This window comes from Pleurodeles waltl, chromosome 4_2, assembly GCF_031143425.1.
Source record: "Pleurodeles waltl isolate 20211129_DDA chromosome 4_2, aPleWal1.hap1.20221129, whole genome shotgun sequence".
Classification (NCBI taxonomy): domain Eukaryota; kingdom Metazoa; phylum Chordata; class Amphibia; order Caudata; family Salamandridae; genus Pleurodeles; species Pleurodeles waltl.
The window spans coordinates 536,147,577-536,291,755 of record NC_090443.1 but is presented as its reverse complement, the minus strand read 5'-3'; positions in this window follow the sequence as shown (position 1 = coordinate 536,291,755).

Sequence of the window (144,179 nt, the reverse complement as noted above, 5' to 3'; positions counted from 1 at the left end):
GTGATGCCCTCACGCGCCCATCCAACTCGGGGTAGGCCACCGCCAGGATCCGGAACATCAGGGGGGTCAAGGTCCGACGGGCACCCCTCCCACGTTGTGAGGCCATCCCCAGCTGAGCCTCCGCTGTCTTCCTGCTCCAGCGGCGAATGTCCTCCCATCTCTTCCGGCAGTGGGTGCCCCGTCTGTGGTGAACCCCCAGGGTCCGGACGTCCTTGGCGATGGCATGCCATATATCCGTCTTCTGGTGGGCGCTGACCTATATGAAATGTACAGGGGGAGAAGAAAAGTAATTACCTTCTGCACCATAAATGTGAGTGGCCCCCCATCCCTACCTTTGCCATGTGGCACATGCACTCACCGTCGTTTCAAGCATGCCTCAATCTCTCCCCCCCAATCTTTCATCCACCCCACTCAACACAGGCATAGCCCATACAGCATGCTCCCAGTGTATTTACTTGTTTGTCTGGAGGACCGTAGAGTAGCGCGTACTGGGGGAGGACCCCCTCCACAAGCTTCTCCAACTCCTCCGATGTGAAGGCAGGGGCCCTTTCCCCAGTCGCATGAGCCATTGTCCCTTCCAGACCGAGGTCACAGCAGCACTTGCAGTGTAGGTCCTCTCCTGTCGAAGATCAGGTATCAAGTGAATTAACAGAGAGAAAATGGCGGTCACGTCCGCGGCGGTGCGTACCGCCAGCGCACATCGTCATTGGCTCCTGAGACCCATAGGGTCCAATGTTAACCAATGCAGCATTGCGCCGCGGTCTTCGACCGCCTACCGCCACGGTGTACAACGCCAGCGTAGTTACCTCACATCCCATTGTCACAGTTTACAGGTCAGGCAGCAGCCATTTCAGGGGCCCACATGTCTTACTTTTTGTACTGCATCACACATACCTAGGCCTTGCATCCATACTCATACAAGCCATTCGATGGGTTAAGATCTGTGTTTTTTTAAAGCTGAGGTTACGTACCTCTGGGATATTTGACTCTGTGCTCGCTGTTGTCCTTCATAGGCACCGTCCGCTGGGACATGTGAGGAGATGGCGGCATCCTCCGGTGTACAGACCGCTGGTGGACCTGTTGACAATGGAGGAGAGACATCTCATCCTGACATACAGGCTTGACCGTGCCACTATTCTGGAACTGTGTGCCCAGCTGGAGCCAGACCTGATGTCACCTATCCGCCATCCCACAGGAATCCAGCCTCAAGTGCAGGTGCTGTCAATACTCCATTTCCTAGAAAGTGGGTCATTTCAAACAACAGTGGCCATAGCATCAGGGATGTCCCAGCCTATGTTTTCCAACGTGTTGTCCAGAGTGTTGTCTGCCCTGCTGAAACACATGCAGAGCTACATCGTTTTCCCTGAGGTGGAGGATTTGGCTACAGTGAAAGGTGACTTCTATGCCCTTGGACATATCCCCAACATCATAGGTGCCATTGATGGGACCCATGTGGCTCTGTTCCCCTCCCCACAGGAGTGAACAGGTGTACAGAAACCGGAAGAATTATCATTCCATGAATGTCCCGGATGATTCCTCCACCATGACCCTGAGTTCCTCCTCCGAAAACCTGGGGTGTCTTTGCGGTGCCATGGGGTGGTGTTGGTGATGTGTGGGGTGGAATGTGTAGTGATAAGTGTGGTGATGTGTACTGGTGTGTTGTGTGAAGTGCGTGGTATCTGTGTGGGTGATGGTAATATGTGCGTCTGGGTGCTCAATTCTTCTATATGGTCTCTCTCTCTGTGCGTCGTCCCGATTTTTTTGTGGTGGGGGTTTGTGGGTGATGTGGCTGTGTGTTTTATATTGTATTGGGTGTGCGGGAGTGGTGTGTGTATGTGTATCAGGTGTGTGTATTTGGAATTGTCCAATGTGGCTGTGTTTTGTAGGAGTGTGTGTATTTTGAGTGCGGCGGTGTGTACCGCCAATGGGATACCGCAGTTGAAAGACCGCCACGTGGATTCATGTGTCGTGATAGTGTGGGCGTATTTCTGTTGGCGTGATGGTGTTGGTTTGGTTATAGCGAGTTTATCGCTGGCCTTTGGTGTGGCGGACTTCTGTGGGTGTCTGTATGTTGGCGGTTTCCGAGTTGTGGGTCATAATGACCGTGGCGGTTTACCGCGGCCGCGGCGGTGTGTTGGCGGTCTTCTGCACGGCGGTAAGCGTATTTTACCGGCAATGTTGTAATGACCTCCTTAATGGTCTTTTCCTTTTCAAATTCTGACTATTTTGTAGGTTTCCTGCATTCTCTGTTTCTGCACTATTCCTAGCAGCTTCCTCAATCCATGGAGGAACAAGTTCATCTCTCCTTGTCTGGTTTGTGTTGTAAAGACAATTCCCCTCCTTTCCCTTAAGGACTGAATAGTCTGTGGTGGTGTCCCTGCAACAGTCTGCAAGTTCTGCGAATTTGGGATGAACCCTGTCACAGGTGCTCCTCCAACAGCTCCTTTAACTACTGCATTTGCAACATAATTAGTCAGAGTGTTTTGTGTGCAAACCTCAACTGGCTGTGCTATAATTATTCTCTCAACGGGTGCTAGTACAGTTACAATTTAAGCAGGAACACCTAGAAGCATCACTTCAGGGGCGGTCTCCACTCAGGCAGGCACATGATTTGGCTCCATATTTTGTCTGTCTAATTTATCATAGCTCTCTTTGTTCATCTTTGGTATTTCTCTCCCTCTCTAGTACAAGCCATCTTCTCCCAAGCACTTAGTGCTACAAATTGAGTAGGTCCAGGAGGTGGCTTCATGTTGTAAAGTTTTTCTCTTAGTCTGTCACTAATTCACCAATTAAATGTACCCCATCTAGGAAGGCTCAATGGACCTTCCTTCTCAGTGACTTAGCACCATTGGCAGAGCCATACACATGTATGTAACCCTTCCTCTGTCATCATATGAGAAGCAGGCATACCCTTTTCACTCTCCTGTATTGCGATTGCTACATCCCCTATTATTAAATCTGTAAAAAGGTTTGAAAAATTTAATATTTTCAAATTAAATCATCAATTAACAACAACGTAATTCAACTCTGCAAGGTTTTGATTCTGTTCCATAAATGTAAATTTCTCAATAAGTCCACCACCCACATGGCTCTGTACACCAACCAACCAATCACTGTGCGGCTGCTCAGACAGCTCAACCAATCTAAGCGTAGCATTTCACACCAGCCAACCAATCCCTGTGCAGCACAATATGACGCAACAACCTGCTCCTTGCAGTGGCTCACCCTCTTTTAAAATTTCGTCATATACACACAAAGCTAAAAATCTACTGTTCTGTGCAACATAAAATAACAGTCTTTGTTTGCTCCCCTAAAGAAAACAAAAAGATCAGTTCAACAACTGGAATATTCTGGTGTTGACACTCTCCAGCTTTTTCATTCAAATAGAGTTTTCATACACATGCATGAAATCTCAACCAGTGGGAAATCACATAAACAATGCATCCTTCCCTTTCAGGATCAGGTTCATCCAACATCAATCAATATTAGTACAATCACAACAAATAGTTGCAATCCCTGTCTCAATTGTGCAGTCAACAGTACCTCATGACTTGAACCACAAATCTTTAGCAGACAAGAAAACCATAAATCAGCTCTATTTATCTCTGTCCTGGGATCTTGGTCTACTTCTTAGTCTGATATTTCATCAACTTCTTCGAGAATAAGAGCATAATCATCAGCAACTCATAAGCTTCAACAATTCATTCAACATGCATACACCAATACCAATATTTGAATAAAACCACAATAATCAAAATATTTTTGATGCATAACCCTATTAATACTCACACCTCCTATTCAGCAACCACCACAGAAACTGATATGCGCCAGTCTTCAAGTTTGGGCTTTGGGCAGTGAGGCATGGGTATCTATCTATACAAGGGCAATTAATTATATCTATTAATTACAGCTCCTTTTTTTCATTATGTAAACCATCCTCTGCTACCAACTTTGCTGATTGCATCAACCAACAAAGGCAGCCATATCCAATAAGATCCTGGGCCATATCAGTTTTCTCAAAACAACAGTGGTTCTTATTAGTGATACAAGTATACTCAAGGAAATAAGAGCACAATCGCAACTCCATAGTAGGATGTTAGATGAAAGAGAGACACCCCAAAATATAACATAATGAATAAAGCTGATCACAAATGGTTGATATCACAATCAATAGATTGTTGCAAAAATCATAAAAAAATGCATACAGTGTCCAAAGTGAAAGTAAAAAGGCAACACAAATAATATGCAAAAGAAAAATAAAAAAGAACAAAAAAAGGGTTTCCAAATTCGGGCGAAACGACCTAAAGCAGTAATACTTCTGAATACTGGACCCAATTAAGAATCAAATGGTCCGACCACTAGGTTTGTTATAGCAGAGTCAACAGCGTTTCGACCCTCTAATGAATAGGGGAAGGGGGTCTCATCAAGACCCAAAGACACAAGGGGTACCTAAGACAAGAACAGAAATGATAATGGCAATTAATTGCACAGTTGAACATGTAGCTGGATGATTAGAATGATAGTAGGCCCAAAGGGTGCAGTGAAAGTGGTAATGAACCCACCTGAAGATTCAAAAGAAACCAACAGAAATAAGTGCATCCTCACCACCAGTGCGAGTTATTACACAGGTACTTACAAGGGGAACCCTTGTATTGTATGAGAAAAAGACGAAATAGCAGTCAATGTAAATACATATTACATTGTAGTTTCAATGTGCAAGCTCTCCACCTTAGGGAATAAGAACTTACCCCCTACGCATGGACGCTCAGAAAAAAGCAGTTGGGCAGTCAGTAAATAGGGAACCAAACTGATGTGTGTCGCCGTGTGAGGATAGAGATGGTCTGTTCCGTGTGCAAAGATTGGCACAATTGGCAGAGTCTAAGGCGGGCTGCAATACCAGGCCTCACTACAAGTCATTGAACCAAGCCACGAGAAGGATGGCATCTCTCGGCTAAAGACAGAGAAGGTCCTCGAAAATGAAGCTTAGAGCGCAGGGCTCCAGGGAACAGTGGCCGGGAGGGAGCATGATCAATTAACCAAGGAAAGCGGCATATCAAAGTGAATACAATACTTACTAGCATCCAACAAGCCAATTGGCATGAAATTAGACTAATAATGGATACACAATGAAAAAGGAAAAAGAAAAGAAGGAAAAGGCTAGAAAGGGATGAATAAAAAATAGATTAATAGAGCATAAAGCACAGCCCATCTGGGACAAAAAGCACTCTCTTTTTTCTATGATTAATAGTAACATCTATACACAAAGAATTACAATTACTACTGCAAAATAATAAAATGAAGATCTATATATAGAGGCCTGAAAAGAGAACACCAACAGGGTATAGGACACATTGCATAATCTGAAGGCCGGGGTGCCACATGAATATATAGACAAAAGGACAATACCATGCTCAAGGGTCTTTGTATCAAAAGTAAGGGCACAGGCTACCCACTTTCCACAGCAATAGTGGCACAATATAGATGGAAACTGTGTACTATATGGTACTATTTGTTCTGTTTTTTTAGCATTTTTATATATTGTGAACTCAAGCCTACTCAAGGGTATTGAAAAAACTTTACATGGACACCAGTTACATTACACAAGTTCACATTAATGTTTTTAGGCACTGGGAGATTAAGCGATTTGCCCAGCCCACAGGATGTTGAGATAATTACACTAATGCTGGAATGGTTGGAGACGTTCTGCCCTGCATGCAAGCATGCTTCTACTGGGTGATTAAATGGCAGGGTTCCCATGCAATATGTAACAAGGTATGAATTTACATTGAGACTACAAAGTTGATAGCCTGTGGAAGCACAACACACCATCCTCAACGCTTACACAAAGAACAGTGTGACGCCCACAATAAAGATCTACATCAGCCAAATCAGCGCACCAGATTCAGAGCTTTTTTGAGCAGTTTGTATGTGTATTTAATCCACTGATCCCTCTCATTTTCAAAAAGTTCTCGAATTCACATGCACATGCACGGTCAAATTTTCTGACTAGCGTGCTTCTGTGCACTGCCAAGAACAGTAGGTTGCAAGTACAGTAGAGCACAAGAGCAGCAGCACAGAATAATCCACTGAAGGCAGCAGACACTGACAGCAGCACCTCGGAATGAAAAGGCAGATGCACAGCTGATTGATGAAAGCCACACATACTCACAGTAGCACAGAGAAGTATATACTTGAAGCATGCTCATTGATAGCTATACACAACACAGGTAGGACCCACTGTGCACTGGTGTGCTTCTGTCAGTGCGTGCTGCCTACCTACTACAATACATTCTTCTGTGTAGTGCTGTCTGGGGTACATGCACAATTGTCATTTTCAACTGCTTTTTTGAGGGCAGTTTTCAATGCATTCAGGGCACAAGTCTTAAAAACAAGAAGTTGGGGGACTAATCAAGTTAGGTAGTATGCAAGTGACATCACGTAGTGTGACATTATGGCATGTGACATTGCACATGGCATCACAGGAAGTGACATCACAGGAAGCGGCATCACAACCCATGAATTTACAGGAGGTGACATCACAAGAAGTGACATCAGATCTTATGACCTCACACATGATTAGCATGTTTATCATGAGTGCATTTGAGTGCATTACGGGTATACATGCAAACACTTATGATTTAGGCAGTAAACTCACACTTTTGTAAACTACGCATATAAAATTTGCCTTTTGTCTGCAAAAAGCTTCCTTTACTCAAGGATTGAACAAACTAATTACATCGCCATCCTACTCCAACAGGCATTATGATGCATGTAGATGTGATTGCTTTAGCTATCTGTGCGCTCTAGAGGCAAGATTCTCTCCCATTCAAAGTGTGCTTGCTAAGCCCACCCACCACAATGTGTCTGTATTGGACAAAAACACTAATTTTTGGAGATTGGGGTTCATTTATCACCAACAGCCATGACACAAATCAAGATAGAAAGACAGAAAGGGAAGAAAGGGGAAAGATAGATAGGAAAACATTGATGAAGAGCCAAAAAGTGGACAGAAAAAGAACCTGCAGGAATAAGCAAGTGTAGAGTAGTGAAAGAAAAAGGTTATGGCAAGAAAAAGTTTGGGGCTCTGCATTTATGTTTTAACAAATTACACACTGTCCTCCAAATTGTCACCTACACACTTAGAAGCAGACATCTCTCCTGTTGTTATTGTTGGCATAACTATATCTAAACCACCCTTACATTTACCAGCATGTCATGACAGTCCACTCTGGAATCAATACCATCAGAATATCCACACAAACAATGAACCATACATTCAAAGTAAGAGGTATCAGCACCACATCAAAATGAGTGTTTTCCACCCAGTATCCAAGGATGAGAAGGAAATTGTGATAAAGGCAACTCTCAAGAAAAAAACAGGTGCAATTCCAGTCACAACTAGCACTGTCAAGAAAATATTGCCTTCATAAGGCCATATGGCTGAGTTGCATAGAATTACTATCCAAGTGGGAAGATGTAGGAACAGCAAGAGACACCACAAACTATGGCCAGTAACCAGGATCTACACTAGAGTATGCTTGCTAATAAGAACTCTGCATATCCTAGACATGTTACACTTCTCCCATGGTGCACTGGAGATGTCCTACATGACCTACTTGTTTACAGTAACATTAACCTGCAGCTCACCTATTCACTGTAACCTCACCCTGAACTAGCCAGTCCTAAGTAAGCACACATGAGCTTTCATTTCATACACAGCTTAACTCTGAATTACGTTTGTCTACCAGACAGAAGAGCATTCAAACACCAAAGCTACCCTGTGTTATTTTGTAACAATACAGTACATTTTAAAATTTGCAGCATCGCTGCAGTCATTAGATGTGAGAAGGGCAAAAATAAGGCCACTCATATCCCGGCAGAGTAAGAACTTGGCAAATTTAGGACAGTGCTCCCGAATTTCCAGAGATACAAAAAAACAACGTGTCTTCCTTTCAAGGGAAACAGTTCTACAACAGTTAGTGATTGGAACTAGTAAATGAAGCTCATAATTTCAAATGTTTGGAAATCGTTTTGGCTGTGGTGTGACGGAATCAGATACTTCTGCACAAAGATGAAAGATTTGGGTCATGGAAGACAAAGAAGGATTATGTAGGGCAGTCCTTACTTGAAGGGAAATATGCACAGTTGCAGCATCTGTCTGCCACCCACTCTCCAACCTCATGTACCAAGAATTAAAGGCAAACATTAACCTTTGATGTAAAACAAGACAAATAAAGAAATGTCCATCTAACGGCTGAATTGAACAATGGGAAATCAGAAAACTTGGGATCAATCCCAGCTTCTCAGCTTGACCAAACTGTGTTATCCTAGGCAAATCTCTTTTTTGTGTTTTATTTAATAACCTGTAATGTTGCAGAATGTGTATTAAGCATCAAGGCCACATATAGGATTCACTTGACACTTGACATTCATGTGGCTTCTGCCTGCCAGCCACACTCTAACTTCATGCACCAAGAATTAAATAACAAACATGTGAAATAGGAGAAATAATGATATGTCCATTTAGTGGCTGCATTGCACAAAGTGAATGCAGCAAGCATGTTTGCTGCCCATGACCTCTGTATACCAGGTGGGTGCTGCAGTGATGATTGAGGGCTGTCACCCTGTGCATTGCTCTATGGAGAAGAGGACCATCTCCCTGTACAATGCTGTGATCTGAAGGGGACATTTCCTTGTGTGTGCTATTACAAACCCTGAAAGCTAGGAGGAGGCCTGTTGCTCTGAAGAAGTGTGCAGCTGCGAAGAAGAAGTAAGCAATTACCCACAGAGGAAGAGCAATGATTCAACTACCCAACAATATAGGAGGACCCTAGATCTGCCACTGGATTCAGGGAGGCTACCGCATAGGGGAGGAGCGTGTGGATGCCTACAATCTCTATAGTAGAATCCAGACATATGCTCACCACCGGGTCACAGACGTGTACCAAGGCACTCCGAACCTCCACTCTAGCAAGAGAGGGTAAGGCTGTATACTGGGCCACCAGGCCTAGGGGGCAACTTTCACTGACTGACACGGTATGGTGTGGAGGCACTTTAATTTTGTCAAAGCCATCATGAAACTTCTAAGACTTGAACTCACTAGTGACGCCTAGCTAGAATTAGTGACGCCTAGCTAGAATGTCTCCTACCATAAATAGGGAATAGCCATGATCCTTTGACGTGGAAGTGGGACTTGAAAACTGAACCAGGAAATCTAATGTGCCTACCTTAAGAAGACTGTGCATATTATTTGTACACAAAATACATGGGTGGATGAATGGGATTGCCCATGCACCACCCATGTATGCTTACTTGACGCATGGTAGTGCAAGGCAGGCATACACACTGCCTCACTTTCGTTTCGTTTTTTTTAACAAAGCCACACAAAAACTATCCTTTGATGCTATTTCTTTTTTGTGTGTGTGCTGCAGAATGCAGCATACATGCAAAGAGGAAATAATGAGTAGAAATAAATACATTTCTCTTTGTTACACCCGCCTTGGATAGATTCACCAGTTTGGAGCAAATCTGTGTTCGCAAGTCTTTGTAAATATGGATTTGCATCAAAATACATGGGTGAATGCACAGGAATGACCAAGCACCACCCATGCAAACGCCTACCTGATGAAATGTAACGCAAGGCAGGGCAATGTGCTGCCTAGCGTTAGGGTTTTTTAGGAAAGCCATGAAAACAGGATTTGTGTGGCACTGTAAATAGCAAAAAAAAATAAAAATCACATGAAGGTTGTGGCAGAAAAGTGACACTATCCCAGTGCAAAGAACTTATACATGTATTTATAAATATTCTGCCACAAAGACATTGACAAAAGAAGAAATGTGACAGCAAGTCTATTCTGCTCAATTAGTTGCAAAGTCTGAATGTTAAAATATCTTGTGGGTTAAGGCACCTGCTGCAGAGATTTTTGTGTTCTCAGTACAACTGAGGGAACAGTAATGGTAAGATAAATCTGATGGGTAGCACATTTGCTGGCAAGATCTATGTTTGGTCTAGTCCCAGTTTTCACTCAAAGTAGCAAGGAGGGTTAATGTCTCTTCAGGAAAACACATCCTGTAAAACACAGATGACAGATTTTTATTTAATGTAGATAGGTAACTGGGTTACTGCTTTTAACACAGAAATATTTTTGTTACTCACAGCTGCATTGTAATCCTTCTAATTTAAAGAAGTAAACTATGAAGGATGATACATGATTCCTTCACCTTCAATCAATCAATCAATCAATCAATTTTTGTAAAGTGTGGCTTCTCACCTATGAGGGTCTCAAGGTGCTGGGTGGGTGGGTCGGATTTGGGTGGAGCCTCATCCGAAGAGCCACGTCTTGAGGTTCTTCCTGAAGATGGTGAGCGATGGGCTTTGTCTGAGGTGTAGAGGCAGGTTGTTCCAGCTCTTTGCTGTGATGTAGGTGAAGGATCGTCCTCCGGTGGTGGTTTTTCGAATGCAAGGGTTAGTGGCCAGAGCCAGTTGGGAAGAGCGGGGGGATCTGGCTGGGGTATGGAAGGAGACGCGGTGGTTCAGGTAGGCCGGTCCGACGTTGTGTATAGCATTGTACATTTGGGTGAGTAGCTTGAAGGTGATAAGTTTTTCTATTGGGAGCCAGTGGAGGGTCCTCAGGTGCTGGGAGGTATGTTCTTGGTGTGGAAGGTTAAGGACAAGTCTGGTGGCGGCGTTCTGGATGAGTTGCAGCTTTTTTTATGTTTCTCGTCGTGGTGCTGGCATAGAGAGCGTTGCCGTAGAAGCTTGCTTGTGACTAAGGCGTGGATGACTGTTCTGCGGCAGTCTGGTGGGATCCATTTGTAATATTTCCAGAGTTGGCTGAGGGTGTGCCAGCAGGAGGAGGTGACTGAGTTTACCTGTCGGGTCATTGATAGGGAGAAGTCGAAGATAATGCCTAAGTTGCAGGTGTGCTCAGTCGGTGAAGGCTGGGTGCTGAGAGATGTGGGCCACCAGGAGTAGTAGGTAGCGTTTCTAAAAATGATGAGTTTGTCTTGTCAGAGTTGAGCTTGGGGCTGCTTTCTCTCATCCAGGTGGTGACGGCTTCCATTCCGAGTGGAAATGTCTTTTGGCCGTGCCTGGGTCTTCCGTGAGGGAAATTATGAGTTGTTTGTCATCAGAGTATGACACAATGATCATTCTGTGACTTCTGACGATGGCTGTGAGTGGGGTCATGTATATGTTGAAAAGAGTTGGACTCAGAGAGGATCCATGGGGAACTCCACAGGTGACTCCTGTGGATTTAGATGTGTAGGGAGGGAAGGAGTGGATCAATTTCAGGGCTGTTCTGTGGATTCCTACATCGTGGAGTCTGGTGCATAGTGTGCTGTGGGAGACCGCGTAGAAGGCCGCTGAGAGATCGAGGAGTATGAGTGCTGCGGTGTGGCTCTGGTCTAGAAGTGATCGGATGTCGTCGGTGGCTGCAAGAAGAGCTGTCTCCTTGCTGTGGTTTCTGCAGAACCCAGACTGGGAGCTGTCGAAAGAGATGGTGACCTTGATGAAATTTCGTAGTTGTGTGTTGATGGCTTTCTCCAGTACTTTGGTTGGGTAGGGTAGCAGAGAGATGGGCTGGAAGTTCTTTGGTTCTGATGGGCCAGACAAGGGTTTCTTCAGGAGGGGGCGTACTTTGGTGTGTTACCAGTCCTCAAGGAAGGTGCTGGTGTTGATGGAGCGGTTTATCGTGTTCCGGAGCTCGGGGCGATGGGTGTGCTGTCTCTGACATAGATGTGGTGCGGGTAGGGTCCGTGGGGGCTCCAGAGTGGGTGCTGTTCATGATGCTTTGTGTTTCTTCCGTGGTGAGCGTGGACCAGCTGTGGATGGTCTGGGTAGTTGCAGTGGGGGTGGGTCGGTCGTAGGCTCTAGCGCTATGATGGTTTTCCGGGAAGATGCTGTCATAGATGTCTTGGATCTTGCAGTGGAAGAAGGTGGTGAGTTTGTCACAGAGGTCTTGCGACGGAGGAATGCTGATGTCTTCGGGGGGGGGGGAGTTGTGAACTCGTTGATGACTGAGAAAAGTTCCTTTGTGTTGTGTGTTTAGGAGTTGATGTGTTCCCGGAGTGCGTTCCTTCTTGCGTTCTTGATGTGTCGGTGGTGGATGGTGGTTGCAGCTCTGAAGGAACACGGTCTTTGCTGGTTTGGCTATTCCTCCATTTTTTTCTCTCAGAGCCTTCGGGTGCGTTTGGATTCTTGGGCCCATATTTATACTTTTTGACGCAAAACTGCGCGGCGCAGTTTTGTGTCAAACATTTTACCGCCGGCTAACGCAATTTTGGTGCGCCGTGCGGGCGTCATATTTAAACTTTGGCGCACGGCAGCGCAAACCACAGGTGGGAGTCATTATTTTTGATGCACACCGCAGCGTCAAGTCGTAAAGCAAAATGACGTTAACGCGTCGGAAATGACTGTGGGTCGATTTAAGACCCCGCAAACCGGATATGCACTGTTTTTTGACGCAATAGCATCAAAAAAACACGCAAACACCGCCATTACACCAGAGGAGAGCCAAAATGGATCCCAGATGCCACTACAGACCCCAGGAAGATGACAGCAGACCAGGAACCAGCCAGTAGGACCCACACAAGAACCAGGACACTTTTAAGAAGAAAAGAAAGTGTAGCTTTAGTGCAGAGGAGCAGGAAATTCTTTTTAAAGAGGTGACGGAACACCAGCACCAACTGTTTGTCACATCAAAGTTGCCAATCAGTAGGAGAGAGGCAATATGGCAACAAATTGTCGACAAGATTAACAGTGTGGCTGAAGTACGCAGAACTGTCATCAAGTGCAAGAAACGCTGGCATGACTGCAAGCGCAGGACCAAGGAAAAGATGTCCAGGAACAGGATGGCAGCACTGCAGACTGGAGGGGGGAGTCCAGCACACCAGGAGGCCCTGGACCACATGGAGGAGATGGTCGCAGCCGTCATCCCTGAGGAGATCGTCACAGGGATTCACGGAAAGGACAGCGCAGACTACCAGGAGACAACGCACATGCAGGGTAAGTCGCATGGGGAATTATAATGCAATAATGTCAACTGTGAGCAGGGGGGGATACCGAACACTAAATGCATGGAAGTCATCTAATACATGGAGTGGCATGGGTAAAGGGGCACGGCATGGGGGCATGGCCCGTTCTAAGAAGACCTGGGGCACACCATTACACTACACCAACAACAGTCCCATGGGGGCATGCTGTCATGCCAACGATGGAGCAAAGGGAAAGCCACGCCAGGAGGGAAGGCCACAACGTCAAACTGACATCCCGGCACACCTCAGCCACCATACCCCCTACATTACCTAGGGCCCTCTTAACAACCTCTAGCCATACCGACAACTGGAATGTAACTGCAACAACAGTTGCCACTACCACCTCTGCTCTGTGTGCAGCTCAAGTAGCCAATGGCAGTAACCTACCCATGGATCATATGCACCTAAATTAGAGGGTGAGGATGACAACTTCAACAAACCCCAGAAACAAGACAAAGGCCCCAGTACTCTCAAATGTCAATGCCCATAGTTGTTGCAAACATCAGCCAATGTAAACAACAATAGGAGCTACACAGCACTAAGGACACACCCATGCTGCATATGTCTGGGTCCATCCTGTGCCTGGGTAACAATGCAACATCCCAAATGTGATACTGCTCAGACAACAGCATTGAGGGGGGGACACATGTAACTGGTCACTGAAATACACCTGCACAGTCAGAGGAGGAAATAGGACACTGATACGATTATCAGGGCAATCCAATGTAACACACATTGGATGTGAAAGATCAGAGATTGGGGCAGGTCTAGATTGTTAAGTGTGCTGCCAGGGCCATCAGTACACCAACAGCCAGTGAAAGGTCTCACCATGAGAATGGATGTACACAGGCTTGAGTAGGAAAAGAAGGTGGCAAATCTCTATTTGGCATAAACCAACACCTAGAGGCGATGAGGCTGACAAGTCTGATAACTCAATAACATACATGTGACATACAGGTGGGCCATAGGCCTGGAAGAATGCCCATCTGAAGGACTGGAGAAATTAACACAAAACAAGATCACAAAGTGAATTCATCAAAAGGCAGGCACGTCACATCAAAATTGCCACAACACAGACACACTAATTGTACCCTGTTTCATTACAGAGGAAGATGGATCTCCTGCGGATATGCCTGTCCCAGATTTCCCAGATGACATGGATGATGAGCCGATAAACATTCCCCAGGAGACTATCCAAAAGGTCCATGACACCCTCCAGTCCCCACCTTCAGTCACAAGGAGGAGCAAAGAACAAGCCGCCATCGCAGAGGATCCACCCACGACCCCAATTGTAAGACCTGCCAGCTCCAATACAGCTGAGGACTCAGACGACACTGGCACCAGCTTTGAGAGAACTGTAATTGGAGTACAGCGGGAGCTGGCCATGGAGGTGCGGGATGCAAAATATGGCAGCCAGCCTTGAGGGGATGCGTTTGTGCATGATGTCATCTGCAGATCAGGCAGCAGCTATGTAAGCCTTAACATCCATACTGCAAGGACTACAATAAACTGTCAAGGAATTCACCACTGCAGTAAGGGAGTTGTCACAACACCTCGCACCCCAAACCTTCCACTGCATGCACTAATGCAATCATGACCACCTCAGGGCCGAACTGGCTGCCTACCATCCTGATGTGGCTGCTATTCTCAAGAACTAGCAGACCCTCCTTGCTGCAGTACTGCCCTTAAGACCTTCACAGGGAGCAGCGACCGGGATGTCTGACTCCACGTCTTCTAACACTGAGGTGTGTGTTTCCCCTTCACAACCAACAACAAGGACAGAGGAGGCAACACACATATCAGAAGAAGAAGACATGGAACAGATCATATTCACAAGGAAAATGACCCGGAAGCACTAGTCCCTGCCACATGGCCCACATTTACCAAGGTCCTGCGGTTTGTAACTTGCCACAACTTTACTCAAGCAATGTTCTGCAAACCACTGTATATCTTGTCACCCAGCCCAGTGATTGTCTCTCTCCTACTCATTGGCAAATCCTGTCCCTCTGAAACATCAACCCCAGCATGTCAAAAGCATTTCCGTAACCCCTTGTGTAGGATCACAATGTAAGATGTCACTATAATGGACTCACAATCATGGACAATGTACAGATAGCACTACAGCACTTTTCAATAAATAGCATTTACACAACAAATCTGTCTCTGGGTAATGTGATATATCAACTGTGCAGTAGATAACTGAAATGTGCCTACTGTCAAATTACGTAGCTTGTCAATACAACCGTCCTGATAATATGTAGTCAGAGAATTCTGCACAGTGCCCATGATTGCATCATACTCTGCCATCCTGAGGGAGAAATCTGATGAAGGGAGAAACCATACACCGTCATGCTGTGTTGGACAGAAGAGTGCTTCCTCAGGGGATAACTAAGTCATCAAATAGTGGCCGCAAAATGTTGTCAACATGCAAAAATAACACAAATAACATGCCACACTAATCTAAGTAAACACTACAAAAACTGCATAAATTAAGGTGTCTGAGTTAACATACAAATAGGTAATCATGCCGAACTGTGTCACAAATGATGTATGAGGGTCATGAAGACAAGAATACAAGATTGCCAATGAGAGCTCATCTTATAAGGGTGTGCATGATCATCACACTGCAGTCAGACCTAAAACTGTTTCCCCAATACCAACTGGACTTGCCAGTATAGTACCAAGTGCCAAACCTGAGTGTGTATACTAGTTTGCAACCAAACCCTCACTTATTCACATGTATGTGTAACATACTGGTAGCATCAGTACTAGGTACCCCATTCACAAACCCATGCCCGTGTTTGAGGGGGGGGGTTGGATAAACAACTATAATTTGCCAACAACATGTACACCGAGGAGTGTATAGAAAACTCCACACATGTTTGTCTCTACAGACACACCACAGGTAAGGTCTATCAACAATTAGGAGTCAGCAAACCCTAGAGCACTCATAGGGCCACACATGTCAGGAAATGCAGAACTTGGTACACAACATATACTTCCAGTGAGGCCTGACTTACATCAGACACAGAGTTGCTAGAACACCCATGATCATGAACTGCATGCACACCTAGACCATTGCACTCAAGTTCCACATACTTGTAGCACTACATGCGGAAGTACATGCTGCTAGGAGGTTCTACCTACTGTTTCATAATTACGTAGGTAAATAGGGAAGCAGATGTCTATTGGAAAGCAATTTGCTGTACCAATCTTGGCGAATGTGGGTCTGACAGGCTGAATAAATCGGAGCTGACTTCCAGTGCGACTCTTGGTGATACAAGTGTCATCCACATGACTAACCCCTGTACTCACACTGGGGCCTATAGGATTGGCCTACAATCCCTACATGATACCATTGGATACGCATTGGTCAACTCAAAACATGTGAGAAACTGAATTCCCACTCATGGAACAAGAGAAAAGCTTGCCCAACGCCTCACACCTTGCTATGCGTCCAACTCACATGAGTCCAGAACCAGCAAACACAACACATAACAAACATATCAACACTTACTGGAGTGGTCGGGATCCTCAAATGTCGTCACCTCTCCCACAGTGTAGGGTGCCGGTCCACCTGTAAGGTATGGAAGGAAGAAATATGCTCAAAATCTGTGCACAGCGCAACAATTTCATAAACATATACAATCTGTAGGCTGAATAAGGAACTGGCAGCCATTCAGACATGACCGTACTGCATCTGATATATCACGGCCAACTTGTACATAGCATGGGTCTCCTGTGACAGTTACACACATATCTGCACACATACATTGGCCCTAACTATCATGTGGTTGCAAACGTACCCCGTAATTGGTGAGCAGAAAAAAATATGGAGTGTAATCGTCTCATCATGTGCATCCAAGAGAGACATCCAAAGCCTCGTTACTTGAGGACTGCATTACCAGTCAAACATGCCTTGTGGCCATGACACATTAATGACACATAGGTCCAATGTACAGAGGGAGGGGCAAGGACTTTTGTAAGCCATCCTGTTGTTATAGTTTATTCAATTGATGTGACACAGTTATGGTGATTTGCACCAACCATGGAGATGTGAAGCCATGTGCATACACTTGGACTGCCATCCATATTTGGAATGTGGCACAACTAACTCCAACAAACATTCTAAAATGTTAGTTGAGGGCACCTTACACCTTTTCACAATATTTTCAAATCCAGATCTGACATGTATCCAAAAAGATCAAGGAACACAATAATCCCACACATTCATAATACTTCCGTGAACGCTTTCCTTCCACACTCACCAGACTCACATGAGACATATGTCTGAGCCACTTTGCTATAATCAATTGACGTGAAGTCAGCACTCATTTTCTGCATCATGTAGTGATTCTAAAGTCAGTCTAGTTATTGCGTCAACAAAGTTAGCCAATATGTTGGTACATCTTTACTTCTCTGGCAAAAGTGCCCTATATAGACATGACTGACTCCTACTTTGTTTGGTTGTCTGACACAAAGGCCGCACCAATTTACTTCATGGAAAAGTATCCTGTAAGTTTGCTGAGCACGTGCTACCTGACAGCTAACAATTGTGATCCTTGCCATAGTGCTTCAATTTTCCCTTTATATTTCCCCAGCATTACACACAGTCAGCAAGTTAGCTGGCAGACATTGTACTAATCCCCTTATGTCACTACATAGCATTTAATCGTGCACATTAACATGATTCGTACTCACCAACAGTGCCACCAATCATGAGTCCCAGGTGGTCCAAGAGATCCTGCTCCCTGGTGATGAAGTCAGCCCACCGGTGCTTCAGCTGTGGTCACTCTTGTGGCTGGCATACACACGCTGCAGGTGATGCAGCACCTTTCCCCACCGGATTCTGCGCACCTCTGTTGGTTACCCCTGTATCACCCTGCCCCTTGCCTGGATCATGAGCGGCAAGAAATGCAACACAAGCCATATGAACCCCCCCAACTCCTCTTCCTCCATCCTGCCAAGACGTGGCCTACCTGACATACTTGGAAGTGAAAGGGAATAGGGGTAAAAGATACAGAAAGGGAAAAACGGGGAAAGTAGGGGTACAAAGACAGATGAAAAGTAAACTTAACCACTAAAAGAGCCCAACTATCCCAAAACTAACTACCCACAACAGACTCCCACAAACAACAAAAACACAAGATAAATGGACAAATGTAGACAAAACACAGTAGTACAGTATACAGCAACAATATTTATTTCACAAATTGACAATACAGATAGCACACAGGACAAAAAAAGCACAAAATCTCAGGACAACACTCTCTACACAGCCACACAGTCTAGAAGGATCATAGACTGCAAAGTGAAAGTGAAAGTACACCCACTGTACACAATCTGTAAACAGTATATCCTATTGCATCACTTCCTGTATGAAAAGTCCCGCCTTTTACGCGTTATGCGTCATTTTTTGTTTACCGAAACTGTATTTGCGTCATTTGTTTTGACGCACAGAAGTGAAAATTAGCCCGCATCCACATAATAGTACATGGTCTGTACAAATATCTGGATGCAGGCTAAATTTCACTCCTGTGCGTCCCAAAAAATGACGCAAATACAGTTTTGGTAGACAAAAAATGTCGCATAACGCAAGGGATGTCAAAATTACAGTGCATTAACGGGTTTTGGGCAATTTTTCTTGTTTTTTGGTTATGTTACATTTGGGACACATCAGAGATAGGCTGATTGAAGACAGTATGGTGTTGATGGTGTACGTTCACATGTGTGACATCATACTGCAGCGGACAATGATCCACTACTCCCTTCACAGTATTTTTACGGTTGGCTGACGCAATAGTTGGTCATAAGTTTGGCCTACATATATGTGTTGCAGAAATTGTGCATGTTTGGCATAAGGAGAAGATAGCAATGTGACCCACATATGTACAATACCTAAATGCCTTTGGTTCAAAGTGTGTGCTTTGGCAACTAATGTATTTGTTGACCAAGTGTGTGTGTATCACATGAAGCATATTTGTACATATGCTTGTATGAATGTGACGTCCATGTGTCCAATCCTTAGATGCAAGTAATTGTGGAAATGAGCGAGGGCATGTGTTAGTCATACATGTAACAACACCCGTAAAGTGGACTTCCAAGATTTAGGGTCACGTAGACACCACATGTGACATAGCATGCACCAGATGGATGGCAGACGCTTGTTCATGTCAATGGTCCACATTTTCTACATCCTATGTCCTAGAGTATTGGTAAGAGCTTCCTAGGCACTAGTTGGTGAATCCCACAGTGAGTTATACACATGCATTGAGGAAGTGGGTACCATGTTGTTTGCACAGACAGACAAGGGTGAATCTCAAATATATGATGACACCGTAGTTGAGGCCATAGAAGTAAGCCCCAACTATCAAGTGGCTGTGGTGGACCAGCATACAAGACAGCACCTGTCCACATATTTCCAGGGATCAATTGAACATAGGTGTCTTGTTCATGTGTGTGGTCCAATGATGATCCTGTATATTGTTTGGGGTGTAATTTGTCACAGTTCGGTCTAGGACTCATCATGAGTCAGTGGCAGCTATTCCTGTATCTACTGAGTATCCTTGGTTGATCAATGTGAGTAAAGTGGATGTGGACATGTGAACCAACATTTGAATGGTCCCACCCTGTCACTAAAGACGTGTAATGAGACAGTCAACATGGCAGCCTTGGTGTGCTGAGTGAGATAATGTCTCAGGTGTCATGTTCCGGCAGGTGTCATTACAACATTTGTACACAGGTTGGCCTCTGCACTTCCCACTGCATCCAGGAACATCATAGCCTCTGTGCTGATTATTCTCGCAGCTATTAACCACACACGGCCCATCACTATGTTGTGAGCACTGTGATTCTGTGTGTGAACTGTCATGGTCCTGACATTTGTGTATTTTTCATGGACATTATCAGAGGTTGCTGGTTGTGCTGAAAGCCCCGTACCCAATCCCTGCCTACGGCCCTGGGACACTGTCACACTTTGTCATTCATGCATAAATGCAACCCAGACAAGGGATGGGCCATGAATTTTGCTTTTCTAAGAGGATGTAACTCAAATGCAGATGATGCTATACAATGTATTTGTGTATGCATTGAAGAAGCCCATGCCCAATGTTGTAGTTTAGCAGCGATTAGATTATGCATTAGCAGAAGACATCTTGTATTTAGTAACTATTGTGAACATTTCGCGGAATCCATTTTGTATTCATGGCAGCCATTTTCTCTGCCACATGCTGCCATGTGCTCACCATGTGCTCTGTCCTACCTTTCTGTTAACTACTCTTGAAAATCTGCCTAGTGACAAGTTATTTTTAGTATCTCCCACTTTCGCACATGCCCAGTAAGGTCTGCAGCTGTTAGTCCTTGAAAACTGTTAGCCCCTCCTACCTGTCGACTGTGCATTTCCACATGACCTTACATGTATGCAAGTCTTGCTTCTATAATTGTACCACCTCTTTTTAGCCCCTGTGTGGGTATAAAAGGACCATGCTCTCTCAGTTCAGTGTGCTGCTTCAAACATTACCGAAGGGTGCTGTTTGAACTGTAGTACCACCTCATGAGGTTTAATAAACTTTGTCTTTTATTTCAGTTTCTGTGCCAACTTCTTCCTATATGGTCTGAGGACTTTGTGCAGAGAAGGGTGAACCCCTTGCACTAGTAGGCCTTGCTGAGGCTTACTTTAGCACCCAATACCCCCTGATGAATGAGAGGTTTTCTAACGCAAGTGTGGTACATATGTAGACACAGGGATACTTTAGTGTGACGCACAGACAGATGCCAGTCAGGCTGACAGAATGCAAGGTGATTCAGGATCCAGCTACTTGACAAGTTACATAATCAGTGGTCTGACTAGGACTGTTTGGAGGACAAACTAGAGTGCTGACATGTCAAACTGTGTATGTCCTGTGTTTTTGAAGGTGACAAATGAACCCAGTGGCTGTGTTACACGGCTTAATTAGTATCAATGCTTAACGGTGTATTTGACATAATGGCAACTCCTATGCTGTTCCAGGCATCAGCAGGGGCAGTGCTTTTTTAAATGGGTGGTGTGCATGGAGGTGATCACAGGTGTGGGCTGCATCTGTTTCTCACCAGTCCTGTAGGTGAGACTTGCATTCTAAGGGCCAACAGACATTTTCACAGGGGAAGCAATCTACATGTGCTAACAGGGCTTTGAAACTAGAAGACAGTGTATAAATTAACCTGACGTCCATGCAGTCAGATGTTCCATGACAATGGCATACCATAGGAAAGGGTGTAGCACACTGGTTTGCTAATGTTGGTCTGTGTGTGTAGAGGAGGGAATATCAGGGTACACAACTTAGTATTCCAGGGACCTCTTCCGGCAGGTGGGTTGTGACCAGGTGCATGGGTGTGTCAGGAGCTAGGGAATGGGCTGACATGTACATGGAATATCATGTGTGCAATGCTGCTCATATGTGTGGCACTTGTGCTGTCTATGTTCTGCTTCTATGGGACTCTGGTCACAGATATTCCTTGCAAATATTGGATGCAGTTGGACTTACTGCTGTCAAGGGTCTGGTCAGGCATTCCTGTTCCTGATGCCAAAGCACTTTGACTGCCTCATGTATGAGGCTTGTTTTCCCCTTATTGAGTGATGGTGTCTTAGTTGTGTGCCATATGCTGCGTTGGACCTTGATTTCAACATGTATGTGTGAAATAGGTGTGGTCCTCTGCTATTGGCCTTCAAAGGAGAAATGTACATGATAGATGTCATTAAGAGTGTGTGTGTATGTGACCATTGTATGTTAGGCATCACGTTAGCTCTGGGATGTTCTGTGTCTTACTCAGTATATCAGCAATGCTCCATGAGGCAACACTCTTATTCTTATAAGTAGGGATGAAGGTGTGCAAAAAGGAATAGCCAGACCATTATATGGTGATTATAATAGGTGTTTATTTAAATTCGTTAACTAAAGTGGTGAAGGTGATCATATTCAAAAGAAATTGTTGACAATCTGTTGCCGCCTACGTATACCAGCGGCTGTGTTCTGTAGTTCCCCCTCATGTTGCAGGCCAGCATCCTCCTCTTCCTCCTCTTCAGGCATGTGTGGCTATGGTTCCAGGAGGGGAATGTTCCTTTTGATGCAAATGTTGTGCAATATTGCACATGTTAGAATGATCCTACAGACCATCTCTGGGGAATATAGGAGGCTACCACCAGTGATGTCGAGGCACCGGAACCTTGACTTGAGGATGCCAAAGGTCCTCTCGACAATGCTGCGTGTCCTCCTATGTGCGTCATTGTATGCACGCTCTGCAGCAGTACTTGGGTTGCCAAATGGTGTCATAATCCATGGCTGGATGCCATACCCCTGATCAGCTGCAAGAGAAAATGATTGGAATCATGTTGATGTAGCTGGCACTATTGAAATGACCTTTCATGGCAGTAGTTGTCTTGTGTTGTCTGTGACTCTTTTGTGTAATAATGTAGCATCCTAGGCTTGTAGGATGTACCATCTGCATTGTGTTGTTTCCTTAGCTGAACAAGTGTTTGTCTGCTAACCGTTTGTCAGCAGTATGTTTTGGGATTTGCAGTACAGTGTGCCCTCCCTAGCATTGTGACTTGTGATACAGGTGTTGGTGTGTCTTCACTGGGGGTGAGATGATAATTCCATACACAGTTAAAATTGACAGTGTTGTTAACACGTTCATATCAATGTACCCTGGACATCCCATACCTTTAGACTTATGCAATGGATTCATGTAAACGTCATTGGGACACTTACATTTTGCAAGGTGACATTTAGGCAACCCACTCCACACGTTGTGATCTTTGACGTCTTAACATTGGGCTGTACAGTAATTTCCGATGTGTGACAGGTTCAATGGTGACCTAAGAAACATGGCTAGCGATGTCACAACCTCAGTATGTTCCTGTTCACATGTTGCTGTAGTGGTGTATGTATTGTGTGTCCTAGAGGGTTGCTGTGCAGTGTGTATATAAGTAGGTTTTTGTACTTACCAACAAGTAGTCCATTGCCATACCGTCCATCCTGGAAGTGTTCACTGATGGTGCAGTGACGGAAGATGTATGAGTCATGGACACTCCCAGGATATTTAGCCACGATGTTGGTGATCAATCCCTGGTGATCGACTATGGCCTGCACGTTGATGGAATGTGTGTGCTTCCTGTTGCGGTAGAGGTGTTCAGTTGCAGCAGGTGGCACAAGGCGTACATGTGTGCAGTCGATTGCACCAAGGACATGTGGGAAGCCACTGATGAGGTAGAACCCCTTGTTTTGTTTCCTGCTGCTTCTGCAGTGTGTTAGAGAAGCAGATGTGGCGGGGTGTCAGTCAAATGATGGCATTCAGTACTTTGGGCAAAAAGGCGGAGAATGATGGTTGTGATATTCCGCCAACCAGAGCACCAGTTGTTTGGAAAGAGCCACTTGCCAGCATATGAAGTACGGCAAGCAGCTTGGTTTCTGTTGGGATGGTGCGGGGTGTCACCAAAGTGGGGGCCAACTGCGGTTCAATGTTGCGCAGCAGCTGCTGAATGGCCTGCCAGTTCAACCGGTACCTCTGGATGATGTTGTGTTCCCTGAGGCCCTGAAGGGTGGTTCTGGGTGGAATATCCTCTCCTGCCTTATGCGCTGTCTTTGGGGTCCCTGCTGGTGTTGTTGTAGCTGCTGTTGTTGCTGCTGGGCTCTGCGTCTGCGTGCACGCTGGATTAGAATCACCTCCATGGCTCCCTGTTGCTGCTCTGCTGCCCTGCTGTTTGTTCTGTGTGTTCTGATTAAACACAGGTGTGTTTGCCCCATTTTAACGCCTGCCCTGACCCAGGCGTTAAATTTTGACGCAAATCGGGCTGTGCGTCATTTTCTGTCTCCGCCTCCCGGCCATGTGTCATTTTTGCCCAAAAGCATAAATACGACGCACGGCCGTTTAAGCAATTTTTTGGACGGGAACGCCTACCTTGCATATAATTAACACAAGGCGGGTTGCCGCATCCAAAAAATGATGAACACGGCGGAAGTTTGTCATCCGCGAGCTCAGGCATCAAAGTTTAAATACGGGGCAACGTTTGCGCTGATTGTGCGTCAAAATTGTTGACGCACAATCGGCGCAGATGGAGTATAAATATGCCCCTTGGAGTTCGGTGGTGAACCAGCTGGCTTTCTCTCGTATGCGATTGGCCGATGTCAGACTGAGGGTGGCTAGAGTGTTGGCGCATTCGGTAGATCCATGCATTGAGATTGCACACTGCAGTGTTTGCGTCATCGGAGGGAGGCAGGAGGAATTTGGCGAGAGTTGTGGTGAGTTGCTCATTGTTTATTTTGTTCCATTTCCTGTGCGGTGTCCTGGGGGCAGGGATGCAGCTACTGGGTGCGGTGACAGGTGCCGTGATAGTGAAGTGTAGGCAGCGGTGGTCGGTCCAATCTGGGGTGGAGATGGTCTTGATGGTAATCCGGTTGCTTGAGGTGAAAATGGGGTCCTGCGATGTGCGTGGGCGCGGTGATCAGCTGTCTGAGGCCAAGGGTGGTGAGGTTGTCGAGTAAAGCATTAGTGTTTGGATCATTGCGGTCCTCGAGGTGGAAATTTATGTCACCGAGGAGGAGGTAATTGTCGGACGCCAGGGCCTGGGGGGTGGCATTGTCTGCAATGTCATTGATGAATGCTGGGTGGGGGATGGGTAGTCTGTAGACCAGGGTGCCGCAGATAGAGGAGTTGTGATCGGTGTGCACCAGGAAGTGAAGGTGTTCCATGGTGGTGCACTGTTCTTCTGAGTTGGCCTTTATACGTTGTGAGGACTTGTGTACGACGGTGAGTCCTGTGCCCGGGCCGGGGGGGCGGTCCCTCCTTAGGATGCTGTATTCGCCTGGGATGGCAATGGCGATGTCTGGTCCCGAGGTGGGGTTGGTCCAGGTCTTGGTAAGGAACACGATGTCCGGTCGGGCGGTGTTGATCAAATCCCAGCGTTCGGTGACGTGCTTGTGGAGGGCGTGGATGTTCAAGAGGAGGCAGTTGATGAGGTTGTGGTGCGTGCTGGTGTTTCTGGGTGTGGGGAGTGTCTTTTGCTTGTTGTGGCCGGCACTGAAGTTGCAGCTCCTGCACAAAAAAAGGTCTGTGGGTGGCCTTGGGGGATGTGGTGTAGCAGTCGCCTAGACGTCTGGTGTTAAGGACTGGCGCGGGAGGGAGAGGGTCAAGGAAAGGACAGAAAAGAGATGGATGAAGCCCAAAGTAAAAACGAGTGAAAAAAAGTCAGAAGTAAAGAAGCAGGAGTAAAGGAGAGATAGAGAGAAATACTTACTTGTGCTAGCCACTAGACCACCAGGGATGATGCGCAGGCAGGAGCCTCAAACTGAGGGTCAGGCAGGCTCTCACTTCGTTCCCTGGCAAGGCAGAGGCAGCAGCAGCTAGAGGAGCTGGGGAGGGCAGCAGACGCTGACCAGGAGGTCAGGGTAGTTGCCCTCTCACTACGCTGTGGCCGCCATTTAGGAGGGGAGTGGGGTGGGGGGGTCTGGTCAGCTGGGAGGTGGTAGGGCGAGAAAGGCGCTTCACAGGGGGAGGGGACTGGGGCCGCAGGGGTAGGGGCAGCGCAGGAGGGAGAAGGTCAAGGAAAGGACAGAAAAGAGAAAAGAGATGGAAGAAGGCCAAAGTTAAATTGAGTGAAATAAAAGGCAGAAGTAAAGAAGCAGGAGTAAGGGAGAGCTAGGGAGAGATACTCACTTGTGATGGCCACTAGACCACCAGGGAGGTGCAGGCAGGAGCCTGCGGTGGAGGAGTGCCTCGTACTGAGAGTCAGGCAGCTCGTCAGTTGGTTCCCAGGCAAGGCAGAGGCAGCAGTAGCCAGAGGAGCTAGGGAGGGCAGCAGACACTGACCAGTAGGTCAGTGTAGTTGCTCATTGTTGTATGTAACATATCCTGTACAATGATTTACAAAAATAGGATTTATTGTCAATATAATGTGTATATGTAAAGTAAAGCACTCTTACACCCTGCATTCGGATGAGCAATGCTAAAAAAGAATTAAAAATTAGTGGTATTTAATTTGTTGTTTTGTGTAAATACTGCGACAGGCCACCACATCTGACATTCTTAAAGTGCCTGCATATCTCTTATATACAACGTCCATGCCAATAGACCAGATTCAAGCAGGAGGCTCACGATTTTTAAAGCAAAAATGTCTTAATTTTGAGTGTCTTCTGTCTGAATTTGCCTCTGCTTCAATAGAAGTCAATGGGAGAAATACATTTTCCAGATTATAATTTTTTTTAATCTCCCACTTCCCTCTTCTAAAATGTTGGCATGTATGATACAGTGACTGAACAAAGTCAAAAGCCTGCCTCTTTTAATTATGTGTGAAGGGTTAACAAGCTGTGTGTTTGTTTCCCTTTCACTGTATTTGCATCTAGGTGTGAGGCTACTGACAGATTCCAGCAAGGAGGCCAAATGGCCCTTTAACTTTGGCCTTTGTTATGGGCCGCGCTGGAGTCTGGAATAAGAAAGACCCTACCACCCTGAATGTTGTTGCTTGGATCCAAAGCAAACAATGTGCAGGCACTGTCGGTGAGTCCTGGTAGAAGTTCACAGTATTTTACAGTGAGGCCTAGCCTGTTGGCAGAGTGCACGGCGTACACCCTGTGAAAATGGTGGGTGGATGCCATCCACCACGTGTACCTTTGACTTGTGCCCTGAATGTATTACTCTTGTGTCTTGCTATCCCTATTCCCATAAGTACTACTGAGGCGTCTCTCATTGTCGTGATTGGAGCTAAGCTGTATTTTTACAAAATGTGCCACACACATCAACGGGATGACATTGAGATTGCATTGGGTGCCTCTGTTAAGCTGTGTTTTTGCAATAATAACAATTAACTTTAGGGACTCAGGGCGGTGCGACCAATGCAGTTGGCACTGACCAGAGAAGGAAAAGGGGTTTGGGTAGGCGCTATGTTTAGAAATAATTTATGGGTTTAAAAGCATCTACTGAAGAGTTCTTTTGGGGTTCAGAAGTTTTGGAGGCAACAATAAACATGTCAAGATAACTCTGCTGTTCCAAATGGAGAGAGATGGAGTTTTGTCTAGTCGCAGTTAGACTTATTATAAAGTAGAACAGAAGGTTACTAGGCCTGCTGCAGACTTGTATTTTATGTGGATAGGTCAGTGGGTTACTGCTTTTGCCACAGAGATCCTTTTGTTACTTGCAGTCCATGTGTTACAATCCTAATATAGCACAGTGATCTATGAACTATCATCTAAGAGCTGCATAAAAACTGCATGGTGTAGGTTAGAAGGTTGTGTTTTTTCCCCTGCCTTTCATTTTCCTAATGTTGCTAAAAAGAGTTTGTTTGGGTAGGAATACATCCTTATTAGTAAAGCCAATCACTGTGGTATGTTCTAAATCCTGAGTTTTTGCTGCGCCAGACCTCTCTTAAAAAAATACTGCTGACAAATATAGTTCAATCTGTTTATTGCAATTATATCAGTACTCAACACATAAAGCAGACAACCAACGCGCCAGCAGCAAGTGTTACCAGGGTCTTAAGAACATGCTTAAAGTGAAAGATGAACTACTTTCTAGAAAGCAGGTAAAGAGTAAACATAGATAACCAACTAATCCACTCCCACAGCCTTCCCCCATACTCACTTGTGATTAAGTAAGAGCAAAGTTGGGTGTGACCCTAGAGAGAGAAATAAGTTGAGATCTCACGTAGCAACCTTTGGTTGCCTTACATGACAGCATATGTTACACCTGGATTGTGTGAATGTGCCTTGGGAGCAGGCACAGGACCCACAGATATTTGGGGCACGTGAGCTGGTTAAACTCTGTGGAGAGGAAAGTGATAACGTGGTCCCAGAGTCCCTGGTACACTTCCAGCTGGTGCTTCACGGCCAGTGTTAGTTTCTCCATGCCAAGGATCCACCAGTATCTATGAAGCTAAGTGGTGTGTGTTGGGACTGGGACTGTAGTGATGCCCCACTGTGAAAGAATTGATTGACACATGGCCCTAAGAGCTAAGCCAACCTGGCTACCCTGTTTGGATTTCAGTGGGTAGGTAAAGGGATCAAATCAAATCAAATCAAATCATTAACATTTATAAAGCGCGCTACTCACCCGTGCGGGTCTCAAGGCGCTAGGGGGAAGGGGGGGTTACTGCTGCTCGAAAAGCCAGGTTTTGAGGAGTCTCCGGAATGCGGAGTGGTCCTGGGTGGTCCTGAGGCTGGTGGGAAGGGTGTTCCAGGTCTTGGCTGCCAGGAAGGAGAAGGACCTCCCGCCCGCCATGGAGCGGCGGATGCGAGGGACGGCAGCGAGCGCGAGGCCAGAGGAACGGAGGAGACGGGTGGGGGCGTAGAAGCTGAGGCGACGGGTGAGGTATTCCGGTCCCTTGTTGTGGAGGGCTTTGTGTGCGTGGGTGAGAAGTCAGAAGGTGATCCTTTTGCAGACTGGGAGCCAATGCAGGTATCTCAGGTGTGCGGAGATGTGGCTGTTGCGGGTTACGTCGAGGATGAGGCGGGCCGAGGCGTTTTGAATACGTTGCAGGCGTTTTTGGAGTTTAGCGGTGGTCCCAGCATAGAGGGTGTTGCCGTAGTCCAGGCGGCTCGTGACGAGGGCGTGGGTCTCGGTTTTTCTAGTGTCAGCGGGGATCCAGCGGAAGATCTTGTGGAGCATGCGGAGGGTGAGGAAGCAGGCAGAGGACACGGCGTTGACTTGCTTGGTCATGGTGAGAAGAGGGTCCAATATGAAGCCGAGGTTGCGGGCGTGGTCTGAGGGGGTCGGTGTGGTGCCGAGGGCCGTGGGCCACCAGGAGTCGTCCCAAGCGGACGGGGTGTTGCCGAGGATGAGGACTTCCGTCTTGTCAGAGTTCAGCTTTAGGCAGCTGAGCCTCATCCAATCTGCGATGTCCTTCATGCCCTCTTGTAGGTTGGTCTTGGCGCTGGCGGGGTCCTTGGTGAGGGAGAGTATAAGTTGGGTGTCGTTGGCGTAGGAGGTGATGATGATGTTGTGCTTGAGTACGATGTCGGCGAGGGGGCTCATGTAGACATTGAAGAGTGTTGGGCTGAGCGATGAGCCTTGAGGTACGCCGCAGATGATCTCGGTGGGGTCTGAGTGAAACGGTGGGAGGTAAACTCTTTGAGATCGGTTTGAGAGGAAGGAGGCAATCCAGTCCAGGGCCTGGCCTTGGATCCCGGTGGAGCGGAGGCGGGTTATTAGGGTGCGGTGACAGACGGTGTCGAAGGCAGCCGAGAGGTCGAGGGCGACTGTTTCACCGTTGTCCATCAGGGTTCTGATGTCGTCTGTGACTGAGATGAGGGCGGTTTCAGTGCTGTGGTTGGTTCGGAATCCGGTTTGTGAAGGGTCGAGCAGGTTGTTGTCTTCCAGGAAGGTGGTAAGCTGTTTGTTGACGGTCTTCTCTATTACCTTGGCAGGGAAGGGGAGGAGCGAGATGGGGCGGAAGTTTTTTAGGTTGCTAGGGTCAGCCGTAGGTTTCTTTAGTAGGGCGTTGACTTCGGCGTGTTTCCAGCTTTCGGGGAATGTAGCAGAAGAAAAAGAAGAGTTGATGACGGCCTGGAGGTGCGGGGCGATGATGTCGTCGGCTTTATTGAAGATGAAGTGAGGGCAGGGGTCCGATGGGGCGCCGGAGTGGATAGAGTTCATGGTGGTTTTGGTTTCTTCAGTGTTGATGTGGGTCCAGTCGTTGAGGGTGATGGCCGGGGGGGTGGGTTCGGTGATGCTTGGTTGGGTCTGGTGTCCGAAGCTGTTGTGGAGGTCGCTGATCTTGCGATGGAAGAAGGTGGCGAGGGAGTTGCACAAGTCTTGTGAGGGCGTGACAGCGTTGGCGTTGGCGTTGGGGTTGGAGAACTCTTTGACGATGCTGAAAAGTTCTCTGCTGTTGTGGCTGTTTTTTTCCAGTCTGTCGGTGAAAAAATTCCTTTTGGCTGCGCGGATCAGGTGGTGGTGTTCGCGGGTAGCGTTTTTGAGGGTGGTCATGTTGACGGCGGTGTGGTCCTTGCGCCAGGCCTTCTCGAGGGCGCGACATGTTTTCTTCGATTATTTGAGGGTGTCAGAGAACCAGAGAGGTTTTTTGGTGGTGGCCTGTTGATGCATGCGTCTGAGGGGAGCAAGGTTGTCTGCGCAGTTGGAGATCCAGTTCGAGAGGCTGAGGGCTGCGTCATTGGGGTCGGTGGTGAGGGTAGGTTGGTTGACGGCAAGTGCAGAGAAGAGTTGCTCTTCGGGGATTTTGTTCCACTGTCGACAAGGGATGGGTTGAGTGCAGAGGTGGCGGGTCTCGCGTCGGAATGTGAAATGTACACAGCTGTGGTCGGTCCAGTGTAGAGCGGAGGTGTGGCTGAAGAAGACGTGTTTGCTGGCGGAGAAGATAGGGTCAAGCGTGTGTCCGGCGATGTGGGTGGCGGTGTTCACCAGTTGCTTGAGGCCAAGGTTGGCGAGGTTGTCGAGCAGGGCGGTGGTGTTGGGGTCGTTGTTTTGTTCCAGATGGAAGTTGAGGTCGCCTAGGAGGATGTAGTCCGGTGAGGCGAGGGCGTGCGGGGAGACGAAGTCGGCGATGGAGTCGCTGAAAGGGGCGCGAGGTCCGGGGGGACGGTAGACGAGGGATCCTCTGAGGGTGGTCCTGGGGTCGGTGCGAATCTGGAAATGTAGGTGTTCAGCGGCGAGGGGGGTGTCTTCGGTGGAGGTGGTGACGCTGATGGAGTCTTTGAAGACGATGGCGATACCTCCTCCTACTTGGTTGGTGCGGTCTTTTCTGGAAATCTTGTAGCCTTCGGGGATGGCAGTGGCGATGTCTGGGGCCGAAGAGGCGTTCATCCAGGTCTCCGTGATGAAGGCGACGTCCGGTGCTGTGGAGTCCAGGAGGTCCCAGAGTTCAACGGCGTGCTTGTGGACTGATCGAGCGTTGACCAGGATGCACTTGAGGTGGTTGATGGCGCGTGGGCTGGTGGTCGTGGTAGTTCCGTGGTGGAAGATGATTTTGCAGGAGTTGCAGGCGAAGGGTCCATGGGTGCGTTTGGGGTGAGCTTGGAAGCAGGTGTTGGAGCGCCCTGGGTTGAGGGCGTGGAGGGTGGTGGGGTCGTAGCGGAGCAGCGGGGTTTGGGAGAGCTGGGGACCAGGGGTCGTGGCGCTGGGCGTGGGCCAGGCGCGGACGAGCGCAGACGGGCTTGCCTCTGGCGTGCCTCCGGCGCGGTCGCGCAGCGGCTGCCATAAGAGGGAGGGGAGGAGGGGTCAGCTGGGGGCGAATGGGAGCTGGGGGGCGGGGGCGTGCAGGAGGTCACGGCGGGAAAGCGGGAGGGGGGGACAGGTAGAGTGAGAAGAGCTGGAGGATGGGGATTTAAGGGTGGAGGGGGGTGAGTGTTAGGAAGTTTAGGAGATTAGGGAGAGAGATAGGAGTAGGGTTGGGAAGATAGGGGAGGGGGGGTTGTAGAGGTGGGTGAGGGTGAGAGGTAGAGTGAGAGGATAGGAAGATAGGTAACAGAGGGGGTGGTGGGAAGGGGGGAGAGATAGAGAAATAGGTAGATAGGAGGAGGTGGTGAGTGAGGGAGATAGATAGTGAGATAGAGAGATAGGTAGATAGGAGGAGTGAGGGAAGCAGATAGCGAACGGGGTAGATAGGGGTGATAGAGTGGGGGAGGCGAGTGAGGGAGGGAGATGAGACAAGAGCAGGAGGGCAGGGGCGGGAAGAACAGAAGACGGAGGACGAAGAAAGCAGAAGAACAGAAGACAGAAGAACAGAAGAACAGAAGAACAGAAGACAGAAGATGAAGAACAGAAGACAGAAGACAGAGGACGAAGAAGCAGAAGACAGAAGATCACAGAAGAAGATACAGAAGACGAAGAACAGAAGGCAGAAGACCACAGAAGAAGATGAAGAAGAAGAGAGGCGACAGGAGAGGCTGAGAAGCACACAGATGAAGAGAGAAGACGGGGAAAAGAAGAGTACAGAAGAAGATTACAGAAGAGGAGCGAGGAGGAAGAACAGAGAGGAAGAAAAGAAGCAGGAGCAGGAGAGAGGGTGAGTAGCGCGGGGCAGGGCGAGGGGCTGGGAGGTGGGGGGTACTTACTGCGAGGTAGGTCTCAGGAACCTGGAGGAGCTGGAGGAGCTGCAGCGGCAGGGGGAGCGACCTACCCTTGGGTCAAGGGTCGCTACCACTGTCGCGCAGCGGCCGCCATAAGAGGGAGGAGGGGGGGAGGGGTCAGCTGGGGGCGAATGGTAGCTGGGGGCGGGGGCGTGCAGGAGGTCGCGGCGGGAAAGCGGGGGGGGACAGGTAGAGTGAGAAGAGCTGGGGGAGGGGGGTTTAAGGGTGGAGGGGGGTGAGTGTTAGGAAGTTTAGGAGATTAGGGAGAGAGATAGGAGTAGGGTTGGGAAGATAGGGGGGGTTGTAGAGGTGGGTGAGGGTGAGAGGTAGAGTGAGAGGATAGGAAGATAGGTAACAGAGGGGGTGGCGGGAAGGGGGGAGAGATAGAGAAATAGGTAGATAGGAGGAGGTGGTGAGTGAGGGAGATAGATAGTGAGATAGAGAGATAGGTAGATAGGAGGAGTGAGGGAGGCAGATAGCGAACGGGGTAGATAGGGGTGATAGAGAGGGGGAGGCGAGTGAGGGAGGGAGATGAGACAGGAGCAGGAGGGCAGGCGCGGGAAGAACTGAAGACGGAGGACGAAGAAAGCAGAAGAACAGAAGACCGAAGAACATAAGAACAGAAGAACAGAAGACAGAAGATGAAGAACAGAAGACAGAAGATAGAGGACGAAGAAGCAGAAGACAGAAGATCACAGAAGAAGATACAGAAGACGAAGAACAGAAGGCAGAAGACCACAGAAGAAGATGAAGAAGAAGAGAGGCGACAGGAGAGGCTGAGAAGCACACAGATGAAGAGAGAAGAAGGGGAAAAGAAGAGTACAGAAGAAGATTACAGAAGAGGAGCGAGGAGGAAGAACAGAGAGGAAGAAAAGAAGCAGGAGAGAGGGTGAGTAGCGCGGGGCAGGGCGAGGGGCTGGGAGGTGGGGGGTACTTACTGCGAGGTAGGTCTCAGGAACCTGGAAAAGCTGGAGGAGCTGCAGCGGCAGCGGGAGCGACCTACCCTTGGATCAAGAAAGTGATGATCTTGGTGGCTGCTTCAATGCTAGCTACATTATGTGGTGTGTGATGATTTCAGTAACGCATCTCACTCCAGTCTTTTAGAGCCAGAGGGCATTCCAGTTCCTACTCCCAGTGCCGCTGGGCAGGGGTCGTCTCTCCCTGTAGCTGTGTGCGAGAAGGACATAACTTTCACTTATGAGGTGTCTGTCTCCCTCCTTCAGGATAAGCCAGTTCTCGAAGGGGGTAAGAGTCTTCTGCTTACCTTGGTGGACGGAGGGCTGCAAATCCCAGTGACAGACCTGGAGAGAGCAGAGGTGTTCAGATTTTGGGAGGTCATAGTCTTCCTTCAATTGATCTAACAGAATAATCCTGCCTTTGTCAAACAGCTGACCTATCGATCTGCAGCCAATCTGTTGATAGGGCAGCAAAAGCTGAGAAACGGAGGCCTAGAGCAATGTCATGGCTACCTAGGATAGGGGTCATTCACAAGGTAAAAGTGGCCAGACCCCCCTGCAACCCTAATGAGTCCCAGGTCGCAAAAGTAGCCCTCACCATGAGCAAAGGCCCCAGGCCCTATGTTTGCATGTAAGGCAAGGGGGTTTCAGGATGAGCACCCTCGCTATCACATGGTCCACAAAACAACAGTGTTTATCTGACATGCTTTTGTGCCATTCAACCAGGAATAGCAGTTGGGCTGCTTCGAAATAGCTTGTCATGATAGGGACCCCTAGTTCCCCTTCTGCTTTGGGGTGGTACGCTAGTACCTCTGCTTACAAAGTCTTGAGCATGCCAGCTGGGGGAGTAAGCAGGGGCGCTTGAAACAAGCACAGGGCCCTGGAAAGTACCATCATTTGCAAGGCCTCGATGCGATCAAGCGAAGAGAGGTGATAATGCTTCCACTGACCTTAGTGAGCTTTGAGCCTGCGCAGCAGAGTAAGATAGTTAATGGAGGTAGTGGCCTCAATCGTGGGAGCTATCTCCACCACCAGGTATGAAATGCTATACAGTGACCAGGTTAGGGGGTATCGGGTAGCCAATTACTCCTGGAAGAGTGATGAGACTGAAAGGTTGAGTGCATATAATTTTTGCATGTTAATTTTGAAGTCAGATCCACCCCTCCGAAAAGCTGAAGCTCTCCGAGGAAAGCTGTAAGAGAGTGCTCTGGGTCATCTAGGGAACAGAACATCGTCTGCATACAAACTGATGATATGTGTGCCCCCTCTGAACTGGACTCCCATAATGAGTAGATTGTCGCGCACTCTTTATGCCATCAGCTCCATGTAGAACACAAATAATAAGTGTGATAGCAGGCACCCCTGACGTGTCCCTTTGCTAATGCGGAAAGAGTCCGACAGGCTGCCATTAACCATCACTGCTGCCCATTGCGGATGTAGCTTTTGCTTATCCAGTTACAGAACCGACTCCCAAAGCCAAAGTACCCCAGAGTAGTTGCCAGGGAAGACTAGTGCACCCTACTGAATGCCTTCTCGGCATCAACCACCAAAAGCATAATCTCAGGGCAGGAGTATTTAGCCTTATCAACCAAATGCAGCATCATCTTGGTGTTGTCCCTGCATTGTCTACGGTGAATAAATCCCTCTTGGTCTGGGTTCACCAGGAAAGGTATAAGCAGGTTGAAGTGGGCCATTACGATATCCCTGAAGAGTTTGGGGGTCAACATTAATCAGAGAAATGGAATGGTATGAGACACACTGTGGCCCATCCCTCCGTGGTTTTGGTATTACTGTTATGGATGCCTCAAACATAGAACACCGGAGGGTTCCCATGTCCGTGAAGGAGTTGAACAGTCTGGTGAGCAGTGGAGCTTAGACAGGACAGAAGGTTTTACATGACAAGACATAAGGAGCCATAGGGGATTTAGGAAGGGCGATGGCTGATATGACCTCCTCTATGCAAAGTGGCTTTTCCAGAGTTTCTGTTTTATGTGTGGTCAGTCGTGGAATGTTCGCATCCCGAAGGTATGTGAGACTATCATCCTCACTGAAGTTTTGGGTGCTGTAGAGTTTTCAGTAAAAAAACTCCAAAGTGAGCCACTATGTCTGAGTCGCCTGCCCTCTCTGTGCCATCTGACTTACAAAGGGCCTTGACCCACTCCAACTGTTGTTTGGCTCAAACTCTGTGGATGAGGAGTCTGCTGCATCTGTCACCCCCCTGTGTGTACAGGAGCATAAGCAGAACGTACACAGTCTGCATGCTGATCTCTTGTTGAATGCATGTATGGTCTATTTTTTGACATTTCTTGAATGCACATTTGCCAAAAAATCCTGAAGCTGTAAAACCAACTAGCTGTTACATCAAAAAGGGATCCAAGCATACCTTAAAATAGTATGTTTTCTGTAGTTTTTTGAATTGCGCAAGATCAGAACCCAAACGAAGGGAGGATAAAGGCAAAGAGCTGCAATTTAAAATGTACAAACTAGAGGTCACTTTTCAACTTCTGCAGTCTGCTCTTCATGTGATTGGATCATTCCTGCTTCGCTTAGTGTTGACAAATCATGGAGTTATATGCTGTACTATTACACACTTGAAGCCATTATCGAACTAATTTATTACGAGGTGATTTTATAAGGTCTGAGGCCTAATTTGACCACATTTACATATACAGGAACATTTCTGTATGATGCTAATTTTCTTATAATAGGTATCATTAAATGTATGTATGTGGTATGTAAATATGTGATATGATAGTAATTTCTCAAATGTATTTTCTGTATTTAAGATTGCATGTATTCCGAATTACGAATCTTGGTTTATATATTCGTAATTTTGTTAACATACTGTACCCTGACTATTCCCCTTTTTCTGTCTCAATGAACAAAGGAACATCCATAATTTGTTCAATATTGTCCAAGCTGATACTTCTGTCATTAGTATAGTGAATGAAGTAAGGACTCTGGGAGTTCTTTTGGATTCCGTCATATCGATGGATAAGTTGCTAACCAACTCTTGGCCTCATCCAGCTACTACCTGAAATGACCTCACAGAATTGACTCTCATTGGGCCACCATATTTAGGGTAATAATCGGTCCCTAATGTGCATGGTTGTTACTAACAATAGAAATTTTACAAAACTACCGCTGCTGAAGAGTTTGGCCATTAGGGCCGTTTCTACCACAGAGAAGACTACCTCACCAGTCCTTCAGGATTGCACTGGTTGCTGATGCAGACCTACACCAGTTTTCTTGCACAGCACCTTTTCCCATTGAAAGGAAAAACAAAAATGTGCTATATTTTGGCTAATTTTACCTTCTGGGAGGAAAACACAAACCTTGGTATTATAAGAATCCCAAAGATGTGATAAAAAGTACATTTGGCCTGGAAGGGGGGAACGGGGGGGGGTAGCTACAGCAATTAAGAGGTTAAGGGCAGGCTCACAAGTACATGAAAGACATGTTCAAGATTCACCAACTCTCCCTGCGTGTTATCTGTGCGAAAGACATAAGTGCAGAAAGCACTTGTAAAAAACGTAGGGACATAGTAGGAAGAAAGCAAATTGCGACTTGCAATTTGCGAGTCCGTGCGACTCGCAAATTGCAAGTCGCAATTTGCTATGCAGAAAGGAGTCTCAGACACCTTCTGCAACTCGCAATGGGGTCGCAAAGACCCACCTCATAAATATTTATGAGGTGGGTCGCAGTTTGCGACTCCATTGCGAGTATGGGCACTCACGGGGATGGTGGCCTGCTGGAGACAGCAGACCACCATGTCCGTGACTGCTTTTTAATAAAGCAGTTTTTTTTTTTTCTATCTGCAGCCCGTTTTCCTTAAAGGAAAACGAGCTGCACTTAGAAAAAAAACCGAAACCTTTTGTTTCGGTATTTTTCAGAGCAGGCAGTGGTCCATAGGACCACTACCTGCTCTGAAAAATTGTTTTTGTGATCATTCACAAAGGGGAAGGGGTCCCATGGGGACCCCTTCCCCTTTGCGAATGGGTTACCATCCACTTCAAGTGGATGGTAACAGCGATTTCATTTGCAACCGCTTTCGCGGGCGCAAATGAAATTGCATAGCATTGCGAGTCGCAAATAGGAAGGGAACACCCCTTCCTATTTGCAAGTCGGAAATGCATTTTGCGAGTCGGATCCGACTCGCAAAATGCATTTCTGCATAGCAGAGAGGCTTTTGCGCCTCGCAAACGGCGTTTTCGCCGTTTGCGAGGCGCAAACCCTTTGCTACATCTGGCCCCACATCTCTGACTTGTCTGAATTGTCCTCTTTTACTGTTATAATGGTTTGGGAATTTTTCTCCCAAGTGGACCACTATTTATGCTTTACTTCATTACCAATATTTATGTTTTTTAGGTCTTACATTAGCCACAAGCGTTTTGGTTTTACTAAGATTATAGATGTTATAACTGCTTTATGGGCTGTCTGCAGTGGCTTAACATTAGCCCCCGCAGTGCGGGGGAGCTCCTGAGCTCCTGGCACCCCCTAAGCCAAGTACCCTGGCCTGAGGGCCCCTGACAGGGTCCGTGAGGGGGCCCCTCCATGCACTTTGCAGGGGGGTGCCCTCAAGTTTCGTTACACCACTGGTTTTCTGCCATCCTTCCTCGTCCATTGGTTTGCTGCTGTGTCATTCACATTTTTCTTCTGCCCACTTCAGCATATTGCATGAGGCAGTCAGCTCACAACAGCCATCGGTTGATTTCACTGTGAGTGATGGCATTCTGTCCTTTCAGTATGGGCACATCCGTACACAAAGCAGTTTCCCTTCTATAGCAGTGTGTACTTTCTGAGACCAAAGAAATACTATTGGTTTTAGCCAACGCTTCCGTTTTTATATTGTTGAAGGCTCAGCAGCTCACCCAACAATAAAGTTTTACAAAATCAATGGCACAAGGAGCACATGTGCACACACTCACACAAAGTAGTTTCCTTACTATGGCAGTGTGTACTGTCTGAGAAACAAAAAAAACTGCTTTTGGTTTCAAACAAAATGTCCATTTTAGGGTCGAGCCTGCATTGCATGCGCTCGCGCATGCGTATCGCAGCGAGACGCTTTAGTGTTTAGAAAAGGGCTCGGAGCCCTTTCGACGTCACGTCAGTCTTTTTCATTGGTTTGTGGGCTTGCCTTATAAAATCTGCTTGCTTTCATTAGTCGAAGGCATGCATACGTCATGCCTTTTCCGGTGGCTAGCCTTCCTCGAGTGCAATGACCAAGTACAGAAAACATGCGAGGCTCGCTGTTTTCTGTTCGGCTCGTGGACTACTTTTTCTCTAATTTACTAGCGCGATTTCGATTGGCAGAAGTCGAGCGCTTTAGATAGTTAATTGCACTTTTTCGGTTAGTACATAAATGCACTTTTGCCGATAGGTGAAAAGTCAGGTTAGGAGTTTACAACGCTATCAGCTCTAACATGAGCAGACGCGTGACCCGTTGCATTGTAAATGCTTGTTCATATTGTTGAAGCTCACCCTACAATAAAGTTTTCCAAAACCCATGACAAAACCAAACAGTCACGACAAAGACAAAAAGCTCAGACCTAGTAGCTTTGTAAATGCTTATTCTTGATTGCTTCTATTTTCAGTTTTCTATATCACCCTCAAATCTTCAGCCCAATTTAGTTAAAAAGTGCTACTTTTTGGCTATTTCATGCCAACCTTTGCCTGTTCTTTTCATGATCTCTTCTCTGTTTTGCATTATACATCTTTTGAGTATCATCTCACATGTCTGGCAGGTTTAAGCCTCAAGGTTGACCAAACCTACTGGAAGGAGTGCCAAAGGATACCGTAGAGAGTCTTGTCATGACTAAGAATAGTTGGGGATAGTTAGCGTTGCAGGCATGATTCTTTCATGCTTCTAGTTTCTCTTCAAACACTACACTGCAAGTGACTTCCTCCAGTGCCTAATTTGTAAAAGAATGAGTGGTGGTGCCAAAAGATCTACTCAGAAGCAAGCAGTCGGTTCTACTAAATGCTTATCCAATCTTCAATCCACCTCACAACTCTTTACTCAACTGCTAAACACTCTCTGACCCTTTGTCTCACTCCTGCAGGTTCCTGCTTTCTCCCTTTGTGATTGTTTTCTGTCTTTCCCTTATGTTTGTTTCTCTCTCTCTTGGCTTCGGCAAATGACTGATGAAAAAAATAAGTGCCACCCCGAAAAAATGAGTAGGTGCCCCCCACCTGAAACCACCACCTCCGATTAAGTACTGTCTTCCTCACACATAGGGGGCTCATTTACAATAAACTGGGTCATCGTGATTCAATGCACCAGTTTTTTTGAGCTGCCCTGTGCCGCCCTAACGATGCCATAGGAGCACTGTTTTTATAGTACAGTGCTCCATGGCTCAAAGTGCCCACAACAGTGTCAGAAATTCTCACACTGTTATGGTGCTAAACGTTAACATTGCTGGACTAGCATCAACATTTTGACGCTAGTCCAGCAATGTTAAAGGAGCCCCATAGACAACAGAACAGCGTCACCTTTAGTGCCTCCCCTGAGCAGGCGTTAAAAAAATGATGGTATGTTGGGGCAGCATGGCTCAGTGAAATCTTGTAGATTTTTCTGTGCCATTTCTGCCGCACTTTTAACGGGAATGCCTACCTTGCATACGTACATTATACCAGATGCAGGCATAATGTAGCGCAAGGCTTTACAAACTGGTGCAATGGAGACATTGGGCCTCATTATGACCCTGGCGGGCGGCGGAGGCCACCCGCCAGGATCCCGCCCTCCAAATTACCGCGCCGCGGTCAAAAGACCGCGGCGGGTATTACGAGTTTTCCCCTGGGCTGGCGGGCGGTTCCAGTAAAACCGCCCGCCAGCCCAGGGGAAAACGACCTTCCCACGAGGATGCCGGCTCGTAATCGAGCCGGCGGAGTGGGAAGGTGCGACGGGTGCAGTGGCACCCGTCGCGTATTTCAGTGTCTGCAAGGCAGACACTGAAATACTTTTCGGGGCCCTCTTACGGGGGCCCCTGCCGTGCCCATGCCATTGGCATGGGCACGGCAGGGGCCCCCAGGGGCCCCGCGACCCCCCCTACCGCCATCCTGTTCATGGCGGCTTTCCCGCCATGAACTGGATGGCGGTAGGGGGGGTCAGAATCCTCATGGCTGCGGAGCGCGCTCCGCAGCCATGGAGGATTCCAAAGAGCAGCGGAAAGTCAGCGGGAGACCGCTGACTTTCCGATTCTGACTGCGGCTGAACCGCCGCGGTCAGAATGCTCATTGGAGCACCGCCAGCCTGTTGGCGGTGCTCCCGTGGTCGGTGGCCCTGGCGGCCACCGGCCGCCAGGGTCAGAATGACCCTCATTGTGACACTTTGTAAATATGGTTGAGTACTTTTTGCGCCGCCTTAGCATAAAAAAAATATACTAAGACGGCGCAAAATCCTTGCACATGAAGCCCATAGTGTGGATGTGCTTTTAAATAAATATCTGCAATTTTTATATCTATACTAAGTTCAAGACTGATGCATTTCTGGTTAAATATGCAGGAATTATTAACCTGCTCAGACAGCTGTGATTTGTTTCCCCAAAGCAGCTCATGAGGAAAGAGGCATGCTTTGTGGAATGAAAATGAAATGGCTTCTCTCGGTGAGGGCTCTGGGAAGGGAAAGTGGACCCTGTCCAGTACACTCCTAGCTAAGTGATACTGCCTAGTGGATGAAGAAAAGCAAATTTACTTTGAATGACTCTAGCACGCGTCTGCTCTGTCTGAGAATGTAATTACTCTTACCTGTACCATTTGACTGGCCAGGGTTAATGTCTGAAGGCACCCCAAACTTTCCAAGTCGTTAGGAACTGAGATTTTCTGGATTATGTTAAAGTCTGGATTCTATTAAGACAGAGCAGCGAATAGAAGCCTCCTTGGCTCGGCATAGAATCTAGTCGCTGGGGGTATTTTGTTACAAAGCTGACCATGACAAGAAGAGTCAGCGTGGAAGTAAAACTTTGCAGCTTCCAACTATGTTTTTCCAAGAACTAATGCTGGGTGTAGAAAGATCTGAGAATCACTGGGGTTAGAACAGTCATGCAGTCAAGCTAACAAGAGTGTCCAATTCAAATGTCACCTCTGTCTTTATTCCAGTGACATGCATCCAAAGGTTGCAGAAGAGAACAGTTAGGACAATTTTAAACTAGACTGGCTCTCGGTTAGAGTGTTGGCTGATTTTAAGCTTCTATTCCTGGCACATAGGCTTTTCGATTCAAATAGCCCACATGTTTGGGAAATACATTCTAGGGGCATATTCATGTCAGACTGATGAGATCTGGCACACAACATGGTAAGACTATACTAGAATCAGGGCAGCTGGAATTATGCGGGAGAGGAGAAGCAGATTACGTCACAGAGTTCACTAAATTATCCAGCATAAAAAGGCTAATTAGACGGCTTAATGTGGAACATATGTTAGTATTAACTGATTATTTTGTCATTTTTACACGTTAACACTCTCTCAGCAACGGCTTCGTGTCATTAGAACCAGTCTCACACCCAAATACACAAGAAGCAACAGAAAGATGACCTGACATCCTTTGTGAAGGGCCTTCCACAGCGCAGCAAATGTGTTTGCATGTTTTTTTGGAACTCTTTTATAATTCGCTTTAGCTAGAAGCAAAACTTTTTTTTTTTAAATCAGCAGCAGCATGATTATGCAGCACATGATTGGTTAGGTGACAACTACTGCAAATCTGTAATTATGCAGAAAATACAGTGGCTGCCAAAAGCATAATTCCAATGGCTCTGACAAACTGGAGTAAATTCAGATAAGTAGGGAGCTATCCTTGGAACAAATTAAGGCCCATATTTATGAAAAATGGCGCACAACTGCGCTAGCACAGTTGTGCGTCTTTTTTTTTAACGTGAGCTAACGTCATTCCCTAACGCCATCCATACACCATTTTTATAAAATGACGCACAAAGGTGTGTCTCAACAAAGGAGCTAGTGTCTCAAAAAAGGAGCTAGCCGGTGACAGATGGCGTTAGGGGAAATGGTGCTAGTGGGTCAAAAAATTGTGTAAGCCTGATTCGTGGCAAAATATCTGCCGCTAGTCAGCCTAGTGTCAATTTTTGGTGCGCAAGCAGCAAAAAAATTACTCCTGTCTAAGCATAGACAGGAATGATTACTACTACCCCAATGCCCACCACAGCGGAAAAGTGTTCCCAGGGTAGGCCAAAGGTACCCAGTGTCAGCCAGGGGGCCCATGTAACGGGTCCCAGTGGCACACCACACACATACACTTACCTGCAACTTACCTGGGATGGGCTCCCTCCTCTTGTAGTGTCCCTGTGGTGTGGCTGGTGGTGATGCTGGGTTTGGGGTGGGCATCTTTGGCCCATTCTATGGTGTTTCCCCATGGAAATGGGCCTACCTTCACATTAACGCCTGGTCTGACCTGGTGTTAAATAATGGCGCTAAGCTGGCTTAGCGCCATTATTTAGGTTCGCCTCCCATGTGCGCTTTGTTTCAGCGTCGGGTTTTAAATATGGCGCTCAGGACTATCGTAATTTTTAGGAAGGGAATGCCTACCTTGCATCTCATTGATGAAAGATGGGTTGGCGCTTCCTAAAAATGGCGCCAACTCCAATATTTTGATGCTAGATGGGTCTGGTGCCAAAATATAAATATGGAGTTAAGTTAGTGCCGCTTTAGCATCAAAATTAATGATGCTACGGTGATGCTAACCTTCCATAAATATGGGCCTAAGTGAGATTTGACAGATATAAAACCACCTACAATTCGCCAACAATGTTAGCCCAACTTACCATGTGTCTGAAATTGTTGGGTGCGGCAGAGTACCACCGCCCATTGAAGCAACCTTTAGGATGCCTTGTAGTGCACTTTACAACTAAGCTACACAAAACCCTTTTGGGAGAGTGGAAAGTACAGAGTTACAGTGTTGACAATGGACTGTTTTATGGCACTGCATCGATCCACACTATGCTCCATATTAGCTATTCTGTTGGACAAAGGTAAGCTAGGCTTTATAGGCCTTGACCCAACCATGTTATCAGTACCACTTGGGGGATGGGTTCTGTCATGATTAATTGGCTAGGTATGGACGCCTAGAGATGGTAAATATGTGATAGCGAGTCATAACTCTTTGCCGTTTGTTATTTACCACTCCTTTCCCAAGATATGTTGATGTAAATGGAACTTTTTTCATAATTTTTATTATTGTGAATTTTATTTTTTTAAATTACAATTACAGTACATGTGATTATATAAATTGATAATAATTATAATTATGATTATATTAACTACACAAAGTGAAATGTATACATTTTGTAATTAATTTATTTTTCCAGAGCTGGTGGTGAATGACATCATGAAGAAGACTGAAACAAGCACATCCTGCCCCTCTAATCCCCAGTGCAAAATGAATTTATGGTCAAATGTACAACATGGAGTTACATTGACAAGCCTACAGAACTACTAATCATGGAAAGCTTTGTTAGAGGCAGTTCAAGTAAGGAATCCCATTCCACTGTTAGACATTGCGAGAAAGGTGGAAAGCAACACGGTTCCCCAAGTATTTTATCACAGGAAGTGCAGGAGTCCGTTTACTATGAAAAGAGATTTACAGACTATTAAGCGAAAAGCGTCAGTAATGAGTGTGCAACCATTAATTGTGATTTAAAGATCTTAGCAGTTTGTAGTAGCGACATAAGGCCAGATGTAAGAAAAAAGCCATTTGCGATTCGGAAATAGCGATTTTTAAGAAATCGCTATTTCTGAGTCGCAAAATGCTATGTAACAAATTTGCGAGTCGGAAATAGCGATTTCTTAAAAATCGCTAATGCAATTTGCAAGGTCCAAATACCGAATCGCAAAAATATTTGTGATTCGGTATTTGAAAATCGCAAACTGCGAAAACGGTCACCTGGCACAGCCTGATGACATCACAAGCAGGAAGTGAGTCAGCCCATGCTGTTTCCAGGTACCACACCCACAGGAGCAGTCAGAGAGTCACAGACCAGCCCCAGGGAGCAAGTTTGTGAGCAAGCCAGGACCTGACATCAACATGGCCAATGCTGGAAATGGGAAGGAGAAGGGAGAGAGGAAGAGGAAGCTGAAATTCAGTGAGTAAGAATTGGAGGTGCTCACTGAGGAGGTTATCAGGAGTCATGACAGGCTATTTGGGAAGAGCTCACTCCAGGTACCAGAGAGTGAGAAGCGAAAACTTTGTCTGACATCCAGACCAAAATCAGCATAGTGGGGGTTGCGCAGCGCTCAGTGGAAGAGATACGCAAGAGGTGGTATGACCTGCGTTCCTGTGCCAAGGAGAGGGTGGCCAGCAGGCTAAAGGAGGCAAGGAGCACAGGAGGCGGACCATCCACCCAGACACCCTCCACCCCCATGGAAGACCTGGTGGAGTCCACACTGCTTACAGAAGCTGTCAGTGGGGTCACTGACATTGACACTTCCGGCACACCCCTCACCAGTAAAAGTAAGTCCAAAAATGATGTGTAACCCCATATGTGCATGTACAAATGCCCCTTAGGAAATACCAAGTAGTGCAAAGCATTGTGATAAGTAGTCCATTCCACATCTTACATGCGGCACAACAATGCCTTATGGGAGTGGTAGTTCACAACCCAGAGCTGTAACTAGCACATAGAATGCAATTAGGTAGAGTTACACCCAGAAGAACAAAACACCCAGTTCATAGTGATACGATGTAAGTGTACATTGATTATCATTGTGCCACATCTGGTGATACATACATAAATGACATGCTGCACATTGTCGTTGCAGATGGCTCAGGCCCCGCAGCAGCAGAATGTGCCAATGTGGGGGATGCAGAAACACAGCCTCTGTCCGACTCCAACAAAAGCGAGTCATTGTGTATAGCACCAATCAGACGCAGGGCAAGGGTGTTACCTCTCCACAATTCGAACCTGGACTCCGACGAAATGCCAGATGAAGGCCACACACCACCCCCAGAAGCTAGATCCACAGGAAGGCAGCAGTCCCTGCCCCAGCGTCACTCAACTCCCCGCAGGAGGCCTCACGATGCAGGCACACAGCACACAGATGGAGGTGAGGGCCCGTCATTCTTTGGTGGCCTTGAAGAGTCCATGCTCAAAGTGCAACACCTGCAAAACAAAAACATAAGGGCAATGCACAGGGAGATGCAGTCACACAATGCCAATATGGGGGGGCTGCACAAGCAGTTGGAGTGTCTGAATGCTACCATCTGCAAGCTGCATGAGGGACAGCAAACAGCTGCGGAGAACAACAAGGAACTGACAAATGCCATTAAGGAACTCGGTACTGAGATCAGGCATGAGCGAGTTAGCCACTGCAGGCGCGAAAGACAATTCATGGGAATGTTCAATGGCTTTTTACAGATCTGTAAATCGTCTTGCTACATCTACTGCCCTGATATCACGGCGTGCTGTGGCCGCACAGGTGGAGGCATCACACAGCAGTCGGGATGTTGCCCAGGGATTGGTGAAAATTACCAACGTTCTGGATGCTATGCTGACAGCACGCAGTGCTACACCCAGCGAACTGGGAGTTGGGGATACTGAGGAGTCATCTAGCCTCAGCAGTCTTGCAGTCCAAGTGATGGATCCTAGGTGTCGCAGTGCCAGGCACAGTACTGCCTGTGAGCCTGATACAAGAGGTGTTGGCGAGGCCACTGCACACTCAAGTGGAATGCGTGGTTGTAAGAAGTGATATTAAGGGCCACAGGGGACTACCTTCACATGTAGCAAAACAGTAAACTATGATGACAATAGTGCGACACTGTTAATGGCTCATGTCAATCATGTGTATTGCTTTGTCCTAGTGACACGCATGTTACCTGAAGTCAAAGAAATAAAGGTGCTAACTACCGGAATAAATGTCAGTGAGGTTGTGTTGTCATAACTTACATCTGAAATGGTCGTGCGTGATGTCAGCACACCTTTACCTGCCCTCTGCTGCACTGGTCCTGTCTGCTGGCTGTAGGGGTGGTATGGGATCATCATCCTCATCTGAGTCTGGCTCCGATGTTTCCACAGGTATGCCCCTTGTAGCTATATTGTGCAAGATCGCACATGTGGCCACTATTCTACAGGTCGTGTCCGGGCTGTACTGTAGTGCCCCTCCACTTTTGTGGATGCATCGGAAGCAACTCTTCAGCAGGCCAGAGGTGCGCTCTACAACATTGCGGGTTGCCTTGTGTGCTGAATTGTATCTCCGCTCTGCTGGTGTTGCAGGATTTAGGTAGGGCATCATCATGTAGGTGCGCACTGCGTAGGCACTGTCTCCTGGAAGGAACAGGGGGTATAATGAGTAGCTGTGCCACCTGACGTCACACTGCCATCAATGCACCATTGTAAAGAGGGAAATTACCTAGTAGATATCCTTCACCAAATTCCCCAGCTAGCAGTCTTGTGTGAATCCTGCTGTGGCGAAAGATGTACGAATCATGTGTGCTCCCTGGGTACCTGGCCACGAGATCAGTTATGATGTAGGAAGCGTTGCCTTATCACCTGTATGTTCATTGAATGTTGGTATTTACGGTTGCGGTACACATACTCTGTGGCCGATGGTGGACAGATTGCAACATGTGTCCCATCTATGGCACCTAGGACGTGGGGGAACTGTGCTATCTGGCAGAAATCTATTTTTGTCTACTGTATTTCCTGTGGGGTGTGGGGAAATCTGATGTACTGGTGTATCCTGCTCAGCATGGAATTTAGAAATGCATTGAAAAATCTAGAGAGGGCACTCTGTGATACCCCTCCAGCTGCTGCTATGACCCCTTGATAGCTCCCTGAGGCAAGTAGGTGCAGGGAGCATAATACCTGCACATGGGTGGGTATGCTATTGGTCCTGTGGGTTGTGCGCTGCAGTATGGGTTGTAGCTCAGCTATCAGGTCAAGTATCATGGCTGAGCTCAACCTGTACTTTTCAAATATTTCCTCCTCAGTCTGGTCAAAAAGGGTAATGCGCACTCTGAAAATACGCTCCTGTCTCCTCCTCCCTATCCTCAAACCTGTCAAGATCCTCATTCTCCTCGCCATGACGTAGAGTGCAGCCATTGTGGAAAAGAGGCTGAGGCATTCTGGGCCTCTTTATATAGGTTGCACCTGGTTACCACCTGGTTTCAATCCATGGTAATTTGCATGTGCAAAATGCCATTCTGCAAAAATTTGCAATTTGCTAATTTTTGATGCTTCGAATTGCGACATGGTTTTGCGTGTCGCAATGTGCGTATCGCAATTTGCGATGAGAAATACTGAATCTGTATTTGCGAGTCGCTATTCAGACTTGCAATTTGTGATATGCAAATAGCGATTCGGTATTTCATGTCGCAAAATGCGATACGAACACTGCGTCATGCAAAACCATGTCACTTCGCAAAAAATCGCAATTTTTGTGATTCCTTGTTTTTGGCCTGCGAATGCCTTTCATACATCGCAAATCACGTGTTTGCATTCACAAACGGCAGATTTATGCGAATCGCACCGTTTGCGAATGCAAAAACGTTTGATACATCTGGCCCAAAGTGGCTGCAGAAGCCCATTATTGTGCATCTTGTTAGAAGAACTATATAAGGGTTAAACAAAGGATGAAGATCATGCATCTAGCCTTCAAACCAATGATCACTACAAAAATATGAGAGATGAAGCATATGATATGCTACTAGACGTTGCAAGAGAAAACCAGAGTTTAAAAAGAGAATTATCAGTTTTAAAGTTTAAGCAACAGGCATGAACAAGATCACTGATCAAACATCATCGCACCTAAGAACAATGATTAAAACAAACTTGACATCAACACCATGGCCATAGCATTCATGAGACGTGTATAAAGATTAATTTACAGTGCTTGATTACCTTAAACTGTTCCTATAAGGACTTCTGACTGGAGATCCTGAAAACACAGAGCCATCCAAAAGGGTTGCCTTACTTTTTCAATCATTCAGTCAGGACATTATATATGCAGTCGCAAATGGCCAAGAGAAACCCCCCAAACAATTGTTGTTCCCATACGCCATAAAAACGCTGACAGGCAATGTTGAAAACAATTGCACTCTAAACAAACTTGGTCATGGTTTTTCATACTCACAAGTGGAAGAAAATGATACTACCTGGTGTCTCCAGTAACTTGCTACTACCTTAAATGAACAAATTGTTCTTCCAGCCGACATTCAGTCTCATGTCTTCACTAACTTAGCATGGGATAACATTGATGGGCTGGAAGAGACTCTTACAGGTAAGGGAACAACTCATCAAGTTAACGGTATAGCTGTGCAGCCCAAGTTGTTTGGACCACAACCTTTTAAAGCTCCTTTCCTAAGCATTTACAAACAAAAGCAAAGACCATTGACCACCACAAATACTGAAGAATTGTTCATGTATGTTTCTTGGTGAATGAGTTGGGCATCAACTATTGATGACAAGTACCAAAGTCATGCCGGAATGTGTTGCCCAATTGAAGCTTACACAAAATAAGAACATAGACCCCCATTGCGTTACGCCATCAGGCTGCCTGTGTGGCCTGAACCCCGCTGGCCCTATAAAGAGTTCACAGCAGGGTCGGCAGGCGGAAACAGTGCAAAGGCTGGTGGAATGGGGACTCATAATCCCCAGGGCAGTGCTGCAAGCAGCGTTGCCCTAGAGGATTACAACAGATGAGACCGCCAGGCTGCCCGCTGGGGGCAACCTGGCAATGTCGGCAGTCTGACCGTGGCGCCTTCACCACAGTCCAAATGTCACGGTCAGACTGCCACTTTGGTGGCGGTCCGACTGTGACCGTGACCCTGGTGCCAGGGTCATAATGGGGACCATAATCTAGGTTGTTACAAGACAAGAAGCGAGCCTCGCTCAGATAATACCAAGTTGTATAGGATTTAACATCAGTACTAGAGACCCAGTTAGTGTGTCACAGGATTCCATCTGCTTCGTGCCCACCATTAATGCCCCTGCAACTGAGTTGACAACTGTTTCTGAAATTTTGAAATAGTCAGAGCTGATTAGAGAATCACTGCATTTGTCAAACATTGTAGTGGTCCTGGCTCATGGTGGCCTATCATGATGCAAAGCAGCATAAATGTATTTGCTTTTAGTGCTAACGGTTATATAGCAGCGACAGTTGACACAAAAGCAAAGGTAAAAATGCTCTGTCATAGCACAATCAGTCCCAGTTAATGTATGAAAGGAAAGCATAGCAGGTTGACAGTGGTGCAAACCTCTAAGATTTAATGCCAAAACAGTCTTCCTCAACTGGCGTTTCAGAGCGTTGCATCAAACTGTTATGCCAAATGAAGCCAGACACAAACAAGGGTCTAGTGGAATATTGCAATCATTATATGTGGTTTTCACTATGCCGACTGTAATTGCGTTTAATTTACTACTGATTTCAACAGAAAGACTGCTGGTGTGATAGTGTAAGCTTGGTGTCTCCTGATTTTTGCAGGTATGTGCTGCTGCTGGTGTTTTTGTGTGAGAGCACCATAAAAACAGTGCTGTAACATCCACCATGACAAAGTCCATGTAGTATGTATTTGTACGTTCTATGCACGCTCTGTCTTTAGAACCTGTGCTCATTTGTAGCTGTGTTTGTGTTCTGGAGTTCTGGCCATTCAGTATTTGGGCGGCTGTAACTGCAGGACCCGGATGCTGCTCTGAGCGTGGGTCCTCTTTGTTTGAAAATAAACTTCCTTCTACCTATATCCTACAATTTGCATTGTGTCTTTCTTGGCTACAACCCACTACAGTCCATGCTGGTTTTAGTGTTCCTGAAGCCACTAATAACCTCACCTTGCCGTACATCAACCTTAACTCAGTGCCTAGCAATTATTTGTGCTGCGTCACGAACACAGATTTCTCTAAAGACGTGAATTCTGATGTAGAACGGACCCCACACTCCTGCCTTTTGAAGGAAATATATTCCCTCACTCTAAGAACGGCGCTGCCCCGCATTATTGCACAATGCTTTGTAGCAGCCTGTTTTTGTGGAGTCTTTTCACCGTGCTACTTGGGTGTTGTAATGTGTAGGAGGCTGGCCTGGCTTGTAGTGGGTACCAGAGGTACTTACACCTTGTGCCAGGTCCAGTTATCCCTTATTAGTGTAGAAGAGGCGTTTCTAGCAGCTTAGACTGATAGAAGGTAGCTATGGCAAAGCAGCTTAGGCTGAACTAGGAGACATGTAAAGCTCCTATTATACCACTGGTGTCATATGCACAATATCATAAGAAAACACAATACACAGATATACTAAAAATAAAGGTACTTTATTTTTATGACAATATGCCAAAAGTATCTCAGTGAGCACCCTCAGTATGAGGATGAGAAATATACACAAGATATATGTACACAAACCAAAATTATGCAAGTAATAGCAAAAGGAAGTAATGCACGCAATGTAAAGTTACAGTAGATTGCAATAGGAGCACATAGGTATAGGGGCAACACAAACCATATACTCCAAAAGTGGAATGCGAACCACGAATGGACCCCAAACCTATGTGAGCTTGTAGAGGGTCGCTGGGACTGTAAGAAAACAGTGAGGGTTAGAAAAATAGCCCACCCCAAGACCCTGTAAGGTAGGTGTAAAGTGCACTTACAACCCCCAGAGAGCACAGAAGTCGTGATAGGGGGATTCTGCAAGGAAAACCAACACCAGCAATGCAACAACAGTGGATTTCCAGACCTGAGTACCTGTAAGACAAGGGGACCAAGTCCAAGAGTCGCGACAGTGTCGAGAGTGGGCAGGAGCCCAGGAAATGCCAGCTGAGGGTGCAAGGAAGCTGCCACCAGATGGAAGAAGCTTGGTGTTTTGCAAGAACGAAGAGGACTAGGAACTTCCCCTTTGGAGGACGGATGTCCCACGTTGTGAAAAAGCTTGCAGAGGTGTTCCCATGCAGAAAGACTGCAAACAAGCCTTGCTAGCTGCAAGGGTCAAAGTTAAGGTTTTTGGATGCTGCTGTGGCCCAGGAGGGACCAGGATGTCGCCACTTGGAAGAGGAGATAGAGGGGGCACCCAGCAAGTCAGGGAGCCCCCACAGAAGCAGGCAGCACCCCCAGAAGTACCTGAACAGGCACTTGGAAGAAGAGTGAACCGGAGTCCACGTGAAGTCACAAAAGGGAGTCCCATGACGCCGGAGGACAACTCAGAAGGTTGTGCACTGCAGATTAGAGTGTTGGGGACCCAGGCTTGGCTGTGCAAGAAGGAAATCCTGGAAGAGTGCACAGGAGCCGGAGCAGCTGCAAATCACGTGGTACCCAGCAATGCAGTCTAGCGTTGGGAGGCAAGGACTTACCCCCACCAAACTTGGACTGAAGAGTCACTGGACTGTGGGAGTCACTTGGACAGAGTTTTTTTTTTTTAAGATCTCTTTTATTGCTTTATAATTGCATGAACGCATACAAAAACAAATAACTCCCCATCTTTTTGTAACTTCCCCTCCCCCTCCATCTCCCCTTTCGCACTTCCCATCAATTATACAGAGGTATTTGTTCGGTTCACAAATGAATCACTTATTTGGTCTCTTGTACGATCTTCAACAGGAATGTCTTGAACAATTATACATGATCTGTTTGTAATAAATCTGCCTCCGCATCAGAGTTAGAAGTGTCAGGTGTTCTAAAATTCTCCAGTATCATGTTCCAGTGCTGAGCATTGTCTCTAGTTCCTAGGCCCCTGAGTGTTTCCCTTAGTAATACTGTCCCTTCAGTTTCCGCCCACTTGATTAATGCATTTCTCCAACGATTTATCTGTGGTCCCTTCGGATCTTTCCAGTGTGAAGTTATTTCTCTCCTTGCAAGTATCAAAGCCAGATCTATGAATCTGTTTGTGATTTTATGCTTGCTGGGGCAAGGGAAATCTCCCAAAACCACCACCATGGCTGATCGGGATAATTTTCTGCCCGTACAAGTGGAGAGTGCTTCAAATATCCCCATCCAGTAGTCCCCGATTAGTGGGCAACTCCAGAGCATGTGCAACAACCCTGCTGCTAGTTCTGCACATCGGGGGCAGATGGCATTTTCTACACCATAAATCTTTGATATCATATAGGGGGTTAAGTAAGCTCTGTGATAAACATATATGTTTATTAATTTAAACCTGGCATTTCTGGAAACTGTATATATGTGTGTGGTTATTCTGGTCCACTGTGTGTCATCTATTGTAACATCCAGTTCCCCCTGCCTTTTGGTCTTAAGTTTATTTAAGGGAAGACATATGCTGGTTAGTAGAGATGTATATATCCCTGAAATCAACTTCCTTTGGTCTCCTATAGTGCATATTTGGTCACAGGTGTTATGTCTGGGGGGCTCTTCTAGTCCTGTACCCCATTGTCTACGAAGAGTCCTAGCAATTGTGTTAAAGGTTAGGAACAGCCCTGGTGGTATCTGGAACCTTTGCTGCAGTTCTTCATAAGTGCACAGTTTCCCGTTATTATATAGAGCCCCTATGGTGTCGATCTGAAGTGCCATGAATTGGGTGATACCCCTTATTACATGATTACCTGTGACGGTTCCTATACAGATCAGGGGGGCCTCTGGCGAGTACGGTGTTCTAGTGTGTGTTCGTTTTAGGTATTGTTCCCAGCAGTGACGTGATGCTTCCCATTCTATCGGAAGTGTTTTATTCTGTTTCTTGGGGTTTAGTAGAATGCCCAGAATTCTATCACGGGGGCAGTGGAGAGGGGTTCTCAGTGCTTCCCCCACTGGGGGTGCTCTGATGAATCGTGCCAGCCATTGGAGTTGGCTCGCCCAATAGTATAATTTAAAGTCAGGAACAGCCAAACCACCCTCTGCTGTTGTTCTCTGGAGGGTGCGCAAAGCTATCCTTTGTCTGTTGGTTCCCCATATAAATCCTGTAATCAAGGACGAAATTGTTTTAAATACCACCCTCGGTATAATGAGTGGGATGGTTGCAAAATAATATAACATTCTAGGTAACACTATCATCTTAATCAGTGCAACTCTCCCAGTAACCGCTAGCGGGAGTGTCTGCCAGAATATCATGCTGTTTTTGATACTCCTAATTGTGCTCTGAATGTTCCCTTCTAGTAAATCCTCAGCGGAGTGATAGATATTGACCCCTAAATATTTGAATGTGGACGGGGACCACGGAAGACCCCGATTGTCCATTGGTTCTTCGATACCCCTAGCAGCTGGAAAAATGGACGACTTCCCCCAGTTTATCCGGAGTCCAGATGCGGCTCCAAAGTTGTCTAACATTGTCATTGCTCCTGGTAGATCGGTCTCTGCGTTCCGGAGGAAGAGTAACATGTCATCCGCATAGAGAGCAATATGATGCGTCCAAGCATTGATTGTAATGCCTTCGTAGAACCTCTGGGACCTAGCTGATTGGGCGAGAGGTTCAACTGCCAATGCAAAAAGCAAAGGTGAAAGCGGGCATCCCTGTCTTGTACCCCTACCTATGGCAAAGGAAGGGGATATTGTACGGCCAGTGCGTACTCTCGCTGTGGGGTTTGTGTAGAGAAGCCTCGTCCATTTGACAAGTCCTTCTCCTAGTCCTAGCTGCAGCATCACTCGTTCTAGGTAGTCCCATCGTAGGCTATCAAAAGCCTTCTCGACATCTATCGAGATAATTACTGCTCTATTTGCGTCAAGTGGTAGGGCATGAAGGAGTGAGATCAATCGACGGATATTTTGGGCAGTGCTTCTCTTTGGGATGAATCCCGATTGGTCCTGATGGATTAATGAGGACATATATGGTAATTAGCCTATTAGCTAGTACCCTGCTTAGTATTTTATAATCTAAGTTCAACATTGATAGTGGGCGGTATGATCGAACTTCTGTGGCGGGTTTGGTAGGTTTCAGAAGGGGAATCATTATTGTCTCTGTAGTGGAAGGAGGTAAGCTGTTGTTATTCCATGCCTCTGCATTTAAGATGCTGAGCTGGGAGGTTAATGAGTCCTGATATGTAAGGTAGAACTCCAGAGGGAGACCATCTGCTCCCGGTACCTTCCCCCTTGCCATACTCTGGATTGCAGCCTTTATTTCTGTAAGTGATATGGGAGTCGCCAGGGCTATTCTATCTTCCCCTTTCAATGCTGGGAGGTTGAGGTTCCCCAGATCTTGTAATTGAACGTCGCTGAGTATTTCGGAGGGAGGCGCATACAGCTCTGAGTAATATTTAAGAAAGGTGGTATTGATCTCCTTCTGTCCATATACTTTTATACCCGGGGTGGTCTCCAACTCCACCACTATGGCTTGAAGTTGGGTCGGTTTGGCCAGCCATGCCAGTAGGGCGCCTGCTCTGTCGCCCTCTGTATGTTGCTTCTGCAAGAATTGTTTGTAATCGAAACATGACAATCTAGTGTTAGTTTCTATTATTCTAGTCCTTGTCTCTTCTAGTTGTGTTGAGAGGTCGGGTTGTGATGGGTGCTTACGTTTGAGTTCCCTAAGGGAGTTCTCGAGATCGGTTAGTTCTGTCTCTAGCACTTTCCGTACTCCCACAGTAGTGCTAATACAATATCCCCTGATCACTGTTTTAAAGGATTCCCATTCGACGGATCTGGATGAGGCAGTTCCAGCATTGTTCTCGAAGAATTCCGTAATCTGCGTGCCCAGTTGGGTTCTAAAAGCTTCATCTTCAAGTGACTCTGCTCTCAGGCGCCAAGTGGGAATCAAAGGTCTTTCGCCGCACCAGGCCAAAGAGATCAATAAGGGATTATGATCTGAGATGGTGCGGCCAAGATACTCGGCCTTCGCCACCACAGATTGCACCTCTGGAGATGCCAGAACGGTGTCGAGTCGTACATGCAGGTCGTGAACTGCTGAATAAAAAGAGTATTCTCTATTGGGGGGATTAAGTTTGCGCCAACAATCCGTTAATTGCCAGTGTTTTTGCCACTGCTGGAAGTGCAGTGCTGTTTTATGAGTTACGGATTGTGACAATGGTGGGTGCGATCTATCCATTGCGGTATCCACTACACAATTAAAGTCTCCTCCTATTAATGTAGTGCTAGTGAGAAGTGTGCTCATGGTCAGTGATAATCTGTCTAGGAATATTCCCTGGTCGTGATTTGGGGCGTATAGTCCCGCAAGAGTTATCTCTCTCCCATCCAATCTACCAGATATTACTACGTATCTCCCCTCAGTGTCGATCAAGGTATGAAGAACCTGTAATGGAACGCCTGGTCTGATCCATATCGACACTCCCCTCGCAAATGCTGAGTGGTTAGTGGCGAATATTTGTCCCCTCCAGCGCTTTTTCAAGGCCTTGATCTCCTGCTCCAACAAGTGAGTTTCTTGTAAGATAGCTATGTGCACTCCCCTTCGTTTAAGAAAGCTGTGAACTTTGTACCTCTTGGACATGTTATTTAGGCCCCTGACATTCCATGTGATTATCTTGTATTCTGTGGTCATAATTTAGGGAGGGGTGTGGAGACGGTCCGCTAACACCGCTCTATTACTACTACTGGACAAACCTATTGAGTCTTGTAATCTAAGGTGTGAACCGTTTGGGCTGTGAGATAGATGTGCCTGATAAACCCTGAAGACAACACAACCAAAATCAAACCCCCTTTTTAACTCCCTCTCCCCAGGACCGGTACCTACAACTCTCCCCGTCCAAACCATTACAACTATTGTAATCCTAATTATCAACCTATTGGAGGGAGGCGTGCCAGAGACCAAGAGGCAGCGTCCCGGAATCTCCCCCAGGCCCGATTATATGTAATGTGCTGGTTAAGAAATGACATCTAGGTTCCTATAGCTCTATATTGACGGTTGGGTCTTATCAATGTCCCTAAACAGATTGAGATTCCCCCACAATTGTCCACTCACTTGCCAACTTATTCTTTTAGCGAGGTCAGATAATCTCGTCTGCCGTTCCTGGGGTGATCAAAGGCAAGCCGACGAGAGTGTCCTGGGTTTGATATTGTGGAATGTTCGCAGTTTGAGTCAACGTCTGATGTAGCATCTGGGGTCCGGCGTATGTGGAAGTCTCCCCCGCTTAATGCTGCTGCTGTTTCCACCGCATCACGCATCTCCTGTTGTGATTGACGTTTCGATGGAGCCGCTTCTGTGGTCTTTTTCCGTGATCTGCTACGTTTCTTCCCGGGGTTTCAGAATGTCCGGTCGCAGGTTGCTCTGCAGTGGATGTTCAGCGATTCAAGCCATTCCATCGCCAGCTGAGGTGTGAGAAAAACGTGGGTTCTGTTATCGTATTCCACTCGGAGTTTTGCCGGAAAGAGCATGGCATATTTTATACCATGCTCTCGCATGGTTCGTTTTACTGCGATGTAGGATGCCCTTTGCGCCTGTGTTTCTCTCGTAAAGTCTGGGAATATCATAACCTTTTGGCCATCCAATTGAATCTCACCTAGCTGGCGGGATTGTGATAGTACGTAGTCTCTATCTTTGTGGTGGAGTAATCTAGCGATTATTGGCCGTGGCCTGACTCCTGGTGGGGGTGGTCCGCCAGGGATCCTGTGGGCACGTTCCACCGCAAAGAATGGTGAGAAGCCCTCTGATGCTATCGTGTCTCTGAGCCACTGTTCTAGGAATACTTCTATATTAGCTGCGGAGGCCTCCGCCCCCTCCGGAACCCCCACTAATCTGATGTTGTTCCATCGGGCTCGGTTTTCTGCATCCTCGGCCCTTGCCTCCAATGTTTTCAGCCGGGTGGTCAGGTCTTTGATTTCTGAGGATGAGCCTTTGTGCTCCGCTAATACTCCTGTCAAAGTGGTCTCGTGCAAACCCACCGTTTCTTTTAATTTACGGTGGTCGTCTCGCAAAAGGGAAAGATCTGTGGTGAGGTTATCTATTTTACGCTCAAGCGCTTCCCGGGAATCTTTAATAGCCAGTAGCACAGTGTCCAGAGTTGTTTCTTGTTGTTCGTGCCCCGTTTGCGATTCTCTGGCAGGCGTTGGGGGTGGATTCTCAATGTGCAGGGAGTCCCCTGCTGGTGATTTATCTTGCTTTTTTGGTTTTACCATTGTAACAGGTCTCAGACGCTTCTCTTCACTTTTTGAGATCTTAGGTTGTTATTATGGCAGTATCTAAGCTTTGGGCCTGGATTGTGGCTCGAGGGCGCTGCCCTACACTGTATTCGCTGATGTTCCGAACTATTGCTCTCGTCGTTAGTGGCAAAAGTGACTGAGGGGGTCATTCTGACCCCGGCGGTCTAAGACCGCCGGGGCCAGGCTCGGCGGGAGCACCGCCGACGGGCCGGTGGTGCCCCGCAGGGCATTCTGACCGCGGCGCTTTGGCCGCGGTCAGAAGAGGCAAACCGGCAGTCTCCCGCCGGTTTACCACTGCCCTTTGAATCCCATGGGGGATTCTGACACCCCCTACCGCCATCCTGTTCCTGGCGGTTCGCCCGCCAGGAACAGGATGGCGGTAGGGGGTGCCGCCGGGCCCCTGGGGGCCCCTGCCATGCCCATGCCAATGGCATGGGCACAGCAGGGGCCCCCGTAAGAGGGCCCGCAAAGTATTTCAGTGTCTGCTAAGCAGACACTGAAATACGCGACGGGTGCAAACTGCACCCGTCGCACCCCTGCAACTCCGCCGGCTCAATTCTGAGCCGGCGTCCTCGTTGCAGGGGCATTTCCTCTGGGCCGGCGGGCGCTCTTTTGGAGAGCGCCCGCCGGCCCAGAGGAAATGTCTAAATGGCCGCCGCGGTCTTTTGACCGCGGTGCGGTCATTCAGCGGCGGTAGCTTGGCGGGCGGCTCCCGCCGCCCGCCAACATTAGAATCAGGCCCTGAGTCCTTTGCACTCTTCCATGGATCGAGGGCCGCGGCTGTAGCTGATTTCCTGCTCCGTCGCGGACACCATTTTATGTCGTGGCAGCCGCGAACTTGTCAGGGGGAGTTTTTTTTGGGGGGCGATCTCTGCCCCAAAGTGGAGCGCCGCGGTTCCTACTTGTGCTGTATATTCTCCGATCGCTTCTCTACAATTTTTAAGACCTCCGGTCATTATTATGGCAGGATTTAAGCTGCGGGCCTGGATTGTGGCTTGAGGGCGCCACCTTACTCGCATTCGCTGATGTTCCGCTTCGTAATGTTGTTCTCGCCGTTGGTGGTGAAGGTGTCTAAGCCCCTTGTATTCCTCGATGGATGGCGTGAGGGTCCCCACCTCCACGAGACCCTCGTGTCCTCACAACCGAGGGCCGCGGCCGCAGCGAGCTCTCTGTTCTGTTGCGGCTGCCATTTTGGGTTGCGGCAGCCGCGAAGTTTTTGGGGGGAGCTTTCCGGGTGGTCTCTGCTCCAGGGTGGGGCGCCGCGGCTCCTACTTGTGCTGTATATTCTCCGATCGCTTCTCTTCAATCCCCAAGACCTCCGGTCGTCACTATGGCAGGTTTTAAACTTCGGCCTGGATTGTGGTCCAGAGGCCCCACGCTATGCCGCTTTCGCTGATGTTCCGCTTCATACTGTTGCTCTCGCCGTTTGTGGCGAAGGTGTCTGAGCCCCTCGTATCCTCCAACGAATGATGTGGGGGCCCTCATCTCCACGGGACCTTCGTACCTTCTCAGCCGCGGACTGCGGCTGCAGCGGGTTCACTGCTCTGTCGTGGCCGCCATTTTAGGTCACGGCAGCCGCGGAGTTGTCGGGGGGAGTTTTCTTGGTAAACTCTGCCCCAAAATGTATCGCCTCGGTCTCTACTTGTGCTGTATATTCTCCGATCACATCTCTTCAACTTTTAAGACCTCCGGTCGTTATTATGGCAGGATTTAAGCTTCGGGCCTGGATTGTGGTCCGAGAGCGCCGTACTACGCGTGCAGCTCCATTGGTCCCAGGCCACGCCCCCGTCACTTGGACAGAGTTGCTGAGTTCCAGGGACCACGCTCGTCGTGCTGAGAGGGGACCCAGAGGACCGGTGATGCAGTCTTTTGTTGCCTGCGGTTGCAGGGGGAAGATTCCGTCGACCCACGGGAGATTTCTTCAGAGCTCCTGGTGCAGAGAGGCGGGCTACCCCCAGAGCATGCACCACCTGGAAACAGACGAGAAAGCCGGCAGGATGAAGCGATACAAGGTTGCTAGTAGTCATCTTGCTACTTTGTTGCGGTTTTGCAGGCGTCTTGAGCAGTCAGCGGTCGATCCTTTGGCAGAAGGTGAAGAGGGAGATGCAGAGGAACTCTGGTGAGCTCTTGCATTCGTTATCTGAAGAATTCCCCAAAGCAGAGACCCTAAATAGCCAGAAAAGGAGGTTTGGCTACCTAGGAAGGAGGATTGGCTACTAAGAGAGGTAAGAGCCTATCAGAAGGAGTCTCTGACGTCACCTGCTGGCCCTGGCCACTCAGAGCAGTCCAGTGTGCCAGCAACACCTCTGAATCCAAGATGGCAGAGGTCTGGGGCACACTGGAGGAGCTCTGGGCACCTCCCCTGGGAGGTCAGGGGAGTGGTCACTCCCCTTTCCTTTGTCCAGTTTCGCGCCAGAGCAGGGCTGGGGGATCCCTGAACCGGTGTGGACTGGCTTATGCAGAGATGGGCACCATCTGTGCCCATCAAAGCATTTCCAGAGGCTGGGGGAGGCTACTCCTCCCCAGCCTTCACACCTATTTCCAAAGGGAGAGGGTGTTACACCCTCTCTCAGAGGAAGTCCTTTGTTCTGCCTTCCTGGGCCAGGGCTGCCTGGACCCCAGGAGGGCAGAAACCTGTCTGAGGGGTTGGCAGCAGCAGCAGCTGCAGTGGAAACCCCGGAAAGGCAGTTTGGCAGTACCCGGGTTCTGTGCTAGAGACCCGGGGGATCATGGAATTGTCCCCCCAATGCCAGAATGGCATTGGGGTGACATTTCCATGATCTTAGACATGTTACATGGCCATGTTCGGAGTTACCATTGTGACGCTATACATAGGTAGTGACCTATGTATAGTGCACGCGTGTAATGGTGTCCCCGCACTCACAAAGTCGGGGGAATTTGCCCTGAACGATGTGGGGGCACCTTGGCTAGTGCCAGGGTGCCCACACACTAAGAAACTTTGCACCCAACCTTCACCAGGTGAAGGTTAGACATATAGGTGACTTATAAGTTACTTAAGTGCAGTGGTAAATGGCTGTGAAATAACGTGGACGTTATTTCACTCAGGCTGTACTGGCAGGCCTGTGTAAGAATTGTCAGATCTCCCTATGGGTGGCAAAAGAAATGCTGCAGCCCATAGGGATCTCCTGGAACCCCAATACCCTGGGTACCTCAGTACCATATACTAGGGAATTATATGGGTGTACCAGTATGCCAATGTAAATTGGAGAAATTGGTCACTAGCCTGTTAGTGACAAATTTGGAAAGCAGAGAGAGCATAACCACTGAGGTTCTGTTTAGCAGAGCCTCAGTGATACAGTTAGTCATCACACAGGGAACACATACAGGGCACATACTTATGAGTACTGGGGCCCTGCCTGGCAGGGTGCCAGTGACACATAGACTAAAACAACATATATACAGTGAAATATGGGGGTAACATGCCAGGCAATATGGTACTTTTCTACATAATGTACATCTGCAGAAGCCTTGAGGCACTGTGTTACCACTTAAATTGGCTTGTGAAGCAGGGCTAGTGTTTAGTGTTTATCCATTCTGGGCTAATCTTTGTCCTTTAACAATTCCTCTTATCATTCCCCAACTTCTTCAGTCTGCAGTGTCATGTTTTCTGTGGAGCAGAGAAGGTGTTTCAGTTAGATCAAATGGGGTTGTTCCATTTATGTCAAGTGGGAGTTGTATAGGACATAGGTACTACTAGATTTCCCGACCTCCTTTGGAGACAAGGCTGCAGGACATGTTATGTAGATAAAGCAGACTATGACTTTATAATGATTGTTGTCATGTTCACAGTACTACATCCCCCACAGTGCATTTCACGTCTAATGGAATGTTAGTATGGAAAACTTTGGCACCTCTACGTAAGATGGTAGTTTGTAATGCAAGAAATTCCTACACCTGCTCGTGTCACATGGATGAAATTCAACACCAGTATAATAGGGGCTATGTACACTTTAAAGTACTTTTTGCTGGTGCTGCAGATGTTTCAGTGCCACTCGCTCCTGTGAACTGCGTCACATGCAAATATAGATTCAGGTGCCTCTGTCAGTGGTATGTGTGGTAGCTGTGTAGATGGGGTCCCTTATTTGCCAGAGGCCTCCTGCCTCCTACTGGTGCCCTTCTCCTTAGCCCTTGAGCGCATATCATACCAACTTTTGTGAATTTCCTCAATTTTCTGGGTCGTGACTTTAATAGAATTCATATGCCTCTGAATCATTTGCCAAATGAAACAATTTATGGCTTCTAGAACAGTCAGAGTTGATTTTCAAAACAATGTATCAATGTCTGCCACACATTCCTCTATGAGTGCAATCTCATTCTACTTTCTTTTCCTCTATCTAATGCCTTCAGCACTTTTAGGCACTACACTGGCCATATCTGCTCCATTCTGCAGCTCTGTTTGATTCAACTCCTCTCCTAAGCTCTCTGCTGACTTCTGTATGGAAAGAGTGGGTCACGTCCTGATTATGATGTCACATGGACGTTTCAGCACAATGTTTGTGAAACACTACCATTTCCTAATCATGAAACCCTAATTAGTGAATTTTAACAATCTGCATTAAGAAAATTCCAATGTTTAAGTAGCAATTTTTAAGAAATCATGATTTGAATATTAGACTGGCATATACAAGTAAATTTGAGATTTGATGTTTGTGATGCATTAAGATTTGCAAATAACAAATCTCAAATTTCTGTGTTAGTACCCATCAATCTTCTTATTAGCTTCATTACCTTTTGAGAAGAGCTTGCTTCTCCATAACAATGTGTCCCAGGGAGATGCTGAATAATTCCCATCAAGTGCTGTACTTATCTCAGCATGTGCACTGTACCATGTCTTATCCAGTTACCTTGGCGGCCCGACTTTTCTTGACAGCCTCCTGGTACATGTAACTTTGTCCTTCTGGAGCAGTCATGTTATGACTGTGGTCAAGAGCGAGTCACATAATTTCTGCACCGTGAAGACAAGTGTTTTTCTATTCAGTGGATCCGCAGAGCATGGTGTTGTAATCAGACTTTTAGCAGAATACTGATTTATTGCTTCCTCAGCAAAATTACCATCCGCCCTTGTGAGGGAATTAATACCCTCAATAATATGACAGAGGGAAATATGCCACGTACAAAGTGCTCCGCCGTATGGCAGGAGTTTCTTCTTTGAAGTGGCTGTATCGGTGAAGAGCCACTTTAAGGAAAAAAACTGGAAGAAAATTCAACCATTTCCCTCAGCGTTGGTAGATTTTCCACAAACAAACGAGAGTATTACAACTCACTACAAAACGGGTCTGTAAGGTCAGTTACCACATATCATGTCTACAAACCATGCTGGGGAGGTGAGGAGGATGGAATTTAACGGCACATAAGAAACAACATATCTAAACTTTACATGAAATTCTGTCACCCTTTCTACAGTGCTCATTTATAGAGATCATTCTTCCAGACAAGATGGCCGACCAGTCGATTGAGTGGCTAATCTTCTACCCTGTCTAGTGGAGTCAGTGCTTAGTTTGCAAAAAAAAGCACTAATAAGTGTCAGGGGCCTCATCAGATGGTCACTGTAGCTTGCATCACCTTTTTCCCCTGTAAGCATTGCCAATTACATTTCCAGCACAACTACTAACCTTCACGCTCCTGCAAGTGTAACAACTCAGACTATTGAAGGACCCTAAAGCTCTAAGAATTGCTAGGGCGGCGGGTATTAGTCATTTGTATTATAACATATATTGTAATAATGAATAACTATTGTGAGTTCATCTGTGAATTAAACAAACAGCACCACCATGTGGCTTATTGTCACAAGTGCCGCTGTTGACAAGGTAGTGCCAGTGCCGTGCAAAAGAAACCACAGGTTCAAATTAAGCACTGAGTAGAGTAAATTCCAAACCTTGGTGGAGCTGGTGGCTGTAATGCTGCTAAAGCTTGGATAGCTAGAAACGACAGTTGTTTCCCCACTTTCTCACGTTACACTCTTCAAAACATTTTGAATCATTGCATTCAGAAAGAAGTATGTGAAACAATTGTGCTGCTTCCGGATTAATATTTCTATGTGACTACATTGACAGTGTTATCTCAAGTTACGACAGAGAGTGTCACCCTATTGCAGTGTGTTCCAGCTCATGAAAACCTAGTTTAACAAAAATTCTACGCACTTCTGTTTCAGACTTTATAATCTCCTAGTTGCGCTTTGTGTGGTGCTCTAGGGCCAGGCACTGAAACTACTTACTTGGACCACTGCTCCTTCTTGTTGTAAAACTCTTGGTGACACCCCATTTCCCAGGCTTTCTTCCAGGGACATGAGTGAACAGTGAAGTATTGTCTTCTGGTTGGAATTCTCCTGCTGCCACTGACTGCAGAAGGGTAGCCAAGCCACACACAGCATGGTGCCTCATAAAAAACACCACAGCAGCATCTGTAATCTGAAGGCTGCTAAAGTAGGGACTAGGGGTTTTCACTCCTGGATTCAAGTACACGCTGCAAAGTTCTCCCTCCTCCTCGTTTATGCAGTTTGCTGTCTTCCTAATTGTTTCTTTATTTGTCCCCACCTATCATTGGCAGTTTCCTTCATTCACTTTTGGGAATTTGACTACATCTCAATTGTGACCACCATACGGATTCTCCTATGGATCAGAATTATAGAACCTAATTTTGGTGATGCCTAAATTGCACTGTACTAGCAGACTGTGTTTACATTTTGTTTCTCAGACTACATCAAAACAAATCTGCTCTAACCTACTCTAATCACTGAGCTCCAGACTCCTACTCTTGAAGCAAGCTATAAATACTGTCCCTTGTGCTTCATGTGCACGGAGTAGGCAGAGCAACAGATGAGTGCTTATTCGAAAAAATAAGGAAGGATAGTTCTTATTTAACTGGCTAAGGAGCGGTGTGGTGCCATCACACTGATTCTGCATATCTTGAACAAAGTAGACATTTAATAAAGAAATATGATGTTGCACTATATTTGAAACAATCATGTGTTCTTTATTAAGTTTTTCAATTAAGCAAAAACCCACACCAAAACTAGTAGTAGAAACAGGACATAAGCCAACATGTGTTTCTCTTCGTGAATTATGATTCTGTTGCTTCATTAGGGCATATGATTCTCATAAGAAGTCTAATAACAAGGTCATAAGCTGGTCATTAAATATCTTTGGACGTTCAATGTTTTAAGAGTGAAAACAGTTCATCAGCACAAGGTTGGTATGATAGCCTTAAGCATGTTAGCTCAGCCATGCCTGCAGTACATGAGGAGTGCTTCCTGAGAACTTGCTGATATGTCTAATGCTTTTCATAGGAAGCTGGCCTTCTATATAGTGCACTAAAAAGAAGTACACTGTGCTGAGAGTCCAGTGGATCCCCAATTGGTCTTGCAGAGGCAAAAGTAGATAGGACTAATGTTCCATTTGTGGTAGTGTGGGCGAGCAGTTCCGTTTATCAAGCAGTCGTGTTAGGCATTTGTTGTACTCACAGAGGCAATAAATGAGACGCACACTCAATGAATAAATCTGAGACCAATTTAGAAAAATAACATTTGCTTTTATATATGCTTTGAAACAAAGCAGTTTTAAAAAGATAAATACCTTGCAGTTTCAAAAATCGACACAGTGCAATTTGTCAGTTCAGCAATGTTAACCTATGGGAGGAAAACAAGAATGCTGTTTTGCAGGTAAGTACACAACTTACAAATCCAGTCTTCGGGATTTTGGGTCAACACCAGGCAAGGTTCAAATCAGTACCAAGAGTGCACCCACAGCAGCACATGGGCGGCCGGGTTCAGAGGTCGAATTCAGAGTTGGGTGCCCTATGTTAACCAAAGGAGACCGGGGGATGAACGAAGATGCGCTGCTCACGGGTGAGTAAAGCGGTGTCAGGGGAAGATCTCATGGGGGTTGAGGTAGACACAAGGAGGGACACAAAGCAGCAACAAACTTACACCCTCTGTGGCACAGGGCTGTGACACAAAGCAGCAACAAACTTACACCCTCTGTGGCACAGGGCTGACGGGTGCAGAGTGCCAGAAGACCACAGGGTGCCCAACGTTATCCAATAGAGACTGGCGGTAACTGAAGATTCGCTGCTAACAGGTGAGTAAAGTGGTATCAGGGGTTGATCTCCTGGGGTTGAAGTAAGCACGGGGGGCCATAAGGCAGCACAAAACTTACACTCTCAGCGGCATAGGGGCAGCCTGGTGCAGAGTTCCAACACAGCATCAGGCGCCCAATGCGAGTCATGGAGGAAGATCTGTGTTGGATAAAAGGCTACAGGATCAGGGTCAGGGCGCTGAACCAAGAAAACAGTTGTCCAGGTAAGTTCTAAAATCTAGGGGACAAAGGGACACCAATGGTCCAGCTCCTCAAGACCCTTGGGCTCTGGGTGCAGGGGTGTCCTTTGGTGTTGGGGACAGCTTACCTGGCAGGTCACGGTCAGGGAGAGCCTTCGACTTAGGGCTTCAGGCTTTGAGGCAGAGTCTGGCAAGGGTCAGTCCACAGTGGACTCGGACTCAGAATCGCTGGGGAACCTTTGCAGGTTCAAAAATCAACACAGTGCAATTTGTCAGTTCAGCAATGTTAACCTATGGAAGGAAAACAAGAATGCAGGTTTGCAGGTAAGTACACATATTACAAATCCAGTCTTTGGGACCTTAGGTCAGCACTAAGCAAGGGTCAAATCAGTACCAAGAGTGCACCCACAGAGGTACATGGGCGGCCGGGTTCAGAGGTCGAATTCAGAGTTGGGTGCCCAATGTTAACCAAAGGAGACCGAGGGAGGAACGAAGATGCACTGCTCACGGGTGAGTAAAGCGGTGTCAGGGGAAGATCTCATGGGGGTTGAGGTAGACGCAAGGTGGGCAACAAAGCAGCACCAAACTTACACCATCAGCAGCACTTGGCTGGCCGGATGCAAAATGCCAAAACACCACCGGGTGTCCAATGTTAACCAATGGAGACTGGGGGTAACTGAAGATTCGCTGCTAACAGGTGAGTAAAGTGGTGTCAGAGGTTGATCTCCTGGGGTTGAGGTAAGCACAAGGGGGGGGGCATAAGCCAGCACCAAACTTACACCCTGAGCGGCACAAGGGCAGCCTGGTGCAGAGTGCCAACACAGCGTCAGGTGGCCAATGCAAGTCAATGAGGAAGATCTGTTTTGGAAAAAGGCTGCAGGATCGGGGTCAGGAGGCTGAACGAAGAAAACTGTTGTCCAGGTAAGTTCTAATGCTACGGGACATAGGGACACCAATGGTCCAGCTCCTCAAGACCCAGGGGCTCCAGGTATAGGGGTGTCCTTTGGTGTCAGGAACAGCTTACTTGGCATGTCACGGTCAGGGAGAGCCTTTGATTTAAGGATTCAGGCTTTGAGGCAGAGTCCGGCAGGGGTCAGCCCATGCTGGACTCGGACTCAGAATCGCTGGGGAACCTTTGCAGGATGAGTGGGCCACTTGAACTCGGGCAGTGGTCGTCAGCGGCAGAAGTGAGTCCAAAGGCAGCTTCCCGTTTTCTCAGGGCTTCGTTCTTTCCTTTTAAAGTTGTTTTTTTCTTGAACAAGTCCACTGTTCTTGGGAGATCTTGATCTTTGCTGAAGGCAGGCAGTCCTCCCATAGCTTTGGAGTTCGCTCAGCTGCAAGACGTGTCATCTTTTAGTGCAGGATCGCTGAGACCTGCAGACAGACCGGTAGGGCTTTGGGCCAAGTCAGTTGGTGTCTGCAGTCATCTCTGCTGATGCAACTCTGTACCGTCCAGTTCTTCTTAGGTCATCAGGAATCTGAGTTCTAAGGTTCAGGGGTGCCACCTAAATACTCAATTTAGGGGTGTTACAGGGAGTGCCAGGTGAGACTGGCATGAAGTGGGCACTCCTCCTAATGTAACAAATTTTCCCTCCTGTGCTGCCACCAAAAGTGGGGTCAGGACACGGTGATTGGTCATCGTCACCATCTGGGGAGACCTGGGTCGCACTACAAAGGCGGCAAGGCCATTGAAGCTCCCCGCCCTGGAATGTCTATTCCTGTTTTGAAAAGTAGGTAACATCTCTGTCCAGTGCAGGCCTTTTTTATCTTGGCCTTGAGAGCACTTGCTCGCACATTTGAGATCACGAAACGTATTTATGTTGGCTGAGCAGGTCAGGACCAGTAAGTCAACACACTAGTAGCAGGTAAGTTTTCAGGGGCACCTCTAAGGTGCCCTCTGTGTGCATTTAGTAATAAATACATCACTGGAATCAATGTGTGTTTATTATTCTGAGATGTTTGATACCAAACATCCCAGGATTCAGAGGAGCCATCATCTAGCTGGGGAACTCATAGTGACTAGGGTCAAGCACATGAATTTAACATGGCTTCCCTCTACACTTACTATGGCCCTCATTACAACATTGGCAGTAAAAGCCGCTTACCGCCGTGCAGAAGACCGCCAAAACACCGCCACGGTTGCGGAATTCCGCCACAGCTATTATGACCCACATCTCGGAATCCGCCGAAATTCAGACACCCACACAAGACCGCCACACCAAAGGTCAGTGATAAACTGGCGAAAACAAAACCTCCACTGTCACGCCAACAGAAACACGCCCATGCTATCACGACCCACTAATCCATGCGGCGGTCTTTCAACCGCGGTATTCCATTGGCGGTACACACCGCCGCGCTCAAAATACACACACATCTCCAAAACACCGCCACATTAGACAATTCAAAATACACACACCTGATACACATACAAACACCACTCCCACACACCCTACACAATATAAAACACACACCCATATCACCCACAAACCCCTACGACCATAATTCACGAACGAAGGCCAGATAGACAGAGAGCACAGCAACTGAGAACCTCACCACACAGAGGCACACAACACCATCACCCATACAACATTACACGCACAAAACACCACACACCACTACACATCACCCCACACATCAACACTTACACCACCCCACACATCACCCACACCACCTCATGTCACACCAACACACCCCCGGTTTTCCGAGGAGGAGCTCAGGGTCATGGTGGAGGAAATCCTATGGGTAGAGCCACAGCTATTTGGCTCACAGGTGCAGCACACATCCATAGCCAGGAAGATGGAGCTATGGCAAAGAATTGTGGACAGGGTCAATGGTGTGGGACAGCATCCAAGAAATCGGGAGGACATCAGGAATAGGTGGAACGACCTACGGGAGAAGGTGCGTTCTGTGGTCTCCAGGCACAACATCGCGGTACAGCGGACTGGCGGCGGACCCCCACATCCTCCCCCACAACTAACAACATGGGAGGAGCAAGTCTTGACTATCATGCATCCAGAGGGCCTCGGAGGAGTTGGTGGAGGAATGGACACTGGTAAGTTAAATCTCAACTATCATATCCCCCACCCTACCTGCATGCCGTCACACACCCCCACCCTCACCCCCTCCCCTATCACTCCAACTCCTCACTAATGTACTCATAACACAAACCACACATCCCAACACCAAGCCCTGCATGACACAACTAAGCATGGTCACCCCTCACCAAAGCATGCTCACTGCACATACCCATAACAACCCCCTAACCATCATCACACAAACCCACACACAGGAATGCTTGCACTGGGGTACACAAACACCCACCCATTGCACACCATTACACACACACTTGCAATAATCATGCTCTTATACCCCTGCAGGACCACTACGGAACGTCACCACATCGGAGGGTCCAGACAACTCCACTCCACCCACAGAAGAGGCCCACAGTGACGACAGCAGCTCTGCCCTACTGGATCCTGATGACCAGCCCGGACCATCGTGGGCCTCGGGACAGTCGGTTCCCCTTGCACAGTCACAGCCCAACACTGACCTTCCACCCTCTGGTAACACCAGCACAGCACCCACCCAGCGGGCCCATACCTCCGTACCCAGGACACGTCAATCAGCGGTGTGTCCACCACTACAGGGAACCCAGGATAACCCACCACCCCAACAACAACAGGGACCTGGGGGCAGTGGTGGTGGGCACACGGTCCAGGGGACGGAGGCACAGGAACACAGGGGAACTGGGAGGGCTGCTGTGCGACAGGGGGCGGACAGGCCAAGGGAACCCACTCTCCACGAGGCCCTCTCCTCCATCATTGGAGCATACCACCGCTCCCAGGAGACGATGGCGACGGTCCTGGCCAAGTTTCAGGAGACCCAGCACCTGCAGGAGGAGCAGTATTTGGGGTTCAGGGAGGAGCTCAGAACCATCAGCTCCGCCCTGGGCACCATCGTAGGGGTGCTGAAGGACATACAAAAAACCATGAGGGACACCGTGGCACTCCAAGGGGCCCCTGACACTAGCATAGACGATGAACTGCCCACCACCTCCGCCCGCGCTAGTGGTCAGTACACCCCGCCACAGGACCACCACACCAGTACCCCACCCCCTGCAGATGGACAACCACCCCGCAAGCAGTTCCTGAGATCCAGGAACAGGACAGAGCACGATGGCAAGACCCCCGCCAGGAAATGAGACCACCCTGATTGTCCTCCCACTGTCTCACTTTGTTACCCTGTCCAGATTGGAACTGCCCCAGCTCCACTTCCTATGCCCATATGGGCAGTGCACCTGTGTGACTGATGGACTGGACTCTGCCATGGACATTCCTCCACCGTCCCCCATCACCATATTACTACCCCCCTCCATTTTATAGCACTGAAATAATCACCCTTGAACCACAAAACAATCTGGAGTCAGTCTGTGATTTGGTAAATATGTATAATCAATGACAGTGTCAACATGTGTTTCCAATTGTAAAGCCAACATACCTATGTCACACATCACAAGTCCTTGAAGGATGCAAGCAGATGACACACGTTGCTAACCACACCTGTGAAACCGTAATGGAAAGGTACAACTCAGTGACCAAATAATGCTATGAACTGACAGACAGGATAGAGGTAGAAGTGTGAAAGTGAATGTAATGGTAAAAAGAAAACTGTTCTCACCTGTGTGTCACCGGAAATATTGCTGTATGACTGACTCCCTGTTGTCTATGTCTTCTTCCTCAGCGTCATCCTCATCACTGTCCACAGGCTCCACAGGCTCCACAGCTGCCACAACACCGCCATCTGGACCATCCTCCTGCAGAAAAGGCACCTGGCGTCGCAAAGCAAGATTGTGAAGCATCGAGCAGGCGATGATGATCTGGCACACCTTCTTCGGTGAGTACAATAGGGAATCACCTGTCATATGCAGACACCTGAACCTGGCCTTCAGGAGGCCGAAGGTGCGTTCGATCACCCTCCTAGTCCGCCCATGGGCCTCATTGTAGCGTTCCTCTGCCCTGTTCCTGGGATTCCTCACTGGGGTCAATAGCCACGACAGGTTGGGGTAACCAGAGTCCCCCAATAGCCACACCCGGTGCCTCTGGAGTTGACCCATCATATAAGGGATGCTGCTATTGCACAGGATGTAGGCGTCATGCACAGAGCCAGGGAACATAGCATTTACCTGCGAGATGTACTGGTCTGCCAAACATACCATCTGTACATTCATGGAATGATAAATCTTCTGGTTCCTGTACACCTGTTCACTCCTGCGGGGGGGGGACCAGAGCTACATGGGTGCCATCAATAGCACCTACGATGTTGGGGATATGTCCAAGGGCATAGAAGTCACCTTTAACTGTAGCCAAATCCTCCACCTGAGGGAAAACGATGTAGCTCCTTACGTGTTTCAGCAGGGCAGACAACACTCTGGACAACACGTTGGAAAACATAGGCTGGGACATCCCTGATGCCATGGCCACTGTTGTCTGAAACGATCGACTTGCATGGAAATGGAGCACTGACAGCACCTGCACTTGAGGGGGGATTCCTGTGGGATGGCGGATTGGTGACATCAGGTCTGGCTCCAACTGGGTACATCGTTCCTGGATAGTGGCACGGTCAAACCTGTAGGTGATGAGTAAATGTCGCTCCTCCATTGTCAACAGGTCCACCAGCGGTCGGTACACCGGAGGATTCCGGCATCTTCTCAAATGTCCAAGCTGACGGTGCCTAGGAAGGACAACAGCGACCACAGAGTCAACAAAATCCCAGGTATGTACCCACAGATACACAGAACACGACAGCAAAGACAAATATCTTCCTGTATGTGTGTCGAGTGTAGGCCTAGGTATGTATGACGCAGTTGCAAATGAAGCCATGTGGGCCCCTGAAATGGCGGCTGCCTGACCTGTAAAGTGGGACAATGGGATGTGAGGTAACTGCGCTGGCGTTGTACACCGTTGCGGTAGGCGGTCAAAGACCGCGGCGCAATGCTGCATTGGTTAACATTGGACCCTATGGGTCCCAGGAGCCAATGGCGATGTACGCCGGCGGTGATGATACGCACCGCCGCGGACGTCACCGCCGCGGACGTGAGTGCCATTTTCTCTCTGTTCAATCACTTGATACCTGATCTTCGACAGGAGAGGACCTACACTGCAAGTGCTGCTGTGACCTCGGTCTGGAAGAGACAATGGCTGCTGCGCCGTGGGGAAAGGGCCCCTGCCTTCACTGCTCAGGAGTTGGAGAAGCTCGTGGACGGGGTCCTCCCCCAGTACACGCTACTCTACGGTCCTCCAGACCAACAGGTAAGTACACAGGGAGCACGTTGTATGGGCTATGCCTGGGTGGAGAGGGCTGGTTGTAAGAGGGAAGGGGGCATAGTGCAGTGAACATGAAGGACTGTGAATGCATGTGCCACATGGCAAGGGCAGGGATGTGGGCCACTCACTTCGATGGTGCTCTTGCTAATGACTTCTCTTCTTCCCCTGTTCATGTCATGTAGGTCAGCGCCCACCAGAAGAAGGACATTTGGCGTGCCGTCACCCAGGACGTCCGGACCCTGGGGGTCCACCAGAGACGGGGCACCCACTGCCGGAAATGATGGGAGGACATTCGCCGCTGGAGCAAGAAGACAGCGGAGGCTCAGCTGGGGATGGCCTCCCAACGTGGGAGGGGTGCCCGTCGCCCCATGACCCCCCTGATGTTCCGGATGCTGGCGGTGGCCTACCCTGAGTTGGATGGGCGCTTGAGGGCATCACAGCAGACACAAGGGGAGAGTACACCCTCATTCTGGGGACTTTGCGCGCAGTTGAGGGGTCTGGGTGTGGGAGGAGGGCTGTGGGTTTCCCTAGGCCAGGGCGACTTCCATAGGCTAGGCCCCTCCGTAATGCAGGCCATGTGGCACTCCACCCCACCGCAGTAGAGTGACAAGTACAGGTATACATGCCCCTGTGGCATCCATGTGTGCAGATGTCCACCATAGCGATGTAGGCCATATCCCAGGAATTGCATCTGTAGAGGCCAGGAGCACGGCGTAGTGCAGGGGGCTGCTGTGTCTGTATTGTCCGCCAACGGTAGCGGTAAGCCATGCACTCAACCTGTCTTTCTTCTGTCGTCGTCCCCCCCCCCTTTCTCTGCTCTCCCTGTTCTTTTGTGCATCAGCATCATCAGGTGGAGGTACAGTGGCACTGGAGCACGAGGGAGCTGCATCCCACATGGCCATGGAGGGTCACACCACGGACTCAGAATGCACCAGTGGGACGGAGGGCGAGGGGAGCTTCACGTCGGTCAGCGGATCACCAACCAGCGACACGGACTCGTCCGCCGATGGGAGCTCCCTTGTGGTGGCGGCAGCATCTGTGCCCCACACTTCTACAGGTACAGCCGCCACCTCCCCTACCAGCACCGCCCTCCCATCAGCCCCTCAGCCGTCGCCCCGTGCCCACTCACCCAGGAGGGTGGGCATCACCTTCGCCCCAGACACCTCAGGCCCTGCCCCTGTCACCCCTGCTGCCCTCAGTGAGGAGGCCATTGACCTCCTCAGGTCACTCACTGTTGGGCAGTCTACCATTGTGAATGCCATCCAGGGTATAGAAAGGGAGTTGCAACACGGTAATGCATTCCTGGAGGGCATTCATTCTGGTCAGGCTGCCCTTCATCGAACCCTGCAATCTCTGGCCTCAGCACTGATGGCAGCCATTGTCCCTGTATCTAGCCTCCCCCCTCCAACTTCCTCCACCCAGACCCAATCCCCTGTACCCCAGCCCATCCCAAGCACACCATCAGACAAGCATGCACACACCTCAACACACAAAAGTAGCTCAGGCAAACATAGGCACCACACATCCCACAGGCACTCACACAAGCATCACCCACATACAGACACAGCAACATCCACTGCCTCCACTGTGTCCCCCTCCTCATCATCTCCCTCCTCCCTCCCAGTGTCGTCTACACTCTCACCTACATGCACTACATCTACAGCCACTAGGACTCGCACCAGAACACCCAGCACCACACCCCGCTCACCTGCACTCACCACCCCCACTCCCATTTACACGTCCCCTGTGTCCTCTCCCAGTGTGTCTGTGACGCCCCCTCCCAAAGTACACAAACACGGGCACCCACACACCCAACATCCACCCACCTCACGACAGCCTCCAGTACCTGCACCTGCACCCAAAACACCTAAAGTGACACCTCCTACAACCACCTCCTCTTCCTCCACTCCCAGACCCCCTCCAGCTACCCATCCCAGTGTTCGTCATAAACTCTCCCTCAGCAATGTTGACCTCTTTGCCCCCATCCCCACCCCTCCAATTCATAAGTCCTGTAGTAGCGCCTCAGCCAAAAAGACTCCAGTACCAGTGGTGCGTGTTACAGGTGTGTGGAGTGCACCGGCCACCAGGGCAGGCAGTGTGACATGGAGCCAAAGCACTGCCAGTCCACCCCCTGTAAAGCATCTCAAGTTGGAAAGTGGCCGACGGGACAGGGTGAAGACTCCTGGCGGCAAAACTGCTCACAAGGGTCCCAGGGGGATTGCAGAGTCAGCTGTGACTCCTCCAAAGGTGGTGAAGGGCCAGAAGAAGTCTGCACAGTCTCGTGAGAGTAGCACGGCGGAGAAGGGCGCCATCCTCCCCGGCGGCCGGGATACCACCGCCAGCACCGTCGTCACTGGTCAGGAGACCACCGCCGGAGTCATTGCCCAGGAGGGCAGGAGTATCGTCACTGGTCAGGAGACCACCGCCGGAGTCATTGCCAAGGAGGGTAGGAGTATCGTCACTGGTCAGGAGCCCACCGCCGGAGTCAGTGCCCAGGAGGGCAGGAGTATTGTCTCTGGTCAGGAGACCACCGCCGGAGTCAGTGCCCAGGAGGGCCCCGGCTGCCACAGCCCCGCTGGGCAATGAGGGACCGTCATGCCACACACCAATGCACAGGTCAGAGACCACCATGGCAAAGCACCGCTGAACAAGGGAATCACTGCCATGGTGAAGACCGCTGAACAGGGCAAAGCACCGCTGCACAGGGCAGAGAACCGCTGAACAGATCAGAAACCGCCATGGCAAAGCACCGCTGAAGAAGTGAATCACCGCCAGGGTAAAGACCGCTGAACAGGGCAAAGCACCGCTGCACAGGGCAGAGAACCGCTGAACAGATCAGAGACCGCCATGGCAAAGCACCGCTGAACAAGGGAATCACCGCCAGGGTGAAGACCGCTGAACAGGGCAAAGCACCGCTGAACAAGGGAATCACCGCCATGGTGAAGACCGCTGAACAGGGCAAAGCACCGCTGCACAGGGCAGAGAACCGCTGAACAGATCAGAGACCGCCATGGCAAAGCACCGCTGAACAAGGGAACACCGGCACATCAAGCATCGTTATCACATGTACAGCTGGGACTGTGACGGAACAGGAACCGTCACGGGGAGCCTTATGCAGTGTGGGCACCATTCCCCCTCCAGAACCAGTGGAGACTGTTATCCACTTGAGAGACTGTGACTTTGCACTCCCCAGGATTGTTCAGTGGGCAACCCACCCACTTGTGAGACTTGAGAGACTGTGGCTTTGCACTCCCCAGGATTGTTCAGTGGGCAACCCACCCACTGTAGAGAATTGAGAGACTGTGGCTTTTCACTCCCCAGGATTGAACAGTGGGCAACCCACCCACTTGTGAGATTTGGGAGACTGTGGCTTTGCACTCCCCAGGATTGAACAGTGGGCAACCCACCCACTGTAGAGACTTGAGAGACTGTGGCTTTGCACTCCCCAGGATATGTCAGTGGGCAAGCCACCCATTGTAGAGACTTGAGAGACTGTGGCTTAGCACTCCCCAGGTTTGAACAGTGGGCAACCCACCCACTGTAGAGACTTGAGAGACTGTGGCTTTGCACTCCCCAGGATACATCAATGGGCATGGAGCCCCGTCGTGGATCTGGCGTGGTGCTGTAATCCGTCTGAGGTGCCCCCCCTTCCCTTCCCCCTGAGGTGCCTGTTGTATTTCGATCTGATGCCCCAGCAGTGTTCTCTCCGTTTATGGACAGGTATCTATTGTGGGCCTCGCCCATGCATTTTTGGACCAGTGGTGCACGGACATTGATATGTGCATACCTGCACTGCTTCTCGTAATGTATATACTTTTGAATGTGTATATATATCTGTATATATTTGTTAACTGTATTTTGATACATTACAATTTTGAACTGATTTCCTTTGGTCTTTGCATTCTTCCGGGGGGGTTGTGGGTTGTTACTGTGATGTTTTGACATGCATTGGTGTGTGTGTTGTAATGTGCGAGGATGAGGGTGGGGGTGGGGGTGTTGCATGTGTGTCCCCCTGACTTTTGCCTCCCCCCTCCCCTATGTTGTAGGTGCAGTACTCACCGTTGTCGTCGCCGCCACCGTTGCTGGTGTTCGTAAATGAGCAGGAAGACAAGGGCAGGTAGGATTTGTAATTCCGGCTCCATGGTGTCCTCCTTCCTCGTGGAGTGTGTTAAGGTGAGCGTTTTCCCATTGCAAAAGCTGTTTCCGCAGTGTTTTTATCCACGGTGAATCCGCCCCGGAAACGGTGGCGGATTGGCGGGTTGTGATACTGTGGGCGGTACATTGTCTGCCGCCTGTCTGTTGGCGGTGACCGCCGCGCTGCTTGTCTGTACCGCCGTGGCGGTCGGAGTGTTAAAGTGGCTGTCTATGTTGGCGGTTTCCGCCACGGTCATAATTCCCTTTTTTTGTCCGCCGGCCTGTTTGCGGTATTACCGCAGCTTTAACACCGTCCGCCAGGGTTGTAATGACCCCCTATGACTGAGAATCGACAAAGACATAGCAGGGGCATATATGCTCATGCAGATATGCCCTCACATGTAATAAAATGCACTCCAACTTACATATATTGCATGCAGCGTTTAGGAGACATGGCACACAGGCTGTGTGCCATGTCATATTGTCATGTTTTCAGTTTTGGAAGAACATTGTCATGCAGCCTGCAAAAGGCAGTTCGCATACGTTTGGTGCAGGCTCCCACAGAGTGGCACAAGTTGTGCTGCAGCTCTGAGGGCCCCTCTCCAGTACCATTGTCCTAGGTAACCGGGGTACCATTTACTAGGGACTTATGGGGGGCTAAAGGGCCTGGTCACTTTGGGATCAAGTGAACAAGTGTCTTGTTTTAGGCAAGGAACACTGGCACTGGGGACCTGGTTAGCAGGAACCCAGTGCACTACAGTTGAAGTTGCATCTAAAAAACAGACAAAAAGTGGAACCCAGCTTCCTACAGTGTTAATTAAGACTTTCTGTGATCAGATTTCTCACCTTTCTTTCAAGCCCACAACGCATTATCGTATTTGACACAAATGGAACTGGTATGTACTGGTATATACACATTTTAATGATTGTAAGCTAACAAATGTACCCAAAACAGATCTTTGTGTGGGCTTTTATGTGGTCAGATTTTCAATCTTTAAAACATGCTGGGAAATAAATATATCAGGTTAGGTATGTGGCCAATAGTGTTTTATCTTTGCTGTCAATGACCCACATCTTTTCCTGCACATCACCCACAGGCCTTTTGTGCAATCATGTTTCTGAAGTGAAAGAATTACAATATTTATTAAGTAATCAACATCAGAACACACTCAGATAAATTAGAAAATAATAGTTTAGATAAATACCTAAGGAAAAAGCATATGAAGCAGGTTTTGCAGTCAGGCAATTTCACACATATGTAACTTTGATAACCCACAATATGAAGGGTATGGTCTGGTAAGTTTTTCCAACACATATGTTTTGTGATATCATATAAAGCATCCGCTACTCCAAAACAAGAAATTTAGTCTACAGGTTTTGGATCAAGGGAGGGCAATATTCACACGTATACATACACAGGACCAATGCCAGTGGCATTCAGATAGACATCAATCACTGCATCTCAGTGTTGTGTAAGCACAGTATATTTGTGCAAACATTTACTTAGCAAAATGCACACTTATTATCACCCATAATTTGACTAGTTTGGTCCCATCCATAGTTGTGGACATCATTACACTATGCTGCTTTTGTGAACTCGTGCCTGTCTCTTGGGCAAACTTGCTTGTGGATTCATCACAAAAACTAATATTGGCATAATACCTGACTGTTTCTTATGGTTGCGTGTTTCCTGATACCCATGCATATGCTTGCATGTACTTTTACAATTCCTTTTAAATAGTGGCTAATTTGTAAAATAATAAGCGCCAAGATCCTTTCAGTTGGTCACTGTAGCTTGCACCACCCATTGCCTCTACCAGCGCTGCCAATGTCAGTACCAGCACAACTACTAGCCAACACCCTCCTACAAGTATGACCAGTCAGATTATACCAGGCCACCCAAAGCTAAAACAATGGCCTGGGTGCCAGGTTTAAAAAAATATATTTTAATGTATATTGCACTAAACAATCTGTTGGTGTGTTCACAGTAAAATTAGAGAAACAGCGCCACCATGTTGTGGATTGTCATGAGTGCTGGTGTTGAGAATTAAGTGCTGGTGCCAAATATCGGCTCAAATTAAGCACTGCTTTTAATGCTTTCTAATATTCTACCAGTAGGATGCCAACCTTACCCGTATTTTGAAAGCCAAGTCTCAATTGTCACCAATTACAGATCAGCCTCCAACTTTGACACAACGATCAAGCATCTTGGAATACATGCAGACATAATATGGATTCTCAACAAACTCTCCCCAATAACTGCAGCATTTAATTAATTTGTGTTCATCTTTCATAAGAAACAATCAATCTGAACATCCATAGGACATGTCCATGAGGAAACATTTTCTGGGAGTGTTCACATTTCCTCTTTTAGAACATCTGCCTCTAAGGGCCAGATATATCTCACACCTGCAATTTACAAAATCCAAATTCCTACAATTAGAGTACATTTCTTGTATGCCCCATAGAAAGAGACAATATTCAGGAGGCTTTGGTAGGGAACGGAACCCAGGGTAGCTGTCTTTCTCCACAAGCAGCAGGGCTTCGCATGTGTTACAGGTGCAAATAGCCTGTGGCAAATGGTCTTGCATCAGTATCTTGGTGCGATGGTGAATGTTAACATGCAAGAAAGACATTGTGTTAGTTAATGTTAGTGAATGAACGAAGCTGACAATAAATTATTCTGTTGTAGGTCCACCTACCGTTGTACTAAAAAGCAGCTCTTTCTTTGACCTCCAAATATTTTGGGACCTTTAAAGAAGCCCAGCAATCAAATCCTGTGATTTAAATATAATTCAGTGGGCATCAGCAAAAAAACGACCATTGATTGTGTAACTCTCTGGTGAATCCCATTGTAAGTCACTGCCTTACAGGCCTCATTCTGAAATAATTTTTGTACATCTGGAATTTGCAGACCAGATCAGGTACAAGAATGGCCTTCTTGTACTTCTTGCAGACCAGCCAGGACTCCAAGTTCTCACTGGTGAATTCAGACTTTAGGATTCCCCAGAATTCTATAATGCCATCTGTGCAGAGGCCAAAAACATAAAGATCAAGAAGAAAGATTAATATTCAACTAATGCATTGTTTACATTATGGCCCTGTAGATCATTCTTTGGTTTCTTTTGGTCATCCTATGGTTTATCACATGATCCAATAACTTGTCAAACAGTTTATACATCTATCAGCTACAGGATCAGACATCTATGTTCTCTCATCTTAAATTCATCTGACCAAGCTCCCTGTTTAAATATAACACTGAACATTCAGTCACTTTTGTTTCTTCAACAGGCCTTCAGCTTTTCCACTTATGAACACATTGTGTCTATTATTATTGTAACAATAAGAAGATGGATGGAATGCATGATATATTCTCAGCCGCTGACAATCGCTCAGGCCACATTCCAGTCTATCGTTTTTTGCTCACCATGCCACTCTCATCAAAAGCCCACCTCATGCACATCGGTACATGGAAAGAATTGGACCTATTAAATGATTGAGACTATAGGTATCCTAATGTGACTAATCCGAGGAGTCAATTGATCTACATCTTGCCCAAGGTGCATTAAGGGGGAACTCTGCCCTGGGCAGACCCATCATTTTGGGGATTGAGGGACCCACTGAAAAACTCTCTGAGTATGTAGACCAGTATTTGAAACTATTAGTGATGAACCTACATTCCTATGTGGACATACTGAACAAATTGGGGGATGTGGTCTGGGAAGAATCCATGATGTTTATTTCCTTAAATGTGGTAAGGTTGTATACTTCTAGTCACAATGAACATGGCATACAGGGTATGGAATCTTTTCTGAGCTCTAGGAGTGCCAGTTTTTCAAAGCATTCAAGAATGCTGACACAGATGGCTCTATTCATTCTTCTCAACACATTTTTCATCTTTGGAGGTGAATGGTACCAGCAACTTCTAGGCACAGTGATCGGGCCCAGGTTTGTGCCCTCTTATGCCAACTTTTTTATGGTGTCGTTTCAGAGGGTCCATGTCTGGGCCTCTGCTGCCAAGGAATGGATGTCTCACATATATTTTTGGGGGCATTTCATAGATGATATTCTCCTAATTTAGACAAGCTCACTGACACAATCGAATGAGTATTTTGTTTATTTCAACACAACCCTATTAATGTACAATTCACTATGAAACATAGTAGGATAACCATAACCTTTCTAGATGTTGAACTGTTTGTCCAGAATAATAAGATCTGCTGTAGACTGTTTCATAAGACCACAGCCACAAATAGTATTTTGAGGGCTGACAGTGGACATCATAGATATGTAACCAAAAGCATCCCTTATGGGGAAATGGTTTAATTGAGACATAAATGCTGTGGGAAAGGAGACTTTAAAAATGAGATCAAGAGGTTGAAATGGAGGTTGGGAACACAAGGTTCTGAGGAGAGGGCTCTAAATGGGCCAAAGAGTAGAGATCTGAGATTGGCTAGGAATGTAACCTTGAGAAAAAATGTTAGACAAGTTAGGGATAGGAGATGAGCCTTTGTTTTTACTTTTAGTAGGGAACAAAATGAGATACATAAGATAGCCCGCCAAAGTTCCCCCACCAAAATACCGCCCGCGGTCGAAAGACCGCTGAGGGTATTTTGGGATTTGCCCTGGGCTGGCGGGCGGCCGCCAAAAGGCCGCCCGCCAGCCCAGGGCAAATCAACCTTCCCACGAGGACGCCAGCTCTGAATTGAGCCGGCGTAGTGGGAAGGTGCGAGGGGTGCAGTGGCACCCGTCGCGTATTTCAGTGTCTGCATAGCAGACACTGAAATACTTTGTGGGGCCCTCTTACGGGGGCCCCTGCAGTGCCCATGCCGTTGGCATGGGCACTGCAGGGGCCCCCAGGGGCCCCGCAGCACCCCCTAACGCCATCCTGTTCCTGGCGGGAGACCCGCCAGGAACAGGATGGCGGTAGGGGGTGTCAGAATCCCCATGGCGGCGGAGCGCGCTCCGCCGCCATGGAGGATTCTGCAGGGCAGCGGGAAACCGGCGGTTTCCCGCCGGTTTCCCGCATCTGACCGCGGCCGAACCGCCGCGGTCAGAATGCCCTGCGGGGCACCGCCGGTCTGTCGGCGGTGCTCCCGCCGACCGAATGACCCCCTTAGATGCCATTTGGGGCTCCTGGTGGGGGTACTAGGTTGGACAATTTGATCACTGATAAACTCTTTGTGACGTATAGAAGGGTTCTCACTATCAGGAATTTGGTATTGAGTATTTATTTAGTACCCAAAATATACAAGACAACTTTTGATTACTGAAACCTCTGAATGGCAATTATGTGTGCTCTGAGTGTACCATCTGCCAATTTGGGATTAATAGGTTGAAGGTGTTTAGTTATAATTAAGCCAAGAAATATTATGTGAACAGCTTTATTAATTGCAACAGCACTTATGTCTGTAATTGCCAATTAAATTATGTGGGGAGTACCATTAAGATACTGGAAACAAGAATATAGGAGCACCAGAGTGTGGTGAGGGGGGGACATGACAAGTCTGCTTTTTCATCAACTTGACATTTACATTTCATGGTGCAGAAAACTTAAGGTTAATCCCAGATGGGGGATCGAGAATTGTCCCTATGCCAAAGTGAGGCAAAAGGGATATCCATATTAAGATTGATTGTGATCGACCTCAACACTGACCATGAACTGCATTATTGTCTGTAGGATTTGACATAGGGGGGTTGAGTATTGCCCCTATGCCTGAGTGAGGCATATTAGATATGCAGATTGAATTTGGTAGAAAAGGACCGCAACAATGGCAATGATCTGGATGATTGTCTGTAGTATTTGAATGTAATGAATCTCTAAGTAAGAACAGTGGCAGAAAGTTAACTTTATTTTATCCGTTGTGGGTAGGATTAAGTTCTTATCAGCATATAGTGACATGTTGTGATGGATTGATGCATCCTGATTTAGGTACTATGTAGAGAGTTTGTGTGCCTATATGAGAACTAGATTGTGTGGCCTGCAGATAAGCATGTTACATCACACCAGGAATGGATTGCGGATTTATATGGCACTCTTGTTGTGTTGTTAAAGTAATTTGCTTTGGTATCGGAGGACTTCTGAGTGGTGGTGTAGAGTATCCTTTTTAGGGTCGAGCGTGCAAGCGCTCTGCCCCCGGTTGTAATCTCTCGGTGGGATTTTAACCATTTCCATGTCACGCCCGTCACTTTCATTGATTTGTGGGCCTGCCTTTTAAAATTCGCTTAATTTCATTAGTATAAGGCATGCATCCGTCATGCCTTTTCTGGTGTTTAGCCCTCCTCGAGCACACCGGCCAACTACTGAAAACATATGAGGCTCTATGTTTTCCATATGGCTTCTGGACTATTTTTTCTTTTTATTTCCTACACAGAATGATCTCGTTGGGCAGTAGTTGAGCGCTTTGCATGACATCGACCCTGTTACATGGATAATTGCACTTGTGCCGGTCACATGGATAATTGCACTTTTGCCGGTTCAGTTTTCGGTGACTGAAGACTGAAAATATGTATTTGGGTGTTGAATAGTGTGCTATATGGTCGCATCAGATAGTAAATTTCACTTTAGATTTCCTTCCAAGAGGTCGCTACTCTGGAGTTAAAGGAGGCAAGGGTTTGTACTAGTTGTCAAATTGACACTAATTTAACTATTGCCTTGGCGCCTTTCAAGCCTTATGTATTCACTTTTGTTGCATTAAGAAAACTTTACAGAAAGGTAAATAGTGTAAGTTCAGACTCTTTTGAAACTAATTGGTTGTAATTCTTTTCTCTAGTTCTTAAGTTAAATCAAAATTCCTCTCCGTGTTTTCACTGTGGTTTAACAATATAGTTTATTTTCTAATAAAAACAAAGCCTACTGTTTGCATGCCGTCTTTTGGAACTTTAGACTTATTTTACAAAATAAACAGACTATTTAGAAATTAGAGGTGTAAGTACAGGTGTGTTCCGTTGTTTTCTGTTGTGTTTCTTGCCTGTATATAGGCCGTGGAGAACATGGCACATGGTTGTCGGTCTCTGGCAATTATTTGATGATACATGAGACCGTTGTCAAACCCCTGGGCGTCAGGAGCGCATAATGAAGTGTCAGCATATTCTTCTAGTCTGGCTGAAATATTCAATCACTACAGGCTTATCTCTTTTGGAATATATGTGAATAAAGTTGATGTTACTGACAAAATAAAGAAAAAAAAATCACTCCTGCTTAGGGAACGTTTCGGATCCTTCTAAACCGCACTAGACTAACTGACTTTCAGAACCATAGCAGTACTCTAGATGATAGAAGCTTGGGAGTGTAAAGTAACTTTTTACGATGGTGTAAACCAAAGATGCCTTCATACCACCCCCCAATACATCATGAGATTCAATAATATCAGAAAAAGTCTACCATTTTAGCTTGGGTTTAAGGAAAGGTAATTGATTGACTTTTCACTGCTCAGTTGTGTACCCCACTCGCATGGTCGTATTTTTTCAATCACAGTTTTGCCAGCTCAGCCTTTCATCTTTTTGAGGTCAATCATTTGCTGTGGGCAATATAAGTGAAACTTAGTGCCGCTACTGTTGGAGTGTAACTTTTATAATCAATATTAACATGAAAAGCTTGCAAAATAATGTAAGATGAAGCTGAATAGAAAATGTGTTAATATAGTACTAATGCACGCGTTTGAAATGTGCCCACAGGGAGTGGCCATTAATGTATAGGATGATTAATGAAACTGACTAATAATGAGTTAACAATGTACTAATGTATGATTTTGTATTAGCGTTAAGATGTAGGTGTTAAGGTTTTGCTAAATGAATCACTAGGCCTTAGTTAGCAAGGGTCTGGACCTAGGTGCCTGGTCTCATATTAAATGTGTTTTCTAACGTGCAATGTGCTGTCTTCCTGAAGGCCATGAAGCTGTACTTTTCCAGAAGCTAGAGATATGTGTGTACTCGTAGTAAATAATTTTTCATGGGACCCGACTTGCTCAAGGAGACATTCTTGCTGAATGCAACAGTGTAATTTGCAACAGGTGCAAGGTCGCCTAGACTAGTAGAAGACAATGGAACTACTGACTGGAGCGACAAGTGTAACTTTTCTTACCTGTCATTCTACCTGATGAAGACGTCAATCACAGGAGCCAATATACTACGTGAGAACTGTGTTAGGTGAAAATTCTAGTAAGGTGTGTGATGGATTATTGGACAGAGATAACGATGCACCAAATATTGCCCAATGGGAAATGAAAGACTTGTTTGACAGATTTAATATAACGGCGTGACACAAGGAGGAATCAGCCATTCTTAGCCATTCTTAGCCATTCTTTTGAAGCCATTACCGAGCCATTCTACTTAGCCATTATTACTTTGCCATTACCGAGTCACTACTCGCCTTTACCCTGCCACTCTTGAAGCCTTTGTCTTTAGCTGTTTGATGCTTAAACCACCCTCGTCCTATTCCTTGCCCGATACTTACTTCTCCTCCTTATGAGGGAAGAGCCATATTCTTTGCTATGCCCTGCTGAGACTTAGCTGTTCTATCCTGGCTGATGGCAAATCGACTGATGTCCTGAGGACGAAGACTGATGCTGTATGCTGACCCATTTGGAGAGATAACTATATGATGATATATTGTAATTGTCTGTTTGCCTTTTCCTTCTAGGTGCCAACTGCTCTTTTGATAGAGGCCATAGTTAGATGTTTTCTAAATTCATGTTGCTAAATTGTTTTGCATGAAGCCCAACATGATGATGCTAATTTGAGGGTAGTTAAGGAGTTCACTAATACTGGATGCAAATAGACAAATGACTGAACTCTTGCTTTGTTGAATAACGTGCTGAAAATACTCTGCTAAAGTTGATTCATCTTAACGCTGTGTTTTGTTCTAATGTTCATGATCTATGCGTTAATAAAATCTTACTCAAGTTGCCATATTGTAGTGGTTTTGATGTGCTTACTGATATTGAGACTAATAAATATGCTATTAGAGTGTAACTAATAGGGAATAAATATCCTAACTCTTACTAGATTTGTGTGGTTATTCATGGCTGAAAGGTCATGGTGTGTTTTATTCTTATTAAATGTTATTGATTAGTTTGATTGATTAGTTATTGTGAATATTGATGAGGTAATTGATCTATTAATTGAGATGTTAAATAGATATCTTGTCCTGAGGAGTCTCCAATCAGGGTCAAAAGGTTCATTGGCCTAAAAACGAGTCCCTGTGTAAGTTAAATTATCAAAGTTGGGACGCGTTATCAGTTCTGGTAGCAGAGGACGGTTTAGGCGAGGGACCATTGTTTGAGAGTTGTTTGTGGAATAATGCAAATTGGAGAGATGATGTGCCCCTAAGTCCCAAATGACTTTCCCGGAATCTCGGAGCTTGCCGAAGTAAGTTGGGTATGTTCTCGGCGTTTTAGTGATAGTGTGAGTGACGTAGGGTTTTGCGCTTGCACAGCTTATGCATACCGCAGGTGAATTGTGAGGTTTGTGAGAATTTTAGGCCAGGTAACGTTATAGTAGGAGTGTGTATACTCCGCAGTATGAGAGTAGGGAAGTCGGAAAACTTCAAGTGAGTGTGGCGCTTTGTGCTAAAAAATTGTGCACATGGTTGTTGGTGATGTACGGACCCTGCATGGTCTAAGACTCCGGAGTATATTGATAAGTGTATGAGACACTTGGTTTATGTTGTAATTTGCGAGGTTTAATAGGTCAATCAGGCATGGTTGACGAGTCGAGTTTGAGTCAAAGTGAGTGAATTAAAACTTCGATGAAGATTTGGTAAGTTCTAAAGTGCACTAGGACAAACCACTGACAAGTCGAGAGTAGAATTTGCGGGTCAAATTTTACTTGCGAATGCGGGATCTGAGAAGGAGAGAGTAGCAGCTGAGGCTTAAAGTGAAAGCTCTGTTAAGTTCTGAAGCGATTGTGTTACCCTCCCTGTAGTAAACCGGCAAAGTTGAGTTTTTGTTAGTGCTCACGATATATTGCATTAGTTTTGTGTGGATCGAGAGTGAGGAAGACGAGCCGCAAGACTTTGTCAGACACAGTGGGTGTGAGTGTGATGTCATTGGAGCCGCGCTGGGATAGGTCAGTTAGTGAGAAGGGTCGTGCACGGATTGGCGGCCGTCCGTGAGAGGCAATTGTTTGAGAAGGTGGGTGAAGAGAATTCTGGGAATCAAAGTCACTTCCTGATTCAATTGTTAGAAAAAAAAAAAAGACATGAAGATTATGTTTTTCAAGGCTCTAAAGAGTGCTTTGAGGCAAGATGTGTACATTACCGTGAGTGTGGGGGAGCCTACACCACCAGAGGATACACCGGCTTATGCCATAATGGAGGAGAAGGGAGTCGCGCCATGTCTTTGGCTTAAGCAGTGGTGCAAAATGACAGGGAAAGATGGGTGTTTAGCGTTTCCGGAGCATGGATCGTTCAATATAATGATTTTAGAGAACTTGCGGAAGGTGTTAAATGAACAAAAGCCACCTCCAAGGCCAGCTCAGTTTGAGGCATTAGCAATTTGGGAACTGATGGCCATACGACATCGGCAACAAAAGTTTGAGAGGAGAATGAGGAAAGCAGAAAAGACACTAGCGGAGGCTAGGTGGGATAGCGAGCACAGGATGTGGAGAAGGGTGATAATAGATGGAGTTAGGATGTTCCCAGCAATAACTCAAGAAGGTGGAACCCAAGGAGGGAAAGCCACTTTTAAGACTGACAAGGGTTCTGGTAAAGAAAGGAGACTAAGAAGTCCTGGGTAGATGCAGATGACTCAGATGACGATGAGTTCCTTAATCAGTTGTTACATGATCGACCACCGCCATATGCCATAGATGACAATAGACCAAGTAGTAGTGCAGGTCCTGTAAATTTGACGCAAAACCAGGGAACAACAAACCAGGTACAGGTAAACACTGTTGCAACACCAGTTCCGATACAGAATAGTGTCAGTGTGTCTACTGCTCCAGAGATGCAGACACAGTTGCAGCCACCACCGGTTCAGAGGCTCTACCCTGATGTCCCAGTACTAGAAACTACTACGAGTTTGATGGTGCCGTCAGATCCGGCATATATGAGACCAAAGTTGATACAAACTGAGCCAACTCCACTTTTACTGCCTCAGGCACAGCAACAATTGTTACCGAATTGCACTTCGGTCACAGGACCGCAGACAGCCACAGCACCCGTAATGAATCAGAATATGGGAGTCAATGCTCCACAGGGTCTGGGAAGCAGGCAGACGCCAGACGCCATATCCTTACCTATTACAGTTGGTCCACCAGTACCATTGTATGCACAGGCAAAGCCTAGTGTATGTGATCAAGGAATAATGACCCAAGAGATGACAAAAGAAGGGGTCGTACGGAGCTCTCAAGGGATGACTCCAGTGGAACAAACAGTAGAGAGATCTAGATCCCTGTTAGACTTCAGTCCGATTGGGGTTCCTCCAGACACCATGAGACAATCAGGTTTGGGACTGCTGACTCTGCAGATCCCAAGTGTGAATGTGCCACAAACACCAATGATGCAGGCTGGAAATATCTTGTTGCAAGGTTTAACTGCGCAACAACTGAACGAGTGGTTAGATAAGTTAAACTCACCACAGACTACCCCTGCGACAGCAGAGCGGACAGAAAGAGAAGAATACCTGAATTTTGTGAGGTTAGGTGTGGAAGCAGCTGAGCTAGTTGAAGGGCGCATGGGAGTGAACAGGCTAGAATCATACACTGAAGCAGAATTGAGGTATCTGTGCCCAAAGATAACTAAGGAAGTGAGTAAGGTGCACCAGAGGTTGGCGAATTTGGCAGACAAATACGACATAGACCTAGACAACACAAAACATCTAAATAGGAGAAATACTGCAGAGTGCACAAGTTTGGGAAGCCTTAGAAAAGTGGGAAGGCAGATGGGCAAAGAAAAGAGATAAAAGGAAAAAAGGAAAAGTGACTGCTCGGAACAGCAGCAGGCGAAAGCCGTGCCAGATATGGGTACAATAAAGATGTTACCAATGAGAGAAATGGCTGGAGGGGTTCTAGTCCATGTATCGTGGTCGAGATGTGATATTTCGTTTTTCACAAATGACTTCCCCAGGCTGAGGGAGAAGCCAATAGAGTGGTATCAGCAGACAGATAGGTTTGTGAAACTTGCGAAGTGTCTTTGGGAAGACTTGAACACACTGTTTGAGATCATAGTTCCAGCCGACTTGTGGCTCGAGTGCAAGAGAAGTGTGGATTGGCCAACCGCAAAACCGTCAAGGGACAGAGCCACAGGAGCACCATCTCCTGAGGTAATGAGGTACTACTATAAGGTGATTGAGATTTTAAAGCAGAAAGTTTCACCGCAAAATATTGATTGGCAAAAGATTGATCGAATGGCACAGGAGGCCAAAGAGTCGATACATGCCTACTATGAGAGGTTGTTGAAGGCGTTCAAGCACTACAGTGGTACAGAGGTTATAGAGCCAAAGGACATGAATCACCTAGTGTTCAGGTTTGTTGAAGGGCTGAGACATGAGATTAGCCAGATGTTCAAGAATCATTTGATCTGTTGTCAAGCGAAGCCGATTGATGAGGTGTTGCAGTATGAAAATTACTGTAGTGATGAGATTGAGTTAAAGCAGAGAAAGCTGAAGGAGAAAGTGATGGTGATGCAAATTTAGGCAGCACAAGCAGGGATGCAAGGAAATGGTAGACAGCAAATGGTGCAACAGCCGCAAGGAAACGGAATGTTTCAGGCACAGGTGAGAGGCAGAGGAGGTTTTGTGAACCGTGGTCCAGATTTGAACACCGTAGTAGTTCAAAATGATGTGCAGGGTATGAAGAAGGTGTTACCTTGTCATGCTTGCGGGGGTGTTGGACATTGGAAGCAGGAATGCCCGATGATGGTGCAGGAGGGTGTTGTTCAACAAAGCAATGATATTAATACATTCCAAAATGTTAAAGGACCAAGAATGAGGGGTCCAAATCCGAATTTTCAAAATAACATGGTTCAGATGCAGGGTCTTCAACCCGTGCAACAAGTGCAGATGCCACGTGTACAACCAGTGCAGATGCAGCAAGTGCAACAGCAGATTCCCGTGGTACCTAGACAGCAAATGCAGTTGCCCTTAGCACCAATGGGATGCTTCCTCAACAGGTCACAGGTCAAGGAATGAGTCAAAATAATGCAGTACAACAATTCCCATTGCGTGGTGAGAATGGAATAAAGTATGAATGGTCGGATGAAAGCTCAGACAGTGAGGAGTGCAGGCTTGCAGCATCCTTAGAAGTAGATCAGAGGGGACCCTATGTGCAAGGGAAAGTGATGGGTCACAAAATCTCATTCTTGGTTGTCAAAAAGAGGTGAAATACTTAGGTCATCTAATTGAGAAGGGGTCCAGGAAAATATCCAAGGAAAGAGTGACCACCTTATTACAGATGAATCCCCCAACATCTCAGAGAGACATTAGGATGTTTCTGGGAATGGTGGGCTACTGTCGTCAGTGGATCACGAATTTCTCAGTTATTTCCAAGCCATTGATGAGACTGACTGTTAAGGAGGTTAAAAATGGGCCAGGTGTCATAACTTTGTCCGAGAAAGAAATGAAGGCATTCATTGAGCTGAGAGAGTGTATGTGTAGGGCTCCAGCTTTAGGTATGCCTGATTACACGAAGCCTTTTGTCCTGCTTTGTCATGAAAGTGATGCTTGTTCCTTGTCTGTCCTGACACAGGTCCATGGAGGTGCAAACCGACCTGTAGCATATTTTTCAGCTACTTTGGACCCTGTTGCAGCAGCCTTACCGGGTTGTCTGCGTGCAGTAGCAGCAGTTGGTCAAAGCCTTACCCAATGTGAAGGCATAGTGATGGGACATCCTTTGATAGTAATGGTCCCACATTCTGTTGAGATTTTGTTAACTGGTACCAAGACGCAGCACATGACAAATGCAAGACTGACGAAATATGAAACAATTATATTGGGGTCACCAAAAGTAACTTTGAAAAGATGTACAGTGCTGAACCCGGCAACTTTGCTTCCAAATGAGAATACAGAAGTTGAGGATGCTGATGAGGTAGAACATGATTGTCTTGAGGTAACGTGAAGTGTGCACCAAACCGAGACCTGACATAAAAGATACCAGATTGGAAGAAAATGACTACACTATCTTTGTTGATAGCTCATGTTTGAGAGACTCAGTAGGAGTACTGAGAGCCGGATACGCTGTGTGTACAATCACTGGTATCCTAGAAGCATCTTGGCTTGAAAGAATATACTCTGCTCAAGTGGCTGAATTGGTTGCTCTTACCAGGGCAAGCCATGCCGCTGCCTAGTTGAAGGTAACTATCTATACAGACAGCAGGTACGGATTTGGAATTGTCCATGACTTTGGCCAGCTATGGTCACAGAGGGGTTTTCTGACCTCTTCTGGTTCTCCAGTGAAAAATGGTGAAAGAATTAAGGAGTTGTTGCACGCGATTCCGTTATCTCATGAAATTGCCGTGGTGAAAAGCAGTGCTCATGTGAAATCACAAGACTTTGTTTCAATGGGAAATGGATATGCGGGTCAAGTCGCAAGGTTTTACGCATTGAACTGTATATCATTTAAGGATCAGTGGGAATTGTTATCTGAAACAGAAAATGAGACACGCACAGGTTACGCTTTGAGGGTGGTTGACACGTTGGAGGAATTGAAGTTGTTGCAAGGATGTGCCAGCAGACACGAGAAACGCTCTTGGCTTAAGATGCAATGTGTACAAAGACCAGATGATTTGTGGGTTTCAGACGAGGGGAAAATGGTTTTGCAGAACAGTCTCCTGTCACAGTTTGCAAGGTTTTACCATGGGCAAGCACATATTGGGGGAGATGCCATGACCAGGTTGTTCAAAATTGACTGGTTTAACCTGAAATTCAGACAAGCTGCAGAAGTGATTTGTCACAGGTGTATCATCTGTCAACAGATGAATGCGGGGGAAAGGGACAGTGGTAAATTTGAGCCACACTGGGAGAGCAGGAGGTCCATTTAGCAGAATGCAATTGGATTTTATTGAGATGCCTGTGTGTGGAGGTTTGAAATACGTGTTGGTGATTGTGTGTATCTTTAGTCACTGGATTGAAGCTTACCCTACACGTAGAAATGACAGTCTGACAGTAGCGAAGCTGCTGCTTAGGGAATTGATACCACGTTTCGGGTTTCCGATCTCTTCAGAATCAGATAGAAGGAGTCACTTCAACAATGAGGTGGTTATGCTATTGTGCGTAGCATTGAACAATGAACAGAAGCTGCATTGTAGTTACCGCCCTGAAGCCTCAGGATTAGTGGAGGAGATGAATGGTACCCTGAAGGTGAGAATGGCAAAAATGTGTGCAGCTACAAATTTGAAATGACCTGATGCATTGCCCTTAGTGCTAATGTCAATGAGAAATACACCCAACAAGAAAACAGGACTGTCTCCTCATGAAATTCTCATTGGTCGAGCCATGAGATTGCCCGCAGTGCCTGCAAATGCTCTTGTGAATATCACAGATGATATGGTGTTGGACTACTGCAAGGGTCTGGCTGACGTGGTCCGCTCTTTCTCTCACCAGGTGGAGGCCACCACACTGCCACCGATAAATGATCCAGGTCACAACCTGAAAGTTGGTAACTGGGTTGTTGTCAAGAAACACGTGAGGAAGTCGTGTTTGGAGCCACGTTGGAAGGGGCAATATCAAGTAATACTGATGACTACTACTGCTGTGAAGTGTGTGGGAGTTCCAAACTGGATCCATGCCAGTCACACGAAAAAGGTGACGTGTCCAGCTAATGAGGAAATTGAATTGTCGAAAGTAACAACAGCAGAAAAGGAAGTCTCAGGGCCGGAGAGTAATCAAAGGGGAACTGAGACAGAAGGAGAACCCGTTGAGGACTGCTTGGACACTCCAGTAACAAACGAGACCTAGAGGGCTGACGGTGAGCCTATCTCAACTGAGGCGCCAGGAGGTACGACCCAAGAGGGGTCCTCCCAGAAGCAGATGGATGCGGTATTGAAGTTGAGCCCCTGACAGACCCAGAAGGCGAAGGAGTTGAGACGGAAGAGAGTGAGAGTGTCCAGACTCCTCCTGAGACAATTGCAGGTCCATCAAGAGAGAACACCATACAATCAGAGGAGGGCAACGAGTTGCCACAAGGAAGGTCAAAGACCAGAGGAACACTGAAAGGAGATAAGTGGCCAGAATCGCAAGTGACAAAAGAGAAAGTGGTTGTTGACGATGAAATAGAGGAAGAGGTCAATACAACAAGGAAAGAAGACCTGAGTGAAGGAGAATTGCAAGGTGACCGCAAGTTGAAAAGAAAGAGAATAACTAACAGAAGGTACGCAGGTCCTGAATGGGCATATGCATCGTCAGCTGAGTGGCAACAGGAGTTCTTGGTGTTCGATTTTGATTGAGAAGTCCCAGGTCAGTACTTTGGTACTTGAGTCTGGCCAGAGGAAGAGACTGTGCTGATGTGAAAATTGAATTAAAGAAAGTTGAGAAAAGAGACTGATAAGTTACCGGATGTGACGCTGTTAACCTGAATTGACATTTGAGAACTGGTTTTGACAAGCTGCTAACCTGAATTGACAAGGATCCTGGGAGTGAATGAAAAGGCTGTAAATACTTGCTAAAGAAAGACTTTGCTTGGCCTACTGAAAAGACATATCATAATAAGTTTCGACTATCCTGTGTTGGTTGTTGATTGAACTAATAATACTTCACTTTCTGATTCTTTACAGATCATGGGTAACACTAGAGATGATAATAGTGGAAGTAGGCGTTGTAAATGTTTGGGTGTTGCTTTAGGTGTTGTATGTGTGATATTCATCATAGTTGTGATTGTGGGAATGCCATTGGTGGATAAGAGTGAGACTACCAATGCTACAATTCCTGAGACCGCCGCTACACTAACAGCTTGGGAGAGGTTTGAGCAGGATACGAAGTATTTCCATGAGGAAACTAACACAAAAGGGGAACTATCTACTAATGTTTTCTATCGCTTGCTGAGGGAGTATGTTGATACTATGGATGCGAAAGCTTGTTAATTGTGTACTCAGATTCCTGTTTCGGTGCAAGAGGGAGTTACCTATCATAGTTTCCCTTTAACCTATGGGATAAGCTGTAGTTTGTTACTAACACGATTCTATAACCAGGAAGAGATTCAATACTTTTACTCCAATCACGAACTTGTGTTTTCTTATGTGCCTATCATAGAAGATTTGAATAGTGTGGCTAAATACTATAGCATAAAACTAGTTAAGGGGTTCTTTAAAGCGACATTAACAATTAGTACATCATATGCACACCGCAATAACTTGACATGTTTGCTTACACCTGTAGAGAAAAGATCTCTAGATCACACAGAAGATAGAAGAAGGGCTTTGAAAGGGAAATTGGAGACAGGATTGCAGCAACGATCTTTTATTAGTAGTGAAGGTTATAGTGCAGTTAGAGAGCAAGGGAAATTAGCTTTAGATGCACTACACGTAGGTAAGCTTTGTATAATGCGACCAAAGTCATATTATGACAATGTGTTTGTGGGAACGAGTGAATGTAAGCATGTGTTTTTGTTTCAGAGTAAGTGGACGTTCATGTTAAATGGACACGATCCAGCGATCCCTGGGATCTACTATATATGTGGACTTAATGCTTATTACCGTCTTCCAAAGGGATGGTATGGGACATGTTATTTGGGGATAGTTTTCCCAAAGATATATCAGTTAGAGAACTTGAAAAAGTTTCCGAAATTGTCTGAATTACATTGTAATAGACAAATGAGCGAGACTGCTGCTGGTGTAGTAGGAGACATATTTGGGGCAATAATTCCTTCAGTGGGAGTTATCTTGAATTCGATAAAGATTTGAAAGTTGTCCACTATTGTGGATAACATGCTGACAAATTTCACAGGAGCTATACTCCTGATGGATACTGAACTTGCTGCGGAGAGGGCTATGACTCTTCAAAACAGACTTGCTTTAGACATTCTTTTAGCGAAAAATGGCGGAGTCTGTAAGATGCTTAATGAGCGACATTGTTGTGCCTACATACCTGACAATAGTAATGAGATTAGAAGTATGCTTACTAACCTAACAAGAGACAGTACAGATTTGAAGGAACTGAAAGAACCAGGTGTTTGGGAAAAGGTTGGAAAGGGGTTTGCTAAAGTGGGAAGCTGGTTTAGTAATATTTGGTATGGGATATTGGCACAAATAATACAGGGAATATTGATTGTTCTAGCTTGCTTATTTAGATTATGGTTGTCATGCAAAATTAGTAAAATAATTAAATTGAAAATGGTGAGAAATAATGAGAGGAGGGAAGAAAAGAAAAGGGAGAAAATGTTCAGAGTAAAATATGGGAAGGCAAAGTCGAGGGAAGAAATTGAGATGAGGGAATTTTGAACAATGAAATTGTGAAAAGTGCAAGATTTGTGTGATGACAAGAGTCATCAGAGGAGGGATTGTTGGAGTGTAACTTTTATAATCAATATTAACATGAAAAGCTTGCAAAATAATGTATGATGAAGCCGCGTGGAAAATGTGTTAATATAGTACTAATGCACACATTTGAAATGTGCCCACGGGGAGTGTCCACTAATGTATACGATGATTAATGAAACTGACTAATAATGAGTTAACAATGTACTAATGTATGATTTTGTATTAGCGTTAAGAAGTATGTGTTAAGGTTTTGCTAAATTAATTGCTAGGCCTTAGCTAGCAAGGGTCTGGGCCTAGCTGCCTGGTCTCATATCAAATGTGTTTTCTAACGTGCAATGTGCTGTCTTCCTGAAGGACATGAAGCTGTACTTTTCCAGAAGCTAGAGATATGTGTGTACTCATAGTAAATTCTTTCTCATGGGACTCGACTTGCTCAATGAGACATTCTTGCTGAATGCAACAGTGTAATTCGCAACAGGTGCAAGGTCGCCCAGACTAGAAGAAGACAATAGAACTAATGACTGGAGCGACAAGTGTAACTTTTCTTACCTGACATTCTACCCGATGAAGACGTCAATCATAGGAGCCAATAAACTACGTGAGAACTGTATTAGGTAAAAATTCTAGTAAGGTGTGTGATGGATTATTGGACAGAGATACCGGTGCACCAAATATTGCCCAATGGGAAATTAAAGACTTGTTAGAAAGATTTAATATAACGTGGCACAAGGAGGAATCAGCCATTCTTAGCCATTCTTTTGAAGCCATTACCGAGCCATTCTACTTAGCCATTATTACTTTGCCATTACCGAGTCACTACTCGCCTTTACCCTGCCACTCTTGAAGCCTTTGTCTTTAGCTGTTTGATGCTTAAACCATCCTCGTCCTATTCCTTGCCCGATACTTACTTCTCCTCCTTATGAGGGAAGAGCCCTATTCTTTGCTATGTCCTGCTGAGACTTAGCTGTTCTATCCTGACTGATGGTGAATCGACTGATGTCCTGAAGACTGACGCTGTATGCTGACCCATTTGGAGGGGTAACTATATGATGATATATTGTAATTGTCCGTTTGCCTTTTCCTTCTAGGTGCCAACTGCTCTTTTGATAGAGGCCATAGTTAGATGTTTTCTAAATTCATGTTGCTAAATTGTTTTGCATGAAGCCCAACATGCTGATGCTAATTTGAGGGTAGTTAAGGAGATCACTAATACTGGATGCAAATAGACAAATGACTGAACTCTTGCTTTGTTGAATAACGTGCTGAAAATACTCTGCTAAAGTTGATTCGTGTTAACGTCGTGTTTTGTTCTAATGTTCATGATCTATGCGTTGATAAAATCTTACTCAAGTTGCCATATTGTAGTGGTTTTGATGTGCTTACTGATAGTGAGACTAATAAATATGCTATTAGAGTGTAACCAATAGGGAATAAATATCCTAACTCTTACTAGATTTGTGTGGTTATTCATGGCTGAAAGGTCATGGTGCGTTTGATTCTTATTAAATGTTATTGATTAGTTTGATTGATTAGTTATTGTGAATATTGATGAGGTAATTGATCTATTAATTGAGATGTTAAATAGATATCTCGTCCTGAGGAGTCTCCAATCAGGGTCAAAAGGTTCATTGGCCTAAAAACGAGTCCCCGTGTAAGTTAAATTATCAAAGTTGGGACGCGTTATCACTACTGTAAACTAGCCTGTTGAAAACAGTGACTATACTAGTGTCGCCACCTATCGAAGTCACATGGTAACCATCTTGATTGCCGATGGACAAAATGCGGCGCGGCCCTCCTCGTGGCGGGAGATGTTTTGAATTCCACACCCAAAACTGGAGTTAGCAGTAAATGTGGCTCTCAGAAAAAGAAGTAATCCTCTTAAATTAATGGGCTGTGAAAACAGCACATGTGCAATAATTGCAGATGAAATAATTATGAACTCTACTCGAGCATGTGGGAGCGAACATGGTCTTTACTCACTCTCTGTCCATATAGGTGTCCATGTAGGTGATTTACAACATTTGCGATATCTGTATCTTGTTTCCCCTGCAAAACATAATGTTCTTTTTTACATACCAATTCTTTGTGACCTTGCAGACACCCTAAATGCATGAATACTACTTCAGCAAAATGCTAAAACTCTTCATAAGGGAATAAAGCGTCAAAAGGTTACATACTTAGGGATGGATGGGAGTATTGTTATACTTTTAAATGCTTTATTAATGTACTCTTTAGATGCACCACTCTTGGGGGGGTAGGGTCCTCTAAAAGGTGTGTAGCCAATGTAATTAAGGGCATGGCTTAAACACATAAACAATATTTCTGTTTCTCGCATAGTGTGCCTACCAATAACAATAATTGTTTTGTAATTAATAATAAAAATATTACATCCCTGTGAATTAAGCATTATTGAGGCCTGTGGAGGGGGAAGCGGCCTTCAAAGTGTGTCAAACAATCCTGTTATGTCCACTTTGTCTGAGATATGTACGTCCTTTTTCTTGCCACATCTCAATCTGCATACATTACACTTCTTCTCTACACTGCATCCTCTTTTCACTCTCTCCTGAATGCACTTTGTGGCATCTCCTTCATGACGCCAGCCTCCAAACACAAAATCCACCCACTCTTGTAAGCACTGCATTTTTAAAACATTTTTGCCTTGTCAATGTTTTGGCAACTGGATGTCCTCGGAATATGAGGCTATTGTTCTGTGTACTCAGCAGAGAGGCCAAAGATTGGTGACTGGCAGTGTGAGAACGTGTCACTGCCTTCAGCCTCAACTCCAGAGCTCTCAATCAAGGCTCACAGGATGCCTGTTTCCAGTCCAGGGAGGACCTATCCTGACAGTCTGGGCTGGACTGTTCCCATGGCTGGGTCTAAACTGGGGGATGTGGTGGGCAAAAAAGCGATGGATTAAGCCCAGATCTCTGTGACTGGGAGTGAAGGTTTGCTCTGTTCAGCATTCCGTCCAACAACTGTTCTTTTTGCTTTTGTCACCCTAAGCGGGAAGGGTATGTCCCGGGCGTTGGTGCTGTGCTCACTGAGCCACTGGATTTAAGCAAACCTGGCTTATGAGGTGTGATAACCTTGAAACCGGTCTCAGGATGCTTGTTTCCGGTCCAAGGAGGACCAGGCCTGGCAGCTAAGGCTAGACTGTTCCCATGGGGAGCAGGGTCAAGACTGATTTGCATTCGGCTGGGTCCAAACTGGGGTGCTGTGGTGGGGAAAAACAATGGATTATACCCAGATCTTTGTGACTGGGGATGAATGTTTGCATCGTTCAGCATTCCGTCCATCATCTGTTTGCTCTTTTTGCATTTGGCCTCCTTCTGGGACATGAGAAATTGATTGTCTGGTACTTTTTAGGTCGAGTGTAAGAGTACGACCTCTTGTATACTTAAGTATACATATACTTCTGACGGCTTCCAGCTATTTAATTTGATGGTTCATTGTCATTTAAAAATCATTGCTTGCAGGTGGTCAGTCATGCCTCTTTATCCCTCCTTTTTAGGGTCGAGCACGCAAGCGCTGTAGCCTGCTGTAATCTCTCTATGGGCTTTTAGCCATGCCCACCGCACACCCATCAGTTTTGTTGGTTCGTTGGCTTGCCTTTTAAAAATCACTTGATTTTATTTGTGAAAGGCTTACATACGTCATGCCTCTTCTGGTGTTTAGCCCTCCTCAAGAGCACCGGTCAACTACTGAAAACATACAAGGCTCCATGTTTTCAGCGTGGCTTCTGGACTACTTTTTTTTTATTTTTCCTATGCAGTGCGACCTCGCTGGGCTGTAGTCGAGCACTTTGCATGACATTTTCCCTGTTACATGGATAATTGCATAAATACCGATACATTTGACTGCGAGCAAACTTCTGTTTCTTTTTGTGTGCTCCTTCATGATCATGCTCATGGCATGGTGCTTTAAATTGGCTCACTTATGTACAACTGTATTACTTTTCACTTTCAATTAATTTGGCAAGAAAAGTAAGGTTAGGACTTTAAAACACTAACAGCTCTAAGTCGAGCAAGATCGAGATCCATTGCATTGCAAATGCTTGTTTGTGTATGTTTGTATTAGATTTAATGTGGCTTGGCACTGTTATTCTTCGGCGGATGGTGTAACGTTCAATGTGAACAAAACACAAATAATTTGGAATCATTTTAGTTGGAAACGCGAGTTAACTGGGTTCACAGATTACCTTTTCTTTTGTACTGAGCTTGTCTTTTGATAAAAGAAATTGTTAATGGACATTTAAAGATGGTGCCCTAATATCGTGCCATTTGGGATTGTTCTATTTTTGTGGATGGGGCTGCACTCAGCGGGAAAAAAGCTTAAAGAAATTGGAGTCACTTTAGTTGGAAACGCTAGTTAACAGGGTTGACAGATTACTTCCTCTTTTGTAGTGAGTTTGGTCTTCCATAAAAGGATTATTTAAAGATGTTTGTGATAATATGGTGAAAGCATTTGTACTTCGCCTGGTTGCTCATTTCAGCTGCTGTCTTGGGTACTCCCAGATGGCAAGGAAATACAAAGTGATAAAAGTGAAAATAATAAGGTACAGGTTGAAAAGCTAGAGGAAGACGATGGTGATAAGACTATAAATGGGAGGCTTCCATATTTGGGAATTGCCATGCCTTTGGGCTCTCATATATCAGGAAAAAACAAGAACAGGATATGGAAGTATGAGTTTGTAGACATCTTTAAATCATTACATAGGGATATACAAGCAAAGAAAGGCTCTAAGGAAGAAGAGTGGAAACTAGTTAGAAGGCCAATGGTCCCAAAAACTATTGAAAACTGGACATCTGCATTTTTTATATATGAAAGCATATACTGTGAACGGCATCAGGACAGAGCAGTGGCTATTTTTAAATATATTGACATCTTAAGAAAAGCACAAATGCATTTTGGTGGGCATGCTTGGTTGAGCTACGATGAAGAGTTCAGGGCCAGGGTTAGTTTAAGTAATGATAAGCCCTGGGGAGACGTAGACTCCGAATTGTGGCTGCAATGGATGTCATCAGCACAGCCCCCAGCCACGGTCCATACAGCTAGTGGTTTACCAATAACTTACCGGTCTTTTCAACATTGTCCCGCCCAAGCTGGGGTGGGGTGGTATGGAAAAGCGCAAACATCCTATGCATCATCCTGGTGGAATTTTAACAGGGGATTTTGCAGTAGAAAATGTTTCTGTTATAAACATGAGTGTTCACACTGCGGGGGCAAACATGCACTCACTCAATGTTTTGCAGACTCAAAGTTTGGTGGGGAACAATTTAGAATTGAAAAGGGCAGAGGTCAACACTTTCAATTTACGTAGAAAGGCTCATACCCCAATTAGGTTTAAGGTATTAGAGCAGTGGTTGGGACATTACCCAGGTAGAGAGGCAGCATTTAAACTATTCTGGGGTTTCAAATGCGGTTTTAAGATTGGTTATCAAGGGCCAAGGCTAAGAAGATTGGCAGGTAATCTTAAATCAGCAAAAGAATTACCAGATATTGTACAGCGTAAGCTAGATTCAGAGTTAAAAGCAGGCAAGATTGCTGGCCCATTTTCACAATGGCCTCTACATAATCTTATTGTTTCCCTATTGGGCATTGTGCCTAAGAAAACGCCAGGTGAGTATAGACTTATACATCATTTGTCTTGGCAAGAGGGTCAATCAGTAAATGAATGAATTTCACATTTAGATTGTAGCATATCTTATGCTTCAGTCGACGATGCTCGTAAATTGGTAAGAACAGCAGGAAGAGCAGGGGTCATGGCAAAGAGTAATATTCAATCTGCATTTAGATTATTACCTATACACCCTGATTACTTTTAATTACTTGGTATGCAATTTAGAGGCGCTTTTTACATAGATAAAGTCCTTTCAATGGGGTGTTCAATATAATGTGCCTTGTTTGAAACATTTAGTACTTTTCTACAATGGCATCTTACAAAAGTTAGTGGTCACAAACTTATATGCCATTATCTAGATGATATCGTTTTTGTTGGGGAAAGTAACACTAACAATTGTTTTAAAGCGTTACAGAATTTTCAGGACATGACACAACAGCTTCTTGTACCACTGGCCCCAGAAAAAAGAGAAGGCCCATGTACTAGGTTGACATTCTAGGGGACTGAAATTGATACTGTAGAAAAGATAGCTAGGATTCCTGCTGCAGAGGTACAAGAGGTAAAGTAATTTTTGATATCAGTGATTGATAGGAAGAAAGTGGAGCTTTGGAAGGTGCAGAAATTACTAGGTTATTTAAATTTCGCATGAAGAGTTGTCAGGGCAGATAGGACCTTTTGTAGGCGCTTGGGTCTGGCCATGTCTGGAGCAGCTCTACCACATCATCGGGTAAGAATTTCAATGGCAATCAGAGCTGATCTTGTTATATGGCTGAAGTGTCTTGAAGATTTCAATGGTTTCTCTCTGTATTTCATGGAGGAAGATTTATCATGGCAAATTCAAATTTACTCTGGTGCAAGCAGGTTCCAAAGGATTTGGCATATTTTGGGAAAGACGTTGGTGTGCCGAGAGTTGGCCAGATCATTGGTTGGCACAAGGGCACAGTATTGCATTTTTAGAACTATTCCCCTTGATTGTGGCTCTGTATGCATGGGGTGAAGAATTTCAAAACCGAACAGTAATGTTTAAAGTTGATAATAAAGCAGTGGTTGATTTAATAAACATAGAGAAAGCGAGAGATTTAAAAGTGTTGCGTATATTAAGAGCTTTTATGTTAAAGTGTTTGCAGCTGAATATTTTATTTAAGGCTAGGCACGTTCCCGGAGCAATGAATAATATTGCAGATGCTCTGTCTCGTTTTAATTGGCAGAAGTTTTGAAACCTGCCACACGGTGCAGACTACAGCAATACTCAGATCCCACAGAGCATTTGGGCATGGTGGGAATGAGAATAGTGGAGTTGGTAGAGAATTCACTAGCTGCATCCACCAGAAGAAGTTATCGGCAATTTGGAATGAATTTGTAAAGTTTGGCAACAATAAACAATGTACTGGAGCTATGATTTCTAAATAAGAGGTAATTTTAGATTTTGTGTTACATTTGATAGACAAAGGCTTGTCGCACACAACAATTCCAGGTAAATTAGCAGGCATTTCTTTTTATGGTCAGTTATGGTTGGGTCATGATCCTGTTGAGAGCTTTTTAGTTAGAAAAGTTTTAAAGGTTTGGAATAAGGAACATAAGAGCACGAAATGGTTAAGAGAAACAGTAACTTTTCAATTTTTACAGAAACAGTTACTTCAGTTATCCTTTTGTTTTTATGATGAGCCTGAGACTTCTTTATTTAGGCTATGCATGTTATGGTTATTTTTTTGGACCAATTAGAGCTTCGGAATTATTATGTCTGAGAGGGCAGGGAGGACTTCGGAGTGATGACAATGTCACTGAATATACGCGGATAAGAATTTGGTTACAAACATCCAAAACAAACCAGTTAGGTAGAGGGAAATGGGTATGGTTAAATAAAAGCAGTTTAAATGGTTGTTGTCCAGTTGAGGAATGGAATTATTTTCATAGCAGAAGAGGTAACAAATTGAGTGACATTTTTTGCCATGCAAATGGTAAACAAATTTCTATTGCTAATTTGTTAGCACTATTGAGATTAGCATTAAAAAAAAAGGTAGGGACCTGAGACTATATGGGACACATTCTTTTCGAATTGGAGTGGTCATAAAGGCAGCAAGATTGGGTTTGTCATGGTCAGAGATAAAAAGAATTGGAAGCTGGAAATCAAATTGTTGCGAAAAATGTAAGAAAATAAACATGTTTTCATATAAAAAAAAATTGTTCAATACACTTCCCTCCCCCTTTTTTCTATCAATATGAGGTTCTGTACATGGTTCTCTGTCAATAAAAATGATTACTTGGATAGTTGGACATTCCTTCATTAAATGGGGAGCATTGTATGCAGAACAAGAAATTTATGGCCGTTCACTCGGACTTCCAAGTTCCAGACACAAAGTTTTATGGAAAGGAAAGAATGGGATGTGTTGGGGGAGTCAGCTGCCTACTTTAGCCGAGCTCTGTTCGATTAGAGGATGTCCAGATATGTTAGTCATACATCTAGGTGAAAACGATCTAGTACAATTATCTAGTCTAACTCTGATACAACAAATGTAAGTGGATTTATCTGTGACAAAAAATAATTGGGGGGTTCATGTTTAATCTGGACAAAAGTTGTACCCCAGAAACAGTGGAAAGGTGCAAAGAATCATTTGGCAATTGATAATGCAAGAAGAAAATTAAATAGGGCAATGAGGGTTTTTGTTTCAACCTAGGTATTACAGTACTAGACCACAACAATATTGTTGAAAGTGATGCAAGTCTGTTTCGTTCTGATGGTGTTCATCTAGCAAGACTGGGGCAAGCTTATTATTTAATGGAATTGAGAGAATTGTTTGAAAAATAATGGAGTGAAAAATGATGGTGTTCCAGTTGAATGCTTAAAATCAGTCATACACTTACATTTTGGTGGGGCAGGAAAACTCTTCGCATTTCCTGGGTGGCAGTTGGGTGGAGGTGGACAGTCTGGAGCGGGCTTATCCATCCCTCGGCAGGGGGGAGGACAGGACACAGAGGAGGGGAAGACTAAACTATGTGCTTTTGAACAACACTATAGCAGATCACTTGGAGATGCATGATGGGGGGAGATTGTGAGATTGGGGAATGCAACTAAAAGGCGGTGAATGAAGGAAGCATTGGAAAAGGTGGAAGAGAATGGGGGTTCTTTCTTGAAGTGGTGTTTGAGCAAATTGGGGACTTTAAAGTTGGGGGAATGGTTAGACATTTGATGTATTAGCGAGGTTGAATTAATTACAATGCTTGTGTTTGATGAATTTGATGCTACATTACCTGTCTTAATAAAGTGGCCTTTTTTGCTACATTAAATAAAGGAGTGGAATGTGATTTATTGTGCGATGAAGGGACCCAGGGGAAACAAGGCGTTAGGCGGTTTCCCCCTGGGTGGCTTCGCATATTGGAACAGACCACGAACGAGAGCAGGTTAGCGGTTGAAGGGAGGGCTTAGAGGCAAGGTTCTATAGTTAGATGATTAGAGCGGGAAGACGCTCGAGAGGTGGTGCAAGGAAGGGGTCATATTGTCATGTGACCCACCCGCCCACCCATATGTTAAGTATTTGCCAAACTTATGATGGTGTTAATTTTGAAGATCCAATGTATATTTAGGTTGTCATGATGTTTGGGATAGTACATTTTTGCCACGATAAGACAGTCTTGTTTGCTATTTTGTCATACTTTTTAGCAAAACGTTTTTTAGGTGGAGGTGGACAGTCTGGAACGGGCGAGGGGAAGACTAAACAATGTGCATTTGAACAACACTATAGAAGATCACTTGGGGATGCATGATGGGGGGAGACCGTGAGATTGTGGAATGCAACTAAAATGTGGTGAATGAATGAAGAATGGGTAAAGGTCTAAGAGAATGGGGGTTCTATCTTGAAACAATATTTGAGCAAATTGGGGACTATAAGGGTGGGGGGAATTGTTAGACATTTGATGTTTTAGCGAGGTTCAATTAATTACAATGCTTGTATTGATGAATTTAATGCTACTTTACATGTCTTAACAAAGTGGCCTTTTTTGCTACATTAAATAAAGGAGTGAAATGTGATTTATTGTGCAACGCAATGCGGCTGAAAATGAAGAAGGTAAAATCACGCTGATTTACTTGATCAGTCCAAGTGAGTGGACTGTTTAAGGTGGAACTGGGGATATACTTAGCCAATGAATTGTACTTCTAATATTAACAGGTAAGTGTGTTTTGGAATTTAGTTCATGCACAGCTGATTAGTACGTTGGTGTATGGTGCATACTCTCAGGTATAATATGATAAATGTGCTGCCTGGGAGAAAGGCCAGCTTAGACTTCACTTTTTTTAACACAACACAATTGGTATGCAGAATACGCTGTAATTTAATAATGCATTAATTAATGATGCAGCAATTGCTTGGATTGCAAACATGATTTGCCCCCCTGGATGAGTGATTGGCATGAAACGAATTACATTAATTGATTAATGAGTGTGGTTTGTAAGTGGTACAGGAATGAGTAAGGTATACTCTGTGTTAACAGTGGCTGGATAGTATATGATTGCACTGTGTTGGTGGTGACTGTGTCCTTTGAAGTGATTGGAGGATGGTAATCTTAATATAAAATTATGCAAAACATAGTATAATTTAATAAAACTTGATAGAAAATATAAAATTAATTTGGGTTAAAGTTTTTGGTAATGTGGGAGACAATTTCTGTATTGATGAGTAATTTTATATTGGTTGGTTTTGATATTTTTTCATATATGTATGCATCTTTTATAGGCCCTGATGAAGTCCCTGTTCTTGGAATGAAACGCTATGGCTGGGTCTTTGAATGTTTTTTAATCTGGTGCCAATAAAGAATTTTGAGATGCCGGGATTTGTGATGATTGGATTTCCAGAACATGCTATATTCAGACCATCTATGTGGATCTATTGACTATACTTACCACATGGTTTGCATGGAATCATGAAAATATAATTGTATTCTCCCATTTTGTAGGTTTACACATCGGTACTGAACCTGCTCTTCATGGGAACAGTTTGTCCCAAACTGCCAAGCAAAGTCTCCTCTAAATGGAATACAGGCAATTTCAAACTGGCATCTCCCTACTTGTGGCTCATTAGTTGGGTGTAGCATGAGTCCTGTGGCAGAGTGAACACGGAACCGGTGTCTAGGCATACCCATTGTTCTGAGGGTAATAACTGCAACAACAACAAGGTGATGAATGGAATGCTTGTATTAATATGAGCCACTGGCAGCCGCTAGGGCCTCATTTCAGTCTGTTGTTTTTCGCCATCATTCTACTCTGGATGCCGTCCCACCTAGTGCAAATCAGTACCAACCCTGCTCTTCTTGGGAACAGTCCATCCCGAACTGCGTAGCGTGACCCCCTCCAGAAGAGACCACAAGCAACACCAGACTGATATTGCCCGCCTGAGGCTGATCAGTAGGGTGTAGCTTGAGTCCTGTGGCACAGTGAATATGGGACCCATTCCAAGCTGTCCTACCAGAATACACAAATTTCTCCCAATTGGACATAATAATAGAACATCTATCTATACTCAGTGGGACAATATTTGTGTACTCAATATTTATAACACAATGTGTCAGACAATATTCATGCATGCAATATTCTGACGTAAAAATTGTAGCTAATGCCCCCACTCATTGCTTAGTCCATTCATCTCATGCATGTCAAACTAGTCTTTAACCAACTTACCCTCTCTGATCACATCAAACAAGTCCCTATGTGCTAGATCAATGGCCTATCCGGCCAGCTAATTAACACCTATCTGTTCAGACTGTCCATTAGTCACATTTTCACATTTACCTTCAACAACCCTGAACAGCCATGGTTCAAAGATTGGTCAAATTCGATGCCCGACCACTCTTGAAACATTTCTCTGTCAGCACAAAGTTCTTCCCTGTTTCACCTCATCCATCTATATGTACCCCACACAGCTACAGTCTAGCCATACATATTCACCCAGGAATTGGCTCACAAGTTAACCCCTTTGAAAGACTACTTCTATTCACATCTGATCCCCATAAAAGGATAATTCTAACATTTTTCCAACATGTCAATCTCTAGCAGCTCCTACTGGGAGATATTGTAACCATTATAAGGTGAGGCATGGTGTAACCATCATTTCACCTGTACCCCACAACACCCAGTTTTCTATCAACAGGTATACTTTCCACTGACCTGATAAAAGGCCTTGGTTCATTGGCATTTATTCCCCCACCAAGTCAACATATATCCATCTTTCTCAAGTGAAACTTTACCTGTCTATCCATTCAAATGTTCACAAACCAAGTATTCCCATAAACATCTTACTCCACAAATCTCCATGTGTCCCCATGTAACCACACCCAATCTATTTCACCACATACTTCACCCACTGAAGCATTTTTTGGTTAACAGAATGTTCCATTGCATGCTAAATCTTGTATCCACCCTTCCCACATAGATCCCAATCGCTATCCCTCAGAATGACTCGTAGTTACTTCTGCTGCTGATCAGATCATCAAAAAAAAACCTCCACCTCATCATATCTTCCAGGCAGGGTGTGAATGAAACACTAGAAGACCTTTAGGCTCTAGGATGAAAAGTAATAGGGAAATGATCATAGGACATTGATAATGTTGGGGCCCTGATTTAACTGTGATTGCGTCTTTCTCTTGCAGCATTTTCTAGGTTCAAGTACTATGTATGGCTTCTCAAACAAGAGGGCCAAGCAAGTCCTATTTTTGTTTTTTAACTTTGGGCCAGAGGAAAAGAGAAATCATGAGTTATAGAGCTCACCTGAAATGTTGATGGAGAGCGTATTGAGATTTCTCTTCCAAGGGCCTTGATGGTAGTGTACAGGTTGTCTATGGAATGGGGCCATAGAGCATCCTCTCAACTGAGTACCTGAAACCCCAAAATCCCTGCTGCCTCTCAAACACTAAGGGCCATATTTATACTTTTTGATGCAAAACTGCGCAGGCGCAGTTTTGCGTCAAAAATAATACCGCCGGCTAACGCCATTTTGGCGCGCCGTGCGGGCGTCAAATTTATACTTTGACGCACTGCGGCGCAAACCACAGGTGGGAGTCATTTATTTTGACGCACACCGCAGCATCAAGTCGTAAAGCAAAAGAACGTTAACACGGCGGAAATTACTGTGGGTCGATTTACGACCCCGCAAACCGGATATGCGCCGTTTTTTGACGCAATAGCGTCAAAAAACCCGCGACCACTGCCATTTCACCAGAGGAGAGCCAAAATGGATCCCAGATGCCACAACAGACCCCAGGAAGATGACAACAGACCGGAAACCAGCCAGGAGGACCCACACAAGAACCAGGACACTTATAAGAAGAAAAGAAAGTGTTGCTTCAGTGCAGAGGAGCAGGAAATTCTGGTTAAAGAGGTGCCGGAACATCAGCACCAACTGTTTGTCACCTCAAAATTGCCAATTAGTAGGAGAGAGGCTATATGGCAACAAATTGTGGACAACAGTGTGGCAGAAGTACGCAGAACAGTCATCGAGTGCAAGAAACGCTGGCATGACTGCAAGCGCAGGACCAAGGAAAAGATGGCCAAGAACAGGAAGGCAGCCCTGCAGACTGGAGGTGGGAGTCCAGCACACCAGGAGGCCCTGGACCACATGGAGGAGATGGTCGCAGCCGTCATCCCTGAGGAGATTGTCACAGGGATTCAAGGACTGGACAGCGCAGACTACCAGGAGACAACGCACATGCAGGGTAAGTCGCATGGGGAATTGAAATGCACTAATGTCAACTGCAACGGGGGGGAATACCTACTACACATTGCATGTAAGTCATCATATACATGGAGTGGCATGGGTAAAGGGGCACGGCATGGGGGCATGGCCTGCACAGACAGAAGCTGGGGCACACCATTACACTACACCAACAACAGTCCCCTGGGGGCATGCTGCCATGCCAACGATGGAGCAAAGGGAATGCCACGCCATGAGGGAAGGGCACAACGTCAAACTGACATTACGGCACACTTCAGACACCATACCCCCCACATTAACTAGGGCGCTATTAACAACCTCTAGCCATACCGACAACTGGAATGTAACTGCGACAACAGTTGCCACTACCACCTCCGCTCTGTGTGCAGCTCAAGTAGCCAATGGCAGTAACCTCCCCATGGATCATACACACCTAAATTAGATGGTTGAGGATGACAACTTCAACAATTCCCTGACAAAAGACTGAGGCCCCAGTACTGTCAAATGTCAATGCCCATAGTTGTTGCAAACATCAGCCAATGTCAACAACAATAGGAGCTACACAGCACTAAGGACATATCCATGCTGCATATGTCACGGTCCATCCTATGCCTGGGTCACAATGTAACATCCCAAATGTCATACTGCTCAGACAACAGCATTGAGGGGGAGGAAACATGAACTGGTCACTGACATACACCTGCACAGTCAGAGGAGGAAATAGGACACTGATACGATTATCAGGGCAATCCAATGTACCACACATTCCCAACATCAGCTGTACACATTACCAGTGCCAACATCCATATCGTGCCCTTACATTGCTATGCATAGGATATGCTACATTTCAACAACATATAGGTGGATGTGAAAGATCAGAGACTGGGGCAGGTCCAGATTGTTAAGTGTGCTGCCAGTGCCATCAGAACACCCACAGCCAGTGAAAGGTCTCTCCATGAGAATGGATGTAGACGGAGGGTTGAGTAGGACAAGAAGGTGCCAATTCACTATTTGGCCAAAACCAACACCTAGAAGAGATGATGCCGACAAGTCTAATAACTTAATAACATACATGTGACATGCAGGTGGGCCATAGGCCTGGGAGAATGCCCATCTGAAAGACTGGAGCAATAAACACGAAACAAGATCACAATGTGAAATCATCACAAGGCAGGCATGTCACATCACTAATGCCACAACACAGACACACTAATTGTACCCCGTTTCAATGCAGAGGAAGATGGATCTCCTGTGGATATGTCTGTTCCAGATTACCCTGATGACATGGATGACGAGCTGATGAACATTCCCCAGGAGACCAACCAAAAGGTCCTTGAAACCCTCCAGACCCCACCTTCAGTCACAAGGAGGAGCACAGAACAAGCAGCCATCGCAGAGGATCAACCCACCACCCCAATTGTAAGACCTGCCAGCTCCAATACAGCTGAGGACTCAGACAACACAGGCACCTGCTTTGAGAGAACTGTAGTTGGGGTACAGCTGGAGCTGGCCAAAGAGGTGCGGGTGGGGATGCAAACTATGGCAGCCAGCCTAGAGGGGGTGAGTTCGTGCATGATGTCATCTGCAGATCAGGCAGCAGCTATGCAAGCCCTAACATCTATCTTGCAGGAACAGCAAAAAACCCAGAAGGAAATCAGCACAGCTGTAATACAGTACAGTTGACCCAACACCTACAACAGCAATCCTGTCAACGCATGCACAAATGCAACATTGAACCCCTCAGGGCCGACCTGGCTGTCTCCCATTGTGATGTGGCTGCTATACTTAAGAATCAGCAGATCCTCCTTGCTGCAGTACTGCCCTTAAGACCTTCAGAGGTAGCAGCGACCGGGATGTCTGACTCCACGTCTTCTAACACTGAGGTGTGTGTTGCCCCTTCACAACCACCACCACCAAGAACAGAGGAGGCAACACTCACATCAGAAGAAGAAGACATGGAACAGATCACCTTCACACGGAAAAGTGCCCGGAAGCACTAGTCCCTGCCATATGGCCAACAATTACCAAGGTCCTGCGCTTTGTAACATGCCAGTCTTACAACAAGTCTACTTAATGACTGTTCTTCTTATCAATGTATATCTTGTCAGCCTGCCCAGTGATTGTCTCTCTCCTACTCATTGGCAAATCCTGTCCCTCTGCACTGTCTGAAACATCACCCCAGCATGTCAAAAGCATTTCCGTAACCCCTTGTGTAGGATCACAATGTAAGATGTCACTCTAATGGACTCACAATCATGGACAATGTACAGATAGCACTACAGCACTTTTCAATAAATAGCACTTACACAACAAATCTGTCTCTGGGTAATGTGACATATCAACTGTGCAGTAGATAACTGAAATGTGCCTACTGTCAAATTACTTAGCTTGTCAATACAACTGTCCTGATATTATGTAGTCAGATAAATCTGCACAGTGCCCATGATTGCATTATACTCTGCCCATCCTGAGGGACATATCTGATGAAGTGAAAAACCATACACCATTATGCTGCGTTGGACCTTGATTTCAACATGTATGTGTGAAATAGGTGTGGTCCTCTGCTATTGGCCTTCAAAGGAGAAATGTACATGATATATGTCATTTACAGTGTGTGTGTATGTGACCATTGTATGTTACGCATCACATTAGCTCTGGGATTTTCAGTGTCCTAATCGGTATATCAGCAATGCTCCATGAGGCAACACTCTTATTCTGATAGTTAGAGATGAAGGTGTGCAAAAATGAATAGCCAAACGATGATATGGTGATTATTATAGGTGTTTATTTAAATTAGTTCATAAAGTGGTGATGGTGATTATATTTAAAAGAAATTGTTCACGATATGTTGCCGCCTGCGTATACCAGCGGCTGTGTTCTGTAGTTCCCCCTCATGTTGCAGGCCACTATCCTCCTCTTCCTCCTCTTCAGGCATGTGTGGCTCGGGTTCCAGGAGGGGAATGTTCCTTTTGATGCAAAAGTTGTGCAGACTAGCACATGTTAGGATGATCTTACAGACCATCTCCGGGGAATATAGGTGGCTACCACCAGTGATGTCGAGGCACCGGAACCTTGACTTGAGGATGCCGAAGGTCCTCTCGACTATGATGCGTGTCCTCCTATGTGCGTCATTGTAGGCACGCTCTGCTGCAGTTCTCGGGTTGCCAATAGGTGTCATTATCCATGGCTGGATGCCATACCCCTGATCAGCTGCAAGAGAAAATGAAGGGGATCATGTTGATGTAGCTAGCCCCATTGAAATCACCTTTCATGGCAGTAGTTGTCTTGTATTGTCTGTGACTCTTTTGTGTTATTATGTCGCATCCTAGGCTTGTAGGATGTACCTTCTGCATCATGTTGTTTCCTTGGCTGAACGAGTGTTTGGCTGCTGACCGTTTGTCAGCAGTATGTTTTGGGATTTGCAGTACAGTGTGCTCTCCCTAGCATTGTGACTTGTGATACAGGTGTCCGTGTGTCTTCACTGCGGGTGAGATGATAGTTCCATACACAGATTCATTTTGACAGTGTTGTTAACACGTTCATATCAATGTACCCTGGACATCCCATACCTTTGGACTTATGCAATGGATTAATGTAAACGTCATTGGGACACTTACAATTTTCAAGGTGACATTTAGGAAAAGCACTTCACACGTTGTGATCTTTCACGTCTTAACATTAGACTGTACACTAATTTCCGATGTGTGACAGGTTCAATGGTGACCTAAGAAACATGCCTAGCGGTGTCACGACCTCAGTGTGTTCCTGTCGACATGTTGCTGTTGTGGTGTATGTGTTGTGTGTCCCAGAGGGTTGCTGTGCAGTGTGTATATAAATAGGTTTTTGTACTTACCAACAAGTAGTCCATTGCCATACCGTCCATCCTGGAAGTGTTCATTGATGGTGCAGTGACGGAAGATGAATGAGTAATGGACACTCCCAGGATATTTAGCCACGATGTTGGTGATCAATCCTTGGTGATCGACTATGGCCTGCACATTGATAGAGTGTGTGTGCTTCCTGTTGTGGTAGAGGTGTTCAGTTGCAGCAGGTGGCACAAGGCCTACATGTGTGCAGTCGATTGCACCAAGGACGTGTGGGAAGCCACTAATGAGGTAGAACCCCTGTTTTGTTTCCTGCTGCTTCTGCAGTGTGTTAGGGAAGCAGATGTGGTGGGGTGTAAGTCCAATGATGGCATCCAGTACTTTGGGCAAAAAGGCAGAGAATGATGGTTGTGATATTCCGGCAACCAGGGCACCAGTTGTTTGAAAAGAGCCACTTGCCAGCATGTGAAATACGGCAAGCAGCTTGGTTTCTGTTGGGATGGTGCGGGGTGTCAGCAAAGTGGGTGCTAACTGTGGCTCAATGTTTCGCAGCAGCTGCTGAATGGCCTGCAAGTTCAAACTGTACCTCTGGATGATGTTGTGTTCCCTGAGGCCATGAAGGGTTGTTCTGGGGCGGAATATCCTCTCCTGCCTTCTGCCCTGCCTTTGGAGTCCCTGCTGGTGTTGTGGTGGCTGCTGTTGTAGCTGCTGGGCTCTGCGTCTGCGTGCACGCTGGATAAGAATCACCTCCATGTCTCCCCTTTGCTGCTCTGCTGTTGCTTCTGTGTGTTCTGATTAAATAGAGGTGTGTTTGCCCCATTTTAACGCCTGCCCTGACCCAGGCGTAAAAGTTTGACTCAAATCGGGCTGTGCGTCATTTTCCGGCTCCGGCTCCCAGCCGTGTGTCATTTTTGCCCGAAAGCATAAATACGACGCACGGGCGTTTAAGTCATTTTTGGGACGGGAACGCCAACCTTGCATATCATTAACGCAAGGTGGGTTGCCGCATCCAAAAAATTACGCACACAGTGGACTTTTGACATCCGCGGGCTCGGGTGTCAAAGTTTAAATACGGGGCAACGTTTGCGCTGAATGTGCGTTAAAATTTTTGACGCACATTCGGTGCAGACGGAGTATAAATATGCCCCTAAACCCTGATTACGAATATAGGTGATATTTATCACACATAATAGACAACAAAAGCACAAGGGTATATCATTTATTGAGTGCGATAATACCACCTTTTATGAGTTGTTGAGGAATAGCATGCGGACTTTGGTGTTTAACGCATGGTGGGAAATTTAACAGGACAAAACCCACTGGTAAAGTACGTTTGCTGAACTTCATTAAAAACACGTTGAGGTAAACACCGTTGGGCTTCCCTCCATTAAATTTTGTCAGGTTTGACCTGCCAAAATTTAACGTAGGTTGAGTTATTTTAATGCATCTCATAATTTTCAGATGAGTTGAATAATTAACAACTTGTAATTCTGATCTGTACATAAACAGGGGTTTAAGCACAAGCCAGAATATACTGACTACCTCATAATCAGTTTCTTACTAGGGTATGCTGTCACTCCCATGGGGTCTCTGGGAAAGTTAAGCTAGTCAGTCTGCAACAGCTGGGGATGGGGTCAATGCATGTCCCTCCTTCTCTGTGGCTATCTATTGGAGATGGAATGTATACCCTGTCTTCTTTTAGTGTATTACTTTGTTTTTAAATAATGTGCATTGTGTCCTTTGGGCACTGGGAATGGGAGATCTTATTAATGGCCTGCAGCAGGATTCAACCCTCAGTACCTTCCTTGAGGTTTTTGTGGTATTAAAATACTACCCTCTCTTAGGTAGGTGATATAGGGTAAGACTTACAGCATCCTTTTTTTTGGGAAGTCTGATTCCTCCAGCCGGAAAAGGCTGCGAGTTGTAGCCAAAGAGGACTCCACGAGGATTGATACCATTGTTCTAGGTCCCACTGAAAAGGATTTGCTGCTGCAGAGAAAACTATAGTGGGAGCTGTGGCAAAATCCATCCCACCAGTGATGCTCCTTCATCGGATCAGCTTGCAGGTAGGTCCCAGTCTCCTGTCAGTTCTCAGAGCAGTTTTTGCTGAAAATCAAGGTAAGTCCCTGGTTGTTGGGAGGAGGCCATTGTAGCACCACACCAAGGTTCCAGAATCCAGGCGGCACCACTTTGTTGCTAGGACTCACTCAAGCAGAGACCAGCAGCATCAGGCAGAGAAGTTGCCGGCTCTCTGGAGTTTTTTGTGTTCCTATATCTCACACAGGAGGCCAGCCATCTAGCCCTGGAGTCACTCTGGTGGTTCTGGGTTCAAGGAGCAGGTCCAGTCTGACTTCCTAAGGCAGCAGGGCAGACTTTCTAACAGCAGGGCAGCAGAGCGGTCCTTCTTGTGAGTCTTCCACAGGTCTGGCAGTTATCTGATTTGATTATCTGAGAGTGCCAACTCTTATCCCCATTGCCAGTCTTTGTAGGGGGGCCCAATACCTTTCCCACTTCCTTGCCTTTCCTTTGTTTGGCTTCCAAATGTCTACAGTGACAAAAGGGTAATACCAGGTTCTTTTGTGTGTGCTGCAGGTTAAGGCCTTTAAAGTGTAAGTGGGGCTGGGTACAGCTCTGCCCACTGCCACCCTGCCAGGATGGCCCATCCTACCCACACCCAGGCTCCATTGTCTGACACAATCCACAGCAGCAGAATCATGTGACCAGGGCTATTGGCAAAAGGTACAGTGGATCTGGGAACACAAAAGGCATTCACCCCCCAGTCACAGATCTGGACCTAAATCCATCTTTTTGTGCTCACCATGTGATTCCAGTTTGGACCCAGCCATATGCAAAGCAGTCTTGAGCCTGCACCCCATGGAAAGGTCCAACCTGAACTGCCAGGCCTTGTCTTCCCTGGACCAAAAATAAGAATCCTGAGGCCAGTTTCAGGGATTCACCCCTCTTCAGCCAGGCTAGCCTGAATCTGGTGGCATAGCGAGCACGGGACCAATGACTGGGCATACCCTTCCCACTTCGGGTAATGAATGCAAAAATAACAGAAGGACATAATGCTGAACAAAGTCAAACATTCACCCCCAGTCACAGATCTGGGCTTAAATCCAGCTTTTTTTTGCTTACCATGCCATTTTAGCTGAAACCCAGACATATGAAAATCAGTCTTTACCCTGCCCGCCATGGAAACAGTCCAGCCTGAGCTGCTAGACCAGATCCTCCCAGGGCTGGAAACAAGCATCTTGGGACTGGTTTCAGGATATCACCCGTCATCAGCCAGGCTACCGTGAATCCAGAGGCATAGTGAGCAAAGGACCCATGTATGGGCATACCCTTCCCAATTAGGGTGACAAATGCAAAAAGAACAGATGTTGGACAGAATGCTGAACAATGTCAAACATTAACCCCCAGTCACAGATCTAGACCTAAATCCTTCTTCTTCTTTTGTTTGCCACGTCATTCCAGCTTGGAACGAAACATATGCAGATTAATCTTGACCCTGCTCCCCATGGAAACAGTCCATCCCGAACTGCAAGGCCAGGTCCTCCCTGGACCAGAAACAGGCATCTTGGGACTAACTTTGGGGTATTACCCTTTATCAGTCAGGCTAGCTTGAATCTGGTGACATAGTGAGCACTGGACGCACGTCTGGGCATACCCTTCCCACTTAGGGTGACAAATGCAAAAAGAACAGATGATGGACAGAATGCTGAACAATGTCAAACATTCCCCCCCAGTCACAGATCTGGGCCTAAGTCCATCTTTTTTTGCTCACTACGCCATTCCAGTTTCGACCCAGCCATATGCAAATCAGTCTTGACCCTGCTCCCCATGGAAACAGTCCAGCACGAACTGGCATTCCAGGTCCACCCTGGAACGGAAACAAGCTAGCCTGGTTGATGAGCGGTGATACCACCGAAACCCGTCTCAGGATGCTTGTTTATGCTGCAGGGAGGACCTGGTCTGGTAGTTCGGGCTGGACTGTTCCTTTGGGGAGCAGGGTCAAGACTGATTTGCATCTGGCTGGGTCCAAACTGGGGTGGCATGGTGGGCAAAACAATGTTGGATTTAGGCCCAGATTTCTGACTGGGGGTGAGTGTTTGACATTATTCAGCATTCCGACCATCATCTGTTCTTTTTGCAACTTTCTGAAAGTGGCATTTGTACAACTTTTATTTAAAATTCAACTTTACCATTAAAGAGGATTTTATATTGCAATTTAAATGAGACCAAGAAGTATTTCTACCTGTTCCCAGTCAAAAGTTAGTATGTAATAAGGCAACCCAATGTAAGTTTTTAGGGCCTACCTTAAGGGCTGACTTAATAAAAGGAAGACTTAGGCCTGGTCTGAGATTTCTTTTCCCAGGTCTAATCGGCAGTTTGAAATCCACTACAGGCTGCAGTGGTAGTCATAGGACCTATTTTAAAGTGCTACTTTAGCAGGTAGTACAATGAGTGTGACACCCCCTCTTGCAACATTTTATGTGCAAGCCCTGGGTACAGGTAGTACCATTTATTAGGGGCCTACAAGTAAATAAATGTGCCAATCATGTGTAGGCCAAATGTACCATGTTTTAGGGAGAGACCACAAACACCTTCACACCGGCTATGCAACCCCTCTCTTGAAGAGGTTGAGATTGTGTTAGGAATAACACCTCTCTTTTAGTGTCTCCGATCGCACTATGAGGCCCATCTCCTTTGGCGCCTGATACTGTTCTGGGCAACCCCTCTCTCTCGGTCTTTCTGGGATTGTCATTCTCTCTGTCTCTCTTTCGCTCTCTATCACTCTGCCTCACCCCTTCTGGAATCAAATGGGATTAGTGAGTGATGGTGCAACTCTGAACAATGAATGACTAAGCGTTTCTGAGCAATGGCACTAAACACATTCTGGGCTGCAGCAGGTGTAGGCGGCCAAATAGGCACTTGCTCATGCATCTGTTCATCCTTCCAGGTGCTTATTCGTTCACTTATTCACCCAACTAACTTGCACATCTGTCACTTACTTATCATTTTAGCCATTCGGCCATTTACCCTTTCATCACTCGTGACCTCTCTTTCTGCTCTCATTAATCTGCCCACGCCTTCACCCAGTCATCCAGCCTTACAACGCCAAATGACTCCCCCCCGCTGTAGAATGTGATCGAAGTCCCCCATGTCTCTTTGGCCTTGTGCTGAATTGGGCATCCCTTTGATGTCTGGGTCCCTCATTAAGTGGTTGGGCCTCTAAATGATATAAGGGGACTGTGATACACCTCTGCCGGGCTCCTGTTACTTTACGATAAATAATACTATAAAATTTCCCTGTTTGTACATGCAGTATGTACCAGGACAAAGCTTATTTCCTCGTGACCACCCCATACTAAATAATCATTCCTAAACCATGCAACAATCCTGCGGTAGGAGGATGGAACCGTCTAACGTGCATTTGCAATTTCAGAGTTGTGCAGCAGACAATCCTTGCTGTGGTAATGAGGGTCGCACGTGGGCCTCTTAGTTCTGAATACCAGTCAATCCAGCTCAGGAAGGCTACAGCTTAGTCTATGTTTGATGAAAGCGGGATCAAGGCTTGAGAATGAAGGTGACTATTTTCCCTTGGCGTCTATAGTTCAACAATGAGCAGGTCTTATGCTGTATTGTATGTGCGTGCTCTATACCTTAAATGTAGTGTTATATACTTGATTGTTGTTCCATATATACATTTTTCCCTTCCCTAATGAAAATGGTGCTGAGCCATGTGAGTTCGTGTTTCGCTCATGGCGCTTTTGGCCCAGTAAGCTTCTTCAGGTCTTACAAACAGCGTTGCATGTTAGGTAACATTTACATGTGCGTTGTTTATTGTTATCCTCAAGGTTGCTTCCAAGTTATTTGCACAGTTCTCTGCGAATCAGCAAAATAGCTGTCTGCTCGTCTTTCTTGTGATGGTCTGCCTTGTGTCGTCACTAAGACGCAGGTGCTCATTCCGCTTTGCTCCACTGCACCCAAAACTGCAGTGATGTACGCCAACACACCTGTCTCATCATGATGAACCCACCCATTAGGCCAACTACACACCAACATCCTTCCAACAAAGCATAATGCATGGTGTAGTGTGCTACCTCCGATATTTCGCTTCAGCTCCTCAACAACAGTATTTTGTCACACACAAACAACATACTGCAATGCAATATTGTAGGAGGCTGGACTTGCTTGTAGTGAGTACCAAGGGGTACTTGCACCTTGCACCAGGGCCAGTTATCCCTTATTAGTGTATAGGGTGTCTAGCAGCTTAGGCTGATAGATAATGGTAGCTTAGCAGAGCAGCTTAGGCTGAACTAGGAGACGTGTGAAGCTACTACAGTACCACTTAGTGTCATATGCACAATATCATAAGAAAACACAATACACAGTTATACTAAAAATAAAGGTACTTTATTTTTATGACAATATGCCAAAGTATCTTAGAGTGTACCCTCAGTGAGAGGATAGGAAATATACACAAGATATATATACACAATAGCAAAAATATGCAGTATAGTCTTAGAAAACAGTGCAAACAATGTATAGTTACAATAGGATGCAATGGGGACACATAGGGATAGGGGCAACACAAACCATGTACTCCAAAAGTGGAATGCGAACCACGAATGGACCCCAAACCTATGTGACCTTGTAGAGGGTCGCTGGGACTATTAGAAAATAGTGAGAGTTAGAAAAATAACCCTCCCCAAGACCCTGAAAAGTGAGTGCAAAGTGCACTAAAGTTCCCCTAAGGACAAAGAAGTCGTGTTAGAGGAATAATGCAGGAAAGACACAAACCAGCAATGCAACAACTGTGGATTTCCAATCTAGGGTACCTGTGGAACAAGGGGACCAAGTCCAAAAGTCACAAGCAAGTCGGAGATGGGCAGATGCCCAGGAAATGCCAGCTGCGGGTGCAAAGAAGCTTCTACTGGACAGAAGAAGCTGAGGTTTCTGCAGGAACAAAAAGGGCTAGAGACTTCCCCTTTGGTGGACGGATCCCTCTCGCCGTGGAGAGTCGTGCAGAAGTGTTTTCCCGCCAAAAGAACGCCAACAAGCCTTGCTAGCTGCAAATTGTGCGGTTAGCGTTTTTGGACGCTGCTGAGGTCCAGGAGGGACCAGGAGGTCGCAAATTGGACCAGCAGAGAGAAGGGACGTCGAGCAAGACAAGGAGCCCTCTCTGAAGCAGGTAGCACCTGGAGAAGTGCCAGAAACAGGCACTACAAGGATGCGTGAAACGGTGCTCGCCGAAGTTGCACAAAGGAGTCCCACGTCGCCGGAGACCAACTTAGAAAGTTGTGCAATGCAGGTTAGAGTGCAGTGGACCCAGGCTTGGCTGTGCACAAAGGATTTCCGCCGGAAGTGCACAGGGGCCGGAGTAGCTGCAAAGTTGCGGTTCCCAGCAATGCAGCCCAGCGAGGTGAGGCAAGGACTTACCTCCACCAAACTTGGACTGAAGAGTCACTGGACTGTGGGGGTCACTTGGACAGAGTCGCTGGATTCGAGGGACCTCGCTCGTCGTGCTGAGAGGAGACCCAAGGGACCGGTAATGCAGTTTTTTGGTGCCTGCGGTTGCAGGGGGAAGATTCCGTCAACCCACGGGAGATTTCTTCGGAGCTTCTGGTGCAGAGAGGAGGCAGACTACCCCCACAGCATGCACAAGCAGGAAAACAGTCGAGAAGGCGGCAGGATCAGCGTTACAGAGTTGCAGTAGTCGTCTTTGCTACTATGTTGCAGGTTTGCAGGCTTCCAGCGCGGTCAGCAGTCGATTCCTTATCAGAAGGTGAAGAGAGAGATGCAGAGGAACTCGGATGAGCTCTTGCATTCGTTATCTAAAGTTTCCCCAGAGACAGAGACCCTAAATAGCCAGAAAAGAGGGTTTGGCTACCTAGGAGAGACGATAGGCTAGCAATACCTGAAGGAGCCTATCACAAGGAGTCTCTGACGTCACCTGGTGGCACTGGCCACTCAGAGCAGTCCAGTGTGCCAGCAGCACCTCTGTTTCCAAGATGGCAGAGGTCTGGAGCACACTGGAGGAGCTCTGGACACCTCCCAGGGGAGGTGCAGGTCAGGGGAGTGGTCACTCCCCTTTCCTTTGTCCAGTTTCGCACCAGAGCAGGGGCTAAGGGGTCCCTGAACCGGTGTAGACTGGCTTATGCAGAATTGGGCACATCTGTGCCCAACAAAGCATTTCCAGAGGCTGGGGGAGGCTACTCCTCCCCTGCCTTCACACCATTTTCCAAAGGGAGAGGGTGTAACACCCTCTCTCAGAGGAAGTTCTTTGTTCTGCCATCCTGGGCCAGGCCTGGCTGGACCCCAGGAGGGCAGATGCCTGTCTGAGGGGTTGGCAGCAGCAGCAGCTGCAGTGAAACCCCAGGAAGGGCAGTTTGGCAGTACCAGGGTCTGTGCTACAGACCACTGGGATCATGGGATTGTGCCAACTATGCCAGGATGGCATAGAGGGGGCAATTCCATGATCATAGACATGTTACATGGCCATATTCGGAGTTACCATTGTGAAGCTACATATAGGTAGTGACCTATATGTAGTGCACGCGTGTAATGGTGTCCCCGCACTCACAAAGTTCAGGGAATTGGCTCTGAACAATGTGGGGGCACCTTCGCTAGTGCCAGGGTGCCCTCACACTAAGTAACTTTGCACCTAACCTTTACCAGGTAAAGGTTAGACATATAGGTGACTTATAAGTTACTTAAGTGCAGTGTAAAATGGCTGTGAAATAACGTGGACGTTATTTCACTCAGGCTGCAGTGGCAGGCCTGTGTAAGAATTGTCAGAGCTCCCTATGGGTGGCAAAAGAAATGCTGCAGCCCATAGGGATCTCCTGGAACCCCAATACCCTGGGTACCTCAGTACCATATACTAGGGAATTATAAGGGTGTTCCAGTAAGCCAATGTAAATTGGTAAAAATGGTCACTAGCCTGTTAGTGACAATTTTGAAAGAAATGAGAGAGCATAACCACTGAGGTTCTGATTAGCAGAGCCTCAGTGAGACAGTTAGTCACTACACAGGTAACACATTCAGGCACACTTATGAGCACTGGGGCCCTGGGTTACCAGGGTCCCAGTGACACATACAACTAAAACAACATATATACAGTGAAAAATGGGGGTAACATGCCAGGCAAGATGGTACTTTCCTACACAACCCCCCCCCAAACGAAGGACAATAAGACTAGCCATGACCTGATGAGTCTTCATTGTCTAAGTGGAAATATCTGGAGAGTCCATCTGCATTGGAGTGGCTACTCCCAGGTCTATGTTCCACTGTATAGTCCATTCCCTGTAGGGATATGGACCACCTCAACAATTTAGGATTTTCACCTTTCATGTGTTTTAGCCAAAGTAGAGGTTTGTGGTCTGTCTGAACAATGAAGTGAGTGCCAAACAGGTATGGCCTCAACTTCTTCAGAGCCCAGACCACAGCAAAGGCCTCCCTCTCAATGGCAGACCAACGCTTTTCTCTAGGGGTCAACCTCCTACTAATAAAAGCAACAGATTGATCCTGGCCCTCAGAATTAAGTTGTGATAGGACTGCCCCTACTCCTAATTCAGATGCATCAGTTTGGACATAGAATTTTTTAGAGTAACAAGGGCTTTTCAGGACAGGTGCAGAGCACATGGCCTGCTTCAGCTCCTCAAAAGCTTTCTGACAGTTTGCTGTCCATAATACCGTTTTAGGCATTTTCTTAGATGTGAGGTCATTAAGAGGGGCTGCAATGGAGCCATAGTTCTTAATGAACCTCCTGTAATACCCAGTGAGGCCTAGGAAGGCTCTCACCTGAGTCTGAGTGGTAGGGGGAACCCAATCAATAATTGTTTGGATTTTCCCCTGAAGTGGTGCAATCTGTTCCCCACCAACAAGGTGTCCCAGATAAACCACCTTACCCTGCCCTATCTGGCACTTTGAAGCCTTGATAGTGAGGCCTGCCTTTTGCAGGGCCTCCAAAACTTTCCATAGGTGGACCAGGTGATCATCCCAGCTGGAGCTAAAGACAGCTATATCGTCCAAATATGCTGCACTGAAAGCTTCCAGCCCTTGCAGGACTGTGTTCACCAACCTCTGAAAAGTGGCAGGTGCATTTTTCAAACCAAAAGGCATTATAGTAAACTGGTAATGTCCTCCAATGGTAGAAAATGCAGTCTTAGGTTTAGCATCTTCTGATAATTTGATCTGCCAATACCCTGCAGTCAAATCAAAAGTGCTTAGATACTTGGCAGATGCCAGTGTATCTATGAGCTCATCTGCCCTGGGTATAGGGTGAGCATCAGTTTTGGTTACCAAGTTGAGACCTCTATAGTCTACACAAAACCGCATTTCCTTCTTTCCATCTTTGGAATGGGGTTTTGGTACCAGTACCACAGGAGAAGCCCATGGACTGTCAGAGTGCTCAACTACTCCTAGTTCTAACATTTTCTGGACCTCTTGCTTTATGCAGTCCCTGACATGGTCAGGCTGCCTATAGATCTTACTTTTGACAGGTAAACTGTCTCCAGTATCTATAGTGTGCTCACACCAAGAAGTGGTACCTGGCACAGTAGAGAAGAGTTCAGAGAATTGATCTAGGAGATTTATGCAATTGTCTTTCTGCTCAGCAGTAAGACAATCAGCCAAAACTACACCTTCCACAAGAGCATCTTGTTCTGTGGAAGAGAAGAGATCAGGTAGAGGATCACTGTCTTCTTCCTGTCCCTCATCAGTTGCCATGAGCAGGGTGAGATCAGCCCTGTCATAGTAGGGTTTCAGGCGGTTGATATGGAGCACCCTAAGGGGACTCCTGGCAGTGCCTAAGTCAACTAAATAGGTGACTTCTCCCTTCTTTTCAACAATTGTGTGGGGACCACTCCATTTATCTTGGAGTGCTCTTGGGGCCACAGGCTCCAAGACCCACACTTTCTGCCCTGGTTGGTACTGAACCAAAACAGCCTTCTGATCATGCCATTGCTTCTGGAGCTCTTGGCTGGCCTGAAGGTTTTTACTGGCCTTTTTCATGTACTCAGCCATCCTTGATCTGAGGCCAAGTACATAATCCACAATATCCTGCTTAGGAGCTTTTAAAGGTTGTTCCCAACCCTCCTTTACAAGTGTGAGTGGACCCCTAACAGGGTGTCCAAAAAGAAGTTCAAAGGGGCTGAAGCCCACTCCTTTCTGGGGTACCTCCCTGTAGGCAAAAAGGAGGCATGGTAGAAGGATATCCCATCTCCTGCGGAGTTTTTCAGGGAGACCCATAATCATGCCTTTGAGAGTTTTATTAAATCTCTCCACCAGTCCATTTGTTTGTGGATGATAGGGTGTTGTGAACTTGTACGTTACACCACACTCCTTCCACATGGCCTTTAAGTATGCAGACATGAAATTGCTTCCCCTGTCTGATACTACTTCCTTTGGGAAGCCCACCCTGGAAAATATTCCCAGGAGGGCCTTTGCCACTGCAGGTGCTGTAGTGGTCCTTAAAGGAATAGCTTCAGGATATCTTGTGGCATGGTCCACTACCACCAAGATAAATCTATTGCCTGAAGCAGTAGGAGGGTCAAGGGGGCCAACTATGTCAACCCCTACCCTTTCAAAGGGAACCCCAACCACAGGCAGTGGAATAAGGGGTGCCTTTGGGGTGCCACCTGTTTTGCCACTGGCTTGACAGGTTTCACAGGACTTACAAAATTCCTTTGTGTCCTCAGACATCCTAGGCCAATGAAACAATGGAACCAGTCTGTCCCAAGTTTTCATTTGACCCAGGTGCCCAGCTAGGGGAATGTCATGTGCCAGTGTTAGGAGGAACTTTCTGTACTCCTGAGGAATCACTAATCTCCTGGCGGCTCCAGGTTTAGGATCCCTATGCTCAGTGTACAAGAGGTTGTCCTCCCAGTAAACTCTGTGAGAGTCACTGACATCCCCATTAGCCTGTTTGACAGCTTGCTGTCTGAGACCCTCTAATGTGGGACAGGTTTGCTATGCCACACTCAGCTCCTCTCTGGCAGGCCCCCCTTCACCCAAAAGCTCAGCAGTGTCTGCTTCCAGCTCCTCTGGTGTAGGTTCTGCACAGGGAGGGAATTCTTCTTCCTCAGAAGTTGAATCCACTGTAGAGGGAGGGATAGTAGGAAGTGGTTTGCTTCTACTAGCCCTAGCTTTAGGGAGCACTTGGTCCATTGTTCCAGGATCCAAGCTTCCTTGTCCTTTTTACTTCTTGGCCTGAGCCCTTGTCAAAGCAAAAATATGCCCTGGGATGCCCAGCATTGCTGCATGGGCCTCCAACTCCACATCTGACCAAGCTGATGTTTCCAAATCATTCCCTAATAGACAGTCTACAGGTAAATCTGAAGCTACCACAACTTTCTTTGGACCAGTAACCCCCCCCCCAGTTGAGATTTACAACAGCCATGGGGTGGCTAAGTGTGTTGTTGTGAGCATCGGTTACTTGGTACTGGTGACCAAGTAGGTGTTGTTCAGGGTGGACCAGTTTCTCTATGACCATAGTCACACTGGCACCAGTGTCCCTGTAGGCCTGAACCTCAACACCATTTATTAGGGGTAGCTGCTTGTACTTATCCATATTAAGGGGACAAGCAACTAAGGTGGCTAAATCAATAGCCCCCTCAGAGACTAACACAGCCTCTGTGGCCTCCCTAACAAGGCCAACCCCAACTAAGTTACCAATAGTGATCCCAGCTACTCCCTTGGATTGGCTATTAGTAGGTTTGCTCCCACCACCACTGCTATTAGTAGGGACACTAGGTGTAGCAGTAGGGGTTGTAGTGGTAGGAGGCTTGGTGCCTTTCTTTGGACAACTGGGATCTGTTGTCCAATGGCCTTTTATTTTACATAAATAGCACCATGGTTTCTTTTCCTTGTTCTGATTAAAAGAGGATTTGGGCCCAACACCCCCACCAGAGTGTTTTTGTGGGCCTGATGAAGACTCATTTTTAGATTTGTCCCCACCCTTGTCAGAAGACTTACCATCCTTCTTTTTGTTGCCATCTTTGTCACCCCCTGTATGAACTTTTCTGTTCACCCTTGTTCTGACCCATTTGTCTGCCTTCTTTCCCAATTCTTGGGGAGAGGTCAGATCAGAGTCCACCAAGTACTGGTGCAACAAATCAGACACACAATTATTAAGAATATGCTCTCTCAGGATCAAGTTATACAGGCTGTCATAATCAGTAACTTTACTGCCATGTAACCACCCCTCCAAGGCCTTCACTGAATGGTCAATGAAATCAACCCAGTCTTGTGAAGACTCCTTTTTGGTCTCTCTGAACTTTATCCTGTACTGTTCAGTGGTTAAGCCATAACCATCCATGAGTGCATTCTTAAGAACTTGGAAATTATTAGCATCATTTTCTTTCACAGTAAGGAGCCTATCCCTACCTTTTCCACTAAATGATAGCCATAGGATAGCAGCCCACTGCCTTTGAGGGACATCCTGTACAACACAGGCCCTCTCAAGTGCAGCAAACCACTTGTTAATGTCATCCCCCTCCTTATAAGGGGGAACTATCTTGTGCAGATTCCTGGAATCATGCTCTTTTACAGGATGACTATGGGGAATACTGCTGCTGCCACCATGGGTTTCTAAACCCAGTTTCTGTCGCTCCTTCTCTACTTCTAAAGTCTATCTATCCAAATCCAGCTGTTGCTTCTTGAGCTTCAGTCTGGTTTGTTCCACTCTCAATCTATTGAGCTCCCTTTCTAACAATCTGTCATCAGGGTGGGTGGGAGGGACATGCTTTGAAACAGAAGTATGGTGAGAATGGACAGAAGGAGACCTGTCCCTTACAGAAGCCACCCTAACAGCTTGGCTAACAGAAACATCACTACCAGTATGGTGAGAATAAATGCTTTTGCTATGATGTGAGACAACACTATTTATATGGTGTGGCTCATCATCATTACCAACTATGCGAGACTGTCTAGTAATGGGCAGGCTAGGAAGTTTCTTTCCTGAATCTTTTCCTGGGGGAGTCCCTGGATCTGATTGAGAACCATTAGCTACTTTTTCTACAGATTGGGCACTTATGGCCTTATCCTGTACTCTAAGCATGTTAATTAACAGTTCTAAGGAAGGATTCTTCCCTACACTCAAACCTCTCTCTATGCAGAGATTCCTTGCTCCTTTCCAGCTAAGGTGATCATATGCAAGTTTGGACAGATCATCATTTTGGCCTGTGCCAGACATTTTTTAGAGAGAGTTAAAGTGATAGTAAAAGATAAAAAGTTTGTCAGAGCTTTTAGAAAGACAGAGAAAAAACTTTTTAAACTTTTAAGAACTTTTTGAAAGTTTAGAAGTACTTTTCAGCACTTAGAAAAGAGTGAAAAGAGGAAATGCAAAACTTTTTGGCTATGTGTATATACACTGACCTTGTTTTGTATATTTTTCTCTTATGAAAAGTACAATGACAAGAGTGGTAAGTAGTCTCAAAGCACTTATCCCACCGCTGCACAACCAATGTAGGAGGCTGGACTGGCTTGTAGTGAGTACCAAGGGGTACTTGCACCTTGCACCAGGCCCAGTTATCCCTTATTAGTGTATAGGGTGTCTAGCAGCTTAGGCTGATAGATAATGGTAGCTTAGCAGAGCAGCTTAGGCTGAACTAGGAGACGTGTGAAGCTACTACAGTACCACTTAGTGTCATATGCACAATATCATAAGAAAACACAATATACAGTTATACTAAAAATAAAGGTACTTTATTTTTATGACAATATGCCAAAGTATCTTAGAGTGTACCCTCAGTGAGAGGATAGGAAATATACACAAGATATATATACACAATAGCAAAAATATGCAGTATAGTCTTAGAAAACAGTGCAAACAATGTATAGTTACAATAGGATGCAATGGGGACACATAGGGATAGGGGCAACACAAACCATATACTCCAAAAGTGGAATGCGAACCACGAATGGACCCCAAACCTATGTGACCTTGTAGAGGGTCGCTGGGACTATTAGAAAATAGTGAGAGTTAGAAAAATAACCCTCCCCAAGACCCTGAAAAGTGAGTGCAAAGTGCACTAAAGTTCCCCTAAGGACAAAGAAGTCGTGTTAGAGGAATAATGCAGGAAAGACACAAACCAGCAATGCAACAACTGTGGATTTCCAATCTAGGGTACCTGTGGAACAAGGGGACCAAGTCCAAAAGTCACAAGCAAGTCGGAGATGGGCAGATGCCCAGGAAATGCCAGCTGCGGGTGCAAAGAAGCTTCTACTGGACAGAAGAAGCTGAGGTTTCTACAGGAACGAAAAGGGCTAGAGACTTCCCCTTTGGTGGACGGATCCCTCTCGCCGTGGAGAGTCGTGCAGAAGTGTTTTCCCGCCGAAAGAACGCCAACAATCCTTGCTAGCTGCAAATCGTGCGGTTAGCGTTTTTGGACGCTGCTGAGGCCCAGGAGGGACCAGGAGGTCGCAAATTGGACCAGCAGACAGAGGGGACGTCGAGCAAGACAAAGAGCCCTCTCTGAAGCAGGTAGCACCCGGAGAAGTGCCAGAAACAGGCACTACGAGGATGCATGAAACGGTGCTCGCCGAAGTTGCACACAGGAGTCCCACGTCGCCGGAGACCAACTTAGAAAGTCGTGCAATGCAGGTTAGAGTGCCGTGGACCCAGGCTTGGCTGTGCACAAAGGATTTCCGCTGGAAGTGCACAGGGGCCGGAGTAGCTGCAAAGTCGCGGTTCCCAGCAATGCAGCCCAGCGAGGTGAGGCAAGGACTTACCTCCACCAAACTTGGACTGAAGAGTCACTGGACTGTGGGGGTCACTTGGACAGAGTCGCTGGATTCGAGGGACCTCGCTCATAGTGCTGAGAGGAGACCCAAGGGACCGGTAATGCAGTTTTTTGGTGCCTGCGGTTGCAGGGGGAAGATTCCGTCGACCCACAGGAGATTTCTTCGGAGCTTCTGGTGCAGAGAGGAGGCAGACTACCCCCACAGCATGCACAAGCAGGAAAACAGTCGAGAAGGCGGCAGGATCAGCGTAACAGAGTTGCAGTAGTCGTCTTTGTTACTATGTTGCAGGTTTGCAGGCTTCCAGCGCGGTCAGCAGTCGATTCCTTATCAGAAGGTGAAGAGAGAGATGCAGAGGAACTCGGATGAGCTCTTGCATTCGTTATCTAAAGTTTCCCCAGAGACAGAGACCCTAAATAGCCAGAAAAGAGGGTTTGGCTACCTAGGAGAGAGGATAGGCTAGCAACACCTGAAGGAGCCTATCACAAGGAGTCTCTGACGTCACCTGGTGGCACTGGCCACTCAGAGCAGTCCATTGTGCCAGCAGCACCTCTGTTTCCAAGATGGCAGAGGTCTGGAGCACACTGGAGGAGCTCTGGACACCTCCCAGGGGAGGTGCAGGTCAGGGGAGTGGTCACTCCCCTTTCTTTTGTCCAGTTTCGCGCCAGAGCAGGGGCTAAGGGGTCCCTGAACCGGTGTAGACTGGCTTATGCAGAATTGGGCACATCTGTGCCCAACAAAGCATTTCCAGAGGCTGGGGGAGGCTACTCCTCCCCTGCCTTCACACCATTTTCCAAAGGGAGAGGGTGTAACACCCTCTCTCAGAGGAAGTTCTTTGTTCTGCCATCCTGGGCCAGGCCTGGCTGGACCCCAGGAGGGCAGATGCCTGTCTGAGGGGTTGGCAGCAGCAGCAGCTGCAGTGAAACCCCAGGAAGGGCAGTTTGGCAGTACCAGGGTCTGTGCTACAGACCACTGGGATCATGGGATTGTGCCAACTATGCCAGGATGGCATAGAGGGGGCAATTCCATGATCATAGACATGTTACATGGCCATATTCGGAGTTACCATTGTGAAGCTACATATAGGTAGTGACCTATATGTAGTGCACGCGTGTAATGGTGTCCCCGCACTCACAAAGTTCAGGGAATTGGCTCTGAACAATGTGGGGGCACCTTCGCTAGTGCCAGGGTGCCCTCACACTAAGTAACTTTGCACCTAACCTTTACCAGGTAAAGGTTAGACATATAGGTGACTTATAAGTTACTTAAGTGCAGTGTAAAATGGCTGTGAAATAACGTGGACGTTATTTCACTCAGGCTGCAGTGGCAGGCCTGTGTAAGAATTGTCAGAGCTCCCTATGGGTGGCAAAAGAAATGCTGCAGCCCATAGGGATCTCCTGGAACCCCAATACCCTGGGTACCTCAGTACCATATACTAGGGAATTATAAGGGTGTTCCAGTAAGCCAATGTAAATTGGTAAAAATGGTCACTAGCCTGTTAGTGACAATTTTGAAAGAAATGAGAGAGCATAACCACTGAGGTTCTGATTAGCAGAGCCTCAGTGAGACAGTTAGTCACTACACAGGTAACACATTCAGGCACACTTATGAGCACTGGGGCCCTGAGTTACCAGGGTCCCAGTGACACATACAACTAAAACAACATATATACAGTGAAAAATGGGGGTAACATGCCAGGCAAGATGGTACTTTCCTACAAATATACGATACTATACTGCAGGACTCTGTTCCCCTAAGGTCTGTGAGGCCTCACTACACCATCGGCTATTCAGTAGCACAGAAGTTGTGTTTGTACAGTATCAAGATGGTGGTCAGCATGTAAAGGAGGTTTAAGTGCAGAGGAATTAACCAGAGGGTTATCTGAAAACCGCACAGCCCACACTCCTCTATAGAAGATCCATAGCTACTGGCTGACTCCAGCAGCAAATGTAACAGTGTCCAGAGTTTCACAACAACCACCGCCAAATAGTGCCTCTTTCTGTTGTTGGCTAGTCCATCCTATCCCCATGTTGTGCAATTCTAGGCAGACTCTAAATCAGTGGTTCCCAACCTTTTGGCTACTGTGGACCCCCCACTTTATCACTACTGGAACCCGGGGACCCCTACTGAATCATTACTGGCATCCGGGGACCCCCCACTGAGTCATTACTGGAAGCCAGGAACCCCGGCCGAAACATTGTTGATGATTTGAACCACAAAACAATACACAAAAAATACTGAAACAGGCATTCATCAAACATACACAAATGATAACACATTTAATTTGCAAATAAATATAGAGAAAAATAATTTTAATAGGAAGGTTGGAACTTTTCTAAATTCAATTGAAGGAACACATCCCAAATGCTATATTCTGTTTGATGCACCTGCATTGCTCACATGAATCAATCTGAGGATTTCTAATGTAATGTTTAGCCTCGTTTCAAATTCCTTGACATTTACAGCATGTTTTAAAATTTTCAATCGTACATTTAGCCACTTCATTTTACTATACTTTATTAATCTGTTCATATCATGTAATTTTCTAAGCATTTGCGGATCCTCTGAGGAGGCTTTGCGGACCCCCAGGGGTCCCCGGACCACAGTTTAAGAACCACTGCTCTAAATAATCTATCCTCAAGGATAACCAGTTAGAGCTTGAGCACTGGTAAATTTAAAATCTACCTCCCTCTACTCTTCCCGTTCCCAACTGTAATCGTTTTATGGGTGTAATTTTAAATAAACTGTAAAAAAAAGTCCTTATGAATCTCTACATCGCGCAAGCGGTGGTGCGCGGAGCACAGGGGGTTTGTTGCTTTCGGCCAACAAGCCATTAATAATGGACTTCAGGCCTCGCTGATTCTAAAGCCACGTGAGAGTTCGGGAATCCCAGATAATCCAAGTTTGGAGAGGTTTGAGCCTGAGGCTGGCATCTGATCTTTGTAAGATTAGGCACGCGGCAGCAATGCAACCTCCTGTTGCGCAATAAATGTTCGTTAAACCACTGAGCTCCTTCTCCACCTCACATTTTACCCTTCTTAAATCAACACCACGCTGTATTTTTTACTTTGAGGAATCATTCCTTTGCCCAGCTGATGCAATGGTGCTTTCAAAATCTCTCCTGTGTGTGTTTTTTTCCTTTCTCTCTCTCCCGCTCTCTCTTGTCTTCTTTCAGTCTCTCTGACTCGCAGACATTTTTTGTTTTACTCTGTCTCTTTAACTCTCTCACGCCTCCTCTCTCGCTTTTTCTTAGTGTCTTCGTCTCCCACCCTGACATACACACTCTCTCAGCCTCGCTCCCTCTCTAGTTGCGTCTGGTGACGTTTTAAAATGGTGCCGCAATAATAATTGACATGTATTGCATGAAGTGGGCGGTGCCAGGACCCCTGAAGTGGATTGAGAGGGATCGCTAAGAGCGTTTGAATCAAGATTTTTTTTTTTTTAACTAGAAGGAAGTGTGGTGCATTAGATGACAGTTTGCCAAAGAAATTGCATGAAAACCTTCAGGTTTAAAATACTATTCAGAAAGGCTACTCTTCAATTTTAAATATTCAATACTTCTGAGTTTGACACCTGCAGCCTTTTGTATTTGAACTAGTAAATATTACTCCCAGATGTAATACACCATGACGAAAAATGGTACATGGTAGCAATATAATAAAACACTGGCACAAAGAATATTCTTTATCCTCTTCGGACAAGGTATGTGAGATGCTTTTGTTTAGCACTTCATACCAAGTTTTGCCGTTTCTTGGCGCTGCAAATAACAGATATTACTGATATCAAATTAAACTGCACCCGGACAAAAGTTGATTTGTCCTTACAGAGACTCCAACTTAAGCTCCTAAAATCGCAACAGATGCCATCAGTTAATGTGTAAATTCCTGAGCAATTACCCTTAACGTTTCCAGAAAAACTAAAAAATATGGCCTTTACTCTTTAAACTATGCTTTCAATGTCAATTACTCAGCTATTTGTTGTATTAGAAAAGCACTGGCAGTCATGATGTGGCTAATATGAATCTTTCTTGTCATCTACCTCACCAAAACATCATTGATATAATGGTAAATTTTGTTGAAACCAAGTAGTATTTCGTTTTATGATAACACTTGGTCGGGGATTGGATTGCATCAGAAGGCATGCTGCGTTTGTGATCCCATGGCTCTGCCGAGACTCCGAAAGCGTAGCTGGTATATAGCTCTGTTGTGTGCGCGCAGGCAATCAATAGGGCTCTGGAGCAGCTGGAAAAATAATAATTAATAGCACCCACGAGGACGGTTTATTTCCTCTGATGGTGGGTTGATTTTCAGGAAAAGCATTCCCAATCACTGATCGGGAAATAATTCAGTGACAGCTATTTTAGTGTAAAAGGTCATTTATTAGGACAGGATTGCATAAGCAACATAACCTTAACTTTTAAACGTAAACCGTAACTTTAATAACGCCCTCCCTTTAACATCTCCTTGCTCATCCTTCCCCTTCAAACCCTTATTTCGTTTCCATTCCCCTACGCACTCCCCTTTTCCTTTCATGCCCCATTTGGTTTGTGCGTACCCCCACTCAGAGCCTTCACCTGCTTGTTTATTCCCTGGAAGGGTGGCCAAGCCCGCATCTGACTCACCAGTCTCCCCCATCTACTGCTCGCTCACTCCTGCAACCTGCCCTAACTGACAATTACCCTCCCCCTTTGCTATTCGACTCTAACTTCCATCCTTTCAATCTCTCTTCTAATTGCCGGGTGGGTGGGAGGCCAAACTAACCGCACGATGGGCAGCGCGGAAAGAGGCCGGTCCCTCCACCCCAACCCCTTTTATTCCCACCCCTTAAACCCACCCCCACTTACCTTTTCCCCAATCCCTGTCCCGCGCCGTCACTTCCTTCCCGAAATGGCCCGCGGGAAGACTAGAGCGTTGCTCCTGCTTCCCGCGAGCCCCTCCATCGGGAAATAATTCACTGACAGCTGTTTTAGTGTAAAAGGTCATTTATTAGGACAGGATTGCATAAGCAACATAACCTTAACTTTTAAACGTAACTTTAATAACGCCCTCCCTTTAACATCTCCTCGCTCATCCTTCCCCTTCAAACCCTTATTTCGTTTCCATTCCCCTACGTACTCCCCTTTTCCTTTCATGGCCCATTTGGTTCGTGCGTACCCCCACTCAGAGCCTTCACCTGCTTGTTTATTCCCTGGAAGGGTGGCCAAGCCTGCATCTGACTCACCACCCTCCCCCATCTACGGCCAACCAGCACAAACCCATTTGGGGTTTTGCTGCCCCACCCCCACCCCCAAGGCCACGCTACTGCAACCAGAACTTCTCATTTCTTGTTTGTAATCCACAAGTTCTCTCCCCACAACTCCTCAACCAGCATCGCCGGCAGGACAGCAAATGTGCTAATGATGTCAGTCTGTGCTCTAAAAAACTTTAAAAGCAGACTTTGGAATGGGGGAATCTGCTGAACGTTAAATGGTTGGGGCATGTCATAACAGACTCGGAGCTTCAGCCAGATGTGTCCAGACAGTCCTCATTACATTGGCGCTACAGCACCGCCTCTTTTTCAAGGAATAAAGGGCTTTAAAACCGCAAGTCCTGCTGTTGGTATCGACATTCTTTGCATGTGCAGGATCTGCCTGGCCCTCAATCGAACTTCAAACCAGGCAGCCCGGTAGATAAATTTTGCACTGCAAATAAAGGGAAAAACGTGTTATTGGGGCTTGGAGATCAGTGGGGCGTGGCCCCGGAGCTCTTTAACACCAGCAGCTTATGCCCCGCTATCTCTCTTCTTAGGCTCTCTGAGGTGTCCAACTGACTGTCAAACACTTAGGCGGTCATTCTGAACGCGGCGGGCGGCGGTCGCCGCCCGCCACGCGGTTACCGCCGAATGACCGCCCGCGGTCAAAATACCGCGGCGGCCATTCCAACTTTCCCGCTGGGCCGGCGGGCGACCGCCAAAAGGCCGCCCGCCGGCCCAGCGGGAAAGCCCAAGCAACGAGGAAGCCGGCTCCGAATGGAGCCGGCGGAGTTGCAGGGGTGCGACGGGTGCAGTGGCACCCGTCGCGATTTTCACTGCTTATCTGTATGGGGCCCTGTGAGGGGGCCCCTGCACTGCCCATGGCAGTGGCATGGGCAGTGCAGGGGCCCCCAGGGTCCCACGACACCCATTCCCGCCATCCTGGTTCTGGCAATGAAGACCGCCAGAAACAGGCTGGCGGGAAGGGGGTCGGAATCCCCGTGGCGGCGCTGCAAGCAGCGCCGCCATGGAGGATTCCCTGGGCCAGGGGAAAACCGTTGGGAAACCGCTGGTTCCCCTTTTCTGACCGCGGCTTTACCGCCGCGGTCAGAATAGCCCAGGAGGCACCGCCAGCCTGTTGCCGGTGCTTCCGCTGCCCTCCGCCATAGCGGTCATGGACCGCCAGGGTCGGAATGACCCCCTTAATATTGGAGGGACAGAATATTGTGGACAACATCTTAAAACAAATCAAAAGGAAAGTAAGCCTTAACTTTCTATACTATATCCACATATAGATGCCTACATGGTAAGTATATATTCAAAGTACATAGATATGGAATTAGGAATTGCAAATCTATACTTTGTTTTTTGCACTCACCTTTCGATATTTTGTCTCAATACCCTTGTAGCACGATATTTTTAGTGTAGATATTCAGTAGCACAACCACATGATTATGACATGATCGTTGATCTTGTGATGGGAGCAAATGGAAATTTGACTCCAACATGTGATTACAAGTCATCATCAAGTGCAAGCAGGGCCGGACTGGGAACTAAAAGCAGCCCTAACACAATGTCCAAACCAGCCCTCCTCCCCTGTCTGCCAAAATTACCAGGGGAAGCTGGATAACGTGACAGAGGTGCCAGTAGTGGTCTTCTGGCATTAGAACCATTCTCCCATGGCTTCAGCCCACCAGGGAAATGTCCGGTGGAAAAATCAGGCCTGGTCGCAAGTTGAGTACAATCCAGCTGTTTGCTTCAGTATTCTGCGGCACATAAAATGTGACACAAACTGCAGGAACAGACTGTAACATTTTTCAGCTGACCATCCATTAGTGGGTTGTAGGAAAGTACCATCTTCCTTGGCATGTTACCCACAATTTTACTCTTATGTCAGTATGTTTTTGCCTGTCTCACTGGGATCCTGCTAGCCAGGACACCAGTGCTCATAGTTTGTGGCCTAATGTGTATGCCTGTGTAGTGCCTAACTGTGTCACTGACGTTCTGCTAATCAGAACCTCAGTGCTCATGCTCTCTCTGCCTCTATAGGCTAGTGACTACATTTAACAATTCTGATTGGCATACTGGACCCCCTTTATAAGTCCCTAGTATATGGTACCAAGGTACCCAGGGCATTGGGGTTCCAGGAGATCCATATGGGTGCAGCATTTGTTTTGCCACCCATAGGGAGCTCAGACAAACCCTTACACAGGACTGCCACTGCAGCCTGCGTGAAATAGTGCATACGTTATTCCACAGCCATTTTCACTGCACTTAAGTAACTTATAAGTCACCTATATGTCTAACCTTCACTTGCTGAAGGTTAGGTGCAAAGTTACTAAGTGTGAGGGCACCCTTGCACTAGCAAAGGTGCCCCCACATAGTTCAGGGCCATTGCCCCAGACTTTGTGAGTGCGGGGACACCATTACACGCATGCACTACAAATAGTCCAATATCTATATGTAGCTTTACAATGGTAACTCCGAATATGGCCATGTGCCATGTCTAAGATCATGGAATTGTCCCCCCATTCCAAATTTGGTATTGGGGAGTCAATTCCATGCATCCTGGGGGTTCCACTATGGACCCCCAGTACTGCCAAACCAGCTCTCTGGGGTTTTCTCTTCAGCTACAGTTGCTGCCACCCAACAGACAGGGTTCTGCCCTCCTGGGGTCTGGGCAGCCCAGTCCCAGGAAGGCAGAACAAAGCATTTCCTCTGAGAGCAGGATGCTACACCCTCTCTCTTTGGAAATAGGTGTTAAAGGCTGGGGAGGGTAGCCTCTTCCGGCCTTTGGAAATGCTTTGAAGGGCACAGATGGTGCCCTCCTTGTATAAGCCAGTCTACACCGGTTTATGGAACCCCCAGTTCCTGCTCTGGCACGAAACTGGACAAAGGAAAGGGGAGTGACCACTCCTCTGTCCATCACCACCCCAGGGGTGGTGCCCAGAGCTCCTCCAGTGTGTCTCAGACCTCTGCCATCTTCTTTCCAGAGGTGTTGGGGCACTCTGGAGGCCTCTGAGTGGCTAGTGCTAGCAAGTGACGTCAGAGGCCCCTTCTGATAGGTGCATACCTGACTAGGTAGCCAATCCTCCTCTGAGGGCTATTTAGGTTCTCTCCAGTGGGCTTTTCCCCAGATTACGACTTGCAAGAATCCAGCACGACTCCACTGCACTTCTCTCTTCGACTTCTGCCAAGGATCGACCGCTGACTGCTCCAGGACGCCTGCAAAACTGCAACAAAGTAGCCAGAAGACTACCAGCAACATTGTAGCACCTAATCCTGCCGGCTTTCTCGACTGTTTCCTGGTGGTGCATGCTCTGGGGACTGCCTGCCTTCACCCTGCACTGGAAGCCACAAAGAAATCTCCAGTGGGTCGACGGAATCTTCCCCCTGCTTCAGCAGGCACCAAACTTCAGCTTCACCCGTACTTTGGGTCCCCTCTCATCCTGATGAGCATGGCCCCTGGAACACAGGTGGTGGACCCAAGTGACCCAGACTGTCTAGAGGTCCAACTGTCCAAATTTGGAGGAGGCAAGTCCTTGCCTCCCGTCCCCAGACAGTAATCCTGTGCACTGTGTGATCTGCAGCTACAAGGGCTTCTGTGCACATTTCCAAGAATTGCTTAAGGCCCCCTCTGCCTCCTCTCCCAAGTGGCGACATCCTGGTCCTTCCTGGGCCTGGGCAACACCCTTTTTCTCCAAGCGCAACTCTTCCAGGTAGCAAGGCGTGTTTGCGGTATTTTGCCAGGAAAACAACTCTGTATCCTCCAGCACACCATGAGACATCTTCTGCAAGAAGCAGAACCTCCTACCTCCTTTTGTTATTGCAAAACCTGCAGCTTCTTCTAACCGGAGGCAGCATTTTGCACCTTCATCCGGGGTTTAGTGGGCTCCTGCTCCCCCCCCCGGACACTTTAGTGACTCTTAGACTTGGTCCTCTTCCCTTGCAGGTCTTCAGATCCAGGAATCCGTCTTTAATGCTTTGCAGTCTGTTGTGGTCCTCCTCTATCACGACTTTAGTGTGTTTTGGGGGAAATAGTAGTACTTTACTCCTACTTTCATGGGTCCTCGGGTGGGATCTCCTTTACACCCTTAATGTTTTCTCACACTCCCAGCGACCCTCTACACACTACACTTGCCTAGGGGTGCATTTGTGGTTCGCATTCCACTTACTTAGTATATGGTTTGTGTTACCCCTAGGCCTATTGCATCCTATTGTGTTTTACAGTATTTGCACTACTTTCTGACTGTTTTACTTACCTGATTTGGTTAGTTGTGTATATTTTGTGTATGTTACTTACCTCCTAAGGGAGTATATCCTCTGAGATATTTTTGGCACATTGTCACTAAAATAAAGTACCTTTATTTTCAGTAACTATGAGTATTGTCTTTCTTATGATATAGTACCTATATGATATAAGTGGTATTGCATGAGCTTTGCATGTCTCCTAGTTCAGCTCTGCTATAGCTACCTCTATCAGCCTAAGCTTCTAGAACACTACTACACTCTACTAATAAGGAATAACTGGACCTGGTATAAGGTGTAAGTACAATTGGTACCCACTACAAACCAGGCCAGCCTCCTACATGGGTGAACCCAGGCACTATTTTCCAATTTCTTGGTATATTTTGGGCTTGATTAGAAAGGGATTGACTTTGTCTATAATAGCTAGGAAATAGTGGGAGTGCAATTTTTTGGGAATATGTATTGGGGATATCAGAAATGCAGGAGATTAATGGAACCCTGAGCAAGGAAGAAATACTTTTTTTGCACAAGAATGGTGACTTGGTGAAACAGTGCCTCGTGTTGGGGGTACTTTGAAAATATTTGGTGGAGTGTAGTTTGCCAGAGTTCTTCACCCTTTTATTCTGTATAGTGAGGTCACTGAGGCGGTGCAGATTGGTCTTATGAAAAGGGATGTTATAAGACTTGGCAAGTGGGGATAGAGTTGTACAGAGGAAACAAACGGGGGGGGGGGGTTGATAGGATATTAACTGTAGGAGTTGAATGTAATTTTAATATTACAGACATGGAGAGCAGCCATGGAAAGCAGATGGAGTTTTGTATTTGTGGACATTCCTTGATGGAGTCGGATAGAAAACATGCCAGCAACTGAGTATGTGGGAGGAAATGGGGTCGTTGTTGAAGGATAATGGAGATGAGATTGTCTGGGTGTGGCAGTACAAGGTGACCCCCAGCTGTTGTCAGCTTTATGGGAATTGCTGGAGAAGAAAAGTAAGCCTGGTTTGTTACTACATTTTTGCAAACATTACTTCATATTTCTAGTTTAGCGTACTTGAAATGATGAAAGGCAATTTATTGGAGATAGGTAGGATGAAGCCAAACTCCTTCTAAGTAGTGTTTGCCAGTCAGGTTGGACACCTCAGAGAGCCTAAGAAGAGAGAGAGCGGGGCATAGGCTGCTGGTGTTAAAGAGCTCCGGGGCCATGCCCCACTGATCTACAAGCCCCAATAACACGTGTTTCCCTTTATTTGTAGTGCAAAATGTATCTACCGGGCTGCCTGGTTTGCAGTTCGATTGAGGGTCAGGCAGATCCTGCACATGCAAACAATGTTGATACCATCAGCAGGAGTCGCGGTTTTACAGACCTTTATTCCCAGAAAAAGAGGCGGTGCTGTAGCTCCGATGTGATGAGGACTGCCCGGGCCCAGCTGACTGAAGCTCTGAGTCAGTTATGACATGCCCCACCCCTTTTACGTTCAGCAGATTCCCCATTCCAAAGTCTGCTTTTAAAGTTAATTAGAACACAGCCTGCCAGATCATTAGCACATTTAGGGGGTTATTCTAACTTTGGAGGAGGTGTTAATCCGTCCCAAAAGTGACGGAAAAGTGACGGATTTACCACCAGCCGTATTACGAGTCCATTATATCCTATGGAACTCGTAATACGGCTGGTGGTATATCCGTCACTTTACCGTCACTTTTGGGACGGATTAACACTCCTCCAAAGTTAGAATAACCCCCATACTGTCCTGCCGGCGATCAATGATTGGGAATGGTTTTCCTGAAAATCAACCGCACCATCAGAGGAAATACATCGTCCTCACGGATGCTATTTCTTATTATTTTTCCTGCTGCTCCAGAGTCCTATTGATTGCCTTCAGAAGTTTTTCTGAACACTGCCATTTGGTGGATGGTAGAGGAGAGGAGTGGTTAATTTCTGCTTGTTGTTTTCGGGTGTTAAGCACCGACACTTATTTTTGAGGGCCTGGGCTTATTCTACTGCGTCAAGCATTTGCTGCGAGCAAAAGAGACATATGAGACAGACGGAGGAAGGGAAAAACGAAAAAGCGTCTCAAAGGGAGAAAGTAGAAAGCTGCAGGTGTGAGCTGAAGGAGCAGGGAGTGGCTTTATATGGACTGAAGAGGCCCAATATAGCTTCAGGATTACGCCGCCTCAGTATTCTGTGTTCACACATTTAATTGCAGCAGCCACATGTTTAAGAGGAGGGCTTTGGGCACCAGCACCTTTTTATTTACAAATTAAGCAATGGTTGAGACTGCAGACACTGTTGTGAAGGGTGAGGAATCCTTTAGATGAGGCATGGCCTTTTGCCGTTCCTGTGTCTTCAAAACAGCATGGAAAGGAAATTTGAAAGAAGAGCCACTACTAACCTGTTCTGTTGTTGAGAAAGTAGATCCCTATTTTGTACCTGCAAGTTGTGCATAAAGGTTTGATTGACTGCCACATTTCCTTGCTCCAGTTCCAAGTTCCCTACGACCAAGTAAGAGAGTTCTCTACTGAGTACTCAGATGGTTATTGTGTAAACAAGGAGGGTGTCTGTCTGACAGCCAGTCTCAGAGAGAAAACACTTGAAGTATGGGCAAGGGGGGAGTGCAACACTGCAAGGCAACTTGCTGTGCTGCGTCATGTGCCCTGTCTTTTAAGATATGGTGCATTCCTGCTCTCTCCCTGCACTGGCACACTATGTGCTGCCTAGTGCCTCTACAGGCATCCTTGCACCATTGGTAAAGGGTGCCTACATTGCAAGCAGGATTGTTGTGTTCAGGTAGGGACACCTTCCTGCACAAAAACAATCCTTAGAAGACTTTCTCCTTTTTCAGAATGCAGCACACTCAGAAAGAGGAAACAAAGAGGAGACATGAAGATATTTTTCCTTGTTGGCCTCTATCAGGAGAGCGTACAATTTTGACACATTCCCAGGTTTACTAGTCTTGTTAAACCTTGGAGTGTGCCAAAAACCATGGGTGGTTTCATGGGAACAACCATGCTCCACTCATGTAATGATTTTCTGGTGTAAACTAATGCAAGGCAGTGACTTGTGCCACCTTGTGTTACTCTGGATTTACTAAGCCACGCAGGGCCATACAAGGTTGCCTTGTGTGGCTTGGTAAATCTGACCTAAGGATTGCATTGCCCTTGCATCTCCCTGCGTGTCACAAGGGCAATGCAATCCTTTGATAAATCTTGACCTTGGTTTCTTGCTGGAGATGCTGTGTATTTGTCCTGAAGTGTCTACAAGACTGGATTTTGAGAGAAGGAAAGAACCTCCCTACCCCCAAGGAGGAGAGACTGTCCATGTAGGAGCAAGGTCCAGTCTATGCTTAATGGCTTTGGGGAATCCAGAAGAAGCAGACTGATGCAGAGCAATCTGAAAGGACCTGGATGTCAGACAGCTTACCAGACTCTCCACACTGTTTCAGGTGGGAATGGCAATAGAGTGATAATGTGATTGTTACGACCCAATCGGAGCTGTAATTGCATATTGCCTTTATTGACCCATGTGGGGCTTCATCTACCACTTCCTGATTGCTATATGTGGCCCTGCATATACCAAAACCAGATCGTCCACTGTGGGGCTGCATCTACGAATACCTGATTAACCCCTGTGGGGCTACAGCTGCGTGGCCAGCCTATGGGTGGTTGTCTGCTGAATTCTTGATTGGTGCATGTGAGTGCTGTTCTGCCAAATCCAGGAGAAGTCATTGCAAATTCCTTTCAGGGACCATGACTGCAGTCTAGCTAGCCCTGACACAAACTTTACATGCCGACTGTAAGGACCCCAAGGAACTGCACTAATGGTATCTCAGGACTGCCTTTTCAGGTGACCGCAGAGAAGGATCCAGATGGGGAGCTGTCAAATGTGTCCCAGGACCAAAGGTACTCCATAATTGTGTGCTGACATACCCTGCTCCTTGGTTATGTGAGCATGTCTCACAAATACTGGGCAGACCGCAGGTGACCTTGAGGGAACTGATTCACCTCTGAAGACCTAAGAAACTTAAGACTGAGTGCACATATGTATTGCTGATGATTACGCTACACCTGTGCTAGTTTCATGCTTCTTATGTTGATTCTTAAACATAGAGAGGTGACGGACCCACAGAGAGAACCTGGGGACAGTTGGAATAGCAAGGGAGTGGTCATGGGCAGCACCTGCCACCTTAGGTGTGAGAGATACTGACTTGTTTCTTTTCATACTAGTTAGTAGTATTGAGTACCACTATGCAGTTCAAGTACTTACTTTCTTGAAAAGATAGCACTGGGCTCGGCATTCACTTTATTGGGTCTGCTGATTATTGAGCTCTGAGCTTGAGTACCCCCAAACTAGAATCCTGGTACTGGTTGTCCTCGCTGCACTGAAGTTTCGGAAAAGGGGGGGACTTGACTTAAGTTGCAGAGCCATAGTGGGAAGGGCCCTGTAACAACTGAGGTGAACGACCTATAACCCATGACGTAGAGGCTCAGTAGCCCCTACCTGCACCATGACCCCCAATAGTGTTCTGACAGAGGTTGTTTGATATGTGAATTTCTTTGGGGGATTGGGGCATTGCCGCAGAGGTTGGGGTGCAATAAGTAAGGGATCACACATGTTAGAGTCATAAATTGAATACCATTGTGAATGTTTAACAGTCATATGAGGCATTAAACTGGAAATAGTGGCCAAAATGGGCCAGAAAGGCAGACACGTCCCGCATTAGAGAAGAAATTGTACTGGATAAAACGAGAGTGGGAGTCACAGACAGTTAACCTCACCCTTGTGAAAAAAAACAATTCTTAAGCTGTAATAAAATCCTGATGCTGAAATTAGAAAAAGAGAAAGATAAACACCCACCTTATTAAGTGATCTCTACCCATCAAAATACAATCTCTGGTGCGCCTTTATTGTGTTCTCCAAGGAGATTTATAGAGATAGTACCCTGAGACCCCACAAACACGCAAACAGTCCGGCGAGCCTAAGGAAGTTAGAGACTCCACAGGAATTTGGAATATGGTTTTCAAACGCCAGCCCATCCAAATGACTCAGGTAATTGGGAAAACATCCATTTGACCAGACTGGAGGGCTCCCTACATCCATCCTGTGACAGTTGGGGTCTCCATCTTTCTCAGAGAAACATGCTGGACATTTGTTGATGTTTAGGTTCCTAAAAGGCCCAGGAGCTAGTGCTAGACAAGCATGTTCAGTACAGTCCTGTGTTTCCTTTAACCCCTTCGCTGCCAGGCCTTTTCCCCCTCAGGTGCCAGGCATATTATTTGGCTATTTGGGACAATTTGCGCTTAGGCTCTCATAACTTTTTGTCCACATAAGCTACCCACGCCAAATTTGCATCCTTTTTTTCCAGTATCCTAGGTACTATAGAGGCACCCAGAGTCTCCCCTGGAGGAGACCAAGAAATTAGCCAAAATATTTTTTTGTTTTAAAAAAATGGGAAAAAGGGGCTGCAGATGAAAGCTTGTGGTTTTTCCCCTAAAAAGCGGAACCAACAAAGGGTTTGCGGTGCTAAAATCACCATCTTCCCAGCTCTCAGGAATAGGCAGACTTGAATCAGAAAAACACATTTTTAACACAATTTTGGCATTTTACTGGGGCATACCCCATTTTTACATTTTTGTGTGTGCTTTAAGTCTCCTTCCAGTTAGTGACAGAAATGGGTGTGAAACCAATTACTTGAATCAGAAAAACACATTTTTAACACCATTTTGGCATTTTACTGGAGCATACACCATTTTTATATTTTTTTGTGTGCTTTAAGTCTCCTTCCAGTTAGTGACAGAAATGGATGTGAAACCAATGCTGGATTCTGGACAGCTAAACATTTCTGAAAAGTAGACAAAATTCTGAAATCAGCAAAGGGTCATTTGTGTAGATCCTATAAGGTTTTCCTACAGAAAATGACAGCAGAAATAAAAACAATATTGAAATTGAGGTGAAAAAATAGCCATCTCTCTCCACATTTTACTCTGTAACTTTTTCCTGCGATGTCAGATTTGTAAAAGCAATTTACCGTTACATCTGCTGGACTCATCTGGTTGCAGGGATATATAGGGCTTGTAGGTTCATCAAGAACCCTAGGCACCCAGAGCCAATAAAGAAGCTGCGCCTTGCAAAGGGTTTTCTTTGTATACCGGGTATACAGCAATTCATTTTGTGAAATATAAAGAGTGAAAAATAGGTATCAAGAAAACCTCTGTATTTCCAAAATGGGCACAAGATAAGGTGTTAGGAAGCAGTGGTTATTTGCACATCTCTGAATTCCGGGGTCCCCATACAAGCATGCGAATTACAGGGTAAGTCTCAAATAGCCTTCTTTTTTACACACTGTCATGCATTTGGAAGGAAAAAATGTAGAGAAAGACAAGGGGCAATAACACCTGTTCTTCTATTCTGGGTTCCCCCAAGTCTCCCGATAAAAATGGTACCTCACTTGCGTGGGTCGGCCTAATGCCCGCAGCAGAAAATGCAACATGGACACATCACATTTTTACATTGAAATCTGATGTGTTATTTGGAAACTGCCCAGCTGTGGATTTTGGCCTTTAGCTCAGCCGGCACCCAGGGAAACCTACCAAACCTGTGTATTTTTGTAAACTAGACACCCAGGGGAATCCAGGATGGGGTTACTTGTGGGGCTCTCACCAGGTTCTGTTACCCGGAATCCTTTGCAAACCTCAAAGTTTGGCAAAAAAACACCCTTTCCTCATATTTCAGTGACAGAAAGTTCTGGAATCTGAGAGGAGCCACAAATTTCCTTCTACCCAGCATTTCCCCAAGTCTCCCAATAAAAATGGTACATCACTTGTGTGGTTAGGCCTAGTGCCTGCGACAGGAAATGCCCCAAAACACAACATGGACACATCACATTTTCCCATAGAAAACTGACCTGTTTTTTGCAAAGTGCCTAGCTGTGGATTTTGACCTGTAGCTCAGCTGGCACCTAGGGAAACCCACCAAACCTGTTCATTTTTGAAAACTATACACCTATTGGAATCCAGGATGGGGTGAATTGTGGTGCTGTCACCAGGTTCTGTTACCCAGAATCCTTTGCAAACCTCAAAATGTAACAAAAAACACTTTTCCCTCACAATTAGGTGACAGAAAGTTCTGGAATCTGAGAGGAGCCACACATTTCCTTCCACCTGGCATTCCCCCAGGCCTCCTGATGAAAATAGTACCTCACTTGTGCGAGTAGGCCTAGTACCCGTACAGGAAATGCCACAAAACACAACGTGGCCACACCAAAATATTCAAATACAAAACAACCTGTTTCTGCAGGTCTGAAAACTAGACACCCGAGGGAGTCTAGGGAGGTGTGACTTGTGTGGGTCCCCCAGTGTTTTCTTAACCAGACTCCTCAGCAAACCTCACATTTAGCTAAAAAATCACATTTTCCCTGTATTTGTGTGTAGGATCACCACAACAGCACAAATTTTCTAACACCCAACATTCCCCTCAGGCTCCCTATAAAAATGATACCTCACTTGTGTAGGGGAGCCAAGTGCCTCTGACAGAGAAGAGCCAAAAACATGTTGAAATTGAGGGGGAACCAAAGCGGGTCAAAAAGGTCAGTTTGTAAAAAAACGTTTTTAGGTTGAGAAGTGGGGCAGAATTTTTATTGGTATAATTGCAACAATGCTG